General features: G+C 36.5%; 1 protein-coding gene and 1 pseudogene across 4 annotated transcripts; both read left to right on the top strand.

Moving 5' to 3' along the window:
* The first annotated feature begins 1,449 nt into the window (after positions 1–1,449).
* On the top strand, positions 1,450–115,453 carry PARP4 (poly(ADP-ribose) polymerase family member 4). 4 transcript variants are annotated; one of them, XM_074216253.1, is made up of 35 exons: positions 1,450–1,535; positions 26,595–26,727; positions 30,446–30,650; positions 30,878–30,941; positions 32,757–32,832; positions 33,428–33,541; positions 36,357–36,506; positions 37,095–37,232; positions 38,727–38,897; positions 39,932–40,092; positions 41,950–42,087; positions 42,973–43,071; positions 44,962–45,145; positions 46,373–46,529; positions 54,478–54,602; positions 63,242–63,373; positions 63,655–63,741; positions 65,492–65,656; positions 66,386–66,432; positions 67,190–67,268; positions 67,934–68,071; positions 75,495–75,690; positions 78,246–78,313; positions 79,778–79,965; positions 80,949–81,048; positions 83,038–83,208; positions 83,464–83,544; positions 88,123–88,203; positions 89,737–89,832; positions 94,756–94,890; positions 99,818–101,314; positions 101,402–101,503; positions 102,083–102,182; positions 107,501–107,633; positions 114,324–115,450. In XM_074216253.1, the coding sequence occupies exons 1-35, from the start codon at positions 1,516–1,518 to the stop codon at positions 114,544–114,546; spliced, it is 5,754 nt and encodes a 1,917-aa protein (XP_074072354.1). In that variant the 5' UTR covers positions 1,450–1,515; the 3' UTR covers positions 114,547–115,450. The 4 variants fall into 4 exon arrangements, with proteins under 4 accessions (XP_074072354.1, XP_074072353.1, XP_074072356.1 ...); XM_074216252.1 differs by lacking the exon at positions 1,450–1,535 and adding an exon at positions 5,188–5,852 and having other exon boundaries at positions 114,324–115,453; XM_074216255.1 differs by lacking the exon at positions 1,450–1,535 and adding an exon at positions 13,423–14,024.
* LOC141508017 (BAG family molecular chaperone regulator 3 pseudogene) lies at positions 20,246–22,640 on the top strand (annotated as a pseudogene).
* Positions 115,454–119,043: the final 3,590 nt, after the last annotated feature.

The following is a 119,043-nucleotide window of genomic DNA, read 5'->3' as shown; positions in this document are numbered from 1 at the left end:
GAGAAAAGCTAAGTAAATATTGTTGTTTCATATGGGTTGATAAAATTTGGGTGGTGGAGTAATTTGGCCTGAATGTGGCCTCACCAAAGATTGGGTATGTCAAAGGTTGAATTTATTTGTGAATGACAGGGACCCACTGAGCCCCAAAAGAGCTATATGTAGCTTTCTGACTCCTAGACACCCAGCTATTCATAAGTAAAACACAGGAGGAGAAAAAGGAGGAAAGAGAGGTCCCACCTTACCCACGGGACCCCCTTCTTGCTCTCCCTCTGCCCTATGCATCTTTACCATCATTGCAACTTTAGTTGAAACACCAATCCCCCCTTCTTTCTAGAAGTGAGCATTAAATGATTTGGGGTAGAAGGGATTAGAGTGTCCTGGGAGAAGTTGCGATTTACTGAAAGGGAGGTAGAATATTTAGGTAGATCCCTTCCAGGCTGAAGGAATGTGTGTGTGTGTGTGTGTGTATACATACATATATATGTATGTATGTATATATATATGTATATATATGTATTATCTATATCCCCAAGCCTAAGGATAAGTAGGCTTGGAGGAAATTTCTAGGATTGATCGGGCACTGCAAGAGTTGGATCAACTCCTATGCAAAGTCACTGCATGAATATCTATTAGAGGAAAGACCAAGATAGGATATTATGGGATTCAAAAGGTAAAGAGAGTTTTAAGCAATTAAAAACTATTTTGATTTCTGCCCAGTACTGTTGCTGTCTCCCCAGCCAAACAATTCTACTTATTCAGAAGAAGGGGTGGCCTTAGGAGTACTAGCATAAATAAGAGGAGGGCAGAGACACGCGGTGGCCCTTTTATAGAAATTAGGTCTTACTGTGAGTGTATCACATCAGGTGAAGACAATTTTGAACCAAAAAGCTGACAGGTGGTTAATGGACTCTCACATATTAAATATGAAACAATTCTCTTAGAAAGGGATGATTTGATACTAACTCAGGATCGTAACCAGAATCCAGCGGAGTTTCTGTCTGCTTCCCCCAAGGATTCTCAGCAATTAGAACACAGTTGTTTGGAAGTGAATTTCCAGACTAAAGTGAGAGAGGACTTACAGGAATCACCCATTCCAGGCAGGAAGATTGGTTTGTAGATGGATCCTCGAGGGTGGTGGAAGGAAGAAGGATGAATGGATATGCTATAATAGATGGGAACAAAAATACAGTTTGTCAAGCGGGAGACCTTCCAAAAAGATGGTCTGCTCAGACTTATGAACTGAATGCACTGAACTAGGCAGTAAAAGGATTGGAAAACAAAGGAGGGACTATCTATACTGATTCGAAATATGCTTTAGGAGTGGTATACATATTTGGGAAAATATGGGAGGAGAAAGGAATGATAAATAGTAAAGGGAAATATTTGGCCCCCAATGCCCTAATAAGAGAATTTTCAAATAATTTGCTTAAACCCCCTGTTATTGCAGTAATACATGTCAAAGGACAGCAATCAGGGAACTCATTTGAAGCTAGGAGTAACCACCTTGCTGACAAGATGACTTGGAGGACTGAAAGGTATGTTATTACCAAAGATTCCTTCATGCACCTCTTCCCCCATCCTTTACCGATAAGAATAATAGAAAATGTTGGACTTGGGGGCTAAGGAATCCGATCAGGGGGCCTTGGCATTTGCTTGATGGCTGGGAAGTGCTGAACAAAGCAAGTATGAGGCAAGTCATGCAGACTTTACATCAAGGCAGTCATTAGGGAGTCCAGAATCTGTGTGATGCGGTCTTAGCCAAGTATGTATCTCCTAGCCTCCATACAATAGCCAGGCAATTGATAGATGGGTGTCTCATTTGTCAAAGGACAAATAAGGCTGCCCAGCACTGAACCCAGCAGGGGGATGGCCTCCAGGAATTTGACCCTTTCAGAGCATACAGAAGGATTTTACTTAACAGCCTCCTGTTGGCTGCCTCAAATACTTGTTGGTCATAGTAGACCATTTGAACTCCTGGGTAGAGTCTGAAGCCTTCCCTCTTTCAAGGACAACTGCCCCCATGGTCAGCAAAATTCTGCTAGAACAAGTAATTCCCCAGTATGGTATGGTGGACAGGATTGATTCAGATCAAGGGACACAGTTTACCTCTAAGGTTCTCCAGTCCCTGGCTCAAGCCTCGGAAATTTCCTAGGAACTACATATTCCCTGGCATCCACCCTCCTCTGGCAAGGTGGAAAGAATGAATCGGGAAATTAAGAGACAGTTAACAAAGTTGTCTCTTGAGACACAGTTACCTTGGACCAAATGCTTGCCCCTTGCATTGTTAAGGATCAGAACAAAGCCTAGATGGGACATCGGATTATTTCCTTATGAGATGTTATATGGCCATCCATTTCTTGGCCCAATTGAACAATGGGATCCCAGTTTAGATAATAAGGATAAGTTTGTCAGGGAAGTTGATACATGGGTGTTGATACTGACATGGAAGGAGAAGTTGACTCCTAATTGGGAAGGACTGTTTCAGGTTCTCCTGACCTCAGATGCTGCCATGCGGACCCAGGAGCAAGGTTGGACCCACCATACCAGAGTAAAAAGATTTGTGAATCCACCAAAAGAATGGACTGTGGACTCTGAACCCACAAATGAATTGAAACTGTATTTTAAGCGAGTATAGGACAAATGGATTCTCCCAACACCTCGTCCAGGAGGTGGAGGATTCTTGGTATTCTCCCCTTTGTTATAATTTTGTTATCACTCCTTTGCTTCCTAGCTGGTATAATTGTATATAACTTAAGGGATTTCCACATGGGATCCATTCCTGGGTGCAATTATAGTGTCATTCCCTGGGGTTGGCCCCCTTCGCTTTCTAGGCTCTGGTCAAGACTACAATCCTGCAGAAATGTGCCTTAGATATCATGTTCTGAGAGTGTCCCTCTTAAATTTGAGCCTATTGTTATATCAGGCCTCAGTTTTAGACACCTTCTTTGAAGAGGAAAACACTTTTCAGAACTTAATTCAAACCATTGCTAATATTTTCAATGTAACTGTTGGATTTGTGGGGGGCCTCAAGGATTGAGCACGTGGCCATGGGTGCCAGTTCCACTTGAACCTGTTTGGTTATTGACTAAGAAGTCTTTAGTACATAGTGGAACTGGATTTTGGAATGAGAAGGAAGAACACCAATGGCCACTGGCAGAATCTGTGACAGGGAGATATTGCCTTAACCAAACTGGGAAGGGACTTGATTTAGGACAAAGTAGTTGCAAGTGGACTTTCCCTGCTAAGGTTGACAATATACAATTAGTGCCAAATTGTGGGGGGGTACCAGGCCCTTGGGATAGGACCCGTGTACAGTGTAATGATGGCACCGGGTTAGATGTCATACTGGCAAAATGGATGAGAAACATTGCCAATATATACTCAGTGGAGTGGGAAGGTGTAAAGGTGACCTATCAATAGCAAAGTGTAAAAAGTATAATCAGAACAATGGTCCCCAATTACTCAGCTCCAAGGTTGGAGATGGGTAAACCACAATGGATGGGAAGGGTTCATTATTACTTTGAAGTGCCAGAAATAGAGGTGGCGAACCTTGCAATGAGAGATGTAGCTGGGAAGAAGGGCCACAATTGGGCAGCTAGGTGGCGCAGTGGATAGAGCACCTGCTCTGGAGTCAGGAGTACCTGAGTTCAAATCCAACCTCAGACACTTAATAATTACCTAGCTGTGTGGTCTTGGGCAAACCACTTAACCCTATTTGCCTTGCAAAATCCTCAAAAAAAAAAAAAGAGTTTGTGGAAATGCCAGTACAAAAATGATGGGCAGATGAGGTGTGACAGAGGCCCTCTGGGGGATCAGGATATGCAGTATTACCCTGTTTAACAGAGTATAATCAGACCAGGATTTTCTAGAAAAAGAATCTGGCTCTAAAAGGGCATTATTGGGTATGTGGGCAAACAGCCTATATACACCTCCCAATAAATTGGACAGGGATCTGCTATATAGGTTTAATCAGATCTAAGTTCTTTTTCCTCCCAGATCAAATAAGTTCTTTAGGTGTTCAATTATATGATGACATAGGAAACCAGAAACGGAGTATAGATACTTCTCTAACAATAACTGGAGATGCTAGTGGTTGGAGGAATGTCTGGCCCCCACAAAGGATAATTAAGGAGTGTGGCCCTGCTACGTGGGCACAAGATAGGAGTTGAGGATACAGGACACCGATCTATATGTTAAATAGAATCATTAGACTCCAGGCTGTAGTGGAAATTATAACTAATCAAACAACAAAGGCACTGGACTTATTGGCAGATGAGATCACCCAAACTAGGGAAGCTGTACTAGAACACAGATTAGTGTTAGATTATCTGTTCTGAGGAAGGGGGTGTTTGTGAAAAATTGAATTTGTCCACTTGTGGTATGAAAATTGATGACAATGGAAAATTGGTGAAGGAGATCACCACAGAAATTAGAAAAATAGCCCATGTCCCTGTCCAGACTTGGAACTCTCCCTTTAATACTTCATGGTGGGCTTGGTTTGGAGGGAGTTGGTGGCATCAATTGGTATGGTATGGATTTCTAGTATTAGGAGTCTTGATAATCTTCCCTGCCTCTACATCATACATGATACGGTTGGGTACTAGTCCAGTTCATAAAATCCTCCCTTAAATACTTCTGGCTGAAGACCAAGCCCGAATGCTAATGTTAAGGAGAGAAGGTTGGACTCCTGTGAGCCGAGATAGTGGAGATGAAGAAATTGAACAGCATTGTGAAGAGTTATTACAAAACTTCAAGCAGAACAGGGGATAGAATGGGTGAAAAGTCAGCAGAGAATATAATAAGAGGAGGGATTGTGAGGGGCAAAAATGCTGACTTTCCAGAAACAGTGCTAAAATGGTCTGAGCCATAGGTCTCAGTTTCTATTTCTCAAGAATCAGTGGGAACCCGGATCTCCAGCTAGAAAAATTATGTCACCCGAACCATATAAGGTGTAAACAAAGACAGACAGGCAAACCCCCTCCCCCTTCTTTTTGACCAATTGTTGTAAGGGTCAGTGGAAAAAAAGAGGGGAAGGGGGGGTGTGGGTTTTGTGGGGTTTTTTAACCCTGCTTCAGCTTCTGTAATTTGGCTTTTCCTGCTCTCTCTCTCTCTCTCTCTCTCTCTCTCTCTCTCTCTCTCTCTCTCTCTCTCTCTCTCTCTCGTTAGGAACTGCCCTGCTTCTTGCAAGAACCGAATTAAATCTTAACTCTTTGCTTTGGGTCAGGGTCTCAGTACCCGCACACCACATCATCTCATACTTGGATGGTTGCTGCGGTCCCCTGGTTGGTCCTTCCTCCACCCAGCTACCGAAGTGCCCTTCCTAAATCACAAGTCTGGCCATGTCCACCCTTCCCAAGATCAAATATGAAACCCTCTGGTGTCTGGAGCCCTCCAACCAGCCTCTTCTACCTGCCCAGTCTTCACGCTCCTCCTGGCTATTGTTATTTATTATGCCCGTTTTCAGTGCCCCTGGCTCGGGTCTCCGCCCGCCTGTACCCGAGCGCTTGGATCGGGCAGGAGAGGCCATCTGTCGGGAGAATCAACGCTCCGGGTGCCCGTCGGGCCAGGCGGGCACGGGCGGGGACGGGGGTGGGGCCGGGGCGCTCCCGCCCCTTCCCGGTCTCCAGCCGGGCCGGACCCAGATTCCGGGGAGAGGCCGGAGAGCCTGGCCCGCCTCGGGCCCTGGCCTTCCGGGTTCCAGTTGTTTTCCCTTGTTCTGGAGAGCGGTCTAGGCCTCGGAACCAGGGGAGCCCCGCCGCCCCCCGCCCCCCGCCCCGCCGCCGGCTCTGCCCTGGCTGCTCAGCGCCCCATCTGCTGCCCACAAGGTCTCCCGGCCTCCCAGCGCCGCCGCGGTAGGACGCTCGCTTTACTTGACTCCAGGGGGGCAGCATATTGAGGAGCGGGGAAGGGAGGCGTTCGGAGGCCGTGTGGTGACGTGGAAATGTCCTCGGGGTTCAGTTTTGAAGTTGGAGGAGCCCTGGGATGGTTCATCTTTTTTTCCCCCTCTTATTTATTTTGAGTTTTACAAATCGTCCCCCCAATTTTTGCAAGGGAAATAGGGTTAAGTGGCTTGCCCAAGGCCACACAGCTAGGTCATTACGAAGTTTCTGAGATCGGATTTGAACCCAGGCACTCGCTGACAACAGGGCCGGTGCTCTGTCCCTGCGCCACCCAGCCGCCCCACACAGGAGGCAGTTTGCCAGTTGTTACATTGTTTCCATGTCGTACATTGAAGTGTAATAAGAGAGAAACCATATCCTTAAGGAAGAAGCATAAAGTATGAGAGATAGCAAGATTAGACAATAAGATAGCAGTTTTTTCGCCCTAAATTAAAGGTAATTGTCCTTGAAATTTGTTCAAATTCCATGGCTCTTTCTCTGGATACAGATGGTATTCTCCACTGCAGACAGCCCAAATTGTCCCTGATTGTTGCACTGATGGAATGAGCGAGTCCTTCAAGGTTGACCATCACCCCCATGTTTCTGTTAGGGTGTACAGTGTTCTTCTGGTTCTGCTCATCTCACTCAGCATGGGATGTTTAATCTTAGTGTTTGTACGGTGCCCATTGGGAGCATTATGCGGGCTACCCACCCACATGAATGTCTCCACACACACGTACACATAGCTGTAGCCTATAGAATTTTACACGTGCATAGGTGGATGAGAGTGCTTTGATTGGAAGGTCCAATCCAGCACCTTTTAGAAATGGTTCTTTTACCTAAAAAAAAAAAAAAAAATAGGGGCAGCTAGGCGGCAGTGGATAGAGCACTGGCCCTGGAGTCAGGAGGACCTGAGTTCAAATCCAGCCTCAGACACTTAATAATTACCTAGCTGTGTGGCCTTGGGCAAGTCACTTAACCCTATTTGCTTTGCAAGAAACAAAACCCTAAAAAAGTGGGTTTTTTATTCTGATTCTTTTTTCACAACAAAGCTAATATTAATATATGTGATAGTATGTTATCTATGTGATAGTATAGTTTATATGAGACAACATATTAGATTACTGTCAAAGGGAGAAGGAAAGGAAGGGAGAAAGTGTGGACTCAAAATTTTACCCCTCCCCAAAAACGAATGTTGAAAATTATCTTTGCATGTAGTTGGAAAAATAAATTTGTAAAAAATAAAATGTGGGTAGAGAGAGACATTAGTTCTCTGTTAGATATCTGAGAATCTGACTGTTATATATCAGGAGACTTGATTATGGGAGGGAAACCAAGGGAATGTCTTGATGAATAGCAGGTAAGAAATGAAATTTGTCCTTATCTTGATGACTAAGGGGAGAGTGTAAATAAGCCTACTCTTGACTCTTCAATCTCTAGTATTATTCTTGCCTCTTAAGCACTTCCTGCATATTATATTTATTTTCCAATTGAGCTTAAGATATTTCTACCCACACTTCCGTGTGTGTGTGTGTGTGTGTGTGAGAGAGAGAGAGAGAGAGAGAGAGAGAGAGAGAGAGAGACAGAGAGACAGAGAGACAGAGAGAGAGAGACAGAGAGAAAGAGACAGAGAGAGAAAGCCACTTTCAGATTCCAGAGAGGTTCACTGAATGGCCATACCCCTCACAAAGTCATTCCTCTATACTGCTTGTGAAAAAAGCCAGTGATGAGAAAATAGTACCTTTCAACCCCTTTTCCTCGTTTCTACAGTAGTGTGTATTCTTTTTGTCATCCCTGTCTTTTTCTTCTTCAAAGACTCATAACCAATCTACCTCCGGGACCTCTCTTTTTCTTATTTATCCCCTCATTGCCCTTTGAAGATATTTTTCTTCATATATTAAAAGGGAAACATTTCATCATCATCATCATCCAGCTGCCCCCCAAAATTTTCTGTAGTTCAGTTCCTACTCAGCTCTGGTCTCTTCATCACAAGTGTTAGAAAGTCCTTTATTCCAATAAAGATCTTGTTTTCCCCTTGTAGGATTATATTCAGCTCTGCAAGATAAGTTATTGTGGGTCATAAAACTATCTTTTTTTGACCTTTGGAAAATTGTTTGGCATTGCAAAATCTCCTTGGGTTTTTAGTAGAAGCTTCCAGATCCTGCGTGATGGGTCAGTAAACAATATTGAATGTTTATTCAGTGCTCAGCACTGTGTTCAGCATGATAGTATACAAAGCACCCAAAACACTATTCTTTTTTAAGGTGTTTTTTTTTACAAGGCAATGGGGTTAAGTGGTTCACCCAAGGCCACATAGCTAGGTAATTATCAAGTATCTGAGGCTGGATTTGAGCCCAGGTACTCCTGGCTCCAGGGCTGGTGCTCTATCCACTGCACCACCTAGCCACCCCTCAAAACACTATTCTTGATCTCAAGCTCACAGACTGTAAGGGAGACAAAAACACACCTAATAAAGTAGAACTGATCAATAGGGAGAAAACACTTGTGGTAAGGAAAACTGGGAAAGACTTCTTGTTGAAGATGGCACTGTAACTGACCATTGAAGGAATGAAGGGGAAGAAGTAAGTTTAGAAGACTAGCAGATTAGGAGGGACTTTGAGCAGGAGTTTATATTTGATCCTGGAGGTAACAGAGCAGGCTCTGTTTAAGTGGGGGAGGCAGTAAGTTGGTTGGACTTGTGCTTCAGGAAGATCATTTTGACAGCTGAGTGGAGGATGGTCTGAAGTAGGGAGACACTTGTGATGGAGACTCTAAACAGCAGGCTGTTGCAACAGTCTAGCCATGAGGGAGCTAGATGACTCTGTGGTGGCAAGAAGACCTGAGTTCACATTTGGTCTCAGATACTTGCATGTGACCCTAGGCAAGTCAGTCAACTTCTGTTTGCCTCTGGAAAAGGAAATGGCAAATTACCCCAGTATACTTGCCAAAAAAAAAAAAAAAAAAAAAAAAAAAAAGCAAAAGCAAAAACAACAACCCATGAACAGTATTGGCCTGATGTGGTCCAGAGAGTCACAGGGAGTCAGACTGAACAACAACAGCTATAAGGAAATAAGTACCATTGGGGGGATTCAGTGTCAGAGGTAAGAAGGGGGCATATTTTATAGTTGTTGCAAAAGTAAAATCATCAAGATTTGGCAATAGTTTGGATATGGGATTGAATGAGTAGTTGAATCTGACACCAATTTTTCAACCCAGGATGAATGATAGGTTGGTGTTATCCATAGTAACAGGGAAGCTAGGAAGATGGAAGGGTTTGGGAAGATAATGAATTCTACTTGGAGCATTCAATATGTCTACAGTGTGAGATATGAGGGAATAGAGAGGAATGGAACAGAAAGCAATTGTGAGAATTGGATGACCCATACTGATTCCATCTTGTGGTCCAATTTTGGAACTAGCTCATTCAGTTGTAGGAGTGAGAGAAGACCTTATTGCATTGTTTGAACCTAGCCCCGAGTGACTGAGAAACTAGACCACCTCTATATACTGCTTAGAGACCATAAGCTAATGACCAAGGTTATGACTAGAAAGCTGGTCAAATCTAAAGATTCATACAAGAAGTTTTCTCACATCTTGTATGTCATAGCTCAAACAATGCTTGTGTCTTATCTGAAAACTAGTCCCATACTAATCAGTTATTGTTTCCATATTGTTTTGATTGTTCACAGACACTTGGTGTAAGTGGGACACCTCCTTTTCTAATTTCAAGAAATTGCACCTATTCACTCTGTTCTCAACTTGGAGATTAGAAATCAAATTATCTAATATATCCTGGTTAATTGTTTCATTTTAATTAATTAACCTTATTTGATTAATTGTATTTAACATATAAAAATCTTCCTCCTCAAGGAAGAAGCCTGGTCCCAATTTGTTAGACAATTGGCATGCATTCCTTAATAATAAATCCACATGCTTGGAAGTTTGAACCTTTGTTTCTTCAGTCATTTCATCTTTCTCCTGCCATACTATTAAATTTAATATGTCTACAAGATGTCCAGATGTGAGATGTCCAATAGGTAGTTGAAGATGTGAGACTAAAGGTCAACAGAGAGGTTAAGGCCGGATAAGTAAATTTGAAATTTATCAGTATAGAGGTGATTAATGAATCCAAAAAAATTAGTGGGATCACAAGTTAAAATAGAAGTGGGAGGAGAGAAGAAGAACCAGAACAGAACCCTGAGGGACATGTAGGTTAGCAGATATGACTCAGATAAAGAGCCAGAAAGAAGCAGTTCTCACATCCTCTGGTTTTTGTTTTTGACATTCCTAATATTTTATCCTTTTGGGGTTCCTTTCAGGAGCTAATTGGATTTATTCTATCTTTACATTGCCCTCTGGGTCTAATACATAGAACACTTTAATGAATTTTTTAAAAATATATTGGTCATGGTTGTCAGAGAGGCCTGTGATCTTCAAATCATCTCTCCTTGACCTTTTCCAAGTCAGTTTTTAATATCAGATGTTTTTCTTTTAATTTTTTTCAGTTTTAAAATTTTTATTCTAATATTTCTTGATGATTCATGGAATCATTGAATTCTATTTGGTCTGTATTAGTTTTCAGGAAGTCTATTTCCTGTATAAGATTTATCACTTTCTCTTCTAAGTTACTTATTCTAATTTCAGTTCTCTTTCCCAGAACTTTTATTTCATTTTTTTAAACTCTTACTTCATTTCCTCCAGATAGGTGTTTGCAATAATTCTTGTTACTTATCATCGTATTCTTTGATTGTTCATCTCTCCAGCTTTAGTTCTTTTGGGTGAAATTGTGGACTCTTTCAATCCCATCCTAAGTGCCCCAGCTTCTTTTATTGACTTCTACCTCCCAAGGGCTTTTGAGGTTGAAGGTGTTGGATCTTCAAGTCTTTTTCAAGTATCTTAGGCATTAGGTGCCTCCTAGGCTCTGGACCTGAACTGTCCTGATCTCAGTGCTACAAAGTCATGCTGGACACTGGAAGCTACCCACTCACTACAGCTCCTCAAGATTGCAGGACCCCTATTCATGGTCTTACTGACCATTCATGACCTTTCTTGGAGGAGCCTTCATTTCTTGTTGCTCTAAGACATAGAGACTTGTAAATTCTCTTACATCTCTGGTCACCCTGGGAAGCTCCACTTCATAACACTGGCTTTGTGGGAGAAATTTTTTCATCTTAGACTTCTGCCTGACTTTTTGTCCATTCTAGGGTAGGAGAAATCATTTATTGTAATTTATCATAGATTTCTTGATCATTATTCAGTGATAGTGCACTTCACTGTTTTGTTGGAATAGATTTATGGACATCGATAGACCAGCCTCCCATTTAGGCAGCCTTCTTAGCAGGGAGTACCACTACTTCTTAGAGGTTCCTTAACCTTTTCTTTAATAATTAATTCTAGAATTTGCCAGAAGTCAAAGGAATATACTAATTAATTTACTTCAATGACAACCCACCACCACCATCATCATGAATTCTAAATATAGGTGACTAAGTCTCATCCTGATGCCCGAATAATTTTATCCAAAGGTAAACTATATTAGAAATATATGGCTACTTTATTTTTCTTCTTTAAGGATATGATTTCTCTCTCATCACATTCAACTTAGATCAGTGTTTACCAAGGAAACAATGTAAAAACTAACAGACTGCCTTCTGTGGGGGGGTGGGGGAGGGAAGCAAGATTAGGGGGGAAAATTGTAAAATTCAAAAATAAAATCTTTCTTCAAAAAAAAAAAGAACATTGGGCTATCTGTGATGGAAAATACCATCCGTGTCCAGAGAAAGAATTGTGGAGTTTGAACAAAGACCAAAGGCTATTACCTTCAATTTAGGGGGAAAAAACCCATTATCTTATACTTTATTTTTGTTCCTTAAGGATATTATTTCTTTCTCATCACATTCAACTTGGATCAATGCATATTATGGAAACAATGTATAGACAGGCAAATTGCCTTCTGTGGTAGGTGGGGGGAGGGAAGCAAGATTAGGGGAAAAATTGTAAAACTCAAAATAAATAAAATCTTTGAAAAAAGAACATAACATTTTTCTGCAGAAAAAAGAAAAGGAAATTTATAAGGCATGTCCCCAAAAATTTTTAGTTAAAATTTTATTAATGGACAGATTAGATTAGATCTAGGGGGTTTCTTGTACCAAATATGACTAAATTGTTGATTTTTAAAAAAAAATGCTTTGAAGCTAGGCCAACTAGGTGGTACAGTGGGTAGCACGTCAACCCTAAGTCAGGAGGACCTAAATTCAAATCCAACCTCAGATATCTAATATTACTTAGCTATGTGACTTTTGGCTAGTCATTTAACCCTAATGCCTTGCAAAAACAAAAAAAAAAATGCTTTAAAGTCTTCCTCACTTGACTATACTTATTCCCACAAACTAGCATTCTATAACTTTCCTCTTGGCAAAACTTGAAAAATTCATAAACACTAGGCTTCTGCTTCTCTTCTCATTATTCTAAACATTCTGCTATCTGACTTTTGACCTCTGCACTCAACTGAAACTGCAGTTTCCAAAGTTATCAGTGATCATATGATAAAATCCATTGTCCTGTTTTCACTCTTCATCCTTCTTAGCTTCATCTCTCTCTCTCTTATTTATCCTTTCCTCTCTAGATTAGTAACAGAGCTCTCTCTTAGTCTGACCACTTCTTCTCCACACTTTATTTCTCAGTCTATTTCAAAACTCTAACTATGAGTGTCTCCCCTCACCTGCCATCTCCTCCCCAAGATTCTTTGGTGAGTTTTCCTCTCTTCCCTCTTTATTACATCTTTTGGTGATTTCCCTAGGTTCAATTATGTAGATGCTACTTAGATCTACTCCCTTTCACTCTTTTAACCCATAGTACTGCATTATTGTTTTTTGAGGAGCTCTCTCACAACCATGACAATTATATTAAAAAAATCATTAAAGTGTCCAAAGCAGAACTCATCATTTACCCAAATTCATCTCCTCTTTTGAAATTCAACTTTTCTGTCATTGTTGAGAGCACTGTAAACCTCTTGGGTTTCCACACTCACAACTTTAGAGTGATTTTTGATTCCTTACTCTCGTACCATATATATATTTAATTTGTTGCCAAATCTTGTTACCTTTATGACATTTTTCAGATATATCCCCTTTTCTCTACATGGCTACCACCCTAGTTTATGTTCTTAGCATCTTTTTTCCTGGACTGTTGCAATAGCAGTTGTTTTTATTTGTGGGACAGTGGGTTTAGGTGATTTGCCCAAGGTCACACAGCTAGTAAGTATCAAGTGTCTGAGACTGCATTTGAACACAGGTTCTCCTGACTTCAGAGACAGTGTGATACCTAGCTGCCCCATTTTTTCTTCTTCTTCTCCTTCTTCCTTCTTCTTCTTTTTTTAATTTTTTAAATTTATTTTTATTAAAGATATTATTTGAGTTTTACAATTTTCCCCCCAATCTTGCCTCCCTCCCCCACCCCCCACAGAAAGCACTCTGTTAGTCTTTACTTTGTTTCCATGTTGTACATTGATCCAAATTGGGTGTGATGAGAGAGAAATCATATCCTTAAAGAAAAGAAGTCTAAGAAGTGACAAGATCAGACAGTAAGATATCTGTTTTTTTGTAAATTAAAAGGAATAGTCCTTGAACTTTGTTCAAACTCCACAGCTTCTTATCTGGATACAGCTGGCACTCTCCTTTGCAGACAGCCCAAAATTGTTCCTGATTGTTGCACTGATGGAATGAGAGTCCTTAAAGGTTGAACATCACTCCCATGTTGCTGTTAGGGTGTACAGTGTTTTTCTGGTTCTGCTCATCTCACTCAGCATCAGTTCATGCAAATCCCTCCAGGCTTCCATGAAATCCTGTCCTTCCTGGTTTCTAATAGAGCAATAGTGTTCCATGACATACATATACCACAGTTTGCTAAGCCATTCCCCAATTGAAGGACATTTACTTGATTTCCAATTCTTTGCCACCACAAACAGGGCTGCTATAAATATTTTTGTACAGGTAATGTTTTTACCCTTTTTCTTCATCTTTTCAGGGTATAGACCCAGTAATGGTATTGCTGGGTCAAAGGGTATGCACAGTTTTGTTGCCCTTTGGGCATAGTTCCAAATAACTCTCCAGAAGGATTGGATGAGTTCACAGCTCCACCAACAGTGTAAGTGTCTCAGATTTCCCACAACCCTTCCAACAATGATCATTATCCTTCCTGGTCATATTGGCCAATCTGAGAGGTGTGAGGTGGTACCTCAGAGAAGCTTTAATTTGCATTTCTCTAATAATTAATGATTTAGAGCATTTTTTCATATGGCTATGGATTACTTTGATCTCCTCATCTGTAAATTGCCTTTGTATATCCTTTGACCATTTGTCAATTGGGGAATGGCTTTTTGTTTTAAAAATATGACTCAGTTCTCTGTATATTTTAGAAATGAATCCTTTGTCAGAATCATTAGTTGTAAAGATTGCTTCCCAATTTACTACATTTCTTTTGATCTTGATTACATTGGTTTTGTCTGTGCAAAAGCTTTTTAATTTAATGTAATCGAAATCATCTAACTGGTTTTTGGTGATGTTCTCCAACTCTTTCTTAGTCATAAACTGCTCCCCTTTCCATAGATCTGACAGGTAGACTTCTAATTTGCTTGTAGTATTGTTTTTTATGTCTATGTCCTATAACCATTTGGATCCTATCTTGGTAAAGGATGTGAGGTGTTGGTCTAATCTAAGTTTCTTCCATACTAACTTCCAATTATCCCAGCAATTTTTATCAAAGCAGGAGTTTTTATCTCAATGGCCGGACTCTTTGGCCTTATCAAACAGCAGATCACTATAATTATCTCCTGCTTTTACACCTAGTCTATTCCACTGGTCCACCACTCTACTTCTTAGCCAATACCAAACAGTTTTGATGACTGATGCTTTATAATATAATTTTAGATCAGGTAGGGCTAAGCCACCTTCTTTTGCACTTTTTTTTTTCACTAAGCTCCTGGCAATTCTTGACTTTTTATTTCTTCATATGAATTTACTTACAATTTTTTCTAACACATTAAAGCAATTTTTTGGAATTTTGATTGGTAGGGCACTAAACAGATAGTTTAGTTTTGGTAGAATTGTCATTTTTATTATCCATGAATAGTTGATGCTTGCCTAGTTATTTAAATATGATTTAATTTGTGTGAGAAGTGTTTTATAATTGTTTTCAAAAAGATTCTGAGTCTGTCTTGGCAAATAGACTCCCAAATATTTTATATTGTCTGTGGTTACTTTGAATGGGATTTCTCTTTCTATCTCTTCCTGCTGTTTCTTGCTAGACATATATAGAAAAGTTGAGGATTTATGAGGGTTTATTTTATAACCTGCAACTTTGCTAAAATTGCTAATAGTTTCCAGTAGTTTTTTGGATGATTTCTTGGTATTCTCTAGGTAGACCATCATGTCATCTGGAAAGAGTGAGAGTTTTGTTTCTTCCTTCCCAATTCTAATTCCTTCAATTTCTTTTTCTTCTCTAATTGCTGATGCTAAGATTTCTAATACAATATTGAATAGTAATGGTGATAATGGGCACCCTTGTTTCACCCCTGATCTTATTGGGAATGCCTCTAGCCTCTCCGCATTGAATATAATGCTTGTTGATGGTTTCAAATAGATACTGCTAATTATTTTAAGGAACAGTCCATTTATTCCTAGACTCTCTAGTGTTTTTAATAGGAATGGATGCTGTATTTTGTCAAAACCTTTTTCAGCATCTATTCATATGATCATATGATTTCTGATAGGTTTGTTGTTGATATAACTGAGTATTCTAACAGTCTTCCTAATATTGAACCAACCCTGCATTCCTGGAATAAATCCTACTTGATCATAATGTATTATCCTAGTGATGACTTATTGTAATCGTTTTGCTAAACTTTCATTTAGGATTTTTACATCTATATTCATCAGGGAAATAAGTCTATAATTTTCTTTCTCTGTTTTAACTCTTCCTGGTTTAGGTAACAGTACCATATTGGTTTCATAGAAAGAGTTAGGCAGAGTTCCATCTTTCCCTATTTTTCCAAAGAGTTTATATAGGATTGGAACCAATTGTTCCTTAAATGTTTGGTAGAATTCACTTGTGAATCCATCAGGCCCTAGAGATTTTTTTTAGGGAGTTCAATAATGGCTTGTTGAAGCTCTTTGTCTGTGATAGGGTTGTTTAGGTATTTAACCTCTTCTTCATTTAACCTGGGCAACTTATATTTTTGTAAATATTCATCCATTTCACTTAGATTATCAAATTTGTTGGCATAGAGTTGGGCAAAATAATTTTGAATTATTACTTTAATTTCCTCCTCATTGGTGGTGAGTTCACCTTTTTCGTTTATGATACTAGCAATTTGGTTTTCTTCTTTCTTTTTTTAAATCAAATTGACCAGAGGTTTATCAGTTTTATTGGTTTTTCATAATACCAACTTTTGGTTTTATTTATTAATTCAATATTTTTTTTGCTTTCAATTTTATTAATTTCTCCTTTAATTTTTAGAATTTCTAATTTGGTATTTAATTGGGGATTTTTGATTTGTTCTTTCTCTAATTTTTTTAGTTGCATGTTTCCTCTTTCTCCAATTTATTCATGTAAGCATTTAGAGCTATAATATATCCCCTGGGAGTCGCTTTGAATGAATCCTATAGGTTTTGGTATGTTGTTTCATTATTATCATTATCTGGGATAAAATAGTTAATTCTTTCTATAATTTGTTTTTTGGTCCACTCAGAGGTTATTCAGTTTCCAATTTGTTCTGGGTTTATATCTCCTTGGCCCAGTATTGCATATGACTTTTATTGCATTGTGATCTGAGAAAGATGTATTCACTATTTCTGCCTTTCTGCAGTTAATCATTAGGGTTTTTATGTCCTAGTACATGGTCAATTTTTGTATAAGTTCCATGTACTGCAGAGAAAAAGATATATTCCTTTCTATCCCCATTCAGTTTCCTCCATAAGTCTGCCATATCTAATTTTTCCAGCAATCTATTTACCTCCTTAACTTCTTTCTTGTTTATTTTATGATTCAATTTATCTAGATCTGATAGTGGGAGGTTGAGGTCTCCCACTAGTAGAGTTTTGCTGTCTATGTCTTCCTGTAGTTCTTTCAGCATCTTCTCTAAGAATTTGGGTGCTGTCCCACTGGTGCATATATATTCAATATTGAAATGACTTTATTGTCTATGGTACCTTTTAGGAGGATAAAGTTTCCTTCCTTATCTCTTTTAACGCTATCTATTTCTGCTGCTGCTTTGTCTGAGATAAAGATTTCTACCCCTGCTTTTTTTTACTTCAGCTGAAGCAAAATATATTTTGCTCCAACCTTTTACCTTTACTCTATATGTATCACTCTACTTCAAATGAGTTTCTTGTAAGCAGCATATTGTAGGATTCTGTTTTTTAATCCACTCTGCTATTCGCTTACATTTTAAGGGAGAGTTCATCCCATTCACGTTCAAGGTTATGATTACTAATTCTTTATTGCCCTCCATGCTATCTTCCCTCTGTTTCTATTTTCCCCCTTCCCCCCCCTTGTCCATATTCCCCAGTATTTTGTTTCTGAATACCACCCCCTTCAGTGTGTTTGCCCTCTTATATCACACCCTCCCCTTTCTTTCCCCTTTCCCTTTTCCCTTCCCTTCCTTTTATTTCCCCTTTTCCCCCCACTCCCCTTCCCTTTCTCCATCCCCCCCTTCCCCTTTTCCCCTTTTAATACTTGAAAGGTTAGTTGTTTTATAAGTTAACTGAGTATGTGTAGGTTGACTTTAAGCCAAGTCTGATGAGAAGAAGATTCGGGTGTTTCTCCTCTGCTCCCTTCTTCTCCACTATTACCATAGGTTTTTTGTACCTCTTAGTGTAATGAGATTTACCCCATTCAATCCCCTCCCTCCTCCCATCTCTTTCCTGTCTCCCTTTTTTATGAGGCAATGTTTTTTAGATCATTCTATCTAAGGCATAGAAAATTCTGAATGTCTGTCCCTTCTAGTTCAGTATATTCTATTGAATAGAGTCAAAATTCCTGAGAGTTATTAGAGTCTTTCTCCCAAGTGGGGTTAAAGGCAGTTACATCTCTTTAGATAGAAGTCTCATGGATAGGTCATGAATGTCCATCATTGCTGGCTAGGTGTATTCTCTCTGTTAGAGTTACAATTCTCAAGATTTATGAGAATCTTTTTTTCCCCCATGCTGGGATATAGCCAGTTTCAACTTACTGGATTGCATTTTTTTCCTTTTACTGCCCCCCCCTTTTTAACCTTTTCTTGTGTCTCTTGAACCTCCTCTTTGTCCTCTTTTCATCAGAAATTTTTGGAATTCTTCCATTTCGTTAAATATCCATCTTTTTCCCTGAAAGAGAAGGCTCAGCTTTGCAGGAAAGTAGATTCTTGGCTGCATTCCAAGCTCCCTTGCTCTTCAAAATATCTCGTTCCAGGCTCTTTGATCCCTTAATGTTGATGCAGCAGGTCCTGCATAATCCTTACTGTGGCTCCTTGATATTTAAATTGTTTCTTTCTGGCTGCTTGCAGGATTTTCTCTTTTATCTGATAATTTTGGAGTTTGGCCACAACATTCCTTGGTGCTTTCATTTTAGGATCTTTTTCTGGTGGGGATCAATGTACTCTTTCAATAACTACTTTGCCCTCTGATTCTATGATATCAGGGCAGTTTTTCATCACTAGATCCTGTAATATTAAGTCCAGGCTTTTTTTCTCTTCAATGTTTTCAGGAAGTCCTAAAATTTTCAGGTTGCTCTTCCTCTATCTATTCTTGAGGTCAGTGGTTTTGTTGATGAGGTATTTTACATTTGCTTCTATTTTTTTCTATTTTTTGATTTTGTTTAACTGACTCTTGCTGTCTCATGGAGTCTTTAGTTTCTGTAGGCTCCATTCTTTTTGGGGGGTAGGAGTTTTCTTCATCAACCTTTTGCAACTCCTTTTCCAATTGGTCAATTCTACTTTTGAAAGAGCTTTCCATTTGACCAATTGAGCTTTTGAGAGAGTTAATTTCTTTTTGCATTTGCTCATTTGAGGATCTGAGAGATTTATTCTCATTTTGTAATTGTCCAATTGATGATATGAGAGATTTATTCTCCTTTTGTGTTTGTCCAATTGTGCTTTCTAAGGTTTTGTTTTCTTGTTGCAAGGTATTAATTGTCTCTCCTAAATTTTTAAGCTCCTTCCTTATTTCTTCAAGGAAGTCTTTCTGCGCTGGATACCAGATTGTATTCTCCTCAGAGGTTCCAGGTCTCTCTGAGTTAGGGTCTTTCCCTTCCAGGAATTTTTCTATGGATCCACCTTTCCGCTGACCCTTCTTCATTTTGCTAAGACCTTGAGTTGGGGGAGGCTGGTTCACCCAGGCTTGGAATTGCTGAAGTCTTTACTCACTGAGTGCAGTTTCTCTGGCTTGCCAGTAGGAGGTGTTGGTTGCTTTCTCTGGAGAGTCTGTGACCTTGGTTGAGAGGCCTTTTCCCTTTGCTTGAAGGGAGGGGTTGGAGCTATTGAATTCTTTTGCCTTCAATCAATGGTGGGCTTTACCCTGGCCTGAGGTCATTCCTCAGCTGGGCTGGTTCTTCTGCTCACACACCTGGGCCTGAGGCAGAAGTAGTTTCCATTGGTTTGTTTGGGGGGAGGTCTGAGCTGCAATGGGACCAGAGGAGCCCAGGATGGTGTCCATAGCTCTCCTGCACCGGAACTCTACACCCAGCCCGGTCCCCAAGCTCCAGGGGGACAGCACCAACACCAGCGCCTCTGCTTCCCCATGGTCCCAAGCCCCTGTCGTCCAGCCCCACTGCTGATCCAGCAGGTCCGGCTCTCAGGCCCTCAGACTCCCAGTTCCAATTCAGCTGTTAATCTGGCTGATTGGGGCAGATCCTCCCTTGGAGCCCAGATTCAACCGTCTGTATTTGTCCAAGGCTGCTGCGGAAGACAAATCCTGAGGTAGCTGTTCTTCTGGCTTTTCTTTCTGGATTTTCTGGATCGGATATCTTTTAAGAGGTTTGTTTCGGGGGCGGGGCTTCCGCCTTCCCCTGCCCTCATCTCCATGGAGTCTCCCAAGCCGTTCAGTCTCAGACTTCGCTCCTGCTTTTGATTCCGGCCACTTCCAAGGAGAAGAGGAGACTCCCGAGGGTCTCTTTAGATACTTCCTAACTGCCGCCCCCGACCTGCCCCCCGGGCCCTGCTGAAGAGGACCTTCCGTTCTCCTGAAGCGGCAAGAAGCCCCCGCGTGACTGAGGCCACAGAGAGAGAGAGAGACGAGTGGAAAAGGAGAAGAAGGCCGGAGCGAAATGCCGAGAGAGCCCGGGCCGGGGGAGGGGGAGAGGCTACGGTTGGGGAGCGGGGCCTGGAAGAGAGGGGAGGCCTGGGTCGGATGGGCAGCTGCCTGGCCAGAGGACACCTGAGGAAAGGCTTGGGGACAGCCCCCGCGGCAGAGCCGGAGGAAAGTCAATCATCAGCCAATGACCTGTCGGAGGAGAGTCCCAAGCTACCTCCTGTTGGAGGGGGGACTCCAGTGTACCCCCAGCTTCGTGCTGGTTACATACCCATTCCAGTTATGCATGAGGGCTTTGAAAATCGACAGCCCCACCCATTCTACTCCCATCACCAGCCTGGGATGCAACGAGTGAAAACAAGTGCAAGCCCTCTGAGATCTCAGTCACCTTTAAGGTCCTTTTCCCCATCAGAATCCCCCCTCAGAGGCTCATCTGAATCTACCAAAATAGAAAAGCCTTGTGAAAAGGCAACAGCAGCTGCAGCAGTCCAGGCCCCAGCCTCTCAAGGCCTTGAGAGATCCCAGTCTCCAGCCACTTCTGACTCCTCCTCCTGCTCCTCCTCCTCTGGGCTGCCCCCATCTGCTGCCAGGAGCACCAAGGGAAGCCAGCTTCCCCGAGGCTACATCCCTATTCCTGTGATCCATGAGCAAAACCTCCCCAGGCCTCCAGCCCAGGCTTATCATCAGGCACAGAAGACTCACTATCCAGCTTCCCAGGGGGCAGAATGCCAATCTCCACAGCCAACGTACAGAGTCCATCCTGATGAGCAGGACACCAGGGCTGTCCGTGCACAGTCCCCATTTAGAGTGGTCACCAGGGGCACATCCAGGCGGGAAGCATCTCCCTGTAGAACAAATGCACCAGGGCTTTCTTCATCTCCTGCCAGAGTACACACTGTTATAGACAGCCCTCAGGTTTCTTCTCAGCAGCCAGTGGTCCACCAAGAGTCATCTTCAGTGCCTCAGCCTGAAAACAAGCTAGAAAATCAATCAAGTTCTTCTGGACAAGATGTCTCTTCAGGCTACATCCCAATTCAAGTTATTCATAAGGAGACTGATTCTAAACCGGTTTCCCAAAAGTCTCTACCTCCTCCTGAGAAGGTTGAAGTCAAGGTCCCTTCTGCTCCAGTTCCCAGCCCATCTCCCATTCCCTGCTCTCCCCCTGCCTCCAGCTCTTCCAAGAACATAGCTGCAGAAGACAAGCCAGCCTCCCCTATTCCTTCCTCTGCTGAACCAGCCCCCCAGAAGCCAGCCGATGGGGAAGCAGGCCCCAAACATCCTGGTGTGGTGAAAGTGGAAGCGATTCTGGAGAAGGTCCAAGGGCTAGAGCAGGCTGTGAATTCATTTGAAGGAAAGAAGACAGACAAAAAATATTTGATTATTGAAGAGTATTTTACCAAAGAGCTTCTGGCCTTGGATTCCATGGACCCTGAAGGACATGCCGACGTGCATCAGGCCAGGAGGGATGGCATCAGAAAGGTCCAGCAGATTTTGGAAAAACTTGAACAGAAAGCTGAAGATGTCCCAGGTCAAGTTCAAGTTTACGAACTCCAGCCGAGCTCCCAAGAAAATGTTAAGGCCCTCCAGGATACTGAGGCAGACAACACCTCAGCAGCTGACAAAAGTAAGAAGAGCACAGGAGATGAAAATGTCAAGAAGAAATCCAAAACTGAGGTCCAGGAGGCCAAACCCACAGAGGCCATAGATGCTGGTTCAAGCCCAAACAGCACATAACCTAGCAGAACCAGAGCCACCAACTGTTCCAAATAAAACACTAACTTGGACTTGGGAACTTGACCCTGTGTGCTTACAGACATTTTCAGTTGCGTGCATTTCAGGAATTGTGCAGCCATTGGTTTATAATAAACTTAGCGGCTTGCGGGGGGTCACAGTAACAGCTTGGGCCAGGGTAGAGGGAGTAGGGATAAGCCCCTAAAGAGCTGAATGAAAAACGATGCTTTTCTTCTGTAATCTTCTCTTGTAGAAATAAAGAAGCTGCTTGTTGTTTCAAAAGGTTAGTCCTAACCTTGAGTCATTCAGGGTCCCTCTGTGTACAAGGGCACACCATGTTAATCTGTGCATATTGTCTTCCCACATGGCTTCCTTGGCTAGGGAGCTGGGGGAGAAATCATATACCACCACTGAAGAATAACCAACTTTAACTTTCAAGAAGATGATTTTTTTCCTTCCTCTTTTCACTATTGGACACTTTAAATCATGACAGCAGAACGTGTATAAGAAACCATAGTGTTATTTATATATATGTGTGGACAACGTTCAATGCTCAGTTTAAGAATGGAAAATAAACCAAGAATATAATAAAAAAAGAGGTTTGTTTCATGTGATAGATGGGGAAGAGGTCAGGAGACTTTAGAACTGTGCCTGTCTTCTCTCCGCCATCTTGGCCAGAAGTCTCCTTCCTTCTTCTTCTCCTTCTTCCTTCTTCCTCATTCTCCTTCTCTTCAAGTATACATGTGAAATCATGTAAAAACATTTCCATATTTGCCATTTTTGGAAAAAAACAAAAACGAAGTGAAAAGCTTATACTTCAATCTGCATTCAAAGTTTGTTATTTCTCTCTCCAGAGACAGATGACATTCTTCATCTTGAATCCTTTGGAATTGTCTTGAATTGTTATATTGATCAAAGTTGCTAAATCTTTCACAGTTGATCACTGTTGCAATATTGCTGTTATTGTGTACAATGTGCTCCTGGTTCTGCTCACTTTACTTCGCATCAGTTCATATAAGGCTTCCCAGTTTTTTTTCTGAAACCATTCTGTTCATCATTTCTTCTAGCCCAATTGTGTTCCATCACAATCATATGTCACAACTTTTTTTAACCATTCTCCTATTGATGGACATTCCCTAGTTCTTTGCCACCACAAAAAGTTACTATAAATATTTTTGTTCAAATAATTTTTTTTTCTTTTTCTTGATCTCTTTGGGATATATACCTAGCAGTAGTATTCCTGGTTCAAAGGATATGCTCAGTTTTATAATCCTTTGAGCATTTTTTCCAAATTGTTCTCCAAGATGGCTAGACTAGTTCATAACTCCACCTTCAGAGCATCAGTATTCCACTTCTTCTACATCCTCTTGCACATTTGTCATTTTCTTTTTCCAGCATGTTAGCTTAGAGAGATATAAAGTGGTACCTCAGAGTTGTTTTAATTTGCGGTTCTCTAATCAGTAGTGAATTAGAGCACTTTTTCATATGACTTTGATATATCTTTGATTTCATCTTCTGAAAAATGCCTGTTCATTTCCTGTGACCAACCATTTATCAGTTGAGGAATGGTTCTTATATTTATACATTTGACTCAGTTCCCTAGATTTTTTGAGAAATTAAGTCTTTATCAGAGAGATTTAGTGAAAATGGTTTCTAGTTTCCTGATTTCCTTCTAATCTTGGCTACATCGGTTTTGTTTGTAAACAAACTTTAATGCAATCAAAATTATTCATTTTATAGATTCATAGAAAATCATCCTGTGATTCCTTCTGTCTCTTGTTTGCTCATAAACTCTTCAGATCCAGAGGTGAAATTTTCCATGCTCCCCTAATTTGTTTATTTTGACACCTTGATGTTTAAACTATCTATACATTGTCTTGGAATACAGTGTGAGATGTTGTTCTATGCTTAATTTCTGCAAAACAGTTTTCTAGTTTTCTCAGCAATTTTTCTCAAATGGTGAGTTATTGATCCCAAAGCTTAGATCTTTGTATTAATTTTTTTTAATTCAAGGCAATTGGGGTAAAATGACTTGCCCAGGGTCACACAACTAGCAAATTTCTTAGGCTAGACTTGAACTCATGTCCTACTGACTCCAGGGCTGGTGCTTTATCTACTATCTTTTAATTTGTCTCCTGCCATAGCCTTTTAATTTGTTTCCCTAATCCCTACTCTAATCCAACTTCCATTCCTACCTATAATATGATATTCCTAAAGTATAGGTCTTACTATCAATTTCTTGCTTTGTAAACTCTAGTGACTATTACTTTTAGGATCAAACTTAAATCCTCCATTTGACAAATAAGACCTTTATGATTTATCTCATTCCTACCCTTCCAGTCTTCTTACACTTCACTCCCTTCATTCATCTGGGAACCGGCTGCTTCTGCCTCCTTGCTCCTCAGACACTAAACTCCACATCTCAGGGTGCTTTTCACTGACTGTTCCCCCATGCTAGCCCTGCTCTCTTCAACTTCACCTCTTAGCTTCCACAAGAATCAGCTCAAATCCACCTTCTGTAGGAGGCCTTTTCTAGTCTCACCCCATATCTTCCCCATCAAAGATTTTGTCCTGAGTTTTCCTCCAATCTACTTTTGTCTGCCATGTTCCTGGATATTTATATATTGTCTCCTTCATGTAGAATTTGAGCTCCTTGAAGGTAGGAATTGTGTTTCTTTGTAATTTTATCACTTAGTAGAGTGGCTAGTTCAAATATATGCTTGATAAATGGTTTTAGATTGCTGGAAAATTCTTTAAAACACTATCAGAGGAAAATAATCCTATGGGCATAAGGACTAAAATGCCAAAAACTAATTGTAAGTGCCAATATTAGGGGCAACTAGGTGGCACAGTGGATAGAACACTGGCCCTGGAGTCAGGAGGACCTGAGTTCAAATCCAGCCTAATAATTATCTAGCTGTGTGACCTTGGATAAGTCACTTAACCCCATTGCCTTGCAAAAGCCAAAAAAAGGTGCTAATATTTTTTATATATAGTATCTATATATACTATAATAGGAAGGAGATAATGTGGTTCTCAAATTTTTAGTCTCAGGACTTCTTTATAATCTTAAAAATTAATAATAACCCCCCAAAATTTGTGTTTAAGAGATCTTTTTATTGATATTTATTAATTAGAAATTTAAAAGATCTTATTGTTCATTTGATCTTACAGCCCAGATTTTGAAAACTGCTAAAGTAAGCCAGTAAGTAGAAAAGATTTAAACTTGAGTTCTATTGGTACCCTATGATTTATTTTTTAAAATATTTAATTTGCAAAAGAAAACTCCTATCAAAGGGACCCTGTGATGTATTGAAGTAAATTTAAATTTTTAAAAGTATCTTGATAATTTCTCACCAAATAACTCCTTTAATGTTTGAATTTTAGTGACTCATTCATTGCCATTAAAAATAATTTTTCTAAGATTATTTTTTTAGGTTTTTTTTTTTTTGCAAGGCATTGGGGTTAAGTGGCTTGCCCAAAGCCACACAGCTAGGTAATTATTAAGTGTCTGAGGCCTGATTTGAACTCAGGTATTCTTGACTCCAGGGCCAGTGCTCTATCCACTGTGCCACCTAGGCACCCCTAAGATCATTTTTTAAAAAAGTTCTTCTATACTAAAAGAAGATACAAGACAATATGAATTTATAGAGTGTGATGGAAAGACCCAGATTTCTTACCTGAAAAACTTCTACATTCGCTCAATTTTGATTTTTTATTGTTTGAAAATAAAACTAGATAAACATTTTTCAATTGTGTCACTTTACCATCAGCTGAAATTTGTTACATGTCCTCCTTATGCTCATATTAGAGATTTTTGCATTATTTTGAATTTAATATATATTCAACCAAGATCTCAAAGGTAGCCAAAAGGTACAGTGTGATAGGTAGCCCTTGTGGAATTCAAGGGACCAGGGGCAGATCCCAACCCCCTGCCACAACTTCAGAAAGATCCTTTCATTTCTGTGAGCCTTGACTTTCCTCACCAGAAAATGAACAGGTTTGACTGAATGACCTTTATTATCCCATCATACCAAAACCAACACATTTTAGCTTATAATTGTAAAGTAACCAATATTGTGGTCATAAAATGGATGTAAAACTCAGTTTGGATATGTTTTGCATATGTAGCTCTGTCAAAATTCAGTAATAATTATATTTAACCAGGTAATTGAACAAAGTAAATTTATAAAGGAATTATTTTCAGTTCCTAAAGCAAAGCACAGCTCACTTTACAAAAACTTCCTATTTTTTTTAAAAAAATTGAAATGAAATTGTTTATTAGCATATAAAATACAACTGTTTTATTTTTTATTTATTTTTAATGTTCAGTTTTTAAATTTCAAAGTCTAAATTCTTTCCTTCCCTCCAGCCCCTATACTACTCTTTAAGAAGGCAAGCAATAGGATATCCATTTTATTACATGTGAAGTCATACAAAACATTTCTATACCAGCCACATTGCAAAACATATAAAAAGACAAATAGATGAGAAAAACAAAAATAAAATAAAAAAATGCTTCAATTTCTACTTAGAATTCTTCTCTCTTTGGAGATAGCGTTTTTCATCATGGGTTTTTTTGGAATTGTCTTGGATCTTGAATCGATCAGAATAGATAAATCTTTCATTGTTATAATATTGCTCTTGCAATATACAGTGTTCTTCCAGTTCTGCTCACCTCACTTATCTGCTTTTTTTTCAGGATAGCTATGGGAATATTTACAAATTACAGATTCTACTTGAAAGACGACAGCTTACCGTACAAGCAGAAGAAATTCCTAAGAGCTAATATCAAGAAAAACAATGGAAATGTTTCCTCTGTACTAAACCATAAGGTATTATTAAAGTTTAGACAATATTAAGATCTTTAAAACATTGAGAAGTCATATTGAGAAGCAATTAAGAAATCATCTCATTTCTTTAGGGTGATGAACCAAAAGAATTGATTCTACTCTAGAGAGGAATAGCACAAAATAAGGAATAAATCAAGAAGAAAGCTAGAATAATCTAGGAAAAAGATATCTAGCACCTCCAACAGTCAGCTAATAATCATTTATTATTAAACCCTACAGTGTTCTGGACACTGAGCTAAGTTCTAGAAATACAAATCAAAAAGATAATCCCTCGCCCCCAGTGAATTTACAGTCTAACAGAAATGGGAACTGCTTAGAGACAGTGAGGATGAGGAAGGAGGTGAAATCAGATCAGGAAGAGAGCCAAGGTATAGATGGCTGCCCTGGGCAGGAACTCATTAAGCATAGGAGGGAACCTTGATGATGATGATGATGATGATGATGATGATAATTCATATGAAAAGAACTTTAAGGTTTATATTATCTCACTTGGTCATTTGACCAGGATCTAGACAAAAGCCTTAGTTAGGCAAAGGGAATAGGAGAAAAAGTTTCTTTTCAAATGTATGGAAAATCAGTAGCATGATTCATCAAGGGAATGAATGTGTAGAACAAAGGGCAAAGATGAATTCTGAAGCTTCCTCTTTTGATTTATCAGATAAACTTTGATATTTCCCTATAGTACTTGGGGGGGGAAAAAGGTTTTGGAGTCATCTTCATTATGTTCAATCAGAGTTGACAGTGGCTCATTCTGAGATGTCTTATGGCCCAAATGTATTATAAAGTAGTCTCCTCAAAACAAATGTTTCTATCTCTACAAAGATAACTCCCAAATTCTCCTATGTCTAGTCCTATGTCATTAACTGCCTACTGTATCTTTTTACCTAAACCCATCAAATTCATCATTTCCAAAGCACAACAATCTTTCCTACTAAATCTTCTCTTCTTCCAAAATTCCTTATTTTGGTTGAAGGCACTGACATCCTTCTAGTCACCCAGGTTCAAAAATCTTCCTTTTACTATGACTTCCCATATTCAGTCATTTGCCAAGTCCACCATCCTTCAGAAGTGACTATCCAAGATCTTAAAGACCTGTAGGGATAAGGAACTCATTATTTCCCAAGCCAACCAGCTCTACTTCAGAGACTCTTCTTTATTTAGAAATGAAATAAGTCATCCTGTTTTTCTATCATCTTTTATCATATATACAATTTAGTATATAGAAAATAAAATGTGTTTTAAGTATATTAAACATTAAATATTATGAGTTAAGAACTATACTTATCTTTTCCTCCTCCAAACTTCCTAGTTTATGTAAATACAACAACTGTTAAAGTATTGTCCAAATGCACTTTTTCCTCATCTTTTCCCCCTAAATTTTTCCCTCTTCCAAACTTCCCCATTTCTGTTGAGGATACAAATATTAAAAGATTGTCCAAATGCCCTTATTCCTACTCTCTGATTATTAAACCGCCTAGTTTCTTTCCAACATTTAGTTTAGGTTTCACCTCCTAAATAAAGTCTTTTTGGATCTTATTATAAAGTGATGAGGGCTTAAGCTAGGGTAGAGTCATTGTGAGGGGAGAGAAAAGAAGAGATCCAAGAATCTTAGGTGGGGAAGCATAAGGGAAGGTGTGAGGGGGGAAAATAGTCAAGGATGGATTCTGGAGGAAAAGCAAGAACTTGTCAGCTCCTTTCAAAGAATTGAGGAATTTTGTAGGAGAATGGGGCTTGAGAAAATATGAATTTAATATTTCTTGTAATGCTATAGTTTATTTTTATAGATTAAGAGAAATATTAGTATAATCAAATATGGTATTATTACCGAGTAGCAGGTTTCAGGTCAATATAAAGTGAAGTTACCTAGCAGTCAGAACTGCCCAAAACAAGAATTGGACACCTCAAGAAAAGTTACTAATTACTGGTGCTCCTCAAGAGGATAACTAATCTTAGGCAGCTAGGCAGTGCAGTGGATAGAGCACTTGAACCAGAGTCCAGAAGTCCTAAGTTCAGATGTGACCTCAGACACATTTACTAGCTCTGTGACTCTGGGCAAGTCAGTTAACCCTCTGTTTGCCTCAGTTTCTTCATTTGTAAAAATAGGAATACCAATAGAATCTACTTTCCAGCATTGTTGTGATATCAGATAAGATAATTATAAAATGTATAATACAGTATTATAAATACTATATAAATGTTATCTGTATTATTATTAATTACTATTCATCTGAATTGTTTGCTTGCTAACTTCTTATCCTTATCACACTCCCCAATTGTGGGGTATTCCCCAAAGTTATATTGTAAACCCTTTTCTCTCTCTAGACTGGCTCTCAATAACTTCATTTAGCTTCCATAGGTCTAATTATGATCACCAGGCAAGTGACTCACAGACCTTTATAACCAGCCCCCAGTATCTTCCCTAAATTTCAGTCCCAAATCACAAATTGCTTAATCAGGACATTTCACACTCAGTGTTCTGGAGACATCTTAGTTTCTTTTCCCCAAATGCTTCCATCTTTCAAATTTTGTTGTTTTTTTTTCTGTCAAAGGCCAAATCATCCTCCCCATGTCCCAGATCTCCTTAGCTCTCACCTCCAGACTCTCTCACACATCCACTCAATTACCATACTTTGTCATTTCCCTCTTTCTACTCAGATATTCATCCCTTTGGTCATCACCTCCTAATTAGTCTCCCCACTGCAACCTGTCCTAACTCCTGCTGCTCATATAGTGTTCCTTAGATGCAGGTCTTCCACTTGGTCAGCTCTAGCAGCTTCCTATTGTCAAGTACTCATCCCCCCGTTTGGCTTCACAAGCTCTCCCCAACTTTACATTCCTTCACTCTGTGATGTTCCTAAACTTGCCTTTGTTTTTTTTTTACACAATTAACCATTCATCTCTTGTCTCAGTTTCCCCCACCTTTGTGCCTACAATGCCTCCCACCCCACCCTCACCTCAGAGTCTCTTTTATCTTCAAAATGCAACTTTAACATCATCTTCTACATGAAATCCTTCCTGATCGCCTAGAATTACTGGTGCCTTCCCTTCCACGCTATGATGTATTGAAATACTTTGAATTTATTTACATTTATTCTCCATATACTTATGTATTTTTATCTTCCCATTTATAATTGAGAGCCATAAAATTATTTATATTTTCCCCATGACCTCTGCAATGCCTAGAATGTAGTACATGTTTAATAAATGCTTAGATTAATTGATAAAAGGGATCTAAAACTTCAAGTAGTTTCTTTACTTTTTGAATCAAATGACATCTAAAATTCTTTTTGACACAAGTTCTGCAAAATATATTATTCCGATTTGCCTGCATCTTAGACAGAACAGTGAGCCTTTCTCTCAATCAGACTTGGCTTACCCTGTGAACTAAGCTTTCCAATATGGTAGGATCACTAAATGTTATGGTAATATTTTCTTCTAGGTAACTTTTGTTATTTTATTTTCTAAGGTCTGCTTTTTAAATCTGAGAAATTCATTGCAAAGTAACTTTCAGACATGGCTTTTAAAGGGGAGAAGTTGTGTGGGGAGTGGGGGGAGGGAAGCAAGGTTAGGGGAAAAATTGTAAAATTCAAAATAAATAAAATCTTTCTAAAAAAACTAAATAAAGGGTGAAATTGTTTAAAAATACAGGTCAGGTTTAAAGAATATGTAATAAATTGATTCTCCTCTACTTTTTTTTTAGTGCACACACATCATCTTAGATAATGATGCTAATCTGAGTTCAGCTGAGCTGAGCACTGTTCAGAAGTATCATATCTCCATCGCAAACATAGATTTTTTATGGGACTGCCTCAAACACGGAGAGCTCTTAAGTGTTGAGAATTACAAATATAATGAATCATCATCAGAAATTACTCCACCTCCTTTTGAAAGATCAAGCAGTTCCAGTAAGTGTTTCATAGAAATCACTAGAGTGTTTCAGGTGCTGCAGAAAAAATTTAAGTACATTTGTGCTTTTGTATTGTTTAAATTCAATGCTAAGATATATTCTTAGAGGTCTTCTAGCACAGGAGTAAGTGTCTTGATCCAAATTTATTTATTTGTCTATGGAAATCTTATCAAATTATTTACAATTGGATTATCTTGCATAGTAAACACACATCTTCTCTTGTAGGAGTGGACCAAGATAACTTACATAGTACCATAGAGAAGAATGAAGAGATTGTGGAGCCTGAAAAGTAAATTCTCATTTCTAATCATCACTATTTTTCTGAAATCCCTGAAATATCTTTTGTAACTCTTATGTACTTAATAGTATATTCATCCAGTAGTAGAATACTTATACTATTAGATTCTCTTACAGAGATTTAGCAGATGCCCAAGTTTCCTCAAATGGAAGTCCCAACCAAATCCAAGTCACCCTATAGCTTATGTCCAGGACCCTGGCTTCTCAGGTCTTTTCCTGGTGGGCCTGGAACCCCATGTGCTGAATTTCTGGATTGAAGACTCCACTCCCTGTTCTTAGAACTAAAAAGGACAAATAAAACAAAACCAAAAGAGAAGGTGTCCCTCATGTTTTTCTTGCTTACTTGCTGCATGGTGACCCTACTCTGGGTGAATGAATCTTTTACTCCTTGGACACCTTTGGAAAGAGACACTCTCCCCATTAGGCGATATTGAAAACCCAGTTCTGGCTACCCAACAAATTCTGGCTACCAGCGAAGGCAAAGAGGCTGCTCCTAACTAGGTGGCAGGCCCATGCAGAATCTTATTGTGTAAGCATGGTCTATTCTCTCACAGGCACTAAGCCCTGGCATCTCCCAGGTGAGTGTCTCCTTTTTAGGTGGGTTGGACCTATTCCAACCTTGTGACCAGTCTTTTAAGAGATTTTGTGCTTCATGCAGATGTTCATTTAGTCTTCTGTTTTAGTTAATGTATTTTTATTTGGAGCATTAGAGATTTATTTTCCAGCAATACATGAGGTGGGTGGAAGGAGTGCTAAATAAGCAGTCAGTAGATATGGTTCTAATCCTCACTTTACCAATCTCTTTGCCACCATTGAACACCTCAACCAAGTCATTCATTTATTATCTCTTTATGTTAGGTTCCATTAAAGTAAAAACTAGCATCCTCTTGCCAAAGGATTTTGTGAAAATTAATGTGAAGTATGTTTTCTCAAAACACACTTTAAATCTTTTACATAAATTATGTATCAAAATTACTTATTTTAGCAGTAGAAGTAGAAATAGGAAGATGGAAAAGAGAAAGAGAAGTAGAAGGAAGTGATAGAGACAGGACCTGTGATTTCATTGGTACAGAAACTTTCCAGGTAAGGAAATTCCTCCTCCTAAAGCAGAGCAGCACCTTCTCTGTAACCTAAAGTCTTAAGAATTGTCTAAAACAGTGAGAATTTTGTGCCCAGGGTCACAAAGCCAATGGTGTCAAAGGGGTGCCAGGGTTAATTACACTGCTAGGAAGTGCCTAAGATCAGATTTGAACTCATAAAGAAGAGTCATCCAAGCCAAGTTTTCTCACTTAAGAGGCCAGCTCTATCCATTAAGCCATGCTACTTCTCATTTTAAAGAGGAAAGAATAAAATCTAGGAAAAGGTCTACAAATCAGACTTTGTTTATTAAGATCAATTTCTCAGGTTCATTCTGCAAAATTTCATTCTATTTTACATTGTTTGACATTTAATCATATAGACTTCTCTCAGGAAACATTTATCTCTGTCCTTTTACTTTTGACTACTAAAAGTATTCATGATGTTTTAATATTTATAGGACAGGAATATGGATTATTTGGCACTCTCAGCCATTGTGATAATGCATAAATGGGCAATAGGCAGAGATATGATATCACTTATAAAAGTTTGGGTTTGGTCTGGTTGATTTCTAAAACTTCTTTCCACTTAAATGGGATGTAGGTCAATTTTTTTTTATTAATTAGTGGATCTACCAGAACAGGATTCTACCATAAAAATCTTTATGGCAATGCAAAATTCTACTCAAAAACACACTTTAAGGTTTAAGAAATTATTGTTTCAATTTCAGATTTTGTACAGAAGATGAGATTTTCCCTCATGTTCCTCAAGATTTTGAAGTTGCAAAGTACAGCATCCTGGAAAAAGTAAGAATTTCATTTCTACTTTGTGAAATTAATAATTTTAAAATATTTTGTTAAATAATTTTTCCTACTCAATTTGAAATTTTAATGAAGACATGCATCAGACCACTGCTACATGAGGGAAGGCTCACATCCCCATTGAGAATTCCACTTCATGGATTTTTGTTCTTTTGTTTTTTTCTTTTTGAAACTAAAACTGTGATTTCATCAATGTAGGGAGCTCCCAGACAAGGATTCCCTACTTTCTCTGTAGTTCTAGTCTGGGAGAATTTTCTAAGGCATTGAAAGGTTCAGTGACCATCCAAGACTCACTACCAGTATATATCAAAATTGGTCCTTAAGAGGTGGGGCTGACTCCAGGTCAGCATCACTCCACTCTCCTTGAAGTTGCTAAATCTCCCCTCCCCCCACCCTATTTCTTCTTATCTACTTCTGAAAACTATTTTTGGTGTTTCAGGAGTCCAGAATTTACAGCAGAACCAAACCCAGTATTCTATATCAAATAACATTCTTTAAAAACTAAGAGAAAGCAAATCTCCACATACACATTACATAAAAAAATAACATAATTTAGAATAACATATTTTGCCTTTTCCAGATTAAGTCAGAGGGAGAGAAAGAAGTTGTGGTGGTGGAACTGCAGTGTTTCCAGGAACATCCTGAATTTTCTTTTCTTATAGCTGCGAATTTCCTGCTGGCTGGAGGAGTTAAGGTATTTGTATTGCTTTGTGTATGTTCATCAGCTGAACAAGTTTTGTCAGTATACCACTATCAGCTTCTTAGGACTTTACTCATTTAATAGTTTAATGGAAAGAGTTGTATCACTAATGATATAGTTATTATGAAATCCAAATACTTAGAATTTACCACAAATTCAGCAATTGTGCTGGAACTTCCTATCTCTGTCCTCACTCATTTCCTATACAAGTGCAAGCTTTAAATAGCCCTGAAGCAGTTAGGAGAGATAGCAGGAGGTTATCATCAATGATAACCACAGCTCATTAGTAGATGGGAGGACTGTGTCAAATGAATAGAGTAGACAGTTGCTTAGAGAAGACAGCAATATCTTGAATAGTCTAGTTTATTTACAGGCATGTTTGTAATGGTTAAAGTTAGGGATGGGTTTGAGATTTCATCATATTAAGAATGCCTGCTAATGTGAGTCAACACTTTCTCTGCTTAGAGAGCTACCCAGAGCATTGAGAAGTTCTAAGACTTGCTGGGGTCACACAGCAGGTGTCAGAGGCAGGACTTGAATCCAGGTCTTCCCAAAGCCAGCTCTGTCATAAAATGGCTCCTCATTTTCAGGTTAATTAGAATCCTGCAAATGATTTCTTTAATTACGTACTTGGGAAAATCTTGTTTATCCTTCCTCAATTCCACAGTCCTTCAAGATATTCTTTTTTTTCATTTAGAAAAAATAGCAGGAGCAGCTAGGTTGCACAGTGGATGGAGCATTGGCCCTAGAGTCAAGAAGACCTGAGTTAAAATCCAACCTCAGACACTTAATACTTACTTAATTGTGACCCTGGGCAAGTCACTTAACCCTATTGCTTTGCAAAAGAAAAGAAAGAAACAAAAAAAAAATATCAGTTGTTGTTCTATTTTTTTTTTTTTTACTACTTGTCTGGTATTTCCTCTCAGTAAAAGGGAAAGGAGATTTCTCTTCTATCCCCAGCCTCTAGGGTAATGGTGACTAGAAATTTATGACAGCAAGAACATATGAACTTGGCCACCATCTTTTCTGCTTTTTGACTTCTCAATTGGTTTTCCGCCCTCTTTTATTCTACAACTGCATACTCCTAGGCTTGGATGAGAATCATTGTAAATGTCCATTAACTTTACTAGCATAAGGGTGGCTAGGTGGCACAGTGGATGGAGCACCAGCCCTGGAGTCAGGAATACCTGAGTTCAAACACTTAATAATTACCTAGCAGTGTGGCTTTGGGCAAGCCACTTAACCCTGTTTGCCTTGCAAAAAAACAAACAAAAAAAAAAACAAAAAAAACTTTACTAGAAGTTTCATGCAGGCTCACAGATAATAAATACACTAAGCTAAAATGGCTGAAGCTATTGAGTTGCAGTCTTCCATCCCTTTCCACACCCTTTTCCTACTCCCTAATATTAGAAGGAAGAATTAGTAAAGAACGTCAGCAAAGGAATCCCAGTCAACCCTCATCTCACTTGATGGTCAATATCTAGGACACAGGTACTAAGCTGACCACCTCTATTGCTTTCTGCTCATAGCTAAGCATCAGGTGAATGAACAGCAGCTACCATTCTGACTTACTGTGCTCCCTATTCATGTGTCCTAGAGAGCATGGAGTCAGCCTTCATGGAACTCCAGAACCAAGTTTTTTCCTTTTTCCATACTACATAGCCTCATTGCTTCTCCCAGGGTGGACAGACGGAAGGAAGGAAGGAAGGAAGGAAGGAATTTAACCCTCCAAAGTCAGGGACCCTAGAAACTTATGCTTTCCTATATACCTGCATATACTGTACCCTGTGGTCCTCTAAAATATGGTCTCTAGGGGAGACATTCAATAATTCATCTACAAATAGGAAGATCTTGAAGATCCATCCATCTAAAGGGAATTCTATTTTTATTTGAATTCTATCCTATATGTCTTCCATGACAAAGGCAAATATGCCTTACATCAGATAGCATGCATCTCTCAGTCTTTGTAGAGGAATCCAATAGTTATTTATGTTCTAATAAAATTTTTCCCATGTATATAAGATAATATTTAACCTATTAACTCAAAATTTTTCAATAGTCTTCAAAAAATAAACACAATTAGATTTTGAATTCTCTGAAAATTTTAGTCAATTTTGTGGTAATAAAGATATGGCCTTTTTAATTGGCATTATTGCAGAAAGATATTCTACTTAAGTGAATTTTCTAGATATCTAAAACTTTAAGTGTCAAAAATTTTTAATTTTGGATATCTAATGGATTTCTTGTTGAAATACACTAAGCATTTATCTGAGTTCTTAAACAGTATGCTTTAAATATCATTTAACATTTTCCAAAGATCATTATTGTAAATATCAACTAATATGCTATGTTATGATATGGTGATACCTTTGGGACTGTTGAAGTATATAAAGATGTTTCCTCCTATAAAATCCTAGACTTCGCTGGTTCTTATGAGTTCCTGTCTGCTTTAGTTTTTCTACCTTCTCATTTGTTTTCAACTATCATTTCTTGCTCCTTCTTGGTATTCCTATTTCAAGGAATAGACTTTTTCCCCCTTCTATCTCCTCTTGCAATTGTTATTTTAAAAATTTGTCCAGAACTGGGAAACCATATAACTGAATTTGTTAGAATTGTATTTAAAATAAGAGAATAAGCATGAATTCTAATAAATAGACTTTGAAATCTATCTTTGTTTCTCAAAGAGCATTTTTTTCCCCACATCACGACCTTTGGATGTGTTCCAGATAGTTGAGATTCCTGGATAAATAACTTCTGAGTAAATAAAATGCTCTTATTCTAACACTTTGCTATCTACTATAATTCACAGACTAGAAGACATTTATCTAGAAAGAATACATCTGAAGATGCAAGTGAATACTATGAGAATTATATTGAAGAACTGAAGAAGCAAGGATTTCTTCTGTCAGAAAATTTTCCACCTGAAGCAAACCTACTGGCATCTGAGAAGTTACAAGCAGTTAGATTGAATTGTTTATTTGTCTTTGTTCTTGCTACAATTTATTTAACGTATTTTAATATTCTTAAGAGAAAAGATTTTGTTTAAGTAAAAAATTAATAGAACAGGAAAGAAATAAGAGCTCATTTCTCTTACTTAGAGCCAGGAAAAAAGGTCATAATAGCCAAATGGGATAATCTGCAACATCTATCACTGATTGGTAATATATGTAAACAGCAAACTCTACTTAATTTCAAATAATTTAATTATCTTCTATAAGTTATGTCAGGATATGCCTTTGTAGCTCAAGCACTGTTTAATATGACTAAGAAATGCCCACAAGTATTAATGGAGAACTTAATGCCAACAAACCTAAGGAAAAGAAAAGGAAGAAAGAAGTAGAAGAGAGAACAGGAGAAAATGGCAGGAAAACAGGAAAGAGTGAGAAAATGAAGAGGCACCATGATAAGAGTTGTAGAATGCTAAGAATGTCCATGTTACTTCTTCCTAATCTAGACCATAGTAAATGATTTCCTTTAATCCCCTTCTTATTTTCAGATTGGTTTTAAATATGTTCACTTTTGTAACTTGAGTGTTTTTTGGTTCCAGTTATGGTTGGAAGATGTGTTAAATGGAGATTCTATAAGCGAAGAAGTGAGTACCTTAGTAGAATTTATTTGGGTGGAAGCTCTTGGCCACCTGGAGAACATTCTTCTCAAGCCAGCTAATAGCATCAGCCTAAATGATGTAAGTCAATGATTTTAAGCAACATGTTCTACTTTAAAATGTTTTGTTTTCTTTTCAAAATGGCAACTTAAGACAAATAATTAGATCATTTATAATATGTACTGACTGAAGTCAGATTCTGCCTGTGGTGTAGAAAAACAAGTTGAGTTGGTAAATCAAAGTCAAAATGGTAAAGGGTTCCATAGTTGAACTATTTTGAAAGATGCACAATATTTTGTAACAATATAGAATTTAATAATTTAATAAATTTAATATTTAATTTAATTTACTAGAAATTTAATAAACTAGAAATAATGATATAAATATTATTAGCACAATTTCACATATTGCTAAAGGACCATTTTGCATGTGAATGAAAAGGAAGAATTATGAGCAATTCTTTGACTACTGATTTAATAAATTTAATTTCACTGATTAACTTATTCATTAGGCATAAGACTTTGGAGAAACTGGCTTATTCTTCCTGAACTGACAAGAGGTTTATTTGTATCAGAAAGCTAATTTAGCCATTTTTAATAATATCTCTTGTCAACAGAAAACCTTTGGTGATCAGTGTTGGTATCTTAAGCTTTTTGATAATGTTTGATCTAAGGGGATGATCCTGAGTTCTCAAAGGCCATGACAGCAAAGACCTCAAATACATACCTGGAAATGGATTTCTATGATTGTCAACCAAGGATCAATCTAACTAAGGACCAAATGGTTCATTCTTATAAGATCAGCCTCCAGGAAATGATTTTATTTTGGTCACATACATAAAACTATCAAAAGCAAGGGTTTTTAAAGTAAGGTCCATAAAGTTTTAAAATATTTTAATAATTATATTTTGATACTATTTATTTCCCTTGTAATCCTTATGTGTCTTATTCATTTAAAAGCATTTTAAGCCCCATAAGCTTCACAACTATATAGAGAAGAAGTCTGGGACATAAAAAAATTAATAACTCTTAGACTAAGGCAGGGCTTTTATGCAACACCTATGAGTTAACTACATGCTTTAGTAAATGAAGCTGAGCTATGCAGAGCTCTCATTAAAATGGCAAATCAAAATATATTGTCTATTTTTTCAATAAAAACTTTTAAAAATAAGGTTGGCCAGCCCTGGACTCTGCTCCTTGGATGAATCACAGATCCTTGAGGTTTTGGAAGTGTTTTTGGACTTGTGATTGTGTAAAATTATGTTATGTACCAGGTGTCTGATAGATTCTTTCATAATCTACTACTAGTAGTTTTATTGTTGTTTTTTTTATCATTTAATTCTGACATCTTCCAGTATTTCTTTGAAGCAAGTCTCCTAAAGGTAAAACAATATTCATTAAAAATTGCCATCATACTCCTTTTCTCTAAGCTGAGTTAAATTTTTTGGATACTAATTATTGAAGAATCCTGTTGCTTCCACTTTTAAAATAAATACTTAAAATATGGCTACCAAAGATTTTGTTATTTTTTTGTTCTATTTATCAAGATTTCTTTTAATAATGCTTTCTATTAAAGGTGAGCAAAGCTGAGGGCATTCTGCTTCAAGTTAAGGCAGCATTAAACAAGGGAGAAACTACAGAGGAGTTGAGAAAAATGATGTCTGAATTTTACCGACTCATACCTCATAGAAATACAGAAGATGAAGTTAACCAAAGACTGTTATCTAAGAAAGAGGATCTCTGCCAGGTATTACTTTGAAATTTATAGCTAAATTGAGATGTTAAAAAGGACTCCTAAGAAGATTTTTTTTTACAACTTTGATGAATGAGTGCTTAAGTTCTTTAAGTCAGATTTTTTTACATTTCTTCATAAATATGTGATGTACTAGCTCAACTGCAGAAATACATTTGTAAAACTCTGTTAAAAAATGTAAGGCAATGTGGTATAATGGATATAGAGTCAACCTCGGAATCAGGAAGATTTGGGTTATAGTCTAGCCTTATTGCATACTGACTGCTTCACTTAACTTCTCCAAGTTCTAGTCTTTGAGACCAGAGGGTACCAACCCTCATTGTGTCTTTACCAAAGAAATCCTTAACTCTCTTAAAATAATTTTCTTTGTAATGACTTGCTAATTACATGATCTTTGTCAAGTTCAGCTTCCACATTGTCAAAGAATAAGCCTAGCCTGGAGAGGAATGAAAGCCTAGCTAGCATCTGAAAGTGGAGGGCCTGAAAGAAATCAGCTGAGGGGGGGTGATACTTCCAATGGGAGAAGTAGTCAAGGGGTGGAGAAAACCTTTTCAAGAGAACTGTGTGACCTTAGAGAAAGTCACTTATCCCTGCTTTTCAGTATCCTCCTCTGTAAAATGAAAGAATTGGAATAAATGGTCTCTGAAGTCTCTTCCCCCCAGTCAATGAACCTAGGGTCCAATATTAAGTAAGCCTTAATATGCCAACAGCAAGAAAGACTGATGTTTATCAAGCAAAGTTTTTTCTGTTAAAAGGCTGTGTGTGGGGGTGGCTAGGTGGCGCAGTGGATAGAGCACCGGCCCTGGAGTCAGGAGGACCTGCATTCAAATGCAGCCTCAGACACTTAATAATTACCTAGCTGTGTGGCCTTGGGCAAGCCACTTAACCCCATTTGCCTTTCAAAAACCTAAAAAAAAAAAATGTGTGTATTTTTTCATCCTAATGTCATAATGACATGCATATGTTTAAGATAGTGACCCTCCATATATGGTAATTTGGTAGTGTCTGTGTACTGTTTCTCTCTACAGCTCATAAGAGATGTGGTTCATGTCAGTGAAGCAAATCTCTCAAGATCCAACCCACCTTCTCTTGCCAAATACCGAGCTCTGAGATGCAAAATTGAGCACATTGATGAGAACACTAAAGAGTTTTCCAAGATTAAAGAAGAAGTTTTACAAAAAAATTATGGGTGAGCAAAACAGTTTTTTGCATTATACAATTACACGATTATACTTCAAATCCAAAGGAAGCGTGCCATACTACCAGAATTGGTAACAGGTAACCTCAATAAAATTCTGGCTCTTAGTCTGCTTCTGCTATTAGATTTTTTTCTTTATTTCTTTTTTCTTTTTTTTTTTTTTGCAAGGCAATGGGGCTGAGTGACTTGCCCAAGATCATATAGCTAGGTAATTATTAAGTGTCTGAGACTGGATTTGAACTCAGGTCCTCCTGACTTCAATGCCAGTGCTCTATCCATTGTGCCACCTTGCCCCTTAGATTTTTTTCTTTTCTGATATCAGTAAGTCCTTTGATTTTTTTGCATTTAGTTTTCTGCTTTGTTCACATCTTTTTTTTTGCCATAGTCACACTTCTTTGAAAATTTTAAAAAATCAAAGCATTTGAGTCCTGTATATTCCACCTCATTAATCTCTTTGTTATTATACAGAGTGGTACTCTGAAAAATTAAGATTAAAAATGGAGGGAAAAGTATGGGACTGCAATTTAGATTTGAATTTTGTTTTTCTTTTTAATATGTCAGGAAAAAACTAGAATTGTAAACTTGGTAGAAACATATTTGGAAATACCCCGGCTCTCTGTACTATGTACTGTGCTTTGCCTCTATCATTCTCTCGTTTTATGATGCACTGTAGTACAATGGAAAGAGGGCTGGATTTTTGGAGTCAAAGGCGCTTGATTCCCATGTTGATTCTTCTACTTACTACTTACATGACCTTGGGAAAATCCTTAAACCATCCTATGATCTTCATGTTTTAGTGAAGCTACCCCAAGTCTGTGGAGTTTCATAGGAAGTCAGTTGCCTAATTTTATTTTGTTTTGTATAGCCCCTTTTGTATACATCTCTTTATTTTGTCTAAATTTGGAAAAGTATTGCCCTTTTTTGTGACTTATACTCTACATAATCATGAGCAGAGAATACACTTCTGTTTGTTCAGTTCCTCAATACAACCCTCCTAAATTCCATAATATAGTAATTAATGTTCAGACAATAAAGGATATTATTTTCTGTCACTTTTCCTTGGTTCTTTAGGGTAGTCTTTAGGGATACAGTTGCTTTTTGGACCTTAGCAAATTTGTTGTATAGTTAATCTTGATTTTGTCATTCGCTCTCTAGTGCAGTTTCTTATGTGAGCCTCCACAAGTTTAATAGAGAGCTAACATATCAAGAATATGGGTCTTGGGGGCAGCTAGGTGGTACAGTGGACAGAGCACCAGCCCTGGAGTCAGAAGAACTCTTAATAATTCCCTAGATGTATGACCTTGGGCAAATCACTTAACCCCATTGCCTTAAATAAAATTTTAAAAAATGTGAGAATGATGATTCTTGGTAGAGAAAAGGTACAAAATATTCATCAAATGTTAGCATTGTTTATTGTAATTTTACCAAAATGCAGCACATTTTGATACTCACTTTCAAAAAATAAGTCAGCCTTCACATCAGTATTGCTATTACCACTGTGATCAAAGGACTAATTTTTTTTCCTAGTTTTTGCAAGGCAATGAGGTTAAGTGACTTGCCCAAGGTCACACAGCTAGGGAATTATTAAGTGTCTGAGGCCAGATTTGAACTCAAGTACTCCTGACTCCAGGGCCAGTGCTCTATCCACTGCACCACCTAGCCACCCCAAGTCTGTGGAGTTTCATAGGAAGTCAGTTGCCTAACTTTATTTTGTTTTGTATAGCCCCTCTTGTATGCCTCTCTTTATTTTGTCTAAATTTTAGTGTAGAGTCCACCCTCAAGTTGTTTTTTTTTGTCTTTTTGTGAATTAATAATATAATCAGAAGGTTCCTCTCATAATTCTTATAGGAAGTATCCAGTGGACATCTTAAATGTATATCGAATTGGCCGAGTTAATGAAACTTTGGAATTTCAGAGCAAGCTTGGCAATGTGAAGTCCTTACTACATGGAACACCTGGGAGAAATATTGTTGGAATTCTTTCCCGGTAATGATATTCAATCTTTATTTCACCACACTTTTTTCAATTTATTTTAAAGTTTTTCACATTTAAACAAGAATTCCATTTATTTGTTAAAATTATTTTCATCTTAGTTACTTATACATATAGAAAATCTGATGGGAAAGTCAATCTTTCCTTTGAAAAGTTCCGTACCTTTGTTACTCAACTAGATTTTTTAAAATATGTTTTAAAATAGTGGAAGATAAGAAATCTTAGATACACCACTGATAATGCCAGTATGTTAATATATAAATATAGTGTTTGTTTGTTTTACATATATGTATATGTTATGTATGTAAATATATATATGATTAAGATGATTATTTGAGTATTTGAAGTCATTTAAATTAACAATTCTATTCCCATTTATTTTAAATCTTAAGAATATTTTTATTAGAAAATGGAAATTTTTTTTCCACTGGTTTAGCAATTTGGAATTCTTGTCTTTTTTTGCAATATGGAGATGTAAAGTTTTCTCATTTGAATCATGAACAGGGAATTTAGAAACTGAATGACAATAGAGCCACATAGGAAACCACATACCACATAGAAAGTTCATGAAAAAAGAAAAGGAATTTTTTTATCAAATTGGGGAAGTTATGGAAAATGAAATAGGAGCACTGGGGGGGCAGGGAGAACAGTTAAGGGTCTAAACATGATTATATTGATTGTATTGTGATGAGCAACTAAGATATGATTTTTTAAGTAGTTCTCTGACTTGTTTTCTTTTCACCACCACCCCTTGATTAACTTGAAATACATCTAAAAATTTGTTTGGTTAATGTTTTTAAATTTGCATAAGAACTATGGTTTCTGTGTCTGAGATTAAATATATATACATGACAGTGACATTCTTTATTTTTTTTGTAGGGGATTGTTATTACCCAAAAAATTGATTGAAGATCATGGAATAGAAAGAACAGATTTTGGCAATCTTGGTAGTGGACTATATTTCAGTGATTCTCTCAGGTTAGTACAGTATTCTCAACTATGCTTTTCCCTCCCTCTTATTATCATTGAATAATTGAATACCCCTTAGATGTTTTTATTTTTTTTCTGTGTTGTTTGTGAAATTTCCTTCTCAAATAACAATTGTACTGAATGTGACTGTTTTTTAGCATAGTATAGTTAAGTCTTGTGTGTGTGTGTGTGTGTGTGTGTGTGTGTGTGTGTGTGTGTGTGTGTGTTTTGAATGCTGGCTCTCCCTATCTTGCTCCATATGAAAGAACCCTCCCACATCTTGACTCTACCATGCATCAACCCTGAATCTTTTACCTGCTCAGGTTTTCCAGTAGGTTAGGTTACCTCTCCTGGCTCTTACATTGGGGGGCTCACCATCCTGGTGCTGGCCATAGTAGAGAAAGCCTTCAGCATGAACCCATTGCAGCTCAGAACATTTAAATTCCATCCACCAGCCTCTCCCCAGCAGTAAAGTAGGTAACAATAAGTGTCACTTATATCTTTTATTTTCATAGATTTAGAGGGACAAACCTTTCTTTTTTAATTTAATATTTTATTTTTCCCCAATTATGTATAAGAACTATTTTTAACATGCAGTTTTTAAAATTTATTATTTATTTTTATTTTGTACAAATAATGTTTTTTATACATCACTAAAATATTCTTGTTTAAGAGTAAACATAATACACCCTCCCCCCATAAATATAGACCAGCATGAGTGATAAAGTAAAGGGGAGAGAAAAAATTAAAATTAAAATTTAAAAATAATAATAATAATAATAATAATAATAATAATAATAATAATAATAATAATAATAATAATTGTAAGTATGGCCAGGTGGCGCAGTAGACAGAGCACTGGCCTTGGAGCCAGGAGCACCTGAACCCAAATCTGGCCCCAGACACCCAACAATCACCCAGCTGTGTGACATGCAAGCCACCCCAACCCCACTGCCCTACAAAAACCAAAAAAACCAAAAGACCCAAAATAAAATAAAATAATAATAATAATAGTAGGGGCTGCTGGGTGGCAGATAAATCACTGGCTCTTGATCCAGGAGCACCCAGGTCCAAATCCGGCCTCAGACACCCAACAATCACCCAGCTGTGTGCCCCAGGCAGGTCACCCAACGCCATCATTTGCCCTGCAACTACCCCCCCCAAATAATAATAATAAAAAAATGTGCTTCAGTCTGTGTTCCAATACCACCAGCTCTGTCATGGGTGGATCACATTCTTTATGATAAGTCCATCACAAAAGTTACTTCCATATTTTTCTACCATTGTCATTGCTGATCACAACTCCCTCCATTTGTACTTCTCTGCTACCATGAACTATATTTTCTCTCTCCTTTCACTCTGTCTCTACTGCAGGGTAGCTGAGTGGCACAGCAGACAGATCCCCAACCCTGGGGCCAAGAGGCCCCGAGCCCACATACCATCCCTTAGGCCCAGCATCCACCCGGCCCTGTGGTCCTGGACAGGCCATCCAATCCCAGCCCCTTTCAAGAAATAAAAAAGAAAATGTGTTATATCTGACCATTCTCCCCCCATGGTCCGTGCTCTCCTCCATCACTCACATTCCCCCCCGTCCCCCCTTATTACTCCAGATGCCTATACCCCATTGAGTATATATGCTGTTACCTCTCCTAGCCACCTCTGATGAGAGCAAAGATTCCCTTGTTCCCCCTTGCCTTCCCTCCTTCCATATCATTGCAATAGCTCATTGTCTCATATATCTCCAAAAAAGAAAGCAATTTGCATAGATTTCATAAATTCTTAATAATTATTTTTTACTAATATAACCAAGTCCACTGATAAAATATTTATATTTTTATATTGTCCTTAAAAGCAAAATATTTAAGTGCACTGTCATGACTTCTATTCTTTTGCATTTAGTGCAAGTATTAAGTACTCACAACCAAATGAAACAACTGGCACAAGATTCCTGGTTGTGTGTGATGTCGCTCTTGGATCTTGTATGAATTTGCACAAGAGAGATTTTTCATTAACTGAACCACCACCAGGTTATAATAGTGTTCACGGAGTTCGGAGAACAGACTGTACCATCTCAGACTTTGAGGTATTTATATATGGACACAATCACAGAATCCATTGAATATTAGAAGGATCATTAGTTAATCTAGTCCCTTGAATCAAATATGTGGATGTTTAAACTAATACAATGCAACAAACATGTAGTAAATGTTCATGACAAAAGAATACTGTGCTGGGCCTTGTGGTGGATGAAAAATTTAAGTCAGACAGGATCTCTGCCCTCAAGAAGCTAGTAGAACTAGTAGAAAATGAATTTAGAACTACAAGGCAACTCAGAAGTTACATATCCTAGCAGTCTTCTCATCCCTGTTTTATAATTGAGGAACCAACCTGAATCACATAAAAGGTGATTTGCTCAGTGACCCTGACAGTATAAGAATGGGGATTTGAACCTGGACTCCACACTACAAATCCCAAATTCTCTGCATTGCACTCTGATGCCTTCTAGCTTGATGAGACATAATTATACATAGCTATAATGCATGCTATTTTATAGCAAGGGTATTAAAGCACACAGCAGTTTGCTATGTGAGACCTGATTGGGAAGGACATTATTGACTGAGGGATCAGAAGTGTTCTTTCCCTTAAGAAGTTGGACTTTAAAGTGTGGTAGAAATTCAATAGGTGAGATAGGGAAAGAAGGTTTCCAGGAAACAAAAGGAATTCTTTAAGCAAAACTTTGAAGACACAAGAGTACATTGTATATTTAGGGGCCAGGAAGTAATTATTTTGCTGAAGTATAAAATAAAAGGTCATGCGATAGGGATAGGGACTGGGTCTGAGATTTCATTTGTATATGAAATGCCCAGGTGAGGAAACTCCTTCTTCCAAAATAGGACAATATTTATGAAAGAAAAAATAATTTAAAAGTAAAAGAGGAAAAATCAGTATAACTTGAATTTATATTCTAGAGAATTATCTAGGAACAGCCAGGATGCATGTCAAAGACAGGACTGAATCTCCAGTCTTCCTGTCTTCAAAATCCATTCCCTGTTCACTACTCAAAACCACCTGGAAGGGAATGTAATACAAGTTTGGAAAGGTAGAGTTTCATAAAAGGAATAAAGCATGTTACCGCTCCTCTTTGTATCCTCAGTTTATTTCTATCAATTACATAGTCATGAAATCTATATCATCATATGTATTAATATCAAATTCTAAAATAGCTTATAAATATATATATTTATGGGAAAATCTGCTATTTTTATTTTTCCCCACCCATTTATTAAGGATTGTATTATATTTGTCCTAGGATGATGAATTTGTTGTATACAAAACCAGTCAGGTTAAAATGAAATATCTCGTTAACTTTTGCATGACTGGAGACCAAGTAAAGAATTTTTGTCCTCATGCTAATACTGAGTGGAAAGAAAATAGTGAGATTTTAAATGATCATTCACAACTTACAGGTAAGAGTCTTTAATTTAATCAATTAAATCATTGTTTTTAACACATTTACCAAATACCTGTGTTTGTTAATATTTATAGAACAAAGTCTTACTCCAAAGCCTTCTCACTGGGTGAAGGTAACCCAGAGTCACAAGATCTAGGGCAATGAAGTACAGACTTAGACTATTCTACCATGCTGGAAAGACTTTAAGTATAGATAGCCTTAGTGGAAAGACTGTCTGATTTAAACCAACCTAGCTACATATAGAGAAGTTAAACATTAGTAAGTTGATCACTTGGTGATGAATTTCTTGGGCAATGGCAGCCCATAAAATAAAGAAAAATATAAAATGGTCCTCAGCTTTTTGTGACCTCTTTCTCATTCAGCAAAGAGTGATAGAGTGTTGGAAAATGGGGAAGAGAAATATTAAAAATCATTTTTTAAGATTGTTTATAAACTTTAAGTGTTGCTACTATTCAAGTGAGATCTTTGTCCACATACCAAAATGCAAGTATTACTAAAGAAACTGAATTATATCAATCTTGCCATCCTCATTGTAAACAAAATCAGAAGACAGCTATGTGAAAGAATGGAGATAAGAGCTTTTCTTTCTCTGGAGAGGCAAATCAAGAGATTGACATAGGTGGCTTTATTATGTGCCCAAAAGAAGCAAGATACATCATCTCATAAACTATTTGGTCATCATATATCACAGTACTCATAAGTATCTGCCAAAAGACTACCATTAAGATTATTTCAGTTTATATACCAATACCTGCAACATTTGTTACAAAGAATAAAGAGGAAGAGAAGATTTTCCAAAGGCTCCAATTTAAATCAGCAGATGTACTTTTATACCTAAATATTTCACCATTGAGGCAGCAGTTGGGAAGATGATTAAAAATAATATGAAAAATATTGTCCACAAATAAGGATTGAGAAAGTTCAAAAATTTATAAACTGTTGAGAAGCTTCTTCAAGAAAAGAATCAGAAGACACTAGAAATCACAAGCCCTAAATATATTAACAAAAATGAAGGAATAGAAAGTGAGGAAAAGGTATGGCATGCAATTATAAAATCTTCAACATGATCAATTTAAATATTAGTGATGACAAAAAAAGGTGAATATTGACAAACAACTAGTTTTTATTGGAGCTTTAAGGATTCTAAATTGCTTTGTATGTATTTTCTCATTTGAGCATCACAATAACTTTGTAGGTGCTATTATCATCATGCCCATTTTACAGCTGAAAAAACTGAGGTAGAGATTAAATGATTTGCCCAGGTTCATACAGTTATAAAGGTTTTGAAGTAGAACTGGAACCCAACTCTTCATAATTCAAAATCTAATTCTTCATCTGTTAGGCCACCCAACTGTCTGGGTGCCTAATCTTTATATAAAAGTTCAAATGATATACTTCTATTTCCATCACAAGAAAGTCAAACAAGGATTAAAAAGTATCTTTTAGCAAATATGTGATTTACTTAAGTGTGGAGAGAGATGGTAGCCAGTCACCACAGGTTTAGAATAAAACTTGTTTGGAAAATTTTATGGAGAAATTCAGTGAAAGTTTATGAAAAATATCATCTCATAAAATAACAAGAGAGAGAACTTCCCATATAGAACTATAAGCAGTTTAACCTTATTGCCCTTTATGATTTCCCTTTCCTGTTTACCTTTTTATGCTTCTATTGAGTCTTGTATTTGAAAGTCAAATTTTCTCTTCATTTCATCTTCAGTTTTTTCTCTATTTCATTGAATTTTCATTTCCCGCCCCCCTGAAGGATTATACTCAATTTTTCAGGATAGGTTATTGTTTAAAATTCTAGCTCCTTTGCCCTCTGGAATATTCATATATTTCAAGCATTCTGATCTTTTGATGTTGAAGCTGCTAAATCTTGTGTTAATCTGACTATGGCTCCCCAATACTTGAATAGTTGATTTTTTTCTGGTTCTTTGTAATATTTTCTTCTTGACCTGGGAGCTTTGGAATTTGGCTATATATTCTTTGAAGGTATTCAGTAGATTTTTTAATATATCTTTTACCCTCTGCTTCTTAGGATATCAGGGCAATTTTCCTTGAACTTTCTTGAAATATGATGTCTAGGGTCTTTTCTTGATCGTGGCTTTCAGATAGTCCAGCAGTTTTTAAATTATCTCTCCTGGATATATTTTCCAGGTCATTTGTTTTTCCAATAAGATATTTCACATTGTCTTTCATTTTTTCATTCTTTTGTTTCTTAATTTCTCATAAAGTCATTAGCTTCCATTTGCTCAATTCTAAGTTTTAAAAAATTATTTTCTTCAGGAAGATTTTGTATTTCCTTTTCCTTTTGATCAATTCTGCTTTTTCAAGGCATTTTTTTCCTCATTAGCTTTTGGTACCTCTTTTACCATTTGCTCTAGTCTGTTTTTTAAGGTGCTATTTTCTTCAGTATTTTTTTTGTATGTCTCCTTTACCAAACTCTTGTCTCTTTTTTCATGATTTTCTTGTTTTACTCATATCCCTTCCCAATTTTTTTCTTCCTCTCTTATTTGATTTTTCCAAATCCTTTTTGAGCTCATCCATGGCCACAGATCAATTTATATTTTTCTTGGAGGCTTGGATATTGAAGTTTTGACTTTCTCTTCTAAGTATGTGTTTTTAATTTTCTTGTCACCACAGTAACTTCCTATTTTTTCTATTGTTTTCTCATTTTGTCTTTTAACTCTTTTTTAAAAAAAAGAACTGCTTTCAGGGAAGAGGGTACACTGACCCATGCTTCAAGGGTTTTATGTAGCTGTTTTCAGAGTTACTTCTAGGAACCTGTAAGTTTTCAGTTCTTTCAAGGTGATATATTCAAAAGACAGTTGTATTTACAACTCTAGCTTGTGCTCTAGTGTATGAGCAGCCACAGTATTCTTTCTACCCTGGAATTGTGACAAAGGTCCCCAGTCCACTGTGGCAGCAGGCTGGGTTGTACTCATGCTCCTTCCTGTCCTTGGACTGCAACCCAGATCCAAGTATGGGCAAAGCATCCTGCCTCAGTGCTAGCAAAGAGGCCCTTGGGGCAGTGAGGTGGTGCAGTGGATAGAGTACTTCCCCTGAAGTCAGGAGGACCTGAGTTCAAATTCAGCCATAGACACTTGATACTTACTAGCTATGTGACCTTGGGCAAGTCACTTAACCCCATTGCCTTAAATTTTAAAAAGAGGCCCTTATAATCTCCTTCTGACCTGTTATTTAACTCCTGAATGTTTTAAGGCTGAGAGCTCTGGAAGCAGTTGCAACTGCTGCTTATTCAGTTGCTCCCAAGGCCTGTACCTGGTTGGCTGGGGCCCAGTCTGTGCTGGTGCAGCCATGTTGGACTGGGCTCCACTCTTATCCTGGTGTGACAGACCTTTCCTGCTGACCTTCTAAGTTGTGTTTGGCTAGAAAATGATTTTACCCCACCCTAGGAATTGTTATATGGAATTATTTAAAGGTTTCCAGAGGCATTTTGGGGGAGAGTTCAGACAAGAGGCTGCCTTTTCTCTACTGTTTTGACTCCTCCTTCCCTGAAAATGTTATTACCACAAATTTCTCTGATAAAAGCTTCATTTCTCAAATATATCTAGAACTCAGTCAAATTTATAAATACAAAAGCCATTCCCCAACTGATAAATGGTCAAAGGATATAAACAGATTTCAGAAAAAGATAAAGCAAACTATTGTCATATAAAAAATATTCTAAATCACCATTGATAAAAGAGAAGTATATTAAAAACAACTCTGATATTACTTCACATCTATTAGAAATAATGTGCTGAACAAGATGAGGAAAAAATAAGTAGACTAATGAATTGGTAGAGTAGTGAGCTGTTTTGGAGAACAATTTGGAATTATGCCCAAAGGTCTATAAAACTCACATCCTTTGACCCAGCAATACCATTACCCGAACTGTACCTCAAAGATATCAAAGAGAAAAGAAAAGAACAAATGCACAAATATATTTATATCAGCTCTTTTTATGGTGGCAAAGAATTGGAATGGCCAAACAAGTTATAACATATAGTTGTGATGGAGTACTATATGCTGGAAACATCAAGGGAGGTGGTTTCAGAAAAATATGGCAAGACCTATATGAATTGATTCCAAGTAAAGTGAGAAGAACCAGAAGATCATTGAACACAGTAACCATAACATTGTTAATAATAATCAACTATGACAGACTTGTCATCTCTGATCAATACGATGATCAAAGACAATTCCAAAAGAATCTTGAAGAAAAGATACTATACATCTCCAAGGAAAAATAACTGATAGACTCTGAGTATAAATTGAAGTATAATTTTCTCTATTTTTTTGCTTTTATTTTGAAATCTGGCTAATATGAGGTGTTTTGCATAATTTTACATGCTGCCTTGGTGGGTATGGGAAGGAGGAAGATAATTTGGAACTTAAAATTTAAAAAGAAAAGAATGTTAAAATAAATAAATAATAGAACTTAAAAATACTTTTTAAAAGAAAACATTTGATGTTTTATCAAGATGTTATCTTAGAAGTCATATGATAGCTTATGAGTTATCATATATGTAAGCATCCAAGAAATGTTCTTGAATATAATATTGTTAAAAATCATTGCGGTATACTAAAGGATAAACTTAATTATTCAAGAAATATACTTTGATTTTGATTACATATTTTAAAAAAACAAAGAAAATCCTGAAAAATCTTGAAATATTTTGTTATTCAAAACATTGGAGAGAAGAAAAGGGGAACAAGATTCTTAAAATGTAAAAGAAAAAAGTATTTTGGGGGGTGGAGCCAAGATGGCCGTATGAAGGCAGCATTTCCCAGGAACTCCTACCCCCCAAACTCCAAAAAAACAAACAAAGGATGACTCTAGCCAAAATTTAGAGGGGCAGAACCCACAGAAAGACTGAGTGGTACATTTTCCCAGTCCAAGATAACTTAGAAGTTCAGCAGGAAAGGTGTGCTTCACCAGGCCTGGGGGTTGGAAAAAAGCAGTGGTGCAGAGCAGCCCAGCTCACCAGTCCAGGGCAGCCCAGCCCATAGATCACCAGCAATAACTTGAAGGGGAGGTGAGAGAATATTGCTCCACCAGAATGAATGTGGGTTGAGGAGCACTGGCTGCAAAATCTTCAGTGAAAATCTGGAGAAAGCAGCCTGCACCCCCAGAGACAATAAGGGAAGTCTGCAGAGATTTCTCTGCTCTCCCTGGGGTAGGACCCTGCTGTTTGCCTACACTCAGATATTGCAGTTTTGCCTTCCATATTAAATAACCAAGCTGGATCCCTCCTTATAGCCCCAGGGCAGAAGGGGCCATCTACATATCAAAGCACAGGCTAGAGAGCATAAGACCTTGGAGGAATAAAGGTCCCAGTGTGGTGTCCCCCCTAAAAAAATCCCAAAGCCTTAGAAGTGCTGTAAATTAAGATGGCTAGGTGGCTCAGTGGATAAAGCACCAGCCCTGGAGTCAAGAGTACCTGGGTTCAAATCCGGTCTCAGGCACTTAATAATTACCCAGCTATGTGGCCTTGGGCAAGCCACTTAACCCTATTTGCCTTGCAAAAACCTAAAAAAAAATGCTGTAAATTAGTCTTGGGCTGAGGAAATGAGTAAACAACAGAAAAAGAAGAATCTAGAGAATTACTTTAGTCCCATGGAAGATCAAAAACACATACTCAAATGATGACAAAATCAAAGCTTCCATATCTAAAACCTCCAAGAGAAATAGAAAATGGGCTCAGACTATGGATGAGCTCAAAAAAGACTTTGAAAAGCAATTAAGGTAGATGGAGGAAAAATTGGGAGGAGAAATGAGAGCCATGCAGAAAAATCATGAAAACCAAATCAGTAGCTTGGTGAAAGATATACAAAAAAATATTGAAGAAAATAATATGTTAAAAACCAGTTTAGGCCTAATGGAAAAAGCAGAACAAAAGGCAAATGAGGAGAAGAATGCCTTAAAAAGCAGAATTGGCCAGCTGGAAAAGGAGATAAAAAAAGCTCTCTGAAGAAAATAACTGCTTCAAATGCAGAATGGAACTAAAGGAAGCTGGTGACTTTGCACGAAATCAGGAAGAAATAAAACTCTTCTGATAAAGTCAAATTAGAAGAAAATGTGAAATACCTCATTGGAAAAATAACCAACCTCAAAAACAGATCCAGAAAAAATAATTTAAAAATTATTGGGCTACCTGAAAGCCATGACCAGGAGAAGAGCCTAGACTTCATTTTCCAAGAGATAATGCAGCAAAATTGCCCTGAGATCCTAGAAGCTGAGGGTAAGATAGAAATCGAGAGAATTCACCGGTCACCTCCTGAAAGAGATCCCAAAAGAAAAACTTCCCAGGAATATTGTAGCCAAATTCCAAAACTCCCAAATCAGAGAGAAAATTCTAAAAGGTTCCAGAAACAAACAATTCTACTACCAAGGCTCCATATTTGGGATTACACAGTATCTGGCAGCATCTACATCTACATTGGAATATGATATTCTGGAAGGCAAAAGATCTTGGTTTACAACTGAGAATCAACTACCAAGCAAAATTGAACATCCTCTTTCAGAGGAAAAGATTGACTTTCAGTGAAACAGGGCACTTTCAAACTTTCCTATTAAAACAACCAGAGCTGAACAGAAAGTTTGATCTCCAAGTACAGGACTCTGGTGAACCATAGAGGGAATGGAAGAGAGACTAACTATGAGGAACTTGATAATGTTGAACTGTTTGTATTCCTACACGGGAAGAAGATATTGATAACTCATATGAACTTTCTCATTTATAAGAGCTGTTAGAAGGAGCATATATAGACAGAACATAAGAAGGAACAAAATATAATGGTATATGATGTAGTAAAGGGAAGGAGTCAATGGGCAATGGGGGAAAGTACTGGGAGGAAGGAAAAGGAGATGAAGAAGCTGAGAGATTTCACATAAGAGTCAAGAAAAAGCTTTTTCAATGGAGTGGAGGGGGTGAAGGCTAGGGGGAATGAGTGAGCCTTCATTCTCATCGGAAATGGCTCAGGGAGGATATGTCATACACACTTAATAGGGTATAGAAATCTATCTTACCTTAGAGAAAAATAAGAAGGAAGGAATGGGATAAGGGGGAATGGGGGGAGGGAAGGGGGAATAGGTGATAGAAGAGAGGGAAGATCGAGGGGGAGGGTACTCAGATACAACACACTTTTGAACAATGCCAGGATGAAAGGAGAGAGAGAGAGAGAGAGAGAGAGAGAGAGAGAGAGAGAGAGAGAGAGAGAGAGAGAGAGAGAGAGAATAGAATAAATGAGAATGGGAGCAATAGAGTGGAGGTACAGCTAGCAAAAGCAACTGTGGGAAAAATATTGAAGCAACTTCTCTGGTGGATTTATGATATAGAAAACAACTCACCCCAGAGACAGTGACAGTACAATTTCTCTCTCTCTCTCTCTCTCTCTCTCTCTCTCTCTCTCTCTCTCTCTCTCTCTCTCTCTCTCATATATGTCCATATATATATATATTATATATATATAATATATATATATATATATATACATACTTGAGGTTTCTCATCTTCTTGGGCGTGTTTATTCTTATGTTTACTCGTATAACACTTTCAATTTACATCAATGTATGGCATGGAAACAATGTAGAGACTATCAGAGAGCCTTCAGGAGGGAGGGAAAGGGGGGGAAAATTGTAGAATTCAGAGCCTTGCAAAAAATGATGGGTACATATTACTATTGTATATAATTGAAAACAAATAAAATGTTAAAAAAAAGTATTTTTTGCAAATGCTGCCAGCTCTTTGTTTCTAAAAGTTGTATTTATTTATATTTCATCATCTGCTATTCAAAATAAATTGCTCTTTTTATATTTTCCATAAATCATGAGAATATTAGCTTAAGGAAAAGTAGCAACAGACAAAGGAAAAAAATTATACTAAGCAAAGACACTTGTTTTTTAAAAATCTAACAATTAAATTGTTGCTATATAGATTATGCATTACCAGATACCGACCCTTTCATCAACATAAAAGCTGGTCTTCAGGATCTCTCTGGATTTCAAATCCCTCTTGAAGAGATTCATATCAAGGGAAGAATAATAGACTTCATAGCCCAGGTATGATTTACATTATTGTGCTGTTTTTAATAAAGAACTGTACACAAATAATTCAGCAGTAGCAAGATCTTCAGCATTTTTTTCCATTTTCATTATCTCTTTGAAATATGTACTTTTCTAAAAGTAAATTAGTCTTTCTGTAGTCATACATATTGTTGAATCCTGATTTATTGCACTATAACTTTAAAAATCTCTTATGAAAAAATACATTTAGGATCATGTAATCATAGTCAAAGAATCTCAGAGTTAGAAAGGATCTTAGTTTCAATCTATTCTAACCTTTGCCTGGCTATAAAACTCCTCTTTCTATCAATGACAAATGATTACCCAGCTTTTACTTGAAGATCTCCAGTAAGAGGAAAGTCATTTCTTCCCAAGGCATCCCATTTCACTGTTAGGCTGTTCTAATCTTAGGAATTTTTTCCCTTAAAACTAAATTTGTCTCTTTTTAGCTTCCATCCATCACCTCTTCTTTGGTCCAGTGGGACCTAGAAGAACAAATTTAAACATCTTCTACTTGAAAGTCCTTCAGAGATGTGAATATTATTATTGTTATTATTATTATTATTATTATTATTATTATTCCCTAAGCCTCTGTTCCAGACTAAGCTTCCACAGTCTTTCTCCCTGTGCTAGATATACTTCAATTTGTCTACATCCTCCTAAAATGTGGTGTCTATAACTGAACAGAGTATTCCAGATGGAATCTGATGAGGGCAGAAGTACAACTGGATTATCAACACATGCAACATATTCTGTCTCTCTTTAAAAAATCTCAAATCACATTAACTTTTTCTGATACAACATTAACCATTTGAATCTTAGTGAATTTATAATTTGTTTAATTTTCCTAATACTTTTCATGGATAGCTAGGTTGTACAGTGAATAAAGTTCCAGATTTGGAATCAAGAAGACTCCTTTTCCTGAGTTTAAATCTGGCCTCAGGCACTTATTAGTTGTGTGACCCTGGGCAAATTACTTAAACCTGTTTGCTTCAGTTTTCTCTTCTATAAGGTGATCTGTAGAAGGAAATGGCAAACCACTCTGCTATCTTTGCCAAGAAAAAAAAACCTCAAAATGGGTCATGAAGAATGTGACACAATTGAAACACCTGAAAAACAACAAATTCTTTAAATAGGAATGTTATCTAGACCCAACTTTTATAATCCTATAATTGTGAAGATTCTTTAGAATAAAGATGTAGGTTGGGGCAGAGCTCATATAGTAAAGGCAGGAACTCCTCTGAGCTCTTGAAAATTGCCCTCTAAGCCACCTTAAAGTAATGCCTCAAAAATGAATTCTGAAGTGGCACAACTAAGAAAAGGACATTGTGGAACAATTTTCTAGCTCAAGACAACTTAGAAGTTTGGCAGGAGAAGTCTGTCTTATCAGGGTGAAGGTAGAACAGAAGCTAAACAGACCACAGCCCTGCAGACCATTCCTCCTCACACCAGTAGCAAGGCCTTGAAGACAACAGTGTCTGTGCTTTCAAACCACAGGTAGTAAGAGGGTGGGACAAGAAGGAGATTACGGGGGATTCTTTTCTGTCACTGGGAGCAGGACTCTGCTGCATTGCCCATATACAGTTCCAGGTTACAGTATCAAGCAGGAGCCAGGACACAGTTCCAGGGCAGAAAAGAGCAGAGGCCAGGAGAACAGTAGCCACACATTTCCTTAGATCATACCACCTTGGAAAAACTGAAAATTTAGAGGGGGACCCCACCCCCAGGACTAGATCTGAAAATAGCAGTGCATAAAATCTGAAGACTGGGACACTGGGAAAAGATCTCAACTTTAACATAAAGTTAAAAATTAAGGGAAGTGAATAGAACCAGGAGAGTATTGTATACAGTAACAGCAGCACTGGACCATGATCAAGTGTGAATGACTTAGCTATTCTCAGCAATATATGATGTAAGAAAATTTCCAAAGGATATATGATGGAAAAATGCAATCCATAGAAAGAACTGATAAGAGTCTGAATGCAGGTTGAAGCATAATTTTTTTTAACTTCCTTTATTCTTAGGGTTTGCTTGTTTTGGTATGTATCTGCTTTCAAAATACGACTAATATGAAAATGTGTTTTGCATGACTATACCTGTATAACCTATATTATATTGTTTGCCTTCTCAATGAAAGAGAAGAGGAAAGAGGGGAAGAAAGTTTGGAACTCACAATTTCAAAAAGAATATAAAACATCATCTCTATGTGTAATTGGAAAAATATTTTTAATGATAAAGATGTGGGCCTTCACATTTATACTAATTAATTTTTTTTGCAAGGCAGTTGGGGTTAAGTGGCTTGTCCAAGGCCACACAACTAGGTAATTATTAAGTGGCTGAGGCCGAATTTGAACTCAGGTACTCCTAGCTTCAGGGCTGGTGCTCTATCCACTGTGCCACCTAGCTGCCCCTATACTAATTAATTTTATTTGTTTTGGCTTATCATTCTAGCCTCTCAGGAACTCTTTTTGCATCTTGTCTTATGTACCATGTTAGCTATTCCTACCAGCTTTGTAACACCTTAAAATATGACTTCTATTGTTTCATCCAAGTCATTAGCAGAAATTGTAGAACTTCACAGGATCAGGCATTCCCTAGGGTCCTCCCTCTAGATTGACATCAAACTATTAATGACTAGGCTTTTAGTTCATTTCTGAGTCTAACAACACTGTTCTCTAGCCCTCATTTTTCCATTTTATCCATAAGGCTAGTGAGTACTTTACTGAAACTTGAATATATTATATGTGCTTAAATCACTGTTACTAACACATATTCAAAATTTATGGAGTAGGGGGAAGTATAGTTGGTTAGTTTTATATAATCAAGAGGCAACAAACTAACAGATCATGACATTCACACCATTTAACATTATCTGATTAATGACCATTTATCATCAGAGAGCTAGGTATTTACATTTCATATTATGTTATAATCTGGTGAAACTTCTGCTGTGCAGAAATTTACCCATAAATTATTCAAATTTTAGTAATTCAGGTAACTGTGTTTTTGTTATAAATAATCCCACTACTGATAAAGACTGCAGCCCCTCTGTAACCTTAATAGGTGACCTTTGAGAGCTGCTATATTGAAAAATTCATCACCCAAGGACCAGCCTAGAAGTGTGCTTTTCTAAATTTAGCTAGACTTGACCTCAGATTTCAAACATCTCTAGATCATTGCTAGATTCAAACGTTTTCCAGAATGGAAGGACCTTGCAAGTATTTGTGCTCTATTGTTCTTGCCTTCAAGAGCCTAGAGTCACCTTCATGTCGTAATGAAGCATTGGAAAAATTTCTTCAGTAGAGAAAATTACTCATACTTTAAAACAAAATTGAAAACCTTTTAGTTGAATTTATGACTGGGCTTCAAGCCCATAATCTACCCTTAACCTACAAACAGAATCTTTACAGTAGTGTGACTGTGCTTTCACTGCACATTTTTATTCTGAGCTAGTGATGTTTTTTCCTAGAATGAGATTAGTATGTGTATCTTGTTATAACCTCTACCAAGGTTATAAGTCTCATTCTGAAATGAAAAGGATTGAGATGCCAAGTTCCTTTTCAAGCAACGTTGCAAGCGACCTTGCTACATCATGGGATATTGAAGCAATTTCTGTCCTAGAAAAAAGTTCTTTTTTCTACCATTTCATATATATATGTGTGTGTGTGTGTGTGTGTGTGTGTGTGTGTGTGTGTGTGTGTGTGTGTGTATACATATAAGAGATAGATGTATGTATAAACATATTTATATGTATATAAGTATATAAATTATCAAGAGGCAAATTAAGAGGACCACATACCTATAGTTCCTGACCTTTTGAGCTTATAATCAAAGATTCAATAGCATAGATAGTAATGCATGAGAATTATACAAGTAGGACAACTATATTAAATGCCCGTTGTAAATGCTTGGTTGGCAAAGCAGAGCCATCAAATACAGGTCAAGGGTAAGTACTGTTTTTGGAGTGAATGAAGTATAAGGAAAAGCAACCAGGAGTGATCCAAATGTAGACTTACTGGAAGTAGGGCTAACTGTGGCTATTCTTAGTAGAGCAACTGTGGACTAGATAGTAAAACAGTGACTTCCTTTGGAACCCTTTGATTTCTTTCTCTTTTTGAAAATCAGGGTCATGTTTTTCCCTCTTCAAGTGATGTCTTTCGGCATAAATTATAACTGGAATGTTTGGGGGTTTTCTTCCCATTTTCCATGAGTCTTTCTTTTCTTTAAAAAAAAGGCCTTTTCCCCAATTGCCTCAAAAAAAAAAAGATTTATCAGTATTACTTTCTTTTTTTCAGCCATCTTTGTCACTCCCCATCTTTAACTCCATCTTTGTCACTCCCCACTTTGTAACAGTTAAGTATGGTCAGGCAAAACACATCAATATATTGACCAAATCTTGAAATATATCCCCTTTCCACCTATAGTTCATCACTTCTCTGTCATAAGGTAGGAGGCATTTTGGCCCATCAGTCTTCTGGAGTAATGATGGGTCATTGCAATGATCAAAGTTCTGGATTTTTCAATATTGTTTTGTTTGACTTTATTGTGGATATTGGGTAAATTGTTCTAGTTCTGATTTTACATCACCTTTTATCATTTCACTTTTTGTAATTCTTTATTTAAGACACTGGGGTTAAGTGGCTTGCCCAAGATCACACAGCTAGGTAATTATTAAGTGTCTGAGGTCAGATTTGAACTCAGGTCCTCCTAACTCCAGGGCCTGTGCTCTATCCACTGTGCTACCTAGCTGCCTACCTTTTATCATTTCAAACAAGTATTCCCAAGTTTCTCTAAATTACTAATATTCCTCGAAACATACAGCATAATAGCATTCTATCAAATTCACATGTTATAATTTGTTCACCCATTTCCAAATCAGGGGGCATATACTTTCAGTCAATCAGTCAATAAATGTTTATTAATCTCCTACTATATGCCAGACATTTTGCTATAGGCTGGAGATAAAGAGAAAGGCAAAAGACAGTCCCTGCTTTCCTTCCAGTTTGTTGCTTCTACAAAAAAATTCTCTTAGATTTTTTTGCATGTAGCTCCTTTATCCCATATTTGCTTTCTTTGTTTATATATGGCTATTAGTGGTTTCAGGCAGTTAGGTGGCATCAGGGATAGAATTCAGGGCCAGGAATAAGGAAGATCTAAGTTTAAATTCAGCTTCAGACAATTACTAGCTGTGTGACCTTGGGTAAGTCACTACCCTGTTTGCCTCAGTTTCATCTGTAAAATGACCCAGAGGAAGAAATGACAAACTTCTCCAATATCTTTGCCAAGAAAAAAATCCGATACAGAACCTGAAGACTCAGACATGATTGAAAATGACTACACAGCAACAAATAGTGAATTACTGGGTCAGAGCACCCCTACATTTTTAGTGATTTGGGAAGCATAAAATTCCAAGTGCTTTTCCAGAGTGGTTGGACAGATTTCCTCCTTCAGTACATAAGTGTGGCTGTCTTCCTACAGCCTCTCCAGTATTTGCCATTCTTGTCTCCTGTCATCCTTCTCCATCAGATAGATATAAAGTAGAGAACTTCAGGCTTGTTTTAATGTACAATACTCTTCTTACTAGAGAGTTGGAACATTTTTTAATGTGGTTGTTGATCTTTTATATTTCTTTTTAAAAATTCTTTTTCTCAGGCTACTTCTAGATTAAAAAAGCAAAGCTATCAAGTATTCATATAAAAATGTCTAAATTATTATTGATGAGTGAAGTATAAATTAAAATAACTCTGAGGCACCACCTCACCCCATCAGAGTGGCTAATATGACAGAAAAGGAAAATGATAAATGTTGGAGGGAATGTGGGAAAATTGGGACATTAATGCACTATTGGTGGAGTGTAAGTTGATCCAACCATCCTGGAGAGCAATTTGGAACTGTACCCAAAGGGCAATCAAATAGTGCATAAGTTTTGACCCAGCAATGCCTCTTCTAGGCAATTCCCACAGAAATTTTTTTAAAGAGAGAGAGAGAGAGAGAAAGAGAGAGAGAGAGAGAGAGAAAGAGAGTGAGAGAGAGAGAGAGAGAGAGAGAGAGAGAGAGATGGATCTATTTTAACAAAAATATTTATAGCAGCTCTTTTTGAAGTGGCAAAGAATTGGAAAATGAGGGAATGTCCATCAATTGAGGAATGGCTGAACAAATTGTGGTATGTGAATATAATGGAATAGTATTGCACTATAAAGTAGGCGGCTTTCAGAAAACATAGAAAGACTTAAATGAACTGATTCAAAGTGAGGTGAGCAGAACCAGACACTATACAACATACAACAACATTGTGTAATGATCAGCTATGAAGGACTTAGTTATTCCCCAAAATACAATGATCTAAGACAATTCCAAAGGTCTCATGAGGAAAGTTGCAATTCACATCCAGAAAAAGAACTGATGGAATTTCAATGTGGATCAAAACAAATGTATTTTCACTTCATTTTTTGTGAGTGTTTTCTTTTGCTTTGATTTTTCTTTCATAACTAATGTGACTACTAATTTCTAATATGGAAATATGTTTTACATGACTGAACATATATAATCTGTATTGAATTGCTTATCATCTTAGGAAAAGTGATAAAGAAGGAAGAAAATTAAAAAATCAGAATTTTTAAATGAATGTTAAAATTTGTCTTTACACATATTTAGAAAAAATAGAATACTATTTTAAAAAATGAAAGGGAGGGAAAACTTCATTTTTATATTCTTTGACCTTCATAAATTTTCAAGGATCAAGGATGGGAGCTCAGCCATAACAGCCATAACATCCTTCTGTTCTTTCAGTACTCTTAATGTAGTTTGTGCAGAGCGGGTAACTTGAATCCATTAATGATAGCCAGATGTGTTTTTATCATCTCCTCAAATATCTTGGTCCTTGATGCTTTAGGCAAGGATTTTTCAAACTATATTCTGAGGAATCGTAAAATTCTACCTTCTAGAGTTCCAGTGGGGTATTTTACTGTACTACATAATAGAGTTCATGATTTAAAGTTTTAAAACTGCCTCAAGAAATAGTTAGCTGGGGCAGCTGGGTTGTACAGTGGTTAGAGCACTGGCCCTGAAGTCAGGAGGACCTGAGTTGAATTTTGGCCTCAGACACTTAATAATTACCTAGCTGTGTGACCCTGGGCAAGTCACTTAGCCCCATTACCTTTCAAAAAAGAGAAATAGGTAGCAATTATAGGTTCATTTAGTAGTAGATAGGCCCTTCAAACTATGATGAAAGTATATATAGGATTTAGGATGAATATAGGATATATATATATATATATATATATATATACATATATATATATATATATATAAAGTATATAGAAGATGGTATATTTTTAGTTAGACAGAATCTTAAATCTCATCTATCTAGACCAAACATATTATTTTATAAATGAGAAAACTGATCCTCAGATTTTTGAATTGACTTAGTTCAATCAGTTGTAGCAAGTAACAGAGGTAGACTTAGAATCATGGTAGTCTTTTTCTTAAAAAAAAAAAAAGTTTTCTTAATTCCTTTAGTCTTCACTGTCATTTCTAAATCCCTTCTCTCAACAAAGAAAATCAATTAACTGAGCATGGTGGTACAGACTTCTATGTACACTTATAATCCCTGCTGCTGAGGAGCCTGAATCTTAGCTGCAGTAGAGTTAAAGTTAAACTAAATCCAGTCACCAATATGGTGATGATAGAATACCAACCTGCTATAAGAGGGTGGAACTGGTTCTAGTTCAAAAGAGAGCAGAACAGAACTTTGCTGTTGGTCAATAATGGGGTCAGGATGATCAGAGGCTACACACTTGCAGCCTGGGCAAAATAGGGAGATTTTGGGGCAGCTAGGTTACGCAGTGGATAAAGCACTGGCTCTGGAGTCAGGAGGACTTGAGTTTAAAAGTGGCCTCAGACAGATTACCTAGCTGTGTGACCCTGGGCAAGTCACTTAACCCCATTGCCATGTAAAAACTAAAAATCAAGCAAGCAAGATAAGGAGATCCAAACTCAAAAATTATATTTGACAATATATGTTTTTGAAATATATATTCATATATACATACTTACACATATAAATCTGTTCTCTAGATCATTGTTGGTTTTACATTAATCAGAGTTCAACTCATTTTTAAAGATCTCATTTATATACAATACTTTCCCCCACAAAGTCATACTTTTTTAAAAAATGAAATAATAGGGGCGGCTAGGTGGCGTAGTGGATAAAGCACCGGCCTTGGAGTCAGGAGTACCTGGGTTCAAATCCGGTCTCAGACACTTAATAATTACCTAGCTGTGTGGCCTTGGGCAAGCCACTTAACCCCATTTGCCTTGCAAAAACCTAAAAAAAATGAAATAATGTTCTATCAAAATTATGCTATTATCACTGTATTAGCTCTGTGGAGATAAGATCTTGTTAGTTAGCATGCTTAGTTAGAGCAGACTACACTTTTACATGTGACTGGTTCAGGTTCTGCATTACAGATGTGTATGCCCTCAGTTTATAGGGCTCATGAGAAAACTAAGGCACATATCAGAACTTAAGACCTGCACAGTTTAAACCCAAAATATGCAGTTTGTGTTGGCCACTTCTTAGAAAAATATTTTTCAAAAGCATTTTATTAACAAAGTGGAACTTGTTCTATTTCCAGATCATTGTTTTTCAAACTTATACCAATATAAGTCATATGCCTATTGAAACAAAATATGTCTTTCCCTTGGATGACAAAGCTGCTGTGTGTGGATTTGAAGCTTTCATCAATGGCAAGCATATAATAGGAGAGGTAAAGAATAATATCATTGTATACTTATTTTTTCTGCTTCCTCTGCAGATACACCCTTTTTTATTTATCTGGTGTAATGGGTTTCTGAATAGTGATTTTACACATATTGGCTACTTTTCAAATTTACATTTATTTCAGTTTCTTTAAAAAAAAATTTTCCAGATTCTTTTTTTATTTCTGAAATGATCATTCCTAGGATTTGAGTTTGAATTATTAGCTCTCCTGCATGAAATAATGAAGTCACCACATATCGCATAACATTTTAAAATGCTCTTTTCCAGGTCAAGGAAAAGGAAGAAGCCCATCAGGAGTACAGAGAAGCTATTAGTCAAGGCCATGGAGCCTACTTGATGGATCAGGATAGTCCTGTATGACATTGCTATTAATTTGTTTCTCTACTATATTAATCAGAAATGGAAAAAAGTTTTAAATTCATTAAAAATATAATACTATTATGAAGTAAAAATTTAGAATATTTGAACAAAACCCTCTGTTTTGTATTATCAGAGAGAAACCTTGCCTAAGAGTTTTGCATGTCTAGTGTTCTTTGGTATGTCTTCTGCGGATTTGTGCTGGTTGCCTAATGTAGTCTCTGAAAATAATGAATTTCTTTTGTTATTAAGAGTTATATTAAGATAGTAGCAAAATGGTATTATTGGAAAGCTAAAACTAAAAGAAATATGTTTTTGTTAAAGGACCATGCAACTTTATGATTACAATTCTAGTGTTAATTGAAATTAGAATGAATGCTACTCCTCCCTTATGTCTATTAATGTTACTTTATGGTAAGAAGAATGGGTGAAAAACAAACAGGAAATCTGAGTATGGAAGAAGTAATTTTCTAATAATCAAGTTTCTGAAAGGTAGTGAAAAGTGGAAAGAGAGCTGGCCTTGTAGTTAGGAAGACCTGAGTTCAAGGGCTGCTTCTGGCACATACTACTTCTGAGAGCTCGTGGAAAAGTGACTTCACCTCTTAGTGCCCTTAGGTGAGCCATGAAGACAGTAGTTGACATATGAGTTTCCTATCTGGTTCTATTAAGAGAGTTTGTCTAAATTGTCCAAAGAGGTCACTGATCTGGACTAAAAGTATCTAGTAAACAGATGATGATAAGCCAGACAAAATAGTTAGAAGATGAGAATCTTTATATTTTCTTTTCCAAATTGCTACATTCTGGGATATTTAATCATTCTCAGATGTGTGATCAAAACACTTATAGAGGCAAAATACAAAACCCACCTTTTCTTTGGAAATTGAGATTGCATTACTCCATCAACATTGACAGTGTATGTTGGTCTTAGCTCAACAGGGCAATAAATCCAGTTCTTTAATGGGGGTGAAATTTTTGGTCTTGTTCATAAAAAGTTCATACTTTTAAAAGAGGAGTACACAAAAGACATGGTCACTAGAAACACAAAATAATTATAGTCTATGGCTAAAAGGATGAAATTCAGTGAATTTTTGACTTGAGGAGCAGACTCCTCAACTGCACCAGAATTTTGGAGAGGTGAATTATACCTAAAGATAAAGGATAATCTTCCTTTAATCTGTGTTTTGTGGTAGTGGGAATATATTTTCATCAGCTTCTCAGATAGAATAAACATTGTTCAACTGGTTGGAAACTTTGGATGTGAAGAATATTAGGCAAGATTCAAACTGTCCAGTTTGGATTAATAGGTCCTTTTCTTCATTTAAAAAGAAAATACAGTAAGTGAGTTCACCAAGATTCAGGACAAGGTCTTGATTGAGGCTAAAAAATTATAAGGATTAAGACAGTCATATTACTAGAATAGAAATTTTGGCAAGTCCTACCAAGCTAGAAAGACTTCATGCAGAAAGGCTTAACACTACATTGGCAAGTGATGAATTTTTTTTGGCTATAGTAATTCATCTACTAAGCCATAGAAATATCAAAGTTTGAATTCATGAAAGGAGTGCCAACCTAAGCAAAATTGTGAATCTTCAAAATAAGCTTAAAAACAATCCCCATTTTCCTAGAAGTTTTCCAGAAGCTAAGCATAATGTCTTTATTTGGATTAGTTATTAATGTAGAACATTAAATGATGAACTTGGACTAGATAGGTTTTATATGTGTAAAGTGAATGCTGTTCCCATTTCAGGATGTCTTTACTGTGAGCATTGGAAACTTACCACCACAAGCCAAAGTTCTTATCAAAATTACCTATATCACTGAGCTCAGTTTTTATCGTGGATGTGCCAACTTCTTCATGCCTGCTACTGTTGCACCATGGCAACAAGACAAAGCTTTAAATGAAAACTTGCAGGTTTGTGTATTTAATATTACATTTTAATTGATATTTTTAGAGTTATCGTTTTAAATTAAATTAATTAATTTAAATGAAAAGTCATCTGATGTCCTTGGAATAAATAGATAATGTTTCCTAAAGATAACAGTATTTAGTATATATGCTAATGGAAAAAATGGGGAAAAATTGTTTTCAGCTGTCCTCTTTTGATTATCCGTAGATATTAGAGGTTGCTAGAATGACCCAGCAGAGAGAGTATCAGATAGAGTTAGGAGTCAGAAAGACCTCATTCTAAATCTGTTCAGAGATACTTAGTAGTTATATGATACTCTTCCAGTCACTTAGCCTATTCACATAATTTTCTTTGTCTGTAGAATGGAGATAATTAAAGCACCTAACTCCCAAAGAAGTTGTGAGGATCAAATGAGATAATTATTAAGTGTTTAGCACAAGATAATCTCTCCATTAAACACTGGCCATTAGTTGTATTTCATTAACTTTTCTGAATATAAGACTCAAAGATTAATTGAATTGAAAGTGACTCTTATTGCACAAAGTAAAAATACATGACATTTGCATACCATGGAAATGTTTGCATTTGGGTATAGTTGAAAACTAACAGCATTATTTATGTTGCCAGAAATTTACTTGTTGTGAGTATATTCAGTGGCCTCACATTTCCTTTATATTTCAGTAGTTATATTAGATCCACCCTGAAATACATGATAATATTCTTATTTTTGGCAGGATACAGTGCAGAAAGTTTGTGTTAAGGAAGTAGGAATGCAACAACAGTAAGTACCTAAAATAGAAATAAAACTTCATATTTCAGTCTGACTTTCATGGGCAAGGGTTTCACATTTTAAAGTTCCATTTGAAATTCAGGGTAGACACATAAATATTTAATACAAGGCAGCGTGTTATAGGAGCAAAGAAAAACTCCAGAGTTGTCCTAGCAAAACTTTAAGAGAGAATACATGGGGGGCGGCTAGGTGGCACAGTGAATAGAGCACCAGCCTTGGAGTCAGGAGTACCTGGGTTCAAATCCGACCTCAGACACTTAATAATTACCTAGCTGTGTGACCTTGGGCAAGCCACTTAACCCCATTGCCTTGAAAAATTTTAAAAAAAAAGGAAAAGAAAAGGAGAGAATACATTCAGATAGAGGGAATTCTGCAAAGGAGATGGCGACTTAGCTGATGAGCCTTCTGAGGAGTAATGAAGATTTTTGTAATGGTTTAGGAGATTGTACATTCAAATTGGATGTTCAGGTCACAAGCATTTATTAAACAACTAGTAGGGGCTAAGTACTGCCTTTTGGGGATACTAAGATCAAAAGGAAATTGTCCTTCCCCCTTAAGGAGCTTACACTAAGACAACTTCACATATAAATTTATTCAAAATTAATGCTAGGTAAATTTGAAGAGCATTAGTAGTTAGTATATCAAATCTGAGGGACAACTTAAAGGTTATTTTGTTTTATATGAAGAGTATATAAAGGAAATTAATGTCTGAATATTAAATTGAGATTCTTTTTTTCATATTTGATAGATTTTCTTTAAATATATCAATTGAGATGCCACATATAATTGAGTTTATTACCAGTGATACGCATAAACTCAAAATTAAGGTATGTCTTTTTAAAAGTTTATTTTCTATATTTTTATTTTTTAATTTAAAATTTTTACATTTAATAGTTTGTTTTTTCCAGTTACATGTAAAGATCACTTTCTACATTCGTTTTTGTAAGATTTTGAGTTCCAACTTTTTCCTCTCTCCCTTCCTTTCTCCCCTCCTCAAGATAGCAAACAATATGATGTATGTTTTTCATATACAATCATGTTAAACATTTATTATCTATATTTAAAAGTCATTTCATATTTGTAGAAATGTCTGTTAGTGATTTTGCCATCAATAAGACTCATTTATAAAATTTTAAATTTGTAAGATTTATAAGAATTTTAAAAATGTAACTATCAGTGTATTCTGAACCAGACTAGCTAATTCAAGGAAAAACATGTTAGAGGACAGTCTACTTCAAACAATAACTTAATTTGAAGTGTTGTTTTCTACTTTGGTTTGGCTTTGAAAATTGTTACAAATTTTGATTTCATGATATTCATGAATGTTAATAAAATTAGTCTTGCCCTAAGAATTCCTATCTTTCAAGAGATCGGAAACCTATAACTTGAGAACTTATTTTTATCTTTCTTTTAAACCTTGCTTTAGAAATGATGTTGGCAAAAATTGACAATATTGAGTTAAATCAAATGTTATTTTTATTTTGCTATATAGAAAACAGACTGCAAAGCTGTAATCAGCACTTTGGATGACAGTTCTTTAGACAACAGAGGCTTCTCTCTCCAGATCCATATAGGAGAGGCTTATCTTCCAAGAATGTGGGTTGAAAAGCACCCAAACAAGAAAAGTGAGGTAATTCCCTTTTCATTAAAAAAAAAGGTTATTAACTAATACAACTGTTTCAAGAATATTTTGAAAGAAAAAAATGACCAGATTCATTTCAATTTCATTTGAATTCATTGTCACTTGACACTATTTATGGCGCCATCAAATACAAAAATTGGCAATCTTGTGCTAGCTAAATAACATTTGGGGTAAGTATTATTTGGTTTTATATAATAGTTTAAAGAATATTAACTAATATATTGATATCTACCTGAAAGAAAAGAAAATTTTTACTGTAGTAACAGTCTAATTCAATTAAAACAATTTTTTTTAGGTATTTTTTTGCAAGGCAAATGGGGTTTAGTGGCTTGCCCAAGACCACACAGCTAGGTAATTATTAAGTGTCTGCAACCAGATTTGAACCCAGGTACTCCTGACTCTAGGGCCGGTGCTTTATCCACTGCACCATCTAGCCGCCCCTAAAATAATTTTTATCAGTGATTTAATTAAAAAGGATGAAGGCACAAATTGCATGTTTTTCAAATTTTAATATAAAATGAAGCTGTGAGGGATAAATGATACAAGGGCTAAAAAAACTCAGCAGATTAGAATGGTGATGAGCAGAATTAAAAGCTTAGAAGATGAAATTGAAGAAAGATCAATGCAAAGGTCTATACTTAGACTTTGTACAAAGGATGAAAAGACATGACTACATAGTAGTTCATATGAAAAAGACATAAGGATTTTTGTGGGCTACGAGCTCAAAATGAAACATTAGTGTGAAGTGGCTGCCAGAAAAGCTAATGTGACCTGCTGCATTAGTAGAAGATCCCTGCTGAGAGCAAGGGAAGTGATGATGTGACTAGACACTGCCCTGATCAAATGACACTGAGAACGTCATCACCAGTTCTGGCACTAGTTAGACATGGATGAACCTGAAACAATCAGAATGGTGAAGGAACTTGAAATAATTCTATATGATGATTCAGCAAAGGATTGTTTAACCTAGAGCAAAGAAAACTCTCACAAATATGTGATCTTTGTCTTCAACAACTATCTTTAAAGAATTGGAAGAGTGTAAAAAAGCAATTAATTTTGTAGTACTTAGCCCACAATAGTAGTTTTTATTGTTCAGTCATTTTTGTCATGTCCAATTCTTCTTGACTCCATTTGGGTTTTCTTGGCAGAGATCCTGAGGTAGTTTACCATTTCCTTCTGCAGCTCATTTTACAGATGAGGAAACTGAGGCAAACAGTTAAGTGACTTGCCTAGGATCACATAACTAATAAGTTTCTTTGCAATTCAAGTCATCCTGACTTCAGAGCTGGTGCTCTATCCCAACTACAATACTTCTAGTTTCTCTTTCCATTGATCTTCACTCAAATATTGTCCACCATATTTCCATTTCAAGATATTGGTTCCCATCCTTGATATCCAGTGTTATTGCACTTAACCTTTTATCCAAACTGCAACTTTCTTTTTTAAAATTTATTTTAATTTTTCAAAATTTTTAGTTTTTCAGGGGGGGGAAGGAAGATTAGGAGAAAAATTGTAAAACTCAAAATAAATAAAATTAAATTAAAAAAGAAAATGAAAAAGGTCTAGAAATTTCCATGAACATCAAAATCAATATAAATACATTTGAATAAAAATAATTCAATTTCAGGGTATTTCAAGAGAAAAAATTTTAGTATTTTTTTAATTTACTTTTTTAAAATAAATTTTGATATTTTTTGTTTTTTTATATCACCAGTATTTCTCCTAGTGTCCCTCTTCTTCCTAGAAGTCATTTTATATAATAAATATTTAATCTATACCTTTCAAACAAAGCAAATCTTTATTATTTTTTGTTTCTGATTTTTTTAAATAAATTGCTTGATTTTCTCTGTCTCTGTCTGTCTGTCTGTCTGTCTGTCTGTCTGTCTGTCTCTCTCTCTCTCTCTCTCTCTCTCTCTCTGTGTTCTGGAAATAGCAATATTTTGCCTCTTCTCCTGTGATCCTTAAGGTTGACTCTTGTCATGGAGGATAACAAAATTTCCCTTCCAGCAAGCTCTAAAACTGCCAAAAGAAAAATGGTCTATTTAAAATATTGGGTTATTGGCCTCCATTAATCTTGTTACAATATTCCTATTTGTGGCAAGTTTCTTCTTTCTTTTCTAACCTGTTGAGATAATTTTGAATCTTTTTTTCTGTCAGCTATTGTGTGAGCTATATTTTTATATTTTATATATTTGCAAAATCGGTAAGCATGTGCTGTTTGTGATTGACAAGTCATACAGAAATCTGGGCCAATCATTGAGCTTTTTACCACTTATGGCATTTTATTGGCACATGACAATTTACACAGTCCTTATTGCGATAAACATCACACTGAATGGAGTCATCAAACCATCTATATAGCCATCCTTACTTCTCAAATTAATGCCCAATACTGACTTGTGCCAAAAAGGAATAATGACTCCTTAAAGCAGACTAATAATGGAAAAAATATATTTTGCATTTATTATTAAAACTCCTAGGATATTGGAAGTTATACACACCTAAGAACTGAGTCATAGCTTTCCTGTGATTAAGCAGATTTCTTAATCCTTTCCGGAAACATCCTTTGGTTCATTTTGTTTCACTCCTCTTGGCAAAAGGAAGTCTATCAATGAAAGTACTGAAGGGTTTATATTTCCTGCTACTGCAAACATTAGACAATTTCTTAATTAGAGCAATTTAGTTTGGTGTACATGTCAACAAAAAATGAAGCTAAATTGTAGACTGAAAAAAAAAGCACACAATTTTGTGGTTTCTCCCTGCAGGCCTTTATCTAGGCTGACAATGATTTTTGAATTAATGTTCTTCTGGTGTATCAATTTAATTCTGTAAATATATTTAACTGTAATATAACTTAGCCCCTGTTTCACCATCTAATCCACATAGATAACACTGGATATTTTTGCCAAGTGATTTTTATTTTTTAAAAATATTTTGGAGGCAGTTAGGTGGCACACTGGATAGAGCACTGGCCCTGGAATCAGAAGTACTTGCATTCAAATCCCGTCTCAGACACTTAATAATTACCTAGCTGTGTGGCCTGGGGCAAGCCCCTTAACCCCATTTGCCTTGCAAAAAACCCCGAAAAATATATTTTTTAATTGGAAAAATATTTAATTTTCTTAACAAGTGATTTTTCCCCCTAATCTTGCTTCCCTTCCCCTACCCCCCACAAAAGACAGTTTGTTAATCTTTACATTTTAACAAATGATTTTTAAAAAATCAAATATGCCATATCTGTGACATTCTTCTATGTTAAACCTATAAAAAAAGGAATAGTAGTGATTTCTCAACACAATTAGAGTAATTATATATAATCTAATTATATGTTAGTTCTTTTGACCTTAATACTGACCATTTAAGAAAGAGGGTGAAAATTTAGGTATGGAGTATGATAGTAATTGAAGTCATAAGACTTGGATTCATCTCTCAGCTCTTCTGTTCATTAATGAACTTAATGAATTAATTCATTTAATGAATAGAATGGCTCTGGCTCTCTATGCTTGACCAACAATAGGTCCTAGTCCAAGCTCCACTTATCTTTGTTTGAGCCCTGATCAGCTCCCTTTCTGTATCTCTCTCTCTGTCTGTCACACACACACACACACACACACACACACACACACACACACACACACACACAGTAAAGAGCAGTTGTTTCTGCTTTGGTTAGAAGTCCTGAGGGTCTTCTCCAGATTGATTTTTTTTTTGATTAGATTAAAAAGGACCATTCTTTGCCTCATTTCTTGTTTTGGTTGTTAGTCCTTCATTTTCAAAGACCATGACATTGGGGAGGTGGTGCCATGATATACATATGAATTGGATTTGAGTGAGGGAGTACTGTGCTAAGTCACCAGCCTCACTTTCTCCTCCAGAGCCATCTGGGTCCACTAAACAGCATTTGGATCAGGACCATTGGAGAAGACCTTGGACGTGAGGGAGTCAGGGTTTAAGTCACACAGTTAATAAGTATCAAGTGTCTGAAGTCAAATTTGAACTCAGATCCTGCTGATCAGGGCTGGTGCTATCCACTCCACCATCTAGCTGTTCCTGCCTCATTTGTTACTTAGGCTAATCACTGAATGGGCCTTGTCTCAGTAAAAAAAAGATCAAAATCACCCATGAATATATCCTGTCATCCTGAACCATATTTGGCTACTGGACCCAAAGAAAATGAGGTTGATGATTTTGCACAATCTAATTTGTTTGCAAGTTACCTTCCAGACATAATGGTCCTCTTTTAAGAAAGACAAACAGCAGCAAATGACCAGGGACAAAGTCATTCAACTCTAAAATGAGGGCTTTGAATTGGATGGTTTTCAAGGTTCCTTCCCATTCTGAATTCATCTTTGTATAAAGATACGCATTTAATTATTGGGACAGAGCACATTCTAATTCTGGATTCAGATCCTGTCTCTGCTAGTGGATATGTATCTCTGGTATCATTTTGCTCCCAGGATATCAGTGAACTATCAACTCCTTGAAAGCAAGAACTGTTTTATTTTTATCTTTGTATCTCCATTACCTTTTATAATTTTCCATATAGTAGACATTTAATAAATATATTTTCAGATATATTGAATCCAATTCCATTATTTGTAACATAAGAGGAATAGCTTTTAAGACTTTTTTTCCCTAAGCTGTAAAATATGAGGTGATCAATAAGATTCTTTCCAATTCTAAATTCTGTGATTCCTCTGACTCAGTGTTTTCTTTTCTAAAGTCCTTTCTGGTTCTGGTTCAGTAAGATTGTGGGGAACTCTTGATGTTGAAGATTTTTTTTGTCACTTAATATATTAAACAATTATCTCTTGTTCTTCATATTAACAAGAAACTCCTGTCATATTACTTGAATAATTGATGAGGTTTTTGGGGGGGAAAGGGTACTTACCGACGATCTAATCTCAACTCCGTTGCTTTATTAATTTTTAAAAATTTTCTTGGTAACTTTTTTTTTCATATGGTACCCATTTTTGGAGATAACTACCCAATGAGCCTTTTCTTGTAACAAAGAAAAGTAATTGAGTAAAACCACTTGGCAAAGCAGCATTGTGTGGCAACAGATACCACATTTCCCATCTACAACCTCACTTTTCTCCATAGAAATTAGTCATATTTCTGCAACTCTTCTTGTAGTCCAAGAAAGAATGTTGCAGTTATACAACACTTGGCTTCTTTTTATTTATATTTTTATTTATATTTTTGTGGTCATTGTGTTTGCTTCCCTCTGCCTCAGTTTGGGCATTTTCCCAGGTTTTCTCTGAAATCCTTCTTCATTATTTCTTATAGTTTGGTAATATTCCACTATATTCATCAATCCACTAACAAGTATTTATTTAACATTCATTATGTGCCAAGTATTGTGGAAAGTGATAGGGGAGCAGCTAGGTGGTGCAGTGAATAGGGCACTGGTCCTGGAGTCAGGACCTGAGTTCAAATGTAGCCTCAGATGCTTAATAATTGCCTAGCTGTGTGACCCTTGGGCAAGTCACTCTTAACCCCAATGCCTTAAATAAAATTAAAAAAAATAAAGACATGATAGGGATAAAAAGTAAAAAACAAAAACAAAATAAAACCAATCTTTGCCTTCAATTCTTTTTTTTTGCTTTTGGTTTTTTTTTGTTTAAAAACTTTTTTCTTTTTGCTTTTCACTTCTCCACTGGGAGTAGGGAAGACCCCACCAAATGTGCATAGTTAAGGAAAACAAATCCCCAAATTGTTCACATCCAGAAATTTTATGTGTTATTGTCTATCTTGAGTTCATTGCCTCTATTATAGAAGGAAGGTGCCATGCTTCATCAGGCCTTAGGAATCATAGTTGGTCATTGAATTGCTCAGAATTCTAAATTTTTGGATTCTTTCTCTTTATAATGTTGTTGTTCTATTGATTCAAAAGTTCCAAGATTGGGGCAACAGTGGCTAGAGCGTCAGCCTTGGAGTCAGGAGTACTTGGGTTCAAATCTGACCTCAGACACTTAATAATTACCTACTTAACCCCATTTGCCTTGCAAAAACTAAAAAAAAAAAAAAGTTCCAAGATCAAGTTTTTGGGTAATTTAAAATAAATTTTATTGACTACACCTAAAAAGTAGGCTCAATCACTTCAGTAGCCAAAAGAAACCAAACTTCTTATACATTTAATATTTATAAAGTCTTTTTAAAAAAGGGCACATCTGAGTATAAAAATCAGCTCTGATTCTTCAACAAGAGAATAAAGATTATAAGAGGAGGTGTGCTATATTAAAATGAGGTCTTGGAGTAGTGACCTATGTCACCCTAATCTTGTCTTATTAATTTTCTTATCACTTGTCTGACAAAAGGGAGTATCCATATTTTCCCAGACAATAGAAACTGATTATATCTATTAGTTCAAACTTAGAATTTATTTTATTGCCTTTTTTAGATTTTTAAGTAAATCTTTAGGAGACATAAACCACCCCAATTGGTTTCTGGATGAGGAAGGAGAAAAGAAGAAAAACCTTGGTCCTAATTTAATAATTAGTTGTTAAATAAGAGAGAAATAATTTCTCATATTCTGGTTTTGGTCACTTTGCTCTGGTATTTTTATTGTGTAATTCTTTTCTTTCTTATATTGCTCAGCTTAGTTTTTCCTTTTTCATTTTGGAACTTAAAAGTGGTATTCTGTCAATTCTTTAAAATGAAATTTTATGGACTCAATACCTCAATTAGTAAGGTAAAATTTATTTTCATTTTTAAAGGGAATACCAACTGAAAGTCATAATGTTAACAAATGAAAAACCCAAGGGACAGAATTTCTGCATAATTAATAATGAATTAAGTTAGCTGGCAATCATTAATTAATGGTCAGTAATTTCTCTAGATAACTAATGACAAACCAATGGAGAGATGAGTGCCTTATTTGTAAAAGGGAATGCTCTTGACAAGAAAAAATGAATTCTGATTGGTAGATGTTTAGTGAGGATGTGGGCTAGGAGTCTTTAGCATCTCCTGCTCTCAGCACAGTTGATCATAAGACTCAGCTGCCCCCAGCAGTCTGGACAGGAGAATCTGTCTCCATTCAAACCTCTCTCCTTCATGAGCTGAGTCTCCCTAAACTCTAATGGAGGGGTACAAGGACAGGACCCCATTTCCCAGGAATAAGAACTGGCCCTGAATGAATTCTCTTTACACTTTAAACAGAAGTTAAGTTTCCTAGTTGGGAGGGATCCTGCCTGAGTTGAAGAGCATTCTCCTTGAGGGCTAGGCAATATCATCCATCAGTTATGTCCTTCAGAGACTGACTTTTTGCAAGAGCTTGGTCTTAAATAAGAAATAAAGAAGAAAAGTCTGGATACCAATTTAATAATTGGTTATTAGTAGTAAAATAATTTCTTCTCCAGTCGCAGATGCACTTGTTACATTTCAGTTGTTGTCTCCCTCTTCCTTCTAGGCCTGCATGCTTGTCTTCCATCCAGATTTCAGTAATATACTACCAGAGGAGGTCCATACAAGTGAAGTAATTATTTGTTTGGATTGCTCCAATTCTATGGAGGGCTCAGAATTACTGCAAGCAAAGCAAATTGCCTTACATGCTCTGTCGCTTGTCCATGAGAAGCAAAAAGTAAACATCATCAAATTTGGCACAAGTAAGTTTTGTTATTTTAGGCTCTGACAGTTTGATTTTCTAAAATTAAAAAGGTAAAAATAATAAAAAGTAAGGATATGAATTATCTTGACAAGTAAATTCACAAGGGAAAAATTGCCCAAGTATTAGAGTCATCAGAAAGTGTAGTGTGCTACCTCAAGAGATAGTGGGGGTTCTTGCTATTGGAGCTCTTAACTAGAAACATGAATGGAGTATATTATAAAGAACACTCCTGTCCAGGTTCAGGTCCAAGAGGACTACCATGATCTCTTCCAGCCCTGGGATTCTCTGGGTCTATGCCACAGGGAATTTTAATCTGGAGTCCATGGATAAATTTGATGATCTATGAAAAATGGGAAAAAGAAAAATCACATTTTTGTTTTCACTAATTTTTAATTTAAATTTAGTTTTTCCTTCCATTATATAAAGACATTATTCAAAGAAGTGCTCCATAGATTTCTTCAAAAATCTATACCATACAGGTGTGTGACCAAAAAAAGGTTAACAACCTCTGGACACCGTGAAGTTGTAGTTTTATTTGAGGAACATATGCTATTAAAAGATTTGTAACCAGATCGCCTACACCAGGTGGGGATGGTGAAAAAAGAGTCATAAGAAAAAGAGGATCAGGTACAAACTTTATAGAGGAGGCAAGCAGCATGGACCAGTAGAGAGTGGAATTCTATGCTCCATCAATCTGTATACCCATTCCTTTGAAAGAGGCAGAGTTCCTGTAGTTTCTCCTGTGCCTTAGTGTTTGCCAAGTAATCTGAGCAGTGAGGAGGATCAGAGGGGGAAGTGGGGGTCCTACTACTTTAACAGAAACATAATGAGCCATTTAAACTTAACATTAAAACATCTTGTTTTACAAAATAATTCTAAATTAGTGATTTTGTGGTATAAATGTGTTGACAAAATTGTTTATTGAAAGGATCCTAGGGTGAATCCTTTTGCCACCCCCTAATTTATTTCTCTCTGTCTCACACACACACCCCACCTCTCTCTCACATAGATACACTCACAACACTCCCTTTCTGTATCGCTCTCTCTGTCACATACACACACTATATTTCTCTCTGTCACAAATACACACATTCTGTCACATGCACATACACACATTCTCTCTGTCACACACACATACTCTGTCATACATACACACATGCTCTATCTCTCTGTCACACAGACACACACTCACTCTGTCACACACTCTCACATACACACACTCACATACTCTCTGTATCTTTGTCTCTCTATCTCTCTGTTATATACACATACACACACATACACATAAACACATTCTCTCTCTCTCTCTCTCTCTCTCTCTCTCTCTCTCTTTCTCTCTCTCTCTCATACTTTTTTAATGCCTCTAAAGTCTCACTTGCTCAATTCACACAGGTTCTGGCAGGTTGGAACTCCACAGGGTTGTACCCTAATACTTTAGGATTCAAGGAGGAACCCCCTCTGGGCAGAGAGCCTCCTTCTCTGCCTTCAGAGTGCCTCCCCTGGTGGATTCTCCCTTAAACAGCTAGCCACTGGACTCAGTTCTTTAGTCAAATGACGTCACAAAGACAATCATTACAAAGCCCATATTGGGGACACCTTGTTCCACAACTTTATCCAGAATTTGGGGAGAAGAGAAAAAGAGTAACATGATTTGAAAACATGATCTGGACCTCTGGAGCCTGTCTTCTTGCTGGAGGGCATTCTCAGGGTTTGTGGCGGGTGGGCCAGGAGGTGAACGAGGGATTGGTCCCTTCCCAGAGGCACCAGCAGCTCAGTGGAGGTGGAATCACCTCCCTTCAGTCTTCTGCTGGGATTAGTTGTGAAGTTACCTGGTGTCTGTGCTGGCTTCCCACTAGAAATGGTAGCTGCTATTGCTGAATGCATGTCTAGGTAGAATGAGGCAACTACTTCAAGATAAGACCAGCTGGACCCTTCAGCTCGGGTTGGGTTGCAGGGAAAGCCTCCCTGCAGGATGTTTACATTTGCCACTGGATTGAGGCTTGTTGTTCCTCAGGACAGAGTTGGTGCCCAGCTCAGGGCCAGCACACTTGGATAGGGCAGTCTGTCACTAGACCTCTGGTCCTTTCAGAATCTCAAAAAAGTCCTGTACCAATGGATAGGAAAAATAAACAAGAAATAGCCCATCCCAGAAAGAGACTTGCTATAGAAGTCTGAAGAGAAAAGGACATCTCCCCCCTACCCCCCCACGAATGGCTCATCCCTATGTCTCAAGGCCAGTGGGAAGGAAACAAATGAATTTTTGTCTTAGGGTTTTTTGTATGATCTCCCAGTTCTTGCTCAGCCCCAAATCATCACGAATTTCTAGAAACAGATTCACCAGATCTCCATGGGTCCTCTGTACACATACCTACAGGCCCTCATGCCATATATGTATATAAAATTTTCTAAATGTGAGATCCAATCAAATAAATGTATATAAACAAATATGTAAGATACTTTTAAATGACAAAACTAGAACCATATAATTGAACTGTGCTAGAAGTTACTGAAATAATTATTTAACAAAAGTTTCAAACTAATTTCATTACACAGGTTATACAGAATTATTTTTATATCCTCGGTACTTCATAAATAATCCTAAACTGAGAGAGTTCATTATGGTAAGTAAAACATTCTTTCTTAATGTCTGAATCTTTGCCTATGATATTTCAATGACAGTATTTAGCACTTTTGTGTCTCTGAGGCCCTGGGCATACAACCCTGTTTTTGTTAAATTGCCTGCTCCCATTTACTTCTGTAGCTTTTACACTTTTGAAGCTGGTTTTTCCAAGTTTGTGACAGTGACCATTGTATAAAGAGGTAGGAAAGAGAGAAAGGTTATATAGACACAGGAAGGTAGATAGGAAGGCAGAGTTCAGAAATTTGGAAGATAGCAACAAGATAATTTTTACAGAGTCAATCACAGATGGAAAGGTAAGCCAATTAAACAAGGGACCTGAACACCTGGTCTATAACTTGAGACTAACAACCACAAAGAGCTCTTGTGACTTTTATTCAAGGGAAATTCTTTTTCCCTATTTTCTTACTTTAGAATAAGATTGGGGCGGCTAGGTGGTGCAGTAGGGGCGGCTAGGTGGCACAGTGGATAGACCACCGGCCCTGGAGTCAGGAGTACCTGAGTTCAAATCCGACCTCAGACACTTAATAATTACCTAGCTGTGTGGCCTTGGGCAAGTCACTTAACCCCATTGCCTTGCAAAAAAAAAGAATAAGATTGCATCCACAAGAGCAACCACAAAGCAAGTAAAAATAGCATTTGATAGGAACTCTTTCGTTTTGTCTTTAAAAAGTAGTAGTTGGGGCGGCTAGGTGGCGTAGTGGATAAAGCACCGGCCCTGGAGTCAGGAGTATCTGGGTTCAAATCCGGTCTCAGACACTTAACAATTACCTAGCTGTGTGGCCTTAGGCGAGCCACTTAACCCCATTTGCCTTGCAAAAAAAAAAACCTAAAAAAAAAGTAGTAGCTGTAGAGGATATTAATGGGACAATTTATAAGTTGAAGAAAAGATAAATTTACATTTTAGTAAAAAGTTTAATTAGCGTAAATGTAAGTTTAATTGTTTTTGTGGACATTTAAAGTTAAGTGTGTAGTGATCTATTAAAAACAAATAGTAACAAGAGGACACATTCTCATTTAATTTAATATTTAAAAAGAATGCTGTTTTCTAGTTATCTATTTTTTTTATTTTTTTATTTTTTAGGTTTTTGCAAGGCAAATGGGGTTAAGTGGCTCGCCCAAGTCCACACAGCTAGGTAATTATTAAGTGTCTGAGACCGGATTTGAACCCAGGTACTCCAGAATCCAGGGCCGGTGCTTTATCCACTATGCCACCTAGCCACCCCTGTTTTCTAGTTATCTAAAAGGAAATATGAGGATTCTTTTTTTATAAATTCAAAGTACAGAAATGGAATGATAGTAAGTACAGTAGCAGATATATCAGCAAACATTATTCAGTGAAAAAATAAGAGGTCTCTCTCTAAAGAAGGGAACATGCTTAAAAGAAGAAACATTTAAGCAAGTTTACAAAGGTGAATAAAATCCACTTTCTTTTAATTTTTTCCAGTCTGCTACACCTACTATGGGAAATACCGACTTCTGGAAAACCCTGCACTTTTTAAACTTACTTTACCCTTCTCAAGGGATGCGCAACATACTTCTTATATCTGATGGGCATATCCAGAATGAATCCCTGACATTGCAGATTGTAAAAAGAAATGTTAGACATACCCGCCTATTTACATGTGGCATTGGGTAAGTGCAAGAAAAATCATTTTGTAAATAGGAAATCCAAGGATGGATGACCAACAGGCAGTTGGTGGCACAGGACTGAAATTTAGGGAATTAGGATAAAAATTGATGGTTTTCACAGATATCTTCCAAAAAGTAAAGAAATCAGTGTTTGTCCTTCATTCTCAAAGAAGACTATGACATCAGGGAGCTGATGCCATAACGAGCACATGAATTGGATGTGAATGAGGGGGCTGTGCTAAGTTACCAGCCTCACTTTCCTCCCCAGAACCATCTGGGTCCGGTGGCCAGATATGAGTCAGAACTACTGGAGATGGTCCTGGATGCAAGGTAGTCAGGATTAAGTGACTTAGCCAAGGACACACAGCTAGTAAGCATCCAGTCTGAGGTCAGATTCCCTCCTCCTGACTCCAAGGACAATGCTCTATCCACAAAGCCCTTATGGAATCAGTGAAAGCTGGAAAGATAGAAAATAGAGGCTGTTCTTTGATGGGAGGCAAATCATCAAAGGGAAACCTAAAAAGGAGGAGTCAGGCTGGAGAAGACCTTGGAGAGATCAGGGTTACAGAAGATGAGGAAGGAGAAATATTTGTTTTCCCTTGCTATTTGTGTTAAGCATAGACATTAGTTAGGAATAGATATAAGTGGTAGCTTATATCTCCAGATATAAAACAGACTGGTCCCTATTTAGAAAGAAGTATGATCTCAAAAGACCATCTGTTATTACCTCTTTCCAGTTGCTTTGGTGAGAAAGATCAGTACATCCATTAGTCTGAAGAATTCAAATTACATATATTTTCCCTAATATGGTTTATTTCCTTTGAATTGCAAATCCCAAAACCACCCACCCATAGGGGCACAACACCATCTGCTGATGCCATGTGCTTTCTTTTGTTGACATTTTGAGCTTTGGCATGCTCCATTGTAAATACACTTGAAATTATTTTCATGAATCTTTGAAAATTTAATCTTTAAAATTTGATCAGGTCCACAGCAAATCGTCATATCCTGAGGGCTTTGTCCCAGTATGGTGCTGGAGCATTTGAATACTTTAATACAAAATCTAAATATAGTTGGAAAAAACAGGTAAGTTTCTTCACTTTTCATTCTTTTTTTTCAGATTACCTACAGAAATATAAAATATTACAACTATTATGGGTATTTTTATATCTTAAACAACAGATAATGAAATGAGTCTCTGGGCTCTAATTATATAATCATAGTAAATCACTTCATTTTAGTCCTTAATAAATACAAAAATGCCCACAAATATCATTCATGTAAGTCTTTCACTCTTAATTTTGTTTTCTGACATTATTCTAAAGATTTCCTTTCAATTTCATAGACAAATACTAATTCACTATTCTATAAAGGTTTATTATGTTATCTCTACTGTGCTAAGACCTGGAGAAGATAAAATTTAGATAAGCTTTGATCTCTGAACCCCAATTTTCTCATATATACAAAGGGAATAATAATTACTTGGCGGTGTTTTGAGAACCACATGTGGTGTTCATATAAAAACTCTTGGCAAACCTTAAAGCAATATATTGGTGACATTATTATTATTGCAATCATTGTTCTATGTTTCTTAAAAATCAGTTTCATTACTCAGTAACTACTATAAACTGCAAGGAAGGACTCTGGAGTCCATTGTAATTAGTGTAATTAAGACCTTGACTATGAATAATGCAATACTAGGAAGGATGCTTTGTAGTATGATGGAGAGAACTCTGACTTAGGGAGCCTGGTACTACCAAAGTGACTTTGTACAAGTTAGTTAAACTTCCTGAACCTCAGTTTCCTTAGAGTAAAACTGAAGGGGTTAGACTAGAAGGTATCTAAAGTTCTTTCAGCTTTATATCTACCATTCTTAATTTCCATATGAAAGAAAAAGGATTAGATGACTTCTGAAACCACCTTCTTACTAAAATCTATAATCATGTGATCTGAAGACCTGGCATTGAATTCCAGACTTAATAGTGTGTAAACTCATTAAAATGGGCACCATAGAACTTAAAGGATCTTGTAAGATAAGCATTTTATCAGTCTCAAATCATTATATAAATTAATATAGCTATAAGTAGGATCACTTTTCCAATTTTAGAAGTTTGAGCTCTTTTACTCATGTTATGTATAAAAATAAATTGCAATTTAAAATTCATTTTTGTGTTTTGAAAAGCAAAATGTTCTTTTTTGTGTGCATTTAGAACAGGATAAGCCTAAGAGAAGAATTAAGTAAAACAGAGACCATTCAGGATTACTATTCAGAAAAATAAAGGTTAATCAAATTCTCTTTTTTCACTGTAGCATAAAGAATGAAAAGAAAATTTGAAAGGGGGCAGAATAGTCCCTAGGTGAATTCCCTGAATCACCTGTCATTGCAACACAGAAATTTAAGTCCAGAAAGAACCATAGTAGTCATTTCTTCCAACTCGGGATACAGTGGAAAAATAACTGATTGGGTATCACCAGAGCTGGGTTCAAATCCTTCTGTCATTTATGTGATTGGACATGTCATTTAACCGAACCTTTAGTTCCCAATCAGTAGAATGAAGGGGTTGAACTAGAGATGACTTCTCACATTCTATCTATTCCTTAATCTTCAGTGTATCTGGAAATACCTGCCAGGACACAGAGTCAGAATTAGACCCCTTCTCTCCAAACTACTTGTCCAGAACTCTTCCCCTGTAGTCTTTGTCATTTACCCTGCAAATAATAGGTAAAAAGCATATAAAATTCCTTATAACAATCACCACACTAAATGTTATTAAACCTGTATTATTAGAATGAATATTGTAACTGAAAGCTACTGTGAAGATTACATACTAGGGAAATTAATGAAGGCACCGCAATGACTTTTGCAGATGGAAAGTGGGTAACAGTGATACTGTAATATTAAATTTTAAAGGATATTTGTCAAATTTATTCCAATGTTTTCCTTCTGTATAGAACAAGAAGGAAAAACTGTAAAATCATGAGAATATAAATGTTTTAAATTAAGATAAAAGTTCTTTTTTTCGTGAAGTAAAATCAAGACATAAGACATAATCCACCTTTTTTCTTTGTAAACAGATTGAAGACCAAATGACAAGAGTATTTTCTCCAGGATGCAGCTCTATATCTGTCAAATGGCAACAACTGAATCTAAATTCACCTGAGCCCCTGCAGGCTCCCACACAAATCCAGGCCTTATTTAACAATGATAGACTGCTTGTGTATGGATTCATTCCTCATTGTACACAGGTCAGAATTGATCCAAAGAAGCATAAGTTGTATATCTGAATCTTATCCAACTAATTCATAACTTGCTTTTAAATCCTACCCTTTGCTGAATATGTTTTCCAACTAAGGGAAAGTGTTTCTGCCTCTATCTTCACTAGAGGATTGTTAATTGTTAATCATTGAGATAATCACTGCTAAAGTGATTAGTGGCTAAGAGGTTGGGAATGTGAAGTAGGAAAAAAGTAATCAGATATCTCTTTTTTTAATGTCCTTCAGGCCATCCTAAATGCTTTAATTCAAGACAGAGAATTTGACACAATGGTATCAACTACTGAACTACAGAAAACAACTGGAACTGTAAGATTCAAGACTTCAGATATAAAATATATATATTATATATATATCTTTGATGATCAATTTTCATAATTTTATATTTAAATAAACACATTCTTAGTCATGTTATATATACTCTGTACTTAATATTTTTATTTCAGTGTTATACTAAAATCTAAGAATCTCAGGGAAGTAATTGTCTGGATAGATGAACTCACTTTTCTACTCCTATAAACATTTAGTTAAATAATGGTATATTGAGTAACACACATATTTTATTCACCTATTTAGGTGAAATTCATTTCCATTTTGCCTCTGATATTAATTTACAGACTTTCTGAATTAAAATTAAATTTTATTTAGAATAGTATAAGAAAGATTCACTTTTTATTATATTTCAAGGTTTATAAAGTATGTTCACAAAAACTCTCTTGAGTCAAAGTAGTATTCTTATTATTATCTAACCAAAACTCAGAAATTGGTTTTCTTGCCTGATATAAAACCAACTTGATCATGATAAATAATTTTCTTAATATGTTGCTGTATTAATTTTTTTTGTATTTTTGTATATTCATTAGAGAAATTGATTTTTGGGGTTTTTTTAGTGTTATCTTTATCAGGTTTTAAAATTAATATCATATTTGCCTAATAAAAAGTATTAGGCAAATTTCTTTCCATTAATAATCTATGTAATGTAGTAATTATTTATTATTGGTAAGTAAAACTTTATTTATACAGCTATCCTTTTTTAACTACCATGATATTAAGAAGGGGCAAGAGTTGAAATTTTATTGAAAGCAGATTCTGGAGAAGGTAGAATATCAGAAAGCAATATACCTGGGCTTCCCCAACCCCATCCATAGGAAATGTACCAAATTGTTGAGTTCTGATTGGAAAATCCAAGAAAAATGAGAGTGAGTCATTTTTTTAAGAGGGATACACAAAGAGGTCTGGCCAGAAATGGCCACAGAGAGTATTGGCCCAGAGAAGCTCTGCACTGAGGCCATGAGAGACTTCAAATCACAGAGTGGGCCAGACTGGTGAAGAGCCAGAAGAAATGGTGACTGAGTGCCTTGTGGCTCACCATCTAGGCCTGGGTCCTGAAGCCAGGACTAACTCAAAAAGTAAGCCTGTGCCTCCAGACGGCCTTCCTGGATCAGAAGAGGCTGCATGCCCTCTGCCCACTGTTCATGGCCTGGACCAGCCACAGCCATGTGACTGATCCATGAAGAGAGAGCAAGGTCTTAGCCCTGACCCCCATCTCCTAGTCAAGCTTGTGCTGACTAATCAAGACAAGAACCCAAGCCCAAGGAGCACTTGCTTCCCTCTGAACTGGCAGTTTCTGGTTGTCAGCGGTACAATCTAGCAGTGGTTTGCACTGGAAGCTTGCGGTTCCCCAGCACAAGCTGTTGCTGGAATAACCTAGTACCCCAAGAAAGCAGCAACAAGACCAGAGGTCATTCTCTCTGGAAGGCACAGAGCCTGGCCTAACCCAAAGCCCACATTCAGGAAGTAGATTGAAAAATTGAGTAGACTAAAAAAAAAAAAAAATTACACCATAAAAATCAAATATAGAGATTTATATGTTTAATATAGTGATAGTGATGCTTAATATAAAAACTCAGAAAAAGAGACTACCTCTAAAATATTTACAAGCAAAGTCTCAAAGAAAAATTTGGCACAGGGGAAATTCAAGTAGAATTCCTTCAAGAGATGAAGCAAGAGGTTTAGTAGTTTAAATTTTTATTATCAATGAAATAAGAGCATGAGGAGCGGCTAGGGCGCAGTGTAAAGCACCAGCCCTGGAGTCAGGAGTACCTGGGTTCAAATCTGATCTCAGACGCTTAATAATTACCTAGCCATGTGGCCTCAGGCAAGCCACTTAACCCCATTTGCCTTGCAAAAAAAGCTAAAAAAAAAAAAAAGAAGAAGAAATAAGAGCATGAGAAAAGAAATGAGTTATAGAAGAAAGAATGGAAATGGGAAATGAATGGCTTGACACACAAAATATTAAACTTTGCTGAAAATTATAAGAGACCAAGGAGAAATTAATTAATCTTTGAGGCAATAAAAAATATTAAAACAGTCAAAAAGACTGAAAATAGAAGAAAATATAAAATATGTATCTCATAGCAAAAACAGCTCAACAATGATTGGAGTACCTGAAAACCAAGAAAAAAATGTAGCCTGAACATCATATTTAAAGCAATCATAAAAGAAAAACTTTCCTAGATATCTTGGAACAAAAGACAAAATAGAAGTAGAAAGAATCTACAGTCACTTTCTAAAAGAATAAAAAAATTCAGAATGGGAACTCCCAGAAACACCATAGCCAAGATCCAGAGGTTATTGGTCAAAACAAAAACTACAAACAACCAGAAAAAACTTACACACCTTGGAGCCACAGTCAGAAAATACGCACATTTAGAAGCCACCTTTACAAAGGAATAGAGAGCTTAGAATACAATATTACATAAGACAAAAATATAGTCATACAACCAAGATTTACAAAGGAATAGAGAGCTTAGAATACAATATTACATAAGACAAAAAATATAGTCATACAACCAAGAATAACTTATCCAGAAATCCTGAGTATAATCCTATGGGAGAAAAAAAAATGGAATTCTAATGAAATAAAGAACTTTTCACATATCACTGATGAAAAACTTAGAGTTCTAAAGAGAATTTGAAGTGCAATAACAGGAGGTAAGAGACAAAAAGGCAAACATTAGTGAGAAATAATAAAAGACTTAAAATAGATCAGTTGTTTATATTCTAATATAGGGAGATGATATAGGTGTCCCCTAAGACTTCATTCATCATTCAGATTGTTGTTTCTCAGTTGTTTCAATCCTGACCCTTTTTGACTCATTTTAGGATTTTTCTTGACAAAGATACTGGAGTGATTTGCCATTTCCTTCTCCAGCTCATTTTACAGATGAGGAAACTGAGGCAAATAGAATTAAATAACTTGCACAGGGTCACATAGCTAGTGATTTCCTGAGGCAAGATTTGAATTCAGGTCTTTTAGACTTCAGACCTGCTACTCTATCTATTGTGCCACCTACTAGTCCATCAAAAGTCATAGAAGGAGTCAAATTAGACAGAGCACCTAGGAATGGTTCTCTTAAATTTTGGCAATCCCTTTTTAAAACATTTTTATTTATTTAAGACAATGGGATTAAGTGACTTGCCCAAGGTTACACAACTAAGCAAGTATTAAGTGTCTGAAGTTGCATTTGAACTCAGGTCCTCCTTTCTCCAGGGTCAGTGCTCTATCCACTGCACCACTTAGTTGCCCCGATTTTAGCAATCTTAAAGGAAGAATGGAAAATGAGGTGAATTATATAGGCAGGAAGAGAAGGAAAGAATAGGAGATATTATCTCATATAATTGAGATAAAGAAATAAAAGTCAATACAAACAATGAGGAGAGGATGGGAAAGTGGTTGATACTTGAAACTCATTCTCATCTGAACAGATCAAAAGAAGGTAAAATACACACACACACACACACACACACACACACACACACACACACACACACAAACACACACACAGAAATACACCAGGAAAATGAGGGAAAGAAAAGGCAAAAGAGAGAAGAGCAAAGAATTTTGAATTACATTCTCATTTGAACTAGTCAAAGGATGGAAAAAATACATACACATATGATCACATACACAGTTGTGTATAGGAATACTTTGCATTCAATAGGGAAGCCAGAAGGAAAGAGGTGAGAACTTAAGAGATAGAGTAGGCCAACACAAAACAGTCTAAAAATGTACAGAAATATTTGTAGTAATTGATTGGTGGTGGTAAGAACAAAAAATTGAAGATTTTTCCCCAGTTTGGGAATGGCTAAAGATATTATGATTTTAATAGTAATGGTATGCTCTTGTGGTATAAGAATTGTTGAAGGAGAATGGTTTCAGAGAAACCTAGGACAGTTTATATGAACCAATGCAGAGTGAGGCAGGCAAAACCAAGAGACTGTTTTACACAATGATGGCAGAATTGAAAAAAACAATCTTTAAAAATTTAGGAACTCTGATCAGTGCAATAAAGAATCATGATTCCATAGGATCCATGATTAAATACACTACCCACCTCCTGATAGAGAGAACATAAACATTTTATTTACTTGACGAGTACAGGAATTTGTTTTGCTTGACTATAAAATATATATTAATAGAGGATTTGTCTTTTCTTTTTTTCTCAGTTTGGAGGGGTGAAGGTGAGAGGAGATAAGGCAGATTTTTGATGATTAAAAATAAATTTTAATTAAAAGTAGTAAAAGCAGATTATTAGTTTGAAATCAAAACAAAACAAAGAAACAGATAAAGGGTCACGTAAGTCATTTCCTAAGATCAATTCTTTTTATGAATAATCTATTGATTACAATATTTTTTCTTTCCTCCAAGCATGTTATTGAGACCTCCTCCTAGTACTGGGTGGGAATCAGAGGGACAAACCTGCTACTTTTTTAAAAAAGAAATTAGGCAACTAAGGAAATTGATTAATGACTTTTAAAAGTTGAGGAGATAAAGTGGTAATCAAAGAAAAGTTACAGTTGTTTTCTTTTGCCCATGAAATGTAGATGCTTCACAAGCTAACAGCTAGAGCTGTCATCAGAGATTATGAAGATGGAATACTCCATGAAGATGAGACAAAGCATGAGGTTTGTCCTTTCCATAGAAAGTATACTTTGATTTTTAGAAAATCTTCCTTAAATTGATATAGCCAACAACATGTGAAGCTAGGTTATTTGGATAAAGAAATAAGTATATTTAATTGTATGTGTATAATCTATATCAGATTACTTGCCATTTTGGAGAGGAGGGAGGGAAGGAAAAGAGGGAGGGAGAAAAACGTGTAACTCAAAATCTTACAAAAATAAATGTTGAATATAATTGGAAAAAATAAAATTTAAAAAGTACATATATTTATGTGTAATGTATATGGCTAAAGGAATTTGCCTTAAAGAAAATTATATAAAATCATAGAATTTAGAACTAGAAGGACCTTTAGAGATAGTCTCATGCCAGAATGGAAGGACAACATGTTGAAGAATATTCTTCATCTCTTTTTATTTCTTTTGGAGAGAAAATTCCACTTCTATTACATTTTCATTTAGATTTCTAGTTTTATAAAACTAACATAACAGCAAGAACAACTGGAATAGACTCCAATGAAAAGAGAGTGGAACTTGGAGGAGCTCTTATTTGAGAGTTATCTTGGACAAGTCATCTAAGTTATCTGGATTTCCTCATCTGTGGGATAAAATCCTCATATAAGAGGAGAACCTTTTAAGTCCTTTCGAGCCTGTTATCCTATCAAATATTTGACAAAAGATTTTTATTATTGTAAGGAGATTGCCCACCTAAATTCATGAAGCTACAGATTTATAACTTTACTTTCAAAAGGTGAAAGCTTATAACAGATTTCTTGACTTATCCAAAGTCCCAGTCTATGGGTAGGCTAAAGTTGCTTTTAAGGAGAGTGATCCTAAATTAATGTAATACTAAATATTTTTAGACTTTTGGATAAACTGATAAATTATTTTCAAGATTTTCTTGGATTAGGTAGTTTTCCTTATTTGATTTTTGTCAAGGTCTTTTCTTTCTTTAAATATGATTTATCACATCAGGTCTCTTAGGTAGATGATATAAAATCACCTACCTACCTTATAAAAGTGAAAAATGTAAAAAAAATTTTGCATGTATGTTTTGTTTGAAATATTGAATACAAAAATATATTTTGTCCATAGATGACAATAATAAAATCTTACATTTGAAGAGCTTTTACACTTTAGAAAATATTTTCACATGCATTTTTATTTAATTCTCACAACAACTCTGGGAAGTAGATAAGAAGGAGGTAGCATTATAATCATTTTATTGATGAGGAAACTAAATCTAAGAGACATTAAATGATATATTGAAGAATGTGGAAAGGCCAAAGCTTGCACTCACATTTTCTGATTCCAAATCCAGTGTTCTTTCTGAATATAGGATCATATATATATTCCCTTATATAAAGGGGAACATAGACTTATCCAGAATTTCTATTTAAGGAGTAATAAAAACCAAAAATTAAAAAAAGGAATATTGTATGTGTATGTGTGTGTGTGTGAATTATGTATCTCTACACCTAAAATATAAAATATATGTTGGGTATAAAATTTCTATCCATTTAAAATGTTCCAACCTAGATGAAGAAACAAATTTTGAAGTCACTGATTATTAAACTCAGCAAGGAGAACTCTATTATAACACAATTTACAAGTTTTGTGGCAGTTGAGAAGAGGGTAAGTATTGCTGTTAATAGGTAATTAAATTGTATTAATTGTCTTAAACAATAAAATATACAAAATTTGGGGCTATTAAATTACAGTTGGGGGCAGCTAGTTGATGCAGTGGACAGAGCACCAGTCCTGGAGTCAGGAGGACCTGAGTTCAAATTTGGCCTCAGACACTTAATAATTGCCTAACTGTGTGACCTTGGGCAAGTCACTCAACCCCATTGTCTTGCAAAAACCAAAAAAAAAAGAAAATTATAGTTGATTATATTTGTTATTAATGAACTTTAATTACGTAGTAAAGTGGAAAAACTAAATGATTTTGCTAGAAAGCCAGGATCTTCAAGGCTATTGCAAAGCATCAAACTATTATTAATAATTATATAACTATTATTTTATTAATAGTAAATTACAACACCTCACATTCCCATAGTGTTTTCCAGTGCTTTCTTCAACACAATCTTTTGTGATAATGCAAATATTTTCCTCCGTTAATGAGGATCTGAAGATTGAGGCTGATGTCTTGACCACTGCAGAAGTAATAGACTATCCCCATGGCTCCAGTGGTCAGTAATAGGTACATATCAACTTGGACTAGTAAAATATGCCAGCCCATTCCTAAGATGGTGGACAATTATAAAGACCATCTGGGGCTTTCATCTGTTGTTAATTATTATCTTTGCATATCTGGCTGCCTCAGTTTTATGAGGTTGTCTAGAATACTGGCTCTGAGCTTATATTATACTTAGAATGGGATGATCTGATGGAATGAAAATATATGAAGAATAACACCTTGATGGGATTCTTATTAAACACTGGGTAATATGTATTAAATCTTGAAGGATTTGTTGAACCAATGCAAGGTAAAACATCCTGTGCTCACTCTTGTCTCCTAGACTTTCCCATAAAAATAAAGAATTTTATAAATAAAGAATATGAGGCAGACAGCAGTTAAGTGACTTGCCTGGGGTCATATTAGTAATAAGTGTCTCAGGCTGGATTTAAACTCAAATCTTGCTAACTCTTGGCATTTGGAGTTTTATCTACTGTATCACCTACCTACCTTCTAAAAAAACAGTTGCTACATAAATATGGGCCACTTTTCCCCCTCAAATTCCAACACTAGTGGGAAATGTGGAACACACATGGCCAGCATATACATGGGAAAAGATGTGTAGTGATATCCAAATGTGGAAACAAGTCATACCCCTGGAACTGTATGTAAGTCTACCAATGTGTTCTTTATGCTAATTCTGCTCTAGAGTAGTCCCACAAAGCCTCTGCATGATAGTAGTTCACTGACCTCATAATCACTGTTGGGCAGAGTTCCTCTGGCTAGGAGGCTGCCAAGCTCTTCTCTAGCTCTGACTGCTAGTGCATTCTCCAAGAAGGTGCTCCCTCTTCCTCACAATAAGTAGGGTGGCAACCAATGAAATTCAATCACCCTCTTCTCCTCAACATTCCCTCCTGGTTTTCCTTGTGCCTGTTTGACCATGCCTTCTTAGTCTTCTTCCCTGAATCTTCATGTAGGTCTTGCCCATTAATCATGAATGTCCTCTAAGACTCTGGCCTGGGCTCTTTTCTCTTCTCCCTCTTTTTTCAATTTTTTAACTCATCATTTCCCTTCCACTACCATTTCTATTCAAATAAGTCTCAAACTTATTTGTCCTGATCCTAGTTAACCTCTTTTCTGACCTTCAGTCTCACATCTCCAACTGCTATTAGAAATTTCAAGTTGGCACAGTGGAAAGAGCTCTAGCCCTGGAGTCAGAAGGACCTGAGTTCAAATGTGACCTTGGACACTTAATAATTAACTAGCTGTGTGATCTTGGGCAAGTCACTTAACCCCATTGCCTTGCAAAAGCCAAAAAAAATTTCAAGCTAGGGGCAGCTAGGTGACACAGTGAATGGAGCACTAGCCCTTGAGTAAGGAGGACCTAAGTTCAAATCTGACCTTAGACACTTAAAACAGTGTGATTTTGGGCAAGTCACTTAACCCTAATTGCCTTACAAAAACCAAAAAAAAAAAAAAAAAGAAAAAGAAATTTCAAGCCAGATGTCACATGGACATCTTAAACTCAACATGTCCAAAACTGTACTCATTATCTGTCCTCCTTAAACCTCCCCTTCATTACTATCCTTACATAACCTCAGAGTCCACCTTGACTCCTCAATCTCTTACCTTCCTTGTTCAATCATTTTGACAAATCCTGTTGTTTCTATCTTCACAGCATGACACCCACTTCTCTTCTCTGACATCATCACAATCCTGTGAGTCCCTCATCACCTCACACCAGGACTATTGCAGTTGTCTGTCCCCAGTTGGTCTCCTTGCCTCAAGTTTCTCTCTATTCCAGTCCATTCTACACTTAGCTATCTAATTGATCTTCTTAAAGCTCAAGTTTAATCATGTCATCCCCTTTTGAATCAACATCAGTGACTCTTGTCTCCAGGATCAAGCCTAAAATTCTCTGTTTGACTTTTTAAAGTCCTCCATCATCTGGCCCCTTTCTATCTTTCCAGGCTTCTGTCCCCACCTCCCACATAAACCTGTGATCCAATGACTCTGGCCCTCTTGCTGTTCCGTGAACAAGATATTCCATATTCCAACTCTGGGCATTTTCACTGGCTGTCTTCCATGCCTAGAACTTTCCTCTTTCTCATTTCTGCCTCCAATCTTCCCTGGCTTTCTGCAAGTCTCAGATAAAATCCTGCTCTCTAAAAAAGAATATTTCCTGATCCTTCTTAATGTGAGTACCTTCCCTCTCAAGAAAGAAACTCCTTGCCCTAGTTCCAAACTCTTTGAATCACCAAGCCAGGATTACTCCAGCTAATTAAGGCCTTCAGGCTTTCCTCTATTCTTTGAACAATATTTCTTGGTTGCCAAGGGCAGCTTTTCTGCAAGAGACTTCATTCTGATTTAGAGAAAGAAAGTTCATGTTACCCCTATTTAATTTTCAAATGCTTAACTGCTTCTAGCCAGTTTCCTTTTAGATACTATTATTAGAAGCTTCTAATAACTCTCCAGGAGTTCTCTGGGTTTTGTAATGATGACCACCACCACCCAAATCCTTCAATCCCAAATCTGTTGTGCTTCTTCTTAAAAGCAATACAGGAAAAGACCACAGGGCAAGGTCTTTCTCTGATCTAGACAGGGTCCTTGCCCTTATTGTGTATATGTGACCAATGAAAGCTTAGGTGATATGAGTTAACTATTGCTACATTTTGGTTATTTTCCTGATTTTTTTTAAAAAGCTACCTAGTGTCAAGCTTAATTATTTTGGATTAAAAATGAAATAACAAAAAGTTATACATGAAGTTTTATTCTCTAAAATTGACTGTAAAAACTATAGGTGGAAGACATCATTAAAGAAGTCAACCCCAAAGTAAAATTTGTGAGGCATTTTTGTACAGAAAAATCAAAGAGACATAAAACTGAGTTAGGCAACCAATGAGATTTCATATAGATGACATAGTTCTACATCATGATCCTCTCATAAATTATAAAATTTGTTTCAAATTCCTATTGATAAGAATCCTGCTTAGGCTGGAGAGGGGATATTTGTAGATAAACACAAGATTTCTCTTTCCTCATCCAGCATGTCTCTTATCTTGTGATTTGTTGATCGAGGTAAAGGAATTTATTGGTGCTCTTACAAGGCTGACCAGGTAGTATTGACACAGGCTATATCAACATTAAAATAGAAATGATCTTGACTTGGCAGATTGTCATTTTTACAATCAGAGACAACATTCAGATTTATAACTCCATAATGAGAAGTTGAGAAACCAATTTTTCTTCAGAAATGTAAGATTTTCACACTAGTTATATTAATAACTCATCCAATTTTGCCTCTGATTAATCTCATTGATTTTTTGTTAGCTTCCATTTTATTTTATTTTTCAAGGTTGAATGATATTTTTATTCATTAAAGATTTTATTTATTTTGAGTTTTACAACTTTTCCCTTAATCTTACTCCCACCCCCCACAGAAGGCAATTTGTCAGTCTTTACATTGTTTCCATGGTATACATTGATCTAAATTGAGTGTGATGAGAGAGAAATCATATCCTTAAGGAAGAAATATAAAGTAAAAGAGATAGCAAGATCAGACAATAAGATATCTGGTTTTTTTCTAAATTTAAGGTAATAGTCCTTGGTCTTTGTTCAAACTCTACAGTTGTTTCTCTGAATACAGATGGTATTCTCCATTGCAGAGAGCCCCAAATTGTCCCTGACTGTTGCACTGATGGAATGAGCCACTCCTTCAAGGTTGATCATCACCCCCTTGTTGCTGTTAGGGTGTACAGTGTTCCCCTGGTTCTGCTCATCTCACTCAGGATCAGTTCATGCAAATCCCTCCAGGCTTCCCTGAATTCCCATCCCTCCTGGTTTATAAGAGAACAATAGTGTTCCATGACATATATATACCACAGTTTGCTAAGCCATTCCCCAATCGAAGGACATTTACTTAATTTCCAATTCTTTGCCACCACAAACAGGACTGTTATAAATATTTTTGTACAAATGATGTTTTTACCCTTTTCATCATCTCTTCAGGGTATAGACCCAAGTAAGTGATATTGCTGGATCAAAGGGTATGCATATTTTTGTTGCCCTTTTGGCATAGTTCCAAATTTCTCTCCAGAAAGGTGGAATGAGTTCACAGCTCTACCAACAATGTAATAGTGTCCCAGATTTCCCAGGACCCTTCCAACAATGATCATTGTCCTTTCTGGTCATATTGGCCAGTCTGAGAGGTGTGAGGTGGTACCTCAGAGAAGATTAGCTTCCATTTTAGATGGTGATATTATCTTCTTAAATCTACTAGTATTCCCAATTTGAGAATTATTATCTTGTGTGTTCTGACAGTGGAATCATGAAAGCTTTATTATAAAAATCAGTTCTAATTTCACTTGTTTTTTATTCAGGATGGCAATGAATCACTGGATCCCCATACTCCAAATATTTTGGAATTTATCACCACAGAAGACATAGACTTTCTGCCATACATGGATTGGGAGTTGGAACAACCAGAGTATGCAAGCCAGAGTATGCAAGCCAGAGTAAGTCTTAATACAAAAAAGAGCTTCATGATATTGCCTTTATGTTAAATAATTATTTTTCTTCTTGAACCAAGTTAATTAATGCAGCGTGCACATATGTGCATGCACACACAAATTGTGTCCTTTTCCCACCACATTACTTTTTTTAAAATTCAGTTTTGTTTTTAGTTTCAAATTTTTCTCCCAGCATCTTTCTCTCCCCTAACTATTGATAAAGCAAAACCAAAAATTATTATAAATATATATCCAAACAAAACAAATTCCTGTCTTTTTTTTTGTTTTTTTGAGGTTTTTGCAAGGCAAATGGGGTTAAGTGGCTTGCCCAAGGCCACACAGCTAGGTAATTATTAAATGTCTGAGACCAGATTTGAACCCAGGTACTACTGACTCCAGGGCCAGTGCTTTATCCACTGTGCCACCTAGCCTCCCACCCTACAAATTCCTGTCTTAACCATATCCAAAAAGAACGCTTCAATTTGCATCCTAAATCCTTCCCCTTTCTATCTAGATAGGTGAACTTCATCATGAGGTTGGTTCCATTGTATTGATCAGAGTTCCTAATCTTTAAAAGTTGTCTGTCTTTATAATATGGTTGTTATTGTATCAGTTTTTCTGGTTCTGTGCACTTCACTTTGCATCAAATAATAAAATGTCTTTCTAGGTTTTTCTAAAACCATCTCTTTTTCATATCCTATAGCACAAGAACATTATAATACAAATATCCACCACAGCTTTGTTTAGCCATTTCCTAACTGAAAGGCTCCCCCTTTCAATTTTTAATTCTTTGCAACAATGAAAATAGCACAGCTTTGCTTTTACATAGACCACATCCTCCATTCAATTCAGTCACTGTCTCCTGAGAACCTCTTCTATACATTGAACTTTGCCAGATGCTTTAAATGATGAAAAAATGAGAACAGTTCCCACCTTCAAAGAACTTCGACAAACACATATTTTATGCATATATGTATATGTATTACATATATATGCATATTTGTGTGAACCATTGAAATAACAATATGAAAGTGTTATGATTACTTCCTGGTATAGAGGATACAGATAAATACAATGGTATCCCAGACTTTGGAGTGGAGTGGTGAAATCGGGCCTCCCATCTGACTATCTATCAAGTATATTCCATTTCATATTGTCTCTTGCTTGATCTCTAGCCTCCTCTGTAAAGAGGAGCAATGTCTTCCACCCAGGTGAACATTTTCTCATTTGGTTAGACCTGACACACACCAGTTTTCTTTGCTGGATCCTCCTCCAAATCACACCCTCTAATTATAAGTGTCCCTCAAGGTTCAACCTTCTTCCTCCTCCTTTTGTAGCACTTTTCTTAGTGATCTGTCACCTCCCAAGGATTTACTTACCATTCTTTACTGATGATTTTCAAATCTACCTTTCCTGCCCTAGCTTTTCTACTGAACTACATTTTTGCATTTCTAACTGCCTTTCAGCCAACTTGAACTAGTTGTTCAATGGATATTGTAAATGTGATATGTCCAAAACAGAGTTCATTATCTTTCCCCTAAACCCTCTCTACCTCTTTACCTTCCTTGTTATTTTAGAGGGCAACACCATTTTCCAGTCCCTTAGGCTCACTATCTAGGAGTTATCCAAGCCCCCTTACTCCCTCTCACCCCTACATATCCAAGCTGTTGTCAAGGCCTGTTGGTTTCACCTTTGCAACATGTATCAAATAACCCTCCTTCTGTCCTCTGACACTGCCACCACTCTGGTTCGTGCAGGTCCTCCTCACTTCAAACCTTGAATCTTGCAATATACTGCTGATGCGTCTGCCTGCTTCACTTCAATCCATCTTTCCTTTGACTGCCAAAGTGATTTTCCCAGAGCACAGGTCCAGTGATGCTATACACACATACACACACAACATACATACACACACACACACATGCACCATTAAATAAATTTCTGCTTGTGACATTCATTCAATGTATAGTTGTTCTTTGATTTACATGGTTGTAGTTATTGTGTATATTGTTTTTGTGACACTGCTTACTTCATCACACAGCATTAGTTCATGAAGATCTTTCCAAGATTCTCTGTATTTGTCAGATACATAATTTCTTATGAATTATTCCATTATATTCATATGCCGTGATTTGATTAACTGGATGCCCAAATGATGGGCATCTAGTTTGTTTCCAATCCTTTTCTGTCACAAAAACAACTGCTATAAATATTTTGGTGTATATGGGGGCTTTTTTTCCTCTAATTGATGGTTTCTTTGGATTATAAACCTAATAATGGAGTCTCTAGTTCAAAGGATATGGATATTTTAGTCACTTTACTTGCATAATTCCAAATTGTTTTTCAACCTGATTATGGTTTCATAGCTTCACCAAAAAGGTAATAATATGCCTATCATTTTATAATCCCTCCAGTGTTGACTATATGCATTTTTATCATCTTTGTCAATTTTTAGGATGTGTGGTAAAACCTTAGAGTTGTTTTGAGTTTTATTTTAAAGGAAGTAGTGGTCAGAAGTCAGTCTTTTTTTTTTAAAGTTTTTGGGGTTTTTTTTTGCAAGGCAATGGGTTAAGTGGCTTGCTCAAGGCCACACAGCTAGGTAATTATTAAGTGTCTGAGGCCAGATTTGAATGTAAGACCTGTAAAACTCAGCAGGAAACATTAGAAAGGAAATTACACTTAAAATACTTGAAGAGAATGTGAAATACTTTAGTCGACTTGCTAAGTCATCACAGGAACTTTATAACTTAATTATTAAACTATATGGACTATGTAACACTTTTAACATAAATACAGAACTAAATAACTGGAGAAATACAATCTAAAATAATAATAAAAATAAATAAAACTGAAAATCTAAATGAAATGGATAAATATATTAATATAAACCAGATTAACAGAAGAAGAAATCTAGTACTTAAATATTTCATCTTAGAATAGGAATTGAACAAGCCATAAATGAGCTTCCTAAGAAATAGTTCCCAGGATCAGTAGGATTTACAAGTGAATTTTATCAAATGTTTAATGAATGACTAATTCCAATACTATACAACCCTTTTGGGAAAAATGAGTAAAGGAATCCTACCAAATTGTTTCTATGACACAAATGTGGTTTTGATAACATAACTCAGGGAGAGCAAAATCAAAGAAAGACTTTAAGTCAGTTTCCCTAATGAATATCAATATAAACATTTTAAACAATATATTAGAAGGAGAACTAGAGTAATATATCACAAAGATCATACACTATAACTGGCTTGGTTTTACATTAGAAATTCAAGGTGATTCAATACTAGGATTAAAAAAAGCAAAACAAATTATATGCTTCTTTCCTTAGGTGCTGAAAAACCTTTTGACAAAAACAACACCATTCCTATTAAAAACACTATAAAGCATAGAAATAAATGACTTCTCTCAAAATGATTACTAGAATCTATGCGAAATCAAGAGCTAGCAGCTTTAAAGAGATAAACTAGAAGCCTTTTCAATAAGATCAGGGTGAAGTTAGGATGGCCATTATCATTCAATAGTGTATTAGAAATGTTAGCTATCCCAGTTAAGTCCAGAAAAAAAAATTGAAGAAATAAGAATAGATAATGATGAAGCAAAATTATCTCTCTTGGAAAATTATGATGATCTACTTAATGAATCAACTAAAAGACTAGTTGAAACAATTAACAACTTTGACAATGTTGCAAGATATAAAATAAACCCATATAAATCATAAGCATTTATAAATACATATATATATATATATATACTTAATTGCTCATGGACAAACTTAGCCAATATAATAAAAATGACAGTAGTTTCTAAATTAATCTGATTATTCAGTGCCTTATTAATAGAATATCAAACTACCAAAAAAATTTTCTTATACAGCTAGAAAAAAAAATAGTTAAATTCATATGGAGGAACATAAGGTCAAAAATATCACTCTAAGAAAGATGCCTAGCACTGTCAGATCTCAAATTGTACTACAAATAATAATCAAAACAGTCTGGTACTGGTTAAGAGATCAGTGTTGATCAGTGGAACAGATTAGTTATACAAAAGACAGAAATGTGACCACAGTAACCAATGTTTAATAAACCCAAAGATCCAAGCTATTGGGGCATAGCTCACTATTCAACAGAAACTTCTGGAAAAATTGAAAAACAATCATAAGCATAGACTAATATCTCTTACCAGAGTTATGGGCAGATTTGGAGCACTGACTTTGGAATCAGGAAGACATGAGCTCGAATCCAGTTTCAGACACTGGATACTTACCATCTGTGTGACTTTGGACAAGTCATTTAACCCTCACTGCCTCACATCCAGGACCATTTCCAGTTGTCTCAATTCATATCTGGTCTCTGGACCCAAATGGCTCTGAAGGAGGAAGTGAGGTTTGTGACTTAGCACAGCATCCCCTCACTCAAATCCAATTCATGTGCTTGTCGTGGTAGTCTTCAAAAATGAAGGACAAATATTACATTATATTACTACATACCAAGATAAGCTCAAAATGAGTACATGATTTAGACATAAAAAGTAATGTAAACAAATTAGAGGAGCTTGGAAAAATTATCTGTCAGATTTATGGATAAGTAGTCAAAAAAGAGGAGGATAATAGGAGATAAAATAGACAATTTTGATTACTTGAAATTAAAGAGTTTGCAGAGAAATAAAAAGTTAAAGTGGAAAACTGGGGAAAAGATCCAAAGAGTTACTGGAGTAAACAATAAGGAAATTCTTAATGTCTTATTCATATAGTTTTATTACAAGGATTGAATTCTATCTTATGTACCTTGTGGTTTTGCTGCCTGTTGTCTTAATTTAGGTTATTTGAAAGTCACTTCTTTCAGATGTTCTTTGTAGAGGACATGGTTGTTCAACTGCTTAAAAGACTGATATTTTGTATTTTGTTCTGTTTATTCCTTTTCTTCAGGAAATGCCACAGGTTCTACAGAAATCTGCCAGAAGAATGAATTATAAAGTTTTTAGAAATACAGCTGCTATTACAGTAGAATCAGGAAATGCTGCTTTTTCAGATATTGCTACTTTAGGGAAACATTCAGCACAACATCCTTTCCAGGGCAGGTCAAAAAAAGAAATTAGGCTCTCACAGACAGTTAAGGACTTCCCAGCATCAGATTCTCCTATGATGAAACTCAGTTCTACTCCACCAGTTGATTTTTTAGAGTTTTCCTCTGATGCATTACCAAAAAGACTCACCCTTGCTTCTACCCTGGGTGACTATGCCATGGTACCAGATGTAGCTGAGGAAGTTTCAAACACAACAGTTTTATTTAAAAAACATAAAAAACAGGTTTCAAACCATATGACCCCTTTCGTTTTTTCCTGTCCAGTTCCTTCTCCACCCCCTCCTCTTCCTCTGGCTAGTTCTTTCATTTCCAAATCCTCCTTTTCTCCTTATAGTTCAGGCTTTGCCTCATCCCCTGGTACTGTACTTACTTCTAGTTTTCTTTCTGCAAATTCCTCTTTTCCTCCTCATTTAGGCCAACTATCTGGAGGTGATTTGGGCTCTACTGGTCCTCGTCCTCCACCTCCACCTCCACCTCCACCTCCAATTTCTTATCTTTTTGGTAAAAGTTCTCTTTCTTCTCATCTTCATAAAGCTTCCCTAACTCCTTGTTGTGGTACTGGCTCCTCTTCTCCCTCTCCTCTTCCTCCTCCTCCTCCTCCTCTTCCTCTTGCAGGCTCTTCTCTTCCTTCTCCTCCTCCTCCTCTTGCAGGCTCTTCTCTTCTTCCTCCTCCTCCTCCTCCTCTTGCTGGCTCTCCTCCCTCTCTTCCTCCTTTTCCTCTTGCTGGTTCTTCTCTTCCTCCTCCTCCTCCTGCTGGCTCTTCTCTCTCTCTTCCTCCTCCTTCTCATGCCCCTCTTGCATACTCTTCTCCCTCTATTCCTCCTTCTCCTCCTTGTTCTCCTCTCGCTGAACATTCCTCATCTCTTCTTCCTGACTCTCTTCCTCCTTGTCCTTTTTCTGGCATTTCTAGCTCTCTTCTTCCTCCCCCTCCTCTTCCTGTCTCTTCTTTTCCCCCTTGTCCTATTACTGTCTCTTCTCTTTCTCTTTCTCCTTCTTCTTCTCTTCCTCCTCCTTCTCCTCTTCCTAATTCTGGCCTGTTTGGCTCTAGGTCTCAGTTAAACTTACTTACATTTCCAAGATCTAGGATAGGTAGGAAATTTGCCCCCCTTTCTGATGTTGCTTGTGGAATCCGCCCATCAATATGTGAGAAAAAAATGCAAGGGCCTGCATCAAGTCACAGACGTATGTTTGGAAGGAACAATAATGAACAACTGCCACAGGCCTATCAGCCTCCATTTTCTCCATCTAGAGATACTCAATCAGAAGTAGTGAATGAAGCTTTTTCAATTCTCACCCAGGAGTGTTCTTTAGCACAGGATATGACTCCATCAATTGCTAAGGTAAGGCAACATGTTTTGGAAACATAGACTTGAATAAAATGTGTATAACCATGCAGTTCTTTTATTGCCTTTATCTTTGCCTTTCAGACACAAAAACACCAGACTGATGGAACTGACAGAGAGAGTTGGTTGAAAAGCATTAAAGATAATTTGGTGTTTTGGGCTCAGGTTTTTAGTCTTCAGAATGAGGTATCTGCCTTTCCTCTGTGCCATCTCTGCTAGTAACTGCCTGGCCCAGCTGCTCAACATACTGTGCTAGTGAACATTGTTGTTGCTCTTAAGGAAAAACTAGGATCATTGCAACTGCCATGAAATAAGGCATCATTTCTGAAGCTCTAGGCTGATATTTTGTTCCTAAATAAGTTTTTGAAAGAGACAGAAATTCTAAATATATATATATATATATACATATATATATATAGTTCTTGAATTGACATATAGTTTTCAGTATAAATATTGATATACCTAAAATTCTTTATAATTCAGGTTCATTAAGCAAACTTTACTGCTGACCTACCTTTTTATTAATAATGAGTTATGAAAGAGTTTTAAGTTTTATGTTATTAAAAAATTACAGTGTGGTATCATATTTTCATTAGTGAAATTTATTGAATTCATGCATTTTAATACCATAGAAATACAATTTTTTAAAAAAAATCTTGATTGAATTAAAATATGAAATGAATGAATTAAAATATATACGATTCAACACTTTTTTTATTATGAGATGAAATTCTAATTGTCATTATTTTTCCCTTAATTTTACAGGAAGGCTTTTGGAATCTTAACCTTAAACTTGGGCTCATTTTAAACCTCAATGTGAATAATTTAAAAATCTTTCTTGTGCAAAAAGGCATTCAATCTCTAGGTAAACTCAGTTTCTTTCTATTATTCATCAAATGAAATAATTATGTTTATGTTAACTATAGAGGAATTTTTTTTGATGTTCTGCATTCAGAATAAACATATTTTTGTGCTTACCTTTCAAACCTTTAAATGGTTAAATACTTTGAGATTAATCAAAGGATTAACATGGTTGATATCCTGATTGTATTGATAGGTGGGAGATTTTGATACAGCTTCAAAATTTTGTCTCTTGAACTAGAAGCCCTTAGTTGGGGAGAAGACATGGCACAGTGAAGTTAAAAGAATCTAGATTTAAATTCTTTGCAACTACTGCCTGGGTGATCTTGAGTAATTCCTTCATCTCTCTAGGCTTCAATTCTCTCAGTTGTAAAATGAGACAATAGAACTAGATGATCGGGGCAGCTAGGTAGCGCAGTGGATAAAGCATCAGCCCTGGAGTCAGGGGTACCTGGGTTCAAATCCGGTCTGACACTTAATAATTACCTAACTGTGTGGCTTTGGGCAAGCCACTTAACCCCATTGCCTTGCAAAAACCTAAAAAAAAAAAAAAAAAGAACTAGATGATCTCTGATGTTCCTTCTAACTACAAATCTATAGTCCTGTGATCAAAAGAATGCTAATAAAGCTAAACTGGCAAACCACTAGTCTCCAAGCTAAATGTAGACTTTGGCTTAATTCCATCACTTCTTATGGAGAAATGCTGAGAAATAATAGCCCAAAGTGATATCTGAATTGATGTCTCTAATTGTGATTAGGAAATAAGTATCTATTAAGCTCTTGTATGCAAAACTCAGTTAATTGATGGAAATATAGAAATAAAACAATTCTTTACTGGGCATGGGTTATAACCTGGGGCAGAGAAGTAAATGAATGGTCACTTGAGAAAAGAAAGTATTAACATTTGCAGGAATGATACTGAATCTCGAAAAGAAAATAACATCTCGGGATGCCTAGGACAAGGCAGATAGGCAGCCTGTGTTTGGTAGAGATGAGAGCCAGAATGTTAAGTCCTGAGAACAAAGCTATTGGACCAGTTTGGTTCAATTGTAGAGTGAATGAAGGGGAATAAACTTGTAAAGATAGACTGGAGCCAGATTGAAAGTGTTTTAAATTTCAGATGGACAAGTTAGCTTTGCTTGACTCTAAATTCTAATAAGAATTCAGAGAAGGTTCTTTGAGGGTACAGATGGAGAGACACTGAGAAGTGACAGTTATCTTTAAAAAAAAAGTATCAATAAAACATTTACAAAAGAAAGAAAATGGCAGCCTGAGGAGCTTGTATTTTATCCTAGAAATAGAAAGCCACTGAAGTTTTTGAGCAGGAAAATGATATTATCTAATCTGTTGTTGTCAGTAATGTTAATTTAGAAGACATGTTGAGCATGAATTAAGAGAAGGAAAGTTGTAGGATCCAAAAGAGCAATTAGGAGACTATTGCAATACTGTATGCTAGGCTTCATTAGGGCCTAAAGTAGGGTGTGATCATGATCATATATGTTTATGGTATGTAGTCCTATTATACATTAAGACAGTTAGACCATAGGTGGGGTATTATTTTCAGTTCTTATTCCCACAGTTTAGTGGAGATATTAACAAGTTCAAGCATGGTTTTCAGAGAGTAGCTGGAATAATTATGTGATTAGAAGCCTTTCACTGTTATCAGCTAATGAAACTGAGGATATTTACCCTGACCAAGAGAACATTTAGGAGGAATGTGATAACTGTCTTCATGCATTAGTTGTTGTTGAGTCATTTTCAGTCATGTTCTACTCATTGTGGCCTCATTTGGGGTCTTCAGCTCATTTCACCAATGAAAAAACTGAGACAAAGTGATTTACCAAGGATCACATGACTTGTAAGTGTCTGAGACCAGGTTGAAACTGGAGACAATGACTTCTTAATTTGTTGTTGTCATTTATCCGACATTCTCAAAGATCATGACATCAGAGATGTTATGCCATAACAAGCATATGAATTGAATTTGAGTATGGGGAGTATGAGTCCAGTGGCCAGATAAGAATCAGGATGAATGGAGACTCCTGGATTCAATGAGAGACCTTGACTTAAGGACCAGTGCTCTATCCGTATGCCACCTTGTTGCCCTTCAAGGATTAGAAAGGTTATCAATTTGAAGATGGATTCAGCCCGTTCTACTTGCTGTCAGCAGACAGGACAAGAAACAGTGGATGGAAGTTGCAGGCAGTTAGATTGAGACTTGATATAGATAAAAATCTAACAATCAGGGTTTTCCAAAACTGAAATGAATTGCCTTTGAAGGGAAATGAGTTTCCCATCACTGTAGGTGTTCAAGGGAATTTTTAAGGACTACTTCCCTAGGCGGTTATAGAAGATTTACCTGATCAGGTATGTGTTAGACCAGATAAACCTCAAAGTTCTTTCAACACTGAGATTCTGGGACTATATGATTCCAGAACTTTACAACCAAAGCTTTTTGAGTTTTATCTGCTGTCATCTTTTCCATTCCTTATTATTCTATACTGAAAATTACTATAGTTAGACCACCCTAACCAAGAGCCTTATCACTTAACATCTCTTGTATCCCTGAGGATCTCTCCAGTAAACATTCTTGAATTCAACCCAACCCTTTATATGTTGCTACCACCCTCATGTTCATCAAGGAATCTTGACCCACCTACATATTTCTTTCCCATGGGGGATAGAAGGCTGACATGGAATCAGGAAGACCAGAATTCAAGTCTTTCCTCAGACAATCAGCTGTGCTGACCGTGGGCAAATTAACCATTTCAATTTCAGTTTCCTCCTCTGTAAAATAGAGATAATAATAACACCTATATCATAAGAGTGTTGTGAAGAAGCAAGTGAATTCCTATATAAAAAGTGTTTTGCTAACCCTAAAATTATATATTATTATTAGTGATTATATCCATGCTTCCTAAACCATGCTATCAACGTTAGACCAGTGTGTCTTGCCCTGGACTCTATTTTTCTCCAAACTTTTGCTGATATAACCCAGAACTAATCATCTGATTTGAAGCTGGGGGTGGGGGAGGCCATCTCATTTGACCCTTAGCTAGTTGAAGCCTGATTTTTTTTTAAATATGAGGCATTATATACTGCTTTACCCCAACTTGTCCCCACAAAAAAAGTCAAACAAAACTCAGCCCAGAATATAACGTGAGATGAATCATTCCATCCTGGTTTTTTCTATCTTTTCTATTGATATGGAGACACTTTGAAACCACTCTTGCAAGACTGATCAGCATAATGCCTGTGTCCATTTTGATTTAGTGTTCTTTTTGTTTATATTATTATAGTCAAAAATTGTCAGATATTATGAAAATTCAGGCACAATCAGGACAAACTCCTACTTTTCCTCTGTTGTCCCTGCTGGTCCTTTTATTAAGTATTCCCTTAGCTTCATCCCCCTTCCACAAGGTCCATTTTTTTGCCTTTTTCCTCCATCCTCCAATTTTCTCTCTTTAATAATTCCGTATTTTCTGCTGCCTATCAGCTTCTCTCTTTTAAGTATCTAATGGCTTCGGTGACTGAATCTCCTGGGTTTTCTGGACCTATCCCAGTTTCAAATATTCTATCCCATTTACAAATGAGAAAAAAAGGCCCTTTGTCAGAATAGTTGGACCAATATGAGTTTTAGAAAATATAGTTCTTGTGTTTTTGGTCCTCCTTATCTGGTTTGGGAAAGAAATAAATAATGTCCATGTATTAATTACTGTGTGACAGACTCTGTCCTGGCCACTGAGGCTACAAGGCCATAAAGAACCCCTATTCCCTAAGTATATACTCTAATGGGATAGAGAACAAGCTTATGCAGATCCAGTATATGTAAATCCAGTATAAAGTGACTTGGGAGGGACTGTGCTCCAGCCCTCAGGAGCATTCTTGTAGGAAGTACTAATTGACCTGCACTGGAGATCCAAACAGTAAATGATCTTTATGGAGATCACAATATGTACATGTATTAGTATATGAAATATGAGGTGATTTGGAATAGAGAACAATACCCCTAGGAGAGGTTAAATTTTGAAGAAAACTAGAAATTATACTGTGGCAATGAGGAGAGACTACAATATTGTGTTGTTGGAGGACATTTGACCATACCATAAAAGGAACAGATTTTAGGCTTTAATAGTCTCTCTCTCTCGAAGTGGGCAACAGAGGAAAAAAGAATTAATAGCTCTCTCCTTCATTTCTACACTGAGTGCCTCATTTAAGTATGAACCCTCATCCTTCCTGCTCACTGGACCTATGGAAAAGTCTGATTAGGAAAGAAAAAAACTATAATCATTAGAATAGCCCTTCTTACTTCCATATAGTAAGATTGCGATTGGAAGAAAGGAAAAATTCTTTATATTTTTAAGATTTTTTTCATAATTAGATCAAAGCAGCTCAAATATTCAATAGTTTGGTTTTTTTTTAAATACACCAATCATGCTTTTGGGTAACATATTGGAGAAGCAGGTTTCTAATTTTATTTTTTAATTATTGTCATTATGGCTATTTAAAATTTTTATTATTTTTTTAAATTTTGAGCTCTGAATTCTCTCCCTTCCAATCTCTCCTCCATTCATTGAGATGGTAAGCAATATATGAATTACATATGTAAAATTATGCCTAACATTTCTATATTAAATGTGTTGCAAAAAGCAAGGAAAAATACATTGAAAAAACTGCTACGTAGGCATTTTCAAAAATAATTTTTTGAGATTTTACTACAAAGTTTTGTTTTGATTTAAAGTGAAAACTTCTTTAGATTACAAAAAGCTTAAGAAACCCCCTCTTTCAGTAGGAACCTAGGCATTTTTAAAAGACTTTCTTTATTAACAAACAGAATGATTACTCAGTGTTCTGCCCCTTCATCATACATTCATGATCTCAGGTTTTTCTACAATTTTCTCCAAATGTTCTGAGATTTAATCAGTATGGGTACTGCTTGTATACAACCATTCCTCCTTAATATTCAGTTTCTGGGGGGAAAGTACCATCACCTAGTGGCCTCCTTTTGGGTGATGGGAATTTCTGAACTTAACTAGATGAGTTGAACACAACCAACTAAAACCCATCACCAGTTCTATAATCAAAGTCTTTCAAATTTGGCAAAATCAACCTAAACTTTAGCTGCCTTTGTGGTGCTGCAGCATAGTGAGTGTTACTTTTGTATGTTACTTTTATTTAATATTAAGGACATTAAATGTGTTTGACAAAAATAGTATTTCTTCACTGTTCTGTATATTGTCTCATGGCCTACTATTATGGCTTCATATTATTAGTGGTATTAATATTCTGAATTGGAAATGACTGTAGGGACTTTTCTTTTAGGTTCCAAGGGAAAAGAAGATGTATTACAGCTGGTAGCCACATTTCTGATACTACAGCTCATTCGAACTAAGCTGGAGTCAGAAGGGGTAGCAGTCATATCACTGATGAAATTAGATGATTCAGCTGCTTACAGGTATGGTTTATTAGACAGTATCAAGTAGTCTACCAATAAACCATTGACTAAGGGCCTGCTAAGAGCTCTAAGAAATACAAATATGAAGATGAGACAATCCCTGCTCTCAAGAAGTAACTCAATTTTATATTTAAACATTGACTAAATGAAGCTTTCAGAAACTTTACTATAATCCCAAGCATTTAAAAGTCTTTGATAGAGAGGGATTTCTCATCTTGCTTCTGGAAAATATGTACTGTGACTGAATGTTGGTCATCAAATAGATGGTTAGAAGAAACAATACACTGCTGGTCAAGTTTCATTTGTCCTCATCCTTTTCTTTTCCTGACACTTCTGGACTAGTTGACTTCTAAATGACTTTCCAGATGTAAATCTGATACTCATGTAGTTCTTCCACTAGAGAGGCTTTACAATGAATAGTTGAAAACTTCCAGCCCCTCTATCCTTACTACTTTCCCAACCTCTAATCATAAGATAGTATTAAAATAAGACTAACAACTTGCATTGTCTAGCTCATAGAATTTAATAAATGCTAATCACAATCTTAAAAAACAACAACTCTTTCACTTTAAATAGCATCCTCCTTCTGCTCTTACTCGTAAAGCTTCTTGAGTTGCTTCCATTACTTCCTGGTCATTTCTCAACCCCATTCTAATCTGGCTTCTCTACAGAAATTGCTTTGTCAAACAGTACCATTGACGTCCTAAATTGCCAAATCCAGTAACCTTTTTTTTTAGTTCACATCCTTTTTGACCTCTGAATGAATAGTAGGTGCTCAAAAAAATTAATTCAGTAAAAGTCTATCTGAATTATGTAATATTTAAAAATAATCAGGTATATAGCTTTCAAGGACATGCTGCAGATGTAATAAGAATGACTGGGACAGTAAATATTGGCAAGGTTTTTGGAAATGTGTTTCAATAAATTTTGGGGAATTGGTACATTCTATTGCCCCATTTCACGTACTATGTAAATGAGTACTTTTACAGTCTTTGAAATTGATTTTTCTTTTTTAGTGAAATATTTTTCTGTTTTTTTTACTGAAACATTTTTCTTATACTCCTGTGTTACTAAATGACTTTGTAAGCTGCATGGGGTACTTTAAAGAGTTCTGGACTTGAGATAAGCAGGGACCTTTGTTAAAATCTATCTCTGAAGGAGCCGCTAAATGGCACAGTGGAAAGAGGATCTGTGTTCAAATTCAGCCTCAGACACTTAATAATTACTTAGCTGTGTGACCTTGGGCAAGTCAATTAACTCCATTGCCTTAAAAAACTCCCCCCCCCATCTATCTCTGATACTCATTTAGATTTAGAGATGGTGAAATGGATGACAGAGACCCTTTCAGTGGCAAACAAAACATTTTATACTTTTTGGGGGATCAGAGGTACTCAATTGTCAGTGAAAAACCTGGATTTAATCTTGAAGCCAAAATCAAAAAAGCCTGGGTAACTGTTCCCCACCATTCATTTGCATAGATCCAGGAATTTGGGAAACATAGATGCAGATTATCTTTAGGTGGGTCAAAGTCCTTCACCAAAGTACCTGATCTCTGCAATAGGAAGATTTGCCAAATAGGAGAAGGTGTCCTGTCCCTCCTCCCTGGTGGGAGATGAAAGCAAAGTGAAGAACTGAGACCCCAAAGATGAGACCCCAAAAAGATTTCATCCGACCCTCCACCAAGGATCTCTGACAACAGCAGCAGTGTTCGAGCTAGGAAGCACAGTAGCCCCAAGCTCAACCTGAGGCTGGGGTGGTAGAAATGAGAACTGCCTATCAAAAATGAGCTGAGGCTTTAGCTCCAAACACAGTATCCTAGAGAAGCAAACCCCACTGAGATCACTGTCATGTTGAAATTCTAGACCCTGCATGGAGCCTGCCCAGCCTCCTTCCCTCCCCCCAACCCATGGGGAACCTTCAGGGACCTTCATGAAGCCTAGAGAGAATAGGAGCATCAAACCCTGCACTTGCTGAGTTCTGGTTTGGTCACATGTGTCTTCTGGGTCCACTCTCTCCACCTGCACTCTATGGGCAAGGATGCTTCAAGTTGGGGTGCTAAGTGACTCAGTAGTTAGAGGGCTGGGTCTGGAGTCAGGAAGACTCAAGCTCCTGATTGGCCAAGCTCAGACACTTACTGGTTTTGTGACCCTGGACCAATCATTTAACTCTGCCTCGAGTTTCCTCATCTCCAAATTGAATTGTAGAAGAAAATGGAAAACCAACCCCCTCTGCAAAAAAAAAACACAAAAAAAAAAACCACCCAAATAGACTCTCAAAGAGTTGGACACACTGAATAACAAAACAGGTTTGGGGGCAGGGGAAGGAAATGCTCTATAATTATAATTTTTGCTATATCTAATTAGGACCTTTGTTACCCAAAAGCAGGATTTTACATTTATCCCTATTGAATTTCATCATCAAACAGATTCAGCCCAGTACTTTAGCCCATCACAATCCTTTTATATCCTAATTATGTTATCCATTATATTAGTTATTCCCTCCAGCTTTGTGTCATTTGCAAATCTGATGAGTTCACCATTCTCTGCCTATACCAAGTCATTGATAGAAATGTTAAACAGCATAGTCCAAATACAGCAGGACATTCCATCAGAAACCACTTACAACTTTAGACTATGTAAGCAGTTCTTAATCTAGCGGACTGAATTTTTGTCTAGTCAATTCCATCTTCTCCACAAAAATAATATTGAATACTTTTTTTATCAAAAACAGTGCTAAAATCTAGTAAATCTCCATCATCTAGTATAATAATCCTATCAACAAAGGAAATTATATCGGTCTGGTATAAGTCCCTTTCTAAATGTTCATCAACAGTTTCTTCAATAATTCATTCTACAATTTTCCCAGGAATAGATGTCAAATTTGCTTGCCAAGTGTTTGTAGGCTTCCTTTTTTTGAAAGTCAGGATATTTTTCCTTTTCTAATCCTGTGGTACCTTTCCTGATTTCTGTGCTCTTTCAAATATTCCAACAGTGGCTCAGCAATCACATCTTCCACTTCTTTCAAGACCCCAGGATTGAGTTTATCTGAGCTGGAAGACTTGAATTCACCAAAGTCAGCTAGATGCCCACTTATCTCCTTATTTATCTGGCTATTAATTTTCTATTGTAGCCTGCGACTTTATCAATGAAATACCAGATCCATTTAAATTTTGAAATATTCCTATTTCATGGGTTACCAAAGAAAATGGTCACATATGGCCATCATACAGGAGAGGATAAACCTTTCATACTAAGCTAGGTTAGTCCTCAGAGCAGATATAGTCTGTTCTTGTACCATACACCAAACCTTTCCTGCATAATAGAAGTAGCTTTGTTCTGCTGGCATCAATTTAAAGAACCCTGGACTCAACTCTGTACCAAAGTGAGGCACTGAGTTGGATTTTGTGAAGGTTGAAAAGTATAAAACACTGCAAATATATAGTTAATATGTATGCATATATCTATATGTTATGAGTATAAAAGTTTGACATTCTTGAATTACTCATGACCCCTAAGCCTTTCCCAAAGGAAAACAGAACTTTCAATACACTCTTATTTCAAAGATCTTTTCTAAATATAATATTAGAACTCCCATTCATTATACTAAGAAGGCAGTAAAGAAAAAACACAAATTACTCATTGTTTTAGTCAGCCAGTTTTAGGCAGTATAGGATGTGTTCAGGGAAGACTAGTATCTCTAGTGTGAGGACTGCTTTCTACCTTTGATATCCACCTGAGCCATCTAACTCTCACCTGTGACTGCAAGAATCTATAGCATACACAGTGGCCACATCCTGGAAAACTGTTTCATCAGACAGGCAATCCTAGGTTGTGGGTAACCAAGAGGGTCTCAAACTTGTTGGTGAGTTAGGGAGTGTCTACCTGAAACATATGAAGGCTTCCCCTCATGGAATGGATGGGTAAGAGCAATTTGTTCCAACAGCCATAAAGGCAACTGAAGCAGACATTGTGGAGTGCTTAGAGTTTGGTTAGACATTGAAGACACCAAAGTCATCCACTGCATCTAGAGCTGTCACCAGTTGTCTTGACGACTCCTAGCACTGAACCATGATGACTCTGGAAGAGAGAGACCTATGACATCATGCAGCTCTGCATCATTTAAATTCAATTTATGCATGAATCAAAAGACATCATCACATCAGTTACCACACTAATGGCAAATTCTTTTAACTTGAAAAGGCTACAAGCCAAGACCAAAAGGGAGGGTAGTGTTGGTGCATGATCTTCTGTTTACAGATGATTATATACTCAGTACAGCCTCTGAAGCTGAGATACAACAGAGTATGGATTGATCCTCTGCTACTTGTGCTAATTTTGGCCTAACAATTAAAGCCAAGAGAAAACAGGTGCTCCATCATTCAGCACCACCCAACCCATATGTGAAACCATTGATTACAACAAATAGATAAATTTTGAATACTGTGGACAAGTTCACTTACCTTGGCAGTATACTTTCCAGGGAGATACACATTGAAAATGAGATTGACACACATATTGCCAGAGCTAGCTCAGTGTTGGGGAGGCTCTGAAGGAAAGTATGGAAGAGGTATTAGACTGATTACCAGACTGAAGCTCTACAGGGCCATTATGTTGTAATCATTGTTATTTGCCTGTGAAACCTGGATAGTCCACCAGTCTATCTGGACAGCCATGCCAGGAAACTGAATTATTTCCATTTAAATTGCCTTGGGGGGGGGGGGCAGCTAGGTAGCGTAGTGGATAAAGCACTGGCCTTGGAGTCAGGAGTACCTGGGTTCAAATCCGGTCTCAGACACTTAATAATTACCTAGCTGTGTGGCCTTGGGCAAGTCACTTAACCCCATTTGCCTTGCAAAAAAATAAGTTAAAAAAAATAAATTGCCTTAGGAAGATTTTTCAGATCAGCTGACAGGATAAGATTCTGAGGTCCTTTCTTGAACTAAACTACCAAGTATCCAAACTCTGCTAGAGAGAGCACAGTTTGGGTGGGCTGGCCACATTGTTCAAATGCCAAAGGTATATTTGCCAAAGAGACTATTTTTTGGAGAACTCATAGAGGACAAGTGCTCAGAGAGGGGTTGGAAAAAATGATACAAGGACACTTTCAAGGTCTCTCTTGAGAATTTGGAATTGGGGGGCAGCTAGGTAGCCTAGTGGATAGAGCACTGACCCTGGAGTCAGGAGGCCCTGGGTTCAAATCCAGCCTCAGACAACAATTGCCTGGCTGTGTGACCTTGGGCAAGTCACTTAACCCAGCTGCCATAAATTTTTTAAAATTTTTTAAAAATTAAGAATTTGGAATTGATTATGCATTATGGGAGACCCTGGCACAGAACTGCCTTCATCTGAGAGAGTGCTGTACTCTATAAGCAAGGCAGAATTGAAACAGCTCAATGAAAATGGGAGAGGCTCAAGTTTAGAGAACCCACCCCAGATGTTCACTATTTGTGCCTGACCTGTCGTAAAGCGTTCTAAGCTTGTTTTGTTCTGCTCAGCCACAGTCAGACACCTGTAACTTATCTCTACCCTAGTGGTGTTCTTTTGGTTGTTTTGGATAACAAAGGGCAAGAAACAACTGAAGCAACCAAAATCAAGGGGAACTTTTAAAGTATGTTTTAGAGTTTTAAAATTGTTTTTAATAAACAAGTATTTATGGTATCTAATATGTGCCAAGCTATCAGAAATTTTTTTAAATGGTATAAACTAGGACACTTGTCTTGTAATAATAACTAGCCATTTTATAGGGTTTTAAAGTTTGTAAAGTGCTTAATAAATCTTAAGTCATTTTATCCTCCTGGGAAATAGGTGCTATTAACCTTATTTTACAGATGAGGAAACTGAGACAGGCAGAGATAAAGTGACTTACCCAGAGTCACACAGCTAATAAGTGTCTGAGGAAGGATTTCACACAGGTCTTCTTCACTCCAGACCTAGTATTTTATCTACCTCAAAACCAAGCTGGTTCTGTTAAAACTACAGCTAAATTGGGAAGGAGTACCAACAAAATAAAATGTTTCATAATAATAATAACACATTTCTATTACATTTTAAAGTTTATAAAGCATTTGACATACATTTGTCACAACAACCCTGTGAGGTAGGTGCTACAGAATGCTACCCTATCTGATATTCCGAGATTAAATATTTGCCCACAGTCACATAGCTAATAATTCTCAGAGGCTGGATTTGAATCCAGCTCTTCCTGACTCCAGTTATATACTTTACCATTAGCCATATTTTATCTCTAATAAACCATCTTAAATTAAGTGCAAGCTTGTTATACTTACTGGTTACAAGTGCAGTATGAATTCAGGAAAAAGGAGGAGATCAATATGGACTAGAACAATCTGGAAAGGAATAATAGAGGTGTTATTTAAGTTTGGCCTTGAAAGATGGTAGGATGTGGGGAAATAGAAAGACTTTGTAAGGATGTTCTGTGCAGTGGTACAGATGGTAGAAAATGAGAACCATGCCAGGGACAAGGTTTTTAAATATGTTATTATAAAGGGATATGAAGGACAGGCAAAAGAATTTGGCTGTTTGCCTGAATTAGTTGTTTTTATTCAATGTGAAAGTAGTATTCCCAATGTTTTCATTTATGTTGATTTCTTCTAATGTAAAATGCTTGGTCACAAGTCTGATTTTCTTATATAGCTAAATTTTGAGGTTTAACAGTTCCATTTATTCTTAGATCCTGTGCCAGCGCCTGGAGCTTTGATTCAGTAAAGAAAGCAGTGAAATGGGTAAGAAGAACAGAAGCACAATATCCATCTCTTTGCCCTCGACTTGAGTTGGGTAAAGACTGGGACTTTGCCACTAAGCAACTGTTGGGAATTCAGCCATTAAGTACCAGATCTCCTCTTCACAAAGTACTTAATTATAATGAAGACTTAAGTTTGTTAACTTATGTTTGAATCTTTTTTCATGTGTGGGTGTGTAAAATACTTTAAATGAAAAGTAACTAAAATGTAATTTAAATTATGATTACATTCATTTTATAAGCCAGGCACTTAAAATTCAGATAAAAAAACTACTTGATAATAAGCAAATATTATATAGAGAATAAAAAATGAATTATGACATAGAAAATTTAGTGTTTAACTTTGATATTTTGATGTGTTTTGAGTAGTTAAATGCTTAATCTTAATACATAAACATCTTATGTTGTTACTAGTTCATCTAAAGGAAATTATTGTTTTCTGAGTTAGAAAAGGGATATTGAATATGTCATATTTAGGATTAAGGACTAGAGAATAAAAAAATTTCATTCTGTGTACACAAATTTAATGAATATAATAAACTTGACATTTGAAATGATCTGAACCTTCAGAATTCTTCAGTACTTTCACATGATTTAATTTGTCTCTCAATGACAGTTATTGAGTTATGTCATAGTAATACAAGAACTATCACTCCCATTTTGCAAAGAAGGAAACTGAGGCTCAGAGAAGGTGAGTGACTTGTCCTAAAAAAGTGGTAGAATTAGGATTTCCACCCTTTTGTTCAAAAGTTCAAACCAACAAATGAAAAAACAACAACTCTCAAGTAAAAACAAATAATCAAATAAACATACACATGAAGAAAATTATATTGTTTTAATAAACCTTTAGCATTTAACAAGGTCAAGGCAGCACTAAATAAATAAATAAATAATTTTATTATACTTTTTTTTGTGTGTGTCCACTAATAGGTCTACCCAAAGTTCCACTATCTTTGGCCTTGTTTTCTTCTTTCATATTATTGTAATCATTGTATTATGCAGTTTGATTTTGCTGATCTGGTTTTGGCATAATGGATAGAGCACCTATCCTTTTTTATGCTATTTTATTTTATTCCTTCCAATTAGAAGCAAAGATAGTTTTGGGGTTTTTTGTTTTTTCAATTTAAATATTTTTTATTTATTTGTTTTTTCAGCAAATCTTTTTTTTTTTAGGTTTTTGTAAGGCAAATGGGGTTAAGTGGCTTGCCCAAGGCCACACAGCTAGGTAATTATTAAGTGTCTGAGACCGGATTTGAACCCAGGTACTCCTGACTACAGGGACAGTGCTTTTTCCACTGTGCCACCTAGCCACCCCAGCAAATCATTTTTTGTAAGGTTTTGATTTTTACATGTTTGTCCCTCCCTTTCTTCCCCTCCCACCTTCCCCCCAACAGAAAGCAATCTAATTTAGGTTCTATATCTGTATTTATACTAAATATAGATCCATATTAATCATATTTTGAAAGAAGAATCAAATCCAAAAGAAAGAAAAAAATTAGAAAAAATGACAATACATTAGATAACTTTTAAAAATTGAATATAATAAACTTTGGTCTGCCTTTGACCTGCTCAGTTCCCTCTGAATATAGATGATATTTTCCATCCCAAGTATTTTAGAATTGTCTTTGATTATTGTACTACTGAAATGAACATCATGGTTGACCATCACCCCATGTTGTTGCTAGTGTGGTTAAAGATATTCTAGTTCTGTTCATTTCACTCGGCATCCATTCATGCAGCCTTTCCGGGCTTTTCTGAAGTCCCATTCTTCATGATTTCTTATAGAACAATAGAATTCTATCATATTCATATACCACAATTTGTTCAGCCATTCCCCCCTCAGTTTCCAATTTTTTACAATCAAAACTGTTATGGGTATTTTTGGACGTGGGATTTTTACCCTTTTTTGTGATCTCTTTGAGATACAGACCTAGCAGTGATATTACTGGGTCAAAGGATATGTACGGTTTTATTGCTCTTTGGATCTAATTCCAAATTGTTCTCTAGAATTGGGTCCATTCACAACTCCATCAATAATGCATTCCCACAACCCCTCCAAAATGGATGATTTTCCTTTCAAAAATAGTTTTCAACATTCATCTTTTTTGTAAGCTTTTGAGTCCCACATGTTTCTACCTCCTCCCTTCTTTCCCTCCCATCCCCCCATGAGAGCAACTAATCTGATGGAGATTATACATATACATATATGTATATATGTGTGGGTTTATATAATCACGTTTAGCATATTTCCATATTAGTTGTGTTGTGAAAGAAGAATCAGAACTAAAGGGGGAAAAAGCACCATGAGAAAGAAAAAACACATAAAACAAGTTTCACAAAGTACAAATAGAATCCTTTGGTCTACATTCAGACTCCATAGATTTTTTACCTGGATATGGATGGCATTTTCCATCACAAGTCTTTAAGAATTGTCCTTGCTCACAGAACTACTGAGAGGAGTTGAGTCCATCATAGCTGACCACACAAAGTTGCTGTTATTGTATACAATGTTCTCCTGGCACTGTCACTTCACTTAGCATTAATTAATGCAAGGCTTTCCAGAATTTTGGAGAGCCTATCTCAAATCAGTTAGGAAGACCTGAATTTGAGTTCTGATTCTGATACATCTTGGATATGTGATCTTGGGCAAATCTCTTAACTTCTCAATGCTGCCTCTCCCTAGGGCTGTCATTTGTAGGCTGACAGGCATTGGCAGAATGAGCTTTCCACCTGGCTTTTCCCTATACCAATGAAATCATATTTACACATCACAGCTTTTTAAAAAACTATTTTTGGAGGATTGTGTGTACTTCAAAGCCAATGAATGAATTAAAAAAAGCCAATGTGGTCCTGGGCTGCATTAGACAGCCCTGTCTAACAAGTAAGACCTGTGCTCAGTCCAAGGGCCTGTGGCATGGGACCGACCCTCTCTCTCTCTTTTTCATGGAGTCCCTTTCAACATAAACTTGTGTGTTCCTACTTGATTAAGTGCAGGAGGAGCCGCATCTCCATTTTCTTGTATTTTTCAGTTCCCTACAGGATGCCCTGGAAGAAAATTACTTAGAGCAAAGGAAGTATAGGAAAGAGATTATAAATGCATGAGTGAATTACCATTTAAATAAAGATGACTGTAGAAAAAAAATTAGTTCCTGGGCTTCACAAAAAGTGAGGAGTAGAATAGGAATCAATGCAGAATATGAATCAGTAAAAAGAAATCCCAAAAGACATACATACAACTTCTACTGAAAGCATCCATAAAGGAGGATTCAGTAATTGATGTGCATAATTGTGTGTCCCTGAGAAGTTGATACTTTAACCTCAAAAAAGCATAAAGCAATTGACATTTCATCTGGGCCCTGCAAAGATTCACTCTGTGTCTTCTGGCAAACCAAACCAGGACTTGGACTCATTTTCTTACTGGTTGTCTTGCATCTTTAATTTTTAAAATTCTACATTTAAAGATCAAAAAGCTTTTTAAAAGCATTCCCATGTATGCAAGAGAAAACAAAAAGAATTCTATATAAAATTATGGATCTTCATTTCATGTTGCTTGCTTTAAAAATAAGTCTATAATCCACATTTTACTTTCAGAAGTATAACTGTATATCTGTGCTTCCTTCAGAGCTTTTTTCAGTGTAGTTTAAAAACTGCTTCTGCATTGGAAATTGAGTGAATGTCCATCAATTGGGGAAATAGCTTAATAAATTGTGGTATATGTATGTGATGGAACACTATTCTATTAGAAATCAGGAGGAATGAGAATTCAGGGACACCTGGAAGGATTTGCATGAATTGATGCTGAACAAGATGAGCAGAAACAGAAGAACATTTTACAATCTAATAGCAACATAGGGATGATGATCAACCTTAATGGACTTGCTCATTCCATCAGGCACAGTTTTAGGATATCTGCAATGGAGAATGCCATTTGTATCCAAAGAAATAACTGTGGAGTTTGAACAAAGATTAAAGCCCATTATTTTAATTAAAAAAAAACATTATTACATAATTTTGCTTATCTCTTATACTTTATTTTTTTCCTTAAGGATATAATTTCTCTCTCATCACATTCAACTTAGATCAATGTATATATAGTATGGAAACAATGTAAAGACTAACAGACTACCTTCTGTGGGGGGGGTGGGGGAAGGGAAGCAAGATTGGGGGAAAATTGTAAAATTCAAAATAAATAAATTTTTTAAAAAACTTGTTTCCATCTGTGTGTGTGTGACTGTCCCCTCTTCTCTCCAACCCTCCTACCTCAAAATCAAGAGAAAAAAAAGATTAACAAATAAGCAAAGTAATAATGATGCACTTCGGTAATCTTAGCTAACTGGAAGGCTCTGGAGTGCTAGGATAAAATTAGCTATGCTGATTGGCTGTCTTCTATGCCTAGACAGCCTTGTGTCCCCTTCATAGCCAAGACTGAAGCTGTTAAATCTTGACTATAAAGTCTTTTGTGTATTTTTTTTTAGGTTTTTTTTGCAAGGCAAATGGGGTTAAGTGGCTTGCCCAAGGTCACACAGCTAGGCAATTATTAAGTGTCTGAGACTGGATTTGAACCCAGGTACTCCTGACTCCAGGGCCAGTGCTTTATCCTCTATGCCACCTAGCTGCCCCAACTATAAAGTCTTTTGAAAAAATCTGGTTA

This window comes from Macrotis lagotis, chromosome 1 (assembly GCF_037893015.1).
Source record: "Macrotis lagotis isolate mMagLag1 chromosome 1, bilby.v1.9.chrom.fasta, whole genome shotgun sequence".
In the NCBI taxonomy this organism is placed as follows: Eukaryota; Metazoa; Chordata; class Mammalia; order Peramelemorphia; family Peramelidae; genus Macrotis; species Macrotis lagotis.
The sequence above is the reverse complement of the archived record's forward strand: the minus strand, read 5'-3'. Positions and strand labels throughout refer to the sequence as shown.

What these genes read in the sequence shown, in the direction of transcription:
- PARP4 (XM_074216252.1), top strand. Translation starts at nt 5,263, where the DNA reads ATGGTTGCTGCGGTCCCCTGGTTGGTCCTTCCTCCACCCAGCTACCGA. An exon ending in TAATAGACTTCATAGCCCAG is followed by an intron (nt 54,603 to 63,241) that starts GTATGATTTACA and finishes TTCTATTTCCAG; the next exon opens with ATCATTGTTTTTCAAACTTA. An exon ending in GCAAGCATATAATAGGAGAG is followed by an intron (nt 63,374 to 63,654) that starts GTAAAGAATAAT and finishes GCTCTTTTCCAG; the next exon opens with GTCAAGGAAAAGGAAGAAGC.